The following is a 144,179-nucleotide window of genomic DNA, read 5'->3' as shown; positions in this document are numbered from 1 at the left end:
GATGGAGAGTAAAATTAAGGTTTGCTTTTCTTTTTCCTAGCTCCTCTGTGCCACTTTCTCAATTAGCCTCTAAAGTGAGCATAAACCAGCTGACCCGCAGATGATGTGCTTTGTACACATGTCCTCAGAATGGCATCTCATGAGCAGTGGGCTGTGTAGGAGCTCCAGGAGATATTTTGAGTCAAAGAATTAAAGGACCCAAAGAATTTTTATACATATATTGAATGTTGGTAATCATAATTTCTTGAGGGAGCATTCTTTGGAGTTAAAACACACATGTGCATATATACAGAACTACCTAATAAAGAGGCCTATTAGTAACCATGCCTTGTCGGGTGGGATCCAAGATGGACGTTCTGTGTGCTGAAGTCTGCTCCATCGAAAACCGTATTAAGCAAAGTTTCAGGAAATACTGTTGAATATGCAAAGGCAAATAATTTCAGTGTAAGACATGTGATTTGGGGTGATAAGGGAAAAAGTAAAGACCAGAAATTCCCTTCTCACCTTTCCAATAAAATAGCTTGGTTAGGCTCTAATATCTATGGATGGATTTATCTTTTTGCCAACTGATGGGCTTCCTGTTACTTTTCTGGATGAGTCATAAAGTTATTTGCTTGGAAAGAAATTAATAGCAGTTGATTTAGTGGGTTTCAGTGATTTCATGAATTTTAAAGTGTAAATTGTAAAAAATTCCAAGCTGAAGTCATACTGCTCTTGGTTGCCAAAGTACAGAATTTCAATCATGAGAAAAAAAAGTTACCAGCTTAGCTAAGCTTTAAGTTGTGTGATTGTAATGTACTGACTTCAGTAAATCTCATAGGTTAAAAAGTCACCAAGTAGTGTTCAATATGGGTACATATATTACATAATTATTCAGAAGCAATATGTATTAGTTATTTTATTATTAGACAGTATTAATTATTTTGGTCAAGAAAGGGTTAAAAAGTGTCTTTTATAATGTCACAGCAAATAGAAAAGTACAACTAATTTAACCAATTTTGGTCCAAATACATGGTATGAACTTGATTAAATCAACTGTTTTTGACATCATGGAAAGCAAGTTGAAGCAAAGTCTCTTCTCTCATCCAAAATTTGAATGAAAAATCTCAAAATTAGATCTGCAAGATGTGTTCCTTATCACTTTACAACATGCTTATTAAAATTATATTCACAATACAGAATCTTTTTTGAAATTGATCTAGTTAATATGTTTTAATTCCAAACTCTTGACGTGCTTAAATTTTAATTTTATTTTAAAGCCATTCTGATTATTGAGTTCTAGGAAGTTACTGGAAATCTGACCATTAGCCTGTGAAAGGCAGAGAGATCGAAGCTGTGTCTGCCTGGGGAATAACGAAAAAATGCAATGAATTATCTGTATGTTCTTTATTAAATAACAAGGGGGGAGTTCCCATTATAATGGACCTAGTTTCTCTTTTAAATGATTTTCAAAAAATAGCATTGGTGTTTGTATTTTGGAAAGTCAGAATCAGTCTTGGGAGATTGTTTGGAGGATTGCATTGCATTTCAGTGGAGCCAGTCAGATCAGTTGTGCTATTTAAGATGGCCAACCCAGCGAGCAGTCACTTTGGTAACTGTGAAGACATAAAGCTTGAACAAAATCTATATGTTCAGTTTATGTAAATAACCTGAAAACCTTTTTAAAAAAGTGATGGAAGATTAACAATGTACAAAGTGAAGTTTGGAGTTTTAAGTTTTTTGCTCGCAAACGTCCAAAAGAAGTTGTGCAGTGTCCTAAAAGCTTACTGCTTGTTACATTTCAATAAGCTTTTAGGAAACTTTTTATCAAAATTATAAAGGGAGGAGTGTATGATGGTTGTGGGGTCTGGTAAGAGAAAGGAGTGGAAAATAAAAAGAAAAGGAAGAAAGATGGTTAGACATTCTCCTACTCCTTCAAAATTAATTAGTTTGAAGTATGAATATTTAGAAGAAAGATGTTCCACGTGCCGGTGTTGAATCCCAAGTAGATTTTTAAAAATCTACAACATAGCAACTCTGTTTTATAATTTGGAATTTTTATTAATAAAAATTTTATATAATTTTAATTAATAAAATCTCACAGCTGTACCTCTTGAATATGAAAACACTGTGCCAGTATTTTTAAAGGCACTAAAGTCAACTGTGGAAATCAGGCTTACCCAATACATTTCAATTTGGGGGGTACTGGCTATTTCAAAACATTGTTACCCACCCTTCCCTGCACCCCACCCCCTGCAGGGCTGAGACAGTAATTTTGCGCTGCCCTAGCCTGCCTACTCTGAGAGATGGTGTGGCAGCAAAAGGAATCATGTACCAATCTGGATGCCTGCTTAAGTCAACCGGGTCCAGATGTGCTGTAGCTGGTTTTTATGTCCGTAGGCTCGGTTCATCTGGCACTTTCGGCAGTGGGCTGAGGTAGAAGAAAGTAAGGTGGGAGATTTCCTGGTTTATTTAATATGTTTGTAACCCAGTTAAAGGAAGGAAAGCAAAACCAAAAACAAACAAATAAAAATAACCAAATTCGGGGACTACCGTAATCAGGTTACTAGCTTGATCAGAAAATCTAATATTATTTCTGCCAGAGAAAGAATGTACTTGCTGGTCACCATTTACTCAGAACATCTAATCCAGGTTATTACAATAGTTAAAGTATATTGTTTATTAAATGCTTCATTTATATATTAAAGCTTTGACTTTGTAAGGAAACTGCTTTTTTTCCAAAACAAGAGGAAGATGTCTCAGGTTTGTTTTGTGGATTATCTAAGAGCTTTCATGTCTCAGAACTTAGCCTTTACCTGTGAAATGCTATTATGGCCTTAATATTTTCATATCACATCTATATTAGATCAAATAGTTGCACAGCATTATGTATTAATTTGTATGTTTTTTAGCTATGACACAACTTTGTAATACAAAGGTATACTTTAGTAGATGTTTATAATTCAAGGATAGCTTCTTATTTAACCTTTTCTTGTTTTTGTATTTTATCATGTATGCTTTCCATCTGTACATAGCAACTGTAATACATAGCTGTAACCGAAATAGATTTGGGGGACACAGCATTAATATGTGGCTTTTACTGTTTGATATGCCAAATTTAAAAAATTCGACACCTGTAATTACCTGTAATAGGACACCATTACCAAAATAATAAAAATCACTTTCATAATCTTGTTACGAAGTTTTACTTTATGTTATAGCAAATACAGTCTAATGTATTTATTTATTTCAACTACTATTTATAAGTGCTTGACGTAAAATGTTGCATTGTAAATATTTTCTTTGGCCATTCTACATTTTAGGCAGCTTGCCTTTTTCTTTTAAATAGGCTTTCGACATCCAGTCTCCTACCAAATTCTTGATTTCTCCTTATTTTTTAAAATTGAAATACAGTTGGCTTACTATATTATATTAGTTTTAGGTGTACAGCGTAGTACATAGATTCAATATCTTTATAGATTATGCTCCATTTAAAGTTATTACAAAATAATAGCTATATTCCCTGTGTTGTACAATATATCCTTGTAGCTTATTTATTTTATACATAGTAGTTTGTACCTCTTAATCCCCAACCCCTATCTTGCCCCTCCCCCCTTCCTTCTCCCCACTGGTAACCACTAGTTTGTTCTCTGTATCTGTGAGTCTGTTTCTGTTTTGTTATGTACATTCACTTGTTTTATTTTTTAGATTCCACATATAAGTGGTAACATTTTTGAATTTATAAGAACCAACTCAGAAGTTAAATTTCAGTGGCAAACACCTGGCAAAGTGGCAATTAATTTCTAATTTTGAGAGATTGAATAGATTGAGATTTTAAGATTCTGACCTTATATTTCTGCTTCATCTAAAAAATGCAGGACATATTTTTCCCCCTCAGCAGCACACCAGTCCTTTTCCTTGAGTATTTCATTCATTCGTTTTTTTTCTTTTGACAGGAAAGCTTTTGTTTTTAATTTGGTTGGTAAACATTTATTCATTCATTTTGTAAGGGGCGTGTGCCTTAATTAATAAGTGCCGTTAATGTCCAATAAAATAGAATGGGTGAGAGTATTCTTTAATACACTATGTGGAAATATTTTTCTGCTGACATTTTTAACCTGGTAAAAGACTTGACTTCCCAGAGCCCCTGCTGGCACTCCCAAGCTTTCACTGCCCCACCCTCACAGATGGCAGGGCCGTGCAGTAATCTGGGGCTGCCCCTTATTTCTTCCAGAGTTTAGCTCCCATTTTTGTGAAATCAGGAAAAGTAATTGTAAAGTATAATTGCACACAGTGTCATTGATCCTTTGACTTGAGAACATCATTTTGAAAGCCGAAAGGTATAGTTAGGAATTGGTTTAAGAGAATACTCACTTGTTTTCCAGATGTCCTAACTTAGGATCTTGGAAATGGTCATAAAGGTTCAGGATGAATGAAATAAATATTTTCGTAGGAAAAATATTTTTTAACAAAATTGTAATTGGGGTCAGGTGTTTGCAAAAATGTCAAGCAGAGTTGAATTCCACCCAATCAATCTGGTAGAATATAAGACTAGAATGCAGGGTGGGGAATGAATGCAGCTTTGGACATAAAACAGGTGTGAGTGTTGCAAACTCATAGAGATTGTTTCTATAACCTCAAAATCGGTCAGTTTTCCTGCACGAGTGCTACAGGAGTTTTGGCTGTTAACTTGCCCTTATTTTGGTTTAGCGACTCACATACTCTCTGCTCTCAAGTTTTGATCTATTAGTTATAATTCTCGGAGAAGGGAGGAGAAAGAAAAGAAATTAATATATTCAAATATATTTGGAAGCAATTATTTTTAATGGGAAAGATTGGAGGAAAATACTCTAGTTTAAACAGGTAGGGGCAAGCTATGGGTAACCAACAGCTTTGTTTGTCGCTCCTTTATTCACTCACACAGAGGCTACGTGGTCTTCAGTAACACTTTTCAACAGGGGCCAAGTATGAGGGGAAGAAATGAAACTCAGATATGTTTTAAACTAATACTGTGTTTCATCACCCTGCTAAGCACGTGAATGCATCATCACACAACAGTCCTGTGAGGGAGGCAGTAATGTCACGGGCCAAAATTCTACGTTGAAAAGTGTCAGTGTCTGGATGTTCCCTGGAGATGAACTGACTCCAAAGCCTGCTGTCTTTGGACTAGAGAGCTTGTCACTTACCAAGCTGCCCATGTTTGGGTATACAGGCTAGTCCGTCTGTTTTTCAATTCCTGTGATCCCTGGAGTTTCAGCAGCAGTGCCCCTGCTTTGTCTCGGCCACATGCCACAATGACAGTGTGAGGTGCTAGGAAGACTCACAATACTCCTTCCTTCTGAGAGAAGCATCCTCAAGCAAGAAAAAAAGAAGGGTGTGTGTGTCATGCTTTGTTTTTATAATATTAAAACTTCTCTCCCATAATCTGTGAGCCAGGAGTTTTTGCCTGAAGGCCATCCATAGGTTGGACCGGATGCCTGATTTGAGAACCCTCTCTGATAGGAGTGGAGGAGTGCACCACCCTGGATATTGGCTCATGTGACTAATCAGAACCTTTCCTGCTCTCAGAGACCTTGAATAGGATTAAATAGGATACTCTCAGGCCAGAGAGAGTGCGCAAAACCGAGGCATGAATGAGACAGGTGTGCTGACGGGAAGCCTACCTTTGAAAACACTGTGACTGGAGCTACTGGAACTGGTTTCGGACCACTTGAGATCCCTTTAGGTGATAGAAAGGCTACATAAGCTAACCAACTAAATATATTTTGTTAAATAAACAGCACGCTATTACACAAATTACGCAATATTCCAGCACGCACCTAACAGCCCCTGAGAGCCCTGCAGGTCAGGGGTTAGGAGTCGCTCCACCAGCCTGAAAAATCTTCCAGCTTCTTTAAAAGATTTTTAATTCTGCTTTTATTACTATTTGCCTACTTTTGTTTCTTTCCCTCTCCATCTCAATACTGCCTAATGTGTACTTTTTTTTGTACGCGTTCCAACGAAATGTGTATGATTGTTTTGTATACGTTTTTTTTAAAATTTTATTTATTTTTGGCTGCTTTGGGTCTTTGCTGCTGCGCGCGTGCTTTCCTTAGTTGTGGCGAGCGGGGGCTACTCTTTGCTGTGGTCCCCCCGCCCCCCCGTTCACATTTCACTGCTGCTCGCCTTCAGTAGGCACCTTGGGTCTTCCACTGCCCTTCCCAGCAATCACCCTTTCAATTTAAGCCTCTGCAGTTCCCACAGCCCCCAAGCAGATCCAGTTGGCACTCTGCTTTCCTAGCACTTGGCATTGACATTGAGGGAGAAAGTGGGGAAACAGGCTGGATAAAGCAGTGAGAGAATAAGGCTGAATTTTCACTGTCGTGTTTTCCAATGTGGTTTCCAGAAACTTATTGCAGTAAAAAGCAGGGTGAGCCTGTCTGCCACTTAGTTTTAATTCCTAACTTCAAGAGATGGTTCTGGAAACTGCTATGGAAGCTTGGTTAATATAAACCACCACCAACAAAAAACTGTTCTCCTTCCTCATTGCCCCACCAGGCTCATTTTTTTTGTGACAGTGTGCCAGGCAGTTCAGCTCATGATACAGACTTGCCGTTTGGCTCTGCAGAGTTTAGTACCTTTTTCACTTTCTTTGCCCAAACTTCCCATCACCCCCCTGTAGTAGGGGCTCAGGTTTCATCTTAATAAAGCCTGCCTGGAGCGCTCTGTTTAATACTCAGCCTGGCCCCTTCCCCAGGCACTCTCAACTCCCTTACGTTGCTCTTCTTCTTCTTCTGTTTTTTTTTTCATAGGACTTATCTCCTGTTAATATAACATAAAATTAATCTTTTAATTTCATTCATGGTTCATGGTTTATTGTCTCTCTTCACGAGATCCCACTTCCCAGGGTGTCAATGCGGCAGGGGTGGGCATCTTTATGTTGCTTGGCAAGTGAAATATCCAATCATCCTGCTGCATTTCCTACCCAACAGCCCCAACAAATGATTTGCACTATATTTTAAAGTCAGATGGTGTGATCACTGCCTAAATAATCCACTCCCAAAAAGAAATTACTTATTGTCCTATAGACCTGAGCTACCCAATAAGGTAGCCATTAGTCACGTGTGGCAATTTAAATTTAAATTAAATAAGATTAAATAAAATTAAAAGTTCAGTTCCTCACTTACACCAGCCGTATTTCTGGAGCTCAGTAGCCACATGTGGCTAGTGGCTACTGTTGTGGACAGTGCAGATGAAAAACACTTTCATCAGAGCAGAAAGTTCTATTGGACAGCACTGCTATAGATGAATCAGTTTGTCAACTTAACGGATTTTTACTTTTACTCAATATTTAGTATCTACACTGAGTAAGGCACCGTGATAGCTATGCAGGGAAGATTCAGAAACCTTGCTTCCTTCAGCAAGTGGGTCTGAAGATAAATATAATATGAAGATACATATCAAGAGCCTTGAGAAGAGACAGATAAAGTGCTGCAGAAATTCAAAGGAGGGAGAGATTTGTATTTTCCACTTCAAGGGAGAAAATCAAGGAAAGCTTCTTGGAGGAGGTGAGTCTGAAACAGAAAAGTGCCTATAACCTCAGTTCTGAAGCACAACACACTCAACACCGCAAGACAGATAAAGGAGAGAACCTGTACCAAGTAATATTCTGGTGGAAAAGTTAACTCCAAACAAGGAGATTAACGGCTATGGTTCCATGGCTTTGGAGTTCTGCTTTTACTTCTCACTCACCTTCACTTTGGGACAACTAGTCCCCACATCTGCAGAAATACAGACTTCTGGTCCTGACATCCTCTGCTTGTGCAGAGCTGAGAAAAGCTGGTGGGGCTACCAAAATTTCGATGGTTGCTTCTCTAATCCTTCCCTTCTGTCTGGAAATTCCAATCCAAAGAGAATCTTCTCCTAACGCTGCTTATCCTTGTAGGACAAAGCTTGACATCTTCACCTAAAGAGTTATATTAAGGGATGATGAATGATTGAATGTGAATTTCAGACACCTGAGATTCTCCACCTGGGCTCATGTATCCCTTCCCCTGAGCCCATAGGGGCTGACTCATATTAACCTGACCTTCACCCATAGTTGGAGAACCCAGTACTCTCAGTGGAAAATAAACTCAGGTCGAAGAAACAATGCACATGAGGAGCACAGTTATTGTCATAGAAAGACATTAAATTGCTGAGAGCTAGTGCTTGGTGGCTTTCCAGTGCCACCAATACAAGTTCAGTATCTTTTGAGCATTTGTTCTGATGCTGTTCAGATAGTCTCAGTGGGCTCTATTGGCCACTGGTCATCTTGGTAGACGACTCTTCCATGGTTCACAGCAGAGATCAGCAAACTATGGCCCATGGGCCAAATCGGGCCCACTGCCTGTTTTTGTGCAGCTATGTGAGCTATGAATGGGTTCTACATTTTTTTTTAATGGTTGGCAAAAATCAGAAGACTGATATTTTGTGATACATGAACATTTTATGATATTCAAATTTCAGTATCCAGAAATAAAGTTATGTAGGAGCACAACCACATTTATTCATTTACTTAATGTCTATGGGGCTTTCCTGTTACAACGGCAGAGCTGAGCAGTTGTGACAGAGACCACATGGCCTGCAAAATGGAAAATATTTACTATCTGGCCCTTTACAAGAAAAGTTTGCTAACCCTGGTCTATACCCTTAGCTTCTCAAGGCACTGACTAATAATGACAATAATCTCCTCATGCTTCTCTAGCACTCGTGGTTGACAAAGCCCTTCCCCATGTCCCTTCCCTTGAGTCCTCCTGGGCTGTGTCAGGGCCCTGGCAGGCTGACGCTGCCTCACAGAGGGACGCAAACCCACAAAACCAAAACCCTAAGTGAGGTCATTAGGAAGTAGAAGCAGGTCAGAGGCATTTTTCACAAAGGCATTATTCCCGATTGTTTGAAAAATGGGGGCGTTTTCTCATAGACTAGAGAACACAGCAGTTAAATTCAGTCAAAATTCAGACCCACACAGTGTACTAACGTCACTAAAACAAAACTGAAAAACAGATTGTGTTTTTCACAGAAGCTGAAGTCTTTGCTGAATTATTTTCTCCTTCCTGAACCATTGGGTCTCTGTAATTTTATATCGTTTGAGGGTGTACCATAGTTTCACAATTCTTATACATAGCCTAAGAAAATGCAACAATCAAATAAACAAATTCATCCTCATACAGTCACAGGAGATACTCTGAGACGTGTTTTTGAAGAGTTCTTAAATGCAGAGCACAGTAAATCAAGTATAATTTCACGTACATTCAGGTCAGCCAAATCACCATTTATTCAGCAACCGATTTATGTTTCTTAAACGTTGTTAAGCACCGTTAGACTGTTAAAAAATAAAACTGTTATAAAAATAAACACATTTCCTGATTCGGAGGCATTCATCTTCTCTTTGAGGAGAAACACTCAACTCCCCTAACACAGCATGACGGATGCTGTAACAGACATACGTGTCAAGCACCATGGGAATAAAGATTAGGACATACCTGATTCTTCTAGAGAACGTGGGGAGATGAGGATCACAAAAGGTTCCACAGAAGAGGTGCCATGTGAGCTGGGCCTAGGCGGGTGCTTAGGGGTTGACCAGAGAGACACAGAACTGGGGAGGAGAGATGAGAAGATCCTGGACGAGGCACTGAGGTGCGGAAGGGCGTGGCTGTCTGCCTTGGTCCTACTGGAACCCCGTGCACAGTCCAGCGCTGGCATCTCATAGCTGCTCAGTAGCTATCAGTTGAATGAATGAATATGATGTGCTTGGGGGTGGCAATAATCCAGGAAGAGCAGGGGAGTATGTGTATGGACACCCAATAACATGCTACTGGGGTACCATTCTAGGGACTAGACGAGATTGACTTTTAGTTTAATATTTCCGATCTCTGTGGGTATATAAACGGCATTTCTTGGAGTCCTTGGAAATAGCTTGTACTCTTTCTTTAGCAGCATTGCTGAAGCTCTCTCCTGCTCTGATAGACAACGTGCACGTGTTTGACATTCCTGTGAAACCTCCAAAACTTCCCAGGACATTTAAGCTAACTGTATTGAAATACCCAACGGTTAATGAAACGTCATAGTGGCCACTTGTTGTTGAATGTTTGGTCTTAGGTAAGACAGGCTGTGGGTCTTTGGCAATTGTAGTTGGAAGGCAAGATTTTTTCTCTCACTAAAAAAAGCATATCTCAATTCATGGGATAACGTTAAATCAATCACTCTCATTTATTTTTAAGCGACATTATTTGTAATTGTCGGCTCTTTATTTTTGGTCACAAATGACTTTCAGTCTCACAATGAATTAAGATACAAGAACTGGGATTAAGAAGCACTGCTTTGAGCTACAACAGTGCCTTGACGTTTGCAGATTTGGCAAGCATGGAGTTAGTGACTTGGGATCCATCCGATTTTACTGAGGCACAAATTCGAATCCCGTGGATAACAAAGCCAGAGTGTGGGCGTGAATCCAAAGTAGCGTTAATGTTTTCTACTTGACTTCAGAGACCCTGTAATTCTTAAGGACTGATTTTTTTTTTTTTAAGTCTGTAGAAAATGGACCCAGAAAAACCAGCAACTTTTGGCTATGGCAGTAAAAAGAGAAAGAAGTCGTTTGACAAAGACGGATCTTTAGGCAGGTTTGTAAATGCCTATGGAGAATCATTAAGAATATGAAGCTCACTGAAAATTTTCATATCCACTTGACTGCCTCGTAAGGAGGGAATTCAAAGTCCCACCACCATTCACAAACGCCCCCAGACATATCCCTATTGTATATGAAGAGTTGACTGTACCTTGAGCACTCCCCCTGCAATTTTGATTTTGCATGAAAGGACTGGCAAATCAAAGATAAACATCAAACCAGACTCAGTCTAATGGCATAAATTCTGGGTTAATGAAGCCTGAGCTAATGAGGTTTCATGCCCTCAAGTAAGTCTTAATCCTTGTCACCGGTGTTGGTGATGTCTTTCCTGAAGAGGCTGGTTCCTGGGGCCAAGCCAGCCTCACGAGGTCACGTTACAATGTGTTCTCCCCTCTCCACAACTCCGATTCTGGCATTTAGAAATCATGTGCCATTCACAACACTTTCCAGGTAATTTTTCCAGGTGGAAGGTTCTCAAAAGCAAAGGATTACCCAAGAACCTTCTTTGTATGCTGCTTCGCTCTCTCATTTCCTTCTCAACCACAGGGGGTGGCACAACTTGAGTTCCAAAGTTCAGTGAATGTCTCTTGTAGTCAGGAAGCTAGACGCAGGTTAAGAATTACTATTCAAATTTGAATTGTGATGTTTCTGTTAGAGCACATCAGGAGGAAACCATAAATAAAACCCGTAGGAAAAATCACCCCACATTATATAAGAACTCATTTCAATTTCTTAAGCTCATGTCTTTTAAGCAATACCTTGCCTTCACAGAGTGCTCCCAACTTTTTAAGGTCTTTTTATTTTTATTGCCTGATTTTCGATTTATATAGATCCTACAGATAATAACATAAATCATCTTAATTCAATAAAATTGAATGTTATTACGCCAATTCAGTAGATGAGGAGGTTAAAGTAATCACTCAGAGCCATACTCTGAAATGGTCCTTTGTTCTTACATTAAGAAATATATGTGCAGGCTTCCCTGGTGGCGCAGTGGATGGGAGTCCGCCTGCCGATGCGGGGGACACGGGTTCGTGCCCCGGTCTGGGAGGATCCCACGTGCCGCGGAGCGGCTGGGCCCGTGAGCCACGGCCGCTGAGCCTGCGCATCCCGAGCCTGTGCTCGGCGTCGGGAGAGGCCACAACAGTGAGAGGCCCGCTACAGCAAAAAAAAAAAAAAAAAAAGAAATATATGTGGAGTTCATGCAGAATCATGTTTTCTCTCAATTCCAAGTTCTTAGTGACATGACCAGGAGCTCTGTTAGAAACTGAGCCATGATAGGATATCCAGGCCAGCTCTTCTGCCCAACTAAAGACTAGATTGTATCCCAGGCAGGCAGGGCAGAAGCACGATGGACTTTTTAAGGCTCCACAAAAACATCTGAGATTTGAAAATAATGTGCTGGGCTGGTTATATTGCTGGCTTTTTCAGGAATATTCGAGGAGAATCAGAAAGGTTGAGGCTATGTGAGGGGTTACATGTTAGGAGGTATATGGTAGAGGGAGGTATTTTTTCAAAGTAGGCGATACTTAGGCATGTGTGTTTGCTGGACATGATGGTCCAACAGGGAGCGAGGAAAGGGTGAGGCAGGGCAGAAAGGAACTGACCGTAGGGGTCACTCCCTGACAAGGCCCCGGGGGTGGGATGCACGGCCATGTATTAAAACTAATTGTTGTCTTCTGATTTTTGCCAACCATTGAGCGACCTCAGGCTGCCAACTCATACTTCCCCCAGAATCTTAAGTTGCAATGGATTTGGTGCCAATAAAGCCCCCTTTCCCCATCGCCTATGTGGGTTGGCCAGGGTGTAGTCTAGATGTTTCTACTTACTTGCTTCTTAGGCAGTTCAGCCCCAGAGGTAGCAGCTTTCACGCACTAAGTACACGAAGTGCATGTAATGTTAGGTTAACAGGTTTCTCCAATCTTGGGTTCAAATCTTGTTTCTACCAGTTTGTAGAAATGTGTGGAATCAATGCAAATTAAGCTCTTTAAGTGGCTGTTCCCTCGTGTGTAAGATGACGGGAATAAGCTCTCAAATTCAATGATGGTTGCGAATATTCAAGTAAATAACGCATGCAACAAGCTTAGCACCGTCTTTGGAATCGAGTAAGCATGCTGCAGACGTTAGCTTCGATAGGAATAATTGTTATTATTATTGCTAGTATTAGGCACAGAGGCTGGGGAAGCAAGATGACAAAATATATTAATCATGGTGTCTGCCGGCAAGGAATGAAAAGTTGTGAGAATTGTGAGAGACACAGGTAAACGACGGTAATACAGAGCAAAATTAAGTCATTGTTTCCACAGCCTTCACATTTTGCTCTCAGCAGGGATGCAGAGGCCAGTGAGGACCCTGGGGGAGGTGGGTGTCGTTCCTGAGGATGCTGGGCTGAGCCCCTAGGTGCCCATTTGTTGTGCCTCTTTTCTCCTTTATAGCAGGACTGGTCAGTCCACTGTCAGGGCTTTGTGGCTCTTACCAGGCCTCTACCTATGGCCATAGCTTTCCCTCCCCACTCCTCTTCCTTCCCCCAACTCTCTCCTTCTTCGTCCCCCACAGAGGCAGAGGGAGAAGGCAGCTGTCCTAAGAAGCTGACTTTCCAGGTCTGATTTTTTTTTTTTTTTTTTTTTCGCCATGCTGTGTGGCTTGCAGAATCTCAGTTCCCCAATCAGGGAGTGAACCTGGGCCATGGCAGTGAAAGCCGGGGATCCTAACCACTAGGCCACCAGAGAACTCCCTCCAGGTCTGATTTGCTCAAGCCCAGGGGACTGAATAATAAGCAAAAATTCTCATGGTGTGAAGGAGCTATAGCCCCATTTGATAAGCAGCTTTCTGAGAAAGGAGATGAACCTGTGTTCTCCACGTTCTACAGACTAGGAAAAAAACACACAAGGTACTTTATGTCAACAAGCAAGCTGCTTAAGATCATCAGCTAAATTTTATTTTCTTTACATTCCTATCACCTAACACCATGCCTGAGAGGAAGCAGCTCCTCACTACCTGTTTGTTGAATAATTGGAATGAGTTAATCTATTAAGGCCATATATTAAAATGTATTATTGAGCTGCAAATTGATCTCAGGCTGCCAACTCATAGCTTTGTACTTCTCCCTGAATCTTAAGTTGCAATGGGTTTGGTGCTAATAAAGCCCCCTTTCCCCATCACCTATGTGGGTTGGCCAGGGTGTAGTCTAGATGTTTCTACTACTTGCTTCGTATGCAGATCAGCCCCAGAGGTAGCAACTTTCAGTTGGAAGGATTTATAGCTACCCAGTGGTTCTATCGTTTGTTATTTTTCCCATATGTGTAGACTCCAAACTTGAGTCATCAGTTTTGTCTTCACAGCTGGAGCTCAGTTTCAGGCTTTTATAAATCAGTTCTGAGCCTTCTCGGTACTTCATTCCTTCTTAGTGCTGAATAGCATTCCATTGTATGGATATACCACATTTTGTTTATTCATTCACCAGTTGATGGACAACTGGATTGTTTCCACTGTTAACCTCTTATAGATACTGCTGCTATGGACATTCCCATAGAAGTTGATGTGTGGACACCTTTATATAAACCTATTTTTAAATAGGTATTTGCTTTTCTAGAGCACTTTATTTATTCATGTGGACTTAAGTTACCATCTGATGTCATTTCCTTTCAGTCTGAAGGACTTCTTTTAATATTTCTTGCAAGAAAGATCAGATAGCAATAAATTCTCTCTGTCTTTGTTTAACAGGGAATGTATTTCACCTTCATTTTTGAAGAATAGTTTTCTGGATATAGAATTGTTGGTTAACAGTTTTTCCATCTAGGACTTTGGCTATGTCATCCCACTTCCTTCTGGCCTGTATTCTTTCATATGAGGAATCTGATATTCATCGTTGTTCCTCTGTATGTAATGAGTCTTTTTCTTCATGCTGCTTTCAAGATTTTTCTCTTTGTTTTCGGTTTTTAGTGGTTTGACCAGGATGTGCTTAGGTGTGGATTTCTTTGTGTTTACCTTGAGCTTTTTTAAAAAAAATTAATCTATTTATTTATTTATTTTTGGCTGCATAGGGTCTTTGTTGCTGCACGCAGGCTTTCTCTAGTTGCGGCGAGCAGGGGCTACTCTTTGTTGCAGTGTGCAGGCTTCTCATTGCCGTGGCTTCTCTTGTTGCGGAGCATGGGCTCTAGGCACGCGGGCTTCAGTAGTTGTGGCTCACAGGCTCTAGAGCACAGGCTCAGTAGTTGTGGCTCACAGGCTCTAGAGCACAGGCTCAGTAGTTGTGGCACACAGGCTTATTGATCCGCGGCATGTGGGATCTTCCCGGACCAGGGCTTGAACCTGTGTCCCCTGCATTGGCTTGTGGATTCTTAACCACTGCGCCACCGGGAAAGTCTCTACCTTGAGCTTTTTAGATGTGTAGATTAATGTTTTTCATCAAATTGTGAACATTTCTGGCCATTATTTCTTCAAATAATTTCCCCCTTTTTCTGTTGCTGATATTTCTGCTTAATTAAAAAATATATTATTCTTATTTTTATGCTTAAGCTTGGTTTCCTTGGGGTTTTCCCTGTGACAACATAATGTAGTGGTCAGACAATGATGCGTTAGATGCTGTGCTCAAATACTTTGGGTCAGACAATCTTATATCCTTTGCTGGTAGGAATGCAAAATGGTGCAGCCACTTCGGAAGACAGTTCATCAGTTTCTTATCAAACTGCCTTCTTAACCACGTGATCAGCAACAACATGCCTAGCTGTTTATCCAAATGAGTTGAAAACATTTTTTAAAAATAAATTTATTTATATTTTATTTTTGGCTGCATTGGGTCTTCGTTGCTGCCCGTGGACTTTCTCTTGTTGTGGCTCGCGGGCTCCAGGTGCTTGGGCTTCAGTAGTTGTGGCGCACGGGCTTAGTTGCTCCGCGGCATCTTCCTGGACCAGGGCTCGAACCCGTGTCTCCTGCATTGGCAGGCAGATTCTTAACCAGTGAGCTGCCAGGAAAGTCCAAAAACTTATGTCTACATAAAAACCTGCACACGAGTATTGATAGCAGCTTTACTCACAATTGCCAAAGTGAGAAAATGCATGTAAATGGCTTACTGCAAGGCCAACTACAAAAGGCATATAAATAGTGGACTCTATTATTATTCTATTGTTATTATTCTCTGGTATTATAATTTGTTCCATTTTCCACCTTAAGTCTTCTGCTCATTTGATATGAGATCTTGGACAAATTACTTAATATCTCTAAACCTCTCTATTTTTTAACAAGTAAAATGGGACTATTAACATTTTCTTGCATTTTTGTGAAAATTAAGTAATGTAGTAATGTAGTAAGAAATTAAGTAATGTACATAAAAATGCTCATTATGAAGCTTGGGACATAGTATGTAATCATAGTGGTCACACTAGCTGTGTGACTTCAACCAGTCTGTTCATTAGCACAGAATATTAATACCTCTCTCACAACAGTAAAGCATAAGATCATACAGGCCTAGTGAGTTTAATGAGTGGTTCAAGGTCACATGGCTGGTTATTAATGGGCCAGAGCTCAAGCCTAGACCTAGATTATAGGTGTTCAAAAATGATGCCTATTAATTATAGCTATTATTTCTCTCCCTCTCTCTTCCCACCCACCCCCACCTGAATCTCACACACACACACACACACACACACACACAGTCATTCATATTCAGTGAAAAAACTAGATCCCGAATCTTACTACCAGCTTGCCTTCCCATCCCTGGGCTTTAGGCCTGGCATTCTCTGTCTTCCCAGCCCACATAGCCTTTCCCCCAAATTGAAACTGCTTCTTGGGAATTCCCTGGTGGTGCAGTGGTTAGGACTTGGCACTTTCACTGCGGTGGCCTGGGTTTAATCCCTGGCTGGGGAACTAAAATCCTGCAAGCTGCACAGCATGGCCAAAAAAAAAAAAAAAAGAGAGAAACAGGAAAAAGAGAGAAAAAAAGCCTGCTTCTTTCTGTTTGTCCACTGGGTACCAGAGCCCAGGGGTCTTCCTCCTGCTTGGAACATTATTCTGCAGTGAAAAGAGGGGAGCCTGCCCGGGAGGACGGTAGGATGGTCCAGCAGAGAGACAGAGATGCTAATGAGTGGGAGGAGGGGGCAAGCAGGGATTGCAATGTGTATGATCAGACACTGTGCTGCGCACCCTCATGTCCCTTGTTCCATTTAATCCTCACAGCAAGGCCTGATCTTTAGCATCCTGGGGCAGATGGTGACACTGGAGACGTTAAGGCCATGGGAACGCAGGGCCAGCCCAGCATCCCTTCTTGCTGTTCTTCCTGAACCCTCAGGGAACCCATGGTTGAGATGCAGACACAGGATGATTTTCTGGTAAGGAAGGAAGAGGAATATTCCCTCATCTGGCCTCAAACCTAATTCCTCCCTGAGTGGAGGCCGGACCTTCCAGTTACAAATAGGAGTGAAAGGGAGGGTGAATGTTTCCATCAAAATGGAAATAATATCTCAGAGAAGCAGGGTGTGTAGATAGGAGGCACTGTGCCTCTTAGTAAAGGAAGTCGGGGCTTCCAACAAAGAAGTAAGGAAATGCAGTGCCCCCAGGGGTGCTCAAGAAAAACCTGAAAGACTGCATGTCAGCCTCCAGCCATGGCCAATCAATGGACTTTGAAACCAGACAGGCCTGAGTTAAAATCAAAGTTCTGTGATTCTCTAGCTGTGTGAGCTTAGGCCAGTTAATTAGCCTCTCTGGGCAATAGTTTTCTCATTTGTAAAATAAGAAAAATCCCAATGACTAAAATCCTAAAAAGGCAGCTCTAATGTGAAGATTGTCCTTTGCAAGATTAAAATCATATATATGAAGTATTGAATAGCATCTGGCTTTTAACGGTTGCTTACAAAGTATAATTATTTTCATCATCAGGAAACTCAAGTCAAAGCTGAGCACAAAGGAACTCCACGCCCTATTTGGCATCTAGGGGGCTTACCTTAACGGGAAACATGGGCCTGGCCCTCCTAGTGCTGAGGAGGGGCAGAACCTCTCAGGGCAGGGCTGGTATGAGAGATGCCAAGAAATGTCCTTAGGTGTGGACTCCAGATCAGGGGACACCAAGGTGCCTCTTCTCCTACCTGTCCATGATGTACCCGTTGGTCCCAACCCTATGGGCTTCTGAGAAGCACCCAGTGTAATCAACTCACCTTCCATACTGATTCCAGAAGACTTTTACTGGGTGCCTGCTATGTGGCAGGTTTTATTCTATCGATAGATGCTGTGGATACAAAGATGTGTGGCTTCTACTTGGCTGTACCACAGCTCAGGAAGATGAAAGGACACATATCCTGTCCCCAAACGCTGAGGCTCTTACACTAAAGGCTCAGACGGCCCCGCGGCGCAGACAGTGGTAACCAGCCCTGCACCATGCAGGAGACGGTCCTGAATTTCCTAGAAAACAGTGTATACAACACGGGTTTCAGTTTTCTCCTTGGCTCTTTCCCCCAGGTACCAAGACCACTGAACTGGTAACACGGAACTCACCTTATTTGATTGTTGGGAGAAACAGAAAACACCCCATGGGAGAGAAGGGCAGAGAGCCTTGTGCAAAGAAAGACTAGAATTAGCAGCCACCTTGCCTCACCCGATGCTCCTGGCGCTGCTGACGGGTGCCCGCCACTAACACAAGACCCTCCAGTTGGAAGTCCCCAGGGTCCTCCCCTGGGCTTGGGAGGGTACAACTGGGGGAAGAAATGGAAGAAGGAGAAGAAGGGGTCGAGCGAGAGTAGAGATGGGAAGAGGGAAGGGAGGCAGGGAGAGTCCTGGACCATCAGGCTTGCAAGAAAGTCAACAACTGCCAGGTTCCAGAGGCTTCTGAAGCTTACAAACACCTGAAAGTATTGCATTTTTATATTTTCTTAAAACTCTCATTCTCTCACCATCTCCTGAAAGTGCTGGACATGATCCTCAGCTGGGGTGGTCACTAGCCCTGTCACGTTGTGTGAGATATTTAACCTCAGGGCACTTGTGTCTCATCACCTGTAAAATGGGCATAATGACCCTGTGGGAGGATTAAAAGAGCCACGGGGTGCAAAGAATTTCACACCGTATCTTCTGCAAGCAGTTTGTGGGATTTCATCCTTGAGTTTCTGCCAAGCTCTCCAGACCCAATGGGAAACAGAAAATACCACCAGATAAAAAATGTGAATTCAGGAAAGTCTCACCCGGGTTGGGAACTATGTTGTAAGACCCAGTGAAGCCAAGAAAACTGGCACGTGTTCACCATTCAGTGTGTGTGCAGCACAGCATTGGGGCAATAAAACATGTGTAGGAATGAAAGACAGCTCCTCTCCCAGGACTTACGAGACGTTCCTTGGATGCTGCCATGCACTTCTGGGATTCTGGGCAGGGAGCTCATGGTGGGGCCTGCTCTGGAGACAGTCATTAAACAACCAGAATCGTCAGCCAGCACTTATCAGATTCTTATATGTGAGCAGTATCAGTGGCGCTGCAGGGATGTGGGGAGAGAAAGCAATGTGAAACGTCTAGGCAAGATATAAAGAGCCAGAAGATTCTCTGTCCCTCCAGGAGGGAAGCTGAGAGATATTCTCCATTTCTACATGCTCGTTATTTTAAGCACATTTATTTCATCTTCATAACAAAATCCTGCAGAGTAGGAATTTTTATCACCATTTTACAACAAAGTAACTAGGGCTCAGAGAGCTTAAGTCACTTGCCCCAGTTCAGGCACATAGTAAGGTCTGGATTTGAATGAGTCTGAATCCAGGATTTTTTTCTCTCTCCTGCCACCTTTCCCCAAAGCCTACATTTCTGGGAAATAAATGAACTCTAGTGATAAAGCAGTGCCTTTTCCATGTGCTGTGTGCTTGACCCCTTCCTACTCTTTCTCTAGAAATAGATAATAAAGCCACCAGAATCCCTGAGGCAGCCCTGGTTGTCCTTGCACTGCGGTCAGCACAGTGGATGTTTTGCCTAGTTGCTTTCCCTTCAGACTTTTGCAGAAAGAACACCGCATGTGTCAGCTCAGTAGAGCACATCTTTCTGGCTCTGTTTTCTCCCCACAGGAACCTGAGAGTCTGTGTGTGTGTGTGTGTGTGTGTTATCAGACCGCTAAAGAGTTACATATGTCAGCACAGAACAGCGCTTTGATGTGCGCTCCGCATCCAGGAAAGCCCTCGCTCCTGCCCTGTTCTGGCTTGAGCTCCATGTCTTTCATCAAGTTCCATGGTACGCCTTGCTGCCTGCCAAGATCAAGGCAAATGAAGCAGGGGGCTCTCAGGGTAAACGCTCCTTCCCAGGACCTGCATTTGGACAGCAGCAAGATGCTGATTACTCCATGGCTCTTAACCTTAACTTCCTTTGGGGGAGGGTATCTGGATTCTTGCTGGGTATACATAGTCTGTGGCTCCTTTGGAAATAAGAGGTGACAACAGTGAGGTGAGTGCGTGTTACAAGTAAGACTCAACTCAAAGTGAACAATCACCTCTGATCAAAGTTTGCAAAGTATACCCATATGTGTCATTTTACGTCCTTCTTACGTGAACCCTATGAGCTGGGCACAGCAGATCAAGATCACACAGGAGCCACACTGGGCTCCTGGTGTGGATGTCTTGCAGGTGATGGATGGTCCAGGATGACACATCAGATCTCTCCGTGATGAGATCTCCATGGTTGTCTAGCATAGGCACCTCTTCATCTTCAAGTTGGTTCCATCGACAAGGGTCCCCTGGGTGTGTGCCCAGCTAGGCTATTCTCTCCCTCCCTTTTCCTCTCTTTTTCTACTTATCCTTTTATTATTATTATTATTATTATTTTTGCAGTATGTGGCCTCTCACTGTTGTGGCCTCTCCTGTTGCGGAGCACAGGCTCCGGACGCGCAGGCTCAGCAGCCGTGGCTCACGGGCCCAGCCGCTCCGCGGCATGTGGGATCTTCCCGGACCGGAGCACGAACCCATGTCCCCTGAATCATCAGGTGGACTCTCAACCACTGTGCCACCAGGGAAGCCCTATAAGTTTTTTAATATTCAACATATGAGTGAAATAATATGGTATTTGTCTTTCTCTTATTTCACTTAGCATAAAACCCTCAAGGTCCATCCATGCTGCCACAGATGGCAAGATTTCATCTTTGTTTTTTTATGGCTGAGTAGTATTGCATTATATATATCTCATGTCTTCTTTATCCATTCATCTGTTGATGGCCAGGCGCTCATTTTTGAATGATCCATTTTACACACCACCTTTATCACATATTAAATTTGCATGTGTATTTGGATGTATTTATGATATTTATATTCTGTTTCACTGATCTGTACATCTATTTATTCACAATACCACTTTAATTATTATAGATTTATAGTACATTTTTTCACATCTGGGTGGTACAGTTGCCCTTCCTTACTTGACTTTTTCAGAATTTCCACAAGGATGCTTGCTGTTTGTTTGTCCATTTGAATCTTAGAACACAATAAAGAATCTTTTTAGTACTTTAATTGGAATTACACTAACCTTATAGATTGAGGAACTTTTGCTAACTTTTAGTATGCTGTCTTCTTAGTCAAAATACACTATGTCTTTTTATTTGTTCAAACCCTTGGAATTCTTAGATTTCTGCTTATCTATCAGGCATGAAACTTAGGTTTACTGCTAGAGTTTTGATTTTGTTTTGTGATTATGGTAAAGGAGGTATTACTTTCTATTACATCTTCTAACTGGCTGTTATTTATATTTGTAGTGGTTAGTGATTTCTACACATTAATTTTTTACTGCACTATCTCAGTAAATTCTTATTTTTGAAAATAGTTTTGAAGTTAATTCTCTCAGGTTTTTTCATGCACGCAAGTTTATATACCTACATAAATAATGATATTTATTAGCCCTGTTAATATATTAGTTTCAAATGTTCTATTGTAATTGAAATGTCTTTTCTAATTACAGCTAGTACTTCCAAAACAATATTAATTAATAGTAGTGAAGTCATCCTTATTTGGTCGTGACTTCAGTGCAAATCATTCTAAATTCTGTGTTAATAGCATAATGTGCTCAGATAAATATATTTTATCCTTTTAAGAAAGTACCCCTTTATTTACACTTTGCTAAGAATTTTTTTAATCAAGAAAGGAGGTAATCTCACCCTTTAAAATGTTCTACATGTTGTGTGCTTTATCATGAACATTTTAGTAGAATATATATGTGTGTGTGTATATATATATATAATTTATACATAAATAAATGTAAATACATTGGGAGATACCAATTTTTAAAAGCTAATTCAAGCATGCAATTAAAGAGTTTGGAGACCAATGGGCTTAGAAGATTATAATAAAATAATTTATAGGGCTTCCCTGGTGGCACAGTGGTTGAGAATCTGCCTGCCAATGCAGGGGACACAGGTTCGAGCCCTGGTCTGGGAAGATCCCACATGCCGCGGAGCAACGAGGCCCGTGAGCCACAACTACTGAGCCTGCGCGTCTGGAGCCTGTGCTCTGCAACAAGAGAGGCCGCGATAGTGAGAGGCCCGCGCACCGCGATGAAGAGTGGCCCCCGCTCGCTGCAACTAGAGAAAGCCCTCGCACAGAAACGAAGACCCAACACAGCCAAAAATAAATTAATTAATTAAAAAATTATACTAAAATATTAACATTTACCACACATGATGAACTCTTCTTTCCTTTTTAATGCAGAAGGCACTTCTGGATCTTGAAGGCTTTAAGGATCATCATTATGAATACTGATTGTCTTACGGGTTGATAGAAGACTGGTTAACTGAGGCTCAGTCCTTAGAAGGCTTTAGTTCTCCTCTGGAAACCTTTTATCTTTGTAGCCCTCTGAATGTCCTCCACTGTGTAAGACAGTTGTAGTGAAGCAGCAATATGCTGGGTTCCCCCAGGCCCCCAACTCCCCATCATGTAGGCACCGCAGGATGACAGAGGCAGGAATGGAGCATGAGTCAGTGTGGCCTGCGTCCAGCCTCTCTGGATCACACCTGGGCCAAGTAGAGTGTCCTGACTGAAAGATCCCCTTTCTGGCAGAGGCAGGGTGGGAGTTGACACACCTATGGGCAGACCAGTCAAAGGGCGGGAAGGAACCAGTCCTCATAAAGACCCACTGCTTCAGCACAGTGGGACTTCCTGTCAGGGCCACTGCCAGAAGTCTTCCTGAGTAGATACTCTGAAAAGTAAAGAAACACCAGTGTTCTCTGTAGTCATAAAAAGGGAGAAGATAGCTGGAGGGATAAACATCCCAACCAACAAACTCTTTTTATGGGATGTCTGGCTTTCTGCAAACTTTTACTGAACCAAGACATGTGTTCTTCTAAAATTAATACATGCAGGGCAAAAACTCAAAACAATATGCTGATTTATTTCATAAAGATAATTCCCAGGCTAACTGTGGTTTGTTTTACATTGTCAACAAGAGTAGGGAGTGGGTGGGGAGGAATCTTGTAAAGTCGTAGAGATGAAAAGTTTGGGTTCACATGAAATGACTACTCTGAAATCGACTAAATTCAATCTCTGTCTCCGTCTCTCCCTCTCTTGCAAATTTAATTTACCTTTAAAAGGATTTATTGAGCATCATGGAGACACAGAAGCAAGATAAGATGAGGTGTCTTTTAATGTATTTAGGGAATGAATACATGTGCATATGGAGTAGTTAAAAATTCAAAGAAATATAGAAACAAATAACAATATAAGTAGCATACACTGTGTTGTGAGAGGTCAGAGAACTCAGGACTAGTCATTGGGATTGTATCAAGAGGGGCTCCTCTAAGTGGAGAAGAATAAGGGAGGAAGGGGGAAGCACACGTGGTTTACAGCTCCCTTTTCCCAGCAATGTTCCAATGCCATAGGCTCAAATCTACCTGCTCAACTTTCGATGCAGGGGATGTCTGAAGGTCTGTTTGGATGATCTCACCATGGGACGGGGGGAAATCAGAGCTTCTGTCAGAATTTTTTCAATGTACTGCCCATGTTAAGGCAAGAAAGAAAAAGTAAAAACTTGCCAGCAGCTGACAAGGATGCTTTTGGCTGTGGGATTATTGAATTTAGTGTCATGGAACTAGTCAGAGCAATTGAATCACGGAAGGAAGACACCCAATGAGCACATGAAATGATGCTCAAATCATTAGTCATAATTAAAACCACAATGAGATGCCACTACACATCCATTAGAATGGCTAAAATTAAAGACTGAGACGGACCATGACAAGTGTTGGTGAGGATGTGAAGTGGATCTCTCAGACATTTCTGATGGGAATGCAAAATGGTGCAACTGTCCGAAAAACAGCACAGCACTTCCCTGTAAAGCTAACATACATTTACCAAGTGACACAACAATTCCACTTCTAGGTTTTTACCCCACCCTCCAAATAAAAAACATGTCCTTAGAAGAACTTGTACCTGAATAGTCATATCAGCTTCATTCATAATAACCCCAACTGCAAACAACCCCAAACAGGTGAATTGAGAAACAATTTGTTGCATATTCCAGCTATGCAATATTACAGCAACGACGTGGAATAAACCATTGATACACCTAATAAAAACAGATGAATCTCCAAAATGTGCTCAGTTAAAGAATGAGCTCACTTATTCATTAATTGTTAAAAACAAGTAACCTATAGTGACAGAAAGCAGATCTGTGGTTGCCTGACCCTGGGGTGCAGGTGGGAGATTGAGTGGGAAGGGACACGAGGGAACTTTCTGGAGTCATGCACATATTTTATACCTTGATTGTGGTGGGGGTGACACTGGCATAAACCTCGGTCTAAACTCATCGAACTGTACACTTGAAATGGTTGCATTTGGTTGTGTGTAATTTATACCCCAATAGGGGACTGAGGCTGACGCATAGGCTGGCAGATGTGGTGCACAGTCTGCTTGTTTGGATGATTCTTTTGAGACCTGACTCCATTCACTGGCTCCTCTCTTGATCAAGAACTTCAGTTGGAGGCTTCCCTGGTGGCGCGGTGGCTGAGAGTCCGTCTGCCGATGCAGGGGACACGGGTACGTGCCCCGGTCTGGGAGGATCCCACATGCCGCAGAGCGGCTGGGCCCGTGAGCCATGGCCGCTGAGCCTGCGCGTCCGGAGCCTGTGCTCCGCAACGGGAGAGGCCACAACAGTGAGAGGCCCATGTACCGCAAAAAAATAAAATAAAATAAAATAATTAAAAAAAGAACTTCAGTTGGGGTCTAGCTAACTGTGTTCAGGAGAGCATTCCTCCCGGGGCCCATGTGTCCCAAGGAGGGTCCCTGCTCTGACAGCATGTCCAGCCCGAGATGGGGGAGAGAGGTCAGGAGGGGATGTGCAGCTCTCGCTTCCACAGCCCCAGCGAGCTGTCTCCTTTGTGAAGGAGCCCAGTGTTGACCGTACCTAGCTGAGTCAGGGAAAATCCATATAAACTTTCCCCTCACACTGCAATTTTTTGGCCAACTCCGTGAGCCAATTAAAGCAGTCCACGTTTAGGGGGGATTTTCAACTGTGAGATAGATCATAAGATCATAATCTCCATTAAGTATGTTATGAAACAAATTACAATTACGGAACAGTGGAAATTCACATATTTACATCAAAATTAAAAGGGAAACAAAGTATGACTATGAGCAACGTCTTTTGGAGAAATTACCACAACCAGATGTGAGTAAATTGTACCCTAAAGGCACCTTTCCAGGCCATTCCCATGAATTTGTCTTGTACAGATCCTAAACTCCCTATCCAAAGCCCATCTTATTTATTTATTTATTTACTTATTTATTTATTTATTGGGTCTTCGTTGCTGCGCGCGGGCTTTCTCTAGTTGCAGCGTGCGGGCTTCTCATTGCGGTGGATTCTCTGGTTGCAGAGCACAGTCTCTAGGTGTGTGGGCTTCAGTAGTTGTGGCACACAGGCTTCAGTAGTTGTGCCTCGTGGGCTCTAGAGCGCAGGCTCAGTAGTTGTGGCACACGGGCTTAGTTGCTCTGTGGCATGTGGGATCTTCCTGGACCAGGGCTCAAACCTGTGTCTCCTGCATTGGCAGGCAGATTCTTAACCACACCTGTGTCTCCTGCATTGGCAGGCAGATTCTTAACCACTGCGCCACCAGGGAAGCCCTCCAAAGCCCATCTTAAATACTGTTTTCCCGTCCAATGAACCATTTCCCCCACTGTGGGAGACACATGTATGATGTTGGCTAAGTTAACAATTATACAAATTTCAAGAAGTCTATCTTTGTTTGTAGAAGTCAAGCTGTTTAGCTGCCTTAAGCACTTTTTAGGTAAATGAAAACAAAAGAAAAGGAAACAAAGAGTTAGTTCCTGAAGGACATAAAATCTTACATGGTTTAAGACTGATTGTATGGCTCCGAATATGATTTCTTTCTTCATTGCACAGGTCCCGGGCTGGGAGTCAGGACACCGGGGTCTGGTCCCTGCTCTCTCGTGAACTAGGTATGTGACCTCCAGCAAATCTAACCTTTGTTCCAGTCCCCTCGATGGTCAGAGAAGGATGGCAGTACTTTCTCAACCCGTCTCAGCAAGTAAAAAGCGTTCATTGAAATATTAGGCATGGTAACACTTAGAAAAATTAAAAGTTTAATACGAATATAAAGCAGGCTTTATTTGGCATTTAAAAGAAAACTTTGAAAATGTTAGAAACATGATATATGTGCTGTCACTATACGTATACGTTGTAGGACCAGGTCTGTCAAGCAATAAAAATCTTAGGTTATCTTTTTATTTTCCAATCTGTTAACAATGAGCGCAAGGGCTAAGTATCCCCCAAAAGCAATACTCACCCCTAGCAGGTTGTCAGGGATGGTCCTTTAAATCATTTTAAGCTTCACACTGGAGTATTGCAGGAGTTACTTTATTGCTAAAACAACAGACTGAAAACTAAAATCTAGAAATGGAATAAAATTAAAATTTCAAAATAAAAAAAGTAATTGAGTCATAGAAATGTCACAATGACTAACCCTAGTATGTGGTCTGTATTTCATTGAAGGAAGGCTTTGCCAACAAGATAATTAAAATTAAAAAAAGACGTCTGTATTGCTTTTAGGCGAGTAAGAGAGCATCTTGAATTTGCAGTGGAAGGGCTGGTCTTCGCATTGCCTCAGGCTTGCTGTCTCTTGTCTGGCCCCTGACCTGCCGGGCTCCTCCATCTCCTGCTCTGCCTCTCCCTTCCCTTTGCTCACTTCTCCTCTCTCTCTTTCTCTGCTCTCTCCCTGTCACATCACATCTGAGGATAGAAATGACTCTCCGTTTTCTCTTTTGGGAACCTTGGGAATATGAGAAGTGTTTTTCTCTTTCTTGAGGTGTTTGATTTAGCTTAACACTTGTTACGCGAGTCCCTACAGCTAGACAGGCAACGCGAAGGGGAGGGATGGATGGTCCTTGCCTCGCCTGGCTGAAGAGCTGATGGTTGGGCTAAGAAAGAAGCCCAAAAGTGCCCTGCTATTTTGAGGAGGGGAGAGAGCACATCTAGTCATGTGGCTCAGGAAGGTTTGGTGGCAGAACTTCCATCACTTGAGCCAGGCCTGGAGTGGCGGGGAGAGATTTCTGCAAGTGGGCACGGGGGAGGGGAGGTGGCCCTAGAGGGTGAAAAATCCCAAGCCAGAGGGCAGAAGAGCACCAGGCAGGTCTGAGCAACAATCAGTCCAGTCTGGCTGGAACACAGTGCATGTATGCGGTGAGGGGTGAGGGAGGCCTGCTGGAAAGACAGACTAGGTGGGGAGCAGGGGGGCACAGGGCATTCTTGAAGGCCTTGCTGCAGACTCCGGCCTTTATGCTCCAGGCAGTTGGAAGAGTACGGCGAGATACTGGTATTAGTCTGCTCTTATTCAGGGCACTCGCTTGCCCCCCACCCCCCGCTCCTTGTCCTTCCCCGCCCCTAAGAGCACCCCAGCCCCTGCACCAGGAAGGCTTGAAGAGCCCCTCGGCCTGCAGTGGATGTGGTGGGCAGGGTGACCAGTGAGCCGCTTCCACCTCCACATCAGTGGCCCCAGGGACCGCTCGCTCCTGGGGCCTGCACTGAGCTTTACACCCTGACTTGGACTCCAAAGAGAAGGACATGAACAAGGTGCTGCTTGGTCCCCTGCTCAGGGCCCACCACGATCTGGGCTTCCAGGCTTTCTGCGACCTCCTCAGGCCTGGGGTGTGATGTGGCTGGGAACTGGAGGTGACGAGGCTGGGCAGAGCTGGGCTGCCCAGCCTGGCTCACTGTGCTCCAGCGACTGGGGTCCTCCCAAGGTGCACTCACCCTGGGGAAGCAGCGCAGCCGGGGAAGTCACTGCACACCGTTAGGAACAGCAAGCGAGGCTGAGAGGAGCTTTTCTAAACCATTCGAAATGAAAACTAAATGTCAATCCATCATGCTAGGGGAAAGACCAACGTATCTATCCGATATCCTCTCTATAGAAAATGATGTTAACAAAATTAACGTCTTAAGATGAAGTGAACAAAGAGTATGTGAGAAAACACAGGAAAAATGTATCCTAGAGGTGTGCCTCAGAGTTAAAAAGTAATAATGATATGTTATTTTTCTCGATTTTGTAATATTTGTGGCATCTGTCAGCTTTTAAAACTTTATAATCGGTTGTGATGTCTCTCATTCGACATAAAGTTACTTTCATACCTAATTCTGTATTCTTTTTCTTAACCAATACTCCAAATTGTATAAGCTTGAGGCTCACAAACGCGGATCCGTCCTTGGGTGACTCCATATTAGCTCAATATACATGCGATTATTTACGACTGCTGGGTACCCTGAGCTCCTAGGACTGAAGAACATTAAGGACATAAAATGCATTTCAAGCAAAGAGACAACATAAATAACTGATTTGGTAGCTTGGCTGGAAAATCACTATCTTCATGACTGGAACCTTTTAAAAATTAGGACAGACGGTGTTACGCGCCAGACGATTTCCACACTACACCACAGTCTGCCCGATTGGAAGGGGCTGTCCGATGAGGGCTCTGCCAGAGGCAAAGTATGTAATGCCATTTCTACCTGTAAGTTTCAGCAGACTATTTTCCCAATCAGGTTTCCCAATTTAAATTAGTTAGGATATGGCAATACAAAGTAATTAAGAAGGAGGAAAGATATACTTTAATTCTCTATATGCAAACTTTATTGGCCAAAATTTAAGAATGCTATATAAAAGCAAACAAAAAAATTATCTCAGAGTTCTAACCAAAGTCCAATTAAGTAGTTAATTTCATAGTGCAATTGCTCAACTTGCTTTATTTTATAGAATGGATATATTTGAATATTATAGAAACTTTTTTAAAAAACTAAACTCGATATGTTAGAGTTCGCTACATGCAAAATCATGGTTTATGGGACTGGAAAGTGCCGCAGTTACAACTCTCCAAATTACAATTTCTGTCTTTCAAAATCCAAACCATGGACAATGTATATGAATCAATTGTTTTCAAGATATTGGTCAGCAGGAAAGAAAGGACAGTGATCCCTGAGAGACAGGTAATGAACAAAGTTAAGCCCTACAATTGCCCCAGATCACTGTCTGGAGAGAGTTTCCAGGCAACGGTGCACAGCAGGGAAACCATAAAGGAGTCCCACCATCTCCTTGAGTTGAGGAGACAAATTAATCAACACAATGCCAATCAAAGTCCCATCTAGATTTTTTATGTTAGAAATTTAAAAACTGATTCTAAAATTCATATGCAAATGCAAAGAACTTAGAATAGCCAAGAGGAGTTAGCAAAGGAACACGCCTGGAGGAATGTCTGATTTCAAGACAGTAGGAAACTAAAGTAACCAACAGAGTGTGGTATTGGCATTATTACTAATAGATCAATGGAACAAAATAGAAAGTACATAAATAGACCCACATATATATGGAAAATTGATTTTTGACAAAGGTGCAAAGGCAAGTCAGTGGAGAAATGATACCCTTTTCAGCAGATGGTGCTGGGACAATTGTATATCCAATACACAACAAATGGACTTCAATCCATAACTCAGACCATATACAAAAATTAACCTAGAATGGGTCACAGGTTTAAATGTAAAACCAAAAATTATAACACTTTTAGAAGAAAATATAGGAGAAAATCTTTATGACCTTGGATTATGCAAAATATTTAGATACAGCACCAAGAACAAGATACGTGAACGTATGAATTGTTTTATCAAAATGAAAAACATTTGTCCTGTGAAAGACGCTGTTAGGGAAGACAAGCCACATGGAAAGAAAACACTGGCAAATTACACATCTGATAAAAGACTTCTATCCAGAATATATAAAGAACTCTCAAAATTCAACAAAAAAGAAAACAAGTATCTCAATTAAAATATTGGGCAAAAAAATTGAACAGAGACTTCACCAAAGAAGATATATGAATGGCAAATAAGCACATGAAAAAATGCTCAACGTAATTTGTCATTAGGGAAATGCAAATTAAAATCCCAAGTAGATATCACTACACACATAGACTAGCAGCAAAAATGAAAAAGACTGACTTTATTGTATAACAGAAAACTACATTCAATATCTTGTAATAACCTATAATGAAAAATATGTAGCTGAATCACTTTGCTGTACATCTGAAACTAATACAATGTTGTAAATCAACTATGCTTCAATTAAAAAAAAAAAAAAAGACTGACCATAACAAGTGTTGTTAAGAAGGTGGAAAAGTGGAACTCTCATACACTGCCGGTGAGAATGTAAAATCATACTTTGGAAAACAGTTTTGACAGTTTTTAAAAAGACTAGACATAAATCAACTATATAATTCAGCCATTCTACTCTTAAGTACCTATCCAAGAGAAATGAAAGCGTATGTCAATTTGAATAATTTATATGAATACTCATATATTTATTTGTAATTATCAAACACTGGAAACTGCCCAAATGTTCATTAACAGGTGAATGGAGGGAAAAAAAGCTGTGGTGTATGTAATAAAACACCCCTCAGCAATAAAAAGGAATGAACTATTATTACACACTATGACATGAATGAATCTCAAAATAATTATGTTGAGTGAAAGAAATCAGACAAAAAAGAGAGTACATAATCTACAATCCAATTATATAAAAGTCTAGAAAATGCAATTGCTAGTAACAGAAAACAGATCTGAGGTTGGAGATGGGAGGTGCAGGGAGAGTCAGGAAAAAGGGGTTGCAAAGGAGCGAACTTTGCTGTTTATTTGTGGTGATAGTTTCATGGAGATATATACATATATCTCAAAACATATCAAATTGTACACTTTAACTGTACATTTTTTGTATGTCAATTATACCTAAATAAAGCTATTTTTAAAACGTATGATTTGACTTTAGGCATCTAGAGCGAAATATAGGTTTGGGAGCTGCAAAAATCATAGAACATCAAGATATTAACTATATTTGGTTCTAAAATGTGACCTTGTCTTTACTTGTGCAGTGAAATATTCTTCTTAATTGCCCAACAGTAGGTCATATAGTCCATAATGAGGCTCTCCCTACACACACAGATCAAGTGGAACTAGTCATTTACAACAGGTTTCACCATCCTCCCTTTTTTCTCTTTCCTTATCTTGGGCGGAGAAGGTGGAAATATAAAAACAGATTTAATACAAGGCAAGATACACAAAAGGTTGTTGGGAATTTATGATGTGAAACCAGAAAATGGGTATCAATATCCAAAAAGAAAAGGAAAGATTTTTCTTTGCTCTCTACTTTTCTTTTCCTTCTTTCCTTACTATCCCTCTCTACCCCGCCCCCCATTTTTATACCATTTCTGCCTTTCCCTTCCTTCTTTTTTTTCCTGCTCTCCTTCCACCTTCTGTCTTTTACTCCCTACATCCCCCCATTTGTTGGCAGGATTGCATGGTGGTTCAGACCACAGCTCGGACTCTGGAGCCGACTGCTCAAGTTCAGATCTCATGCTGTGTTAGGCATGGTATTTAATATCCCGTGCTTCAGCTCCCCTATCTGTAAATGGGATAATAACAGAAGTTCCCTCCTCATAGGGTTGCTGTGAGGATTAAGACAGGAATAAAGACACAGACCTACTGGAGAACGGACTTGAGGATACGGGGAGGGGGAAGGGTGAGCTGTGACAGGGCGAGAGAGAGTCATGGACATATATACACTACCAAACGTAAGGTAGATAGCTAGTGGGAAGCAGCCACATGGCACAGGGATATCGGCTCGGTGCTTTGTGACCACCTGGAGGGGTGGGATAGGGAGGGTGGGAGGGAGGGAGACGCAAGAGGGAAGAGATATGGGAACATATGTATATGTATAACTGATTCACTTTGTTATAAAGCAGAAACTAACACACCATTGTAAAGCAATTATACCCCAATAAAGATGTTAAAAAAATAAAATAAATGGGCTAACATAGGCAAAACACTTAGACCAGGTAGAACCATGCAAGTGTTACCATTCTCAGACCTCTTTCCCTCCCTCCCATCCCCCTCCATCTATGCCAAACACATTGGACTCCACTCGGTTAAATGGAAAAGACCCTGGGTTCAAAGACGGGTTCCGAAGGCATGAGATTCCAAGACCTGGTACCTCGTCCTGGCTCAGCCACTCACCAGTTCTCTTAGATATCAGAGACTAAACTGTTTACCAGTAAAACGAGAAGGCTGGTCTAGACGATTGTCTCTACGGTCTCATCCACCTGTTTATACGGCTACTTATAATTCAGAAGTATGCAAAAATTATCAGATGAAAAGCTTTTTGACAACTTTTAGGCACAACAGAGATTTTCATGTTACAATGAAGGATACTCAGTACTTAGAAAGATAACTAACATTGCAAATTACATGGACATGACAATTGTTAAAATTTTAGTGGAACACTGCGTTACTTCTTGAATGTTTTATGAGAAATTTTAACATGCACCTTATTATCTTCTGAAATCAAACACATTCAAGAAGTTCTGGATCGGAACTCTCCCTTCCCAAAGCCGTGCGTGAACTCTCTTGAAAGTTTAGGAGTTTGTGTACTTTGTCTGTGGTGCAGGCTGTACCACTGGCTTGGCCTTGGTGACCCACCAGGAGAAATCGTTTCAGAAACACTCGGCAGCCATTCTGTCTTCTCCCAGGTCAGCAGAATGAGTGGTGAGTGAAGCAACTACAGAAGGAGTTCACAGTGGTTCACTCTGTGAAATTCACTGGAGTAAGTGAAATAATTTACATATAATGCTGCCATCCAAAAACACTACTCAGCTTTTGAAAGGCGGGGAGGTGGATTTAATGTGGAAACCGTCTTTAGCTGGCTTCATCACACAGAGATGCTTTGATTTTATGACTTGATGAAGACTAGCTATGACCAGGCGTGACCCTGGAACGGAGCACAGAACACGGCTTTGATGTTAATTTGAAGGGGATATGGTATTACCATGGTGAGGAGGGAGATTTCCTCCATTAACCTCCTACTGAAAAATCTGTCCAATGTTTCAGAAATTAACAAGATTTTAAAGATTCAAGTAACTTTTAGAAATGTTACACTCCTATTGGGTTAAGTCCTTATTCAGAAACTGATCACTCAATCAAGGGACATCAACTTGTCCACTGAAAACGTATTGACTACAGGGACCAAATGGGAATTCTGTTAAAACAAGATTGATTAGATCTTGTTATGTTTCAATTATGATCCCAAGTCCCACCATCACCAAAGAGCGTTCCCGCTGTTTCTCATAATTCTTAGCGGAAGTCTTTGTACCACTCTCTGCTGGAATGAGCTGCTCCTACAAAGCCTACAATGTGGTTGATTCTACATTATTTGCTGCTGCTAGAATCACCTGTCTCGACTTGCACATTCGCCTAGCTGTTTAGAGACAGCTAGAGGTAGCCATGGCCTTGTGGATACTGTGTATCCATGAGGGTACCTGTAAAACTCTTGTCCCTTCCAGCTAGTAGTTTCAGTGTTAGACCAATTGTCAGAGTTTGGGCAAGAATCAGTTGGATTGATTTAGGTATCTCGATGGGCCATTATAAAAGACAAGAGGGAGAAACTAGTTCAGATTGATTAACTGGTATCACTAAGTCAAGGCTTGAAATTGAGTGCGTAAGTGTGTATGTGTGTCCATGCATTTGGGATAGCAAACAGTAAATTTAAGCTTTGACCTGATTTCCAGGATAAGGCTGGTTAAAGGGTAGTGGGGAATCTAGAAATCACTGCTAGGTAAGTTCAATTTAAAAATCCTTTTAGAGTCATGTACCAAAATGTTCATTGCAGCTCTATTTACAATAGCCCAGAGATGGAAACAACCTAAGTGTCCATCATAGGATGAATGGATAAAGAAGATGTGGCACATATATACAATGGAATATTACTCAGCCATAAAAAGAGACGAAATTGAGCTATTTGTAATGAGGTGGATAGACCTAGAGTCTGTCATACAGAGTGAAGTAAGTCAGAAAGAGAGAGACAAATACCGTATGCTAACACATATATATGGAATTTAAGGGAAAAAAATGTCATGAAGAACCTAGGGGTAAGACAGGAATAAAGACACAGACCTATTAGAGAATGGACTTGAGGATATGGGGAGGGGGAAGGGTAAGCTGTGACAAAGCGAGAGAGAGGCATGGACATATATACACTACCAAATGTAAGGTAGATAGCTAGTGGGAAGCAGCCGCATAGCACAGGGAGATCAGCTCGTTGCTTTGTGACCGCCTGGAGGGGTGTGATAGGGAAGGTGGGAGGGAGGGAGACGCAAGAGGGAAGAGATATGGTAACATATGTATATATATAACTGATTCATTTTGTTGTAAAGAAGAAACTAACACACCATTGTAAAGCAATTATACTCCAATAAAAATGTTAAAAAAGTCCTTTTAGTTTAATTATTAAAAATTGGGAAATATTAGAAATCAAACACAACTCCACAGAAATATGAACAACTACCAGGTTAGTGTATTTCTGATAGATGATTTTCTACGCACATTTTCATATAGTTGAGATCATGTGTGTATACTAATTTGTCTTCTACTTGAACTTAAGATTGTCTGTGCATTTCCCTATGTCATTTTTGAAATTATTTTTAATGTCAAAATAATATTCTATTACAGTTTTATTCAAATATGATTAACTGCTTTCTTACTGCTGGACACAGTGTTTTGCTGTAAAAAATAGTGTTGTTATGAACATTTGTGCATAAGTGTACTTTCTCTCTAAGATTATTTCCATAAAATGAAATTACAAGATTAAAGAGTTTTTATATTTTTAAGGTTCTAGATACACTTTACCAAATGTTTGTGTCAAAATGCCCTCCCAGCAGCAGTGTATGAGAATGGTCCATCTCATGGCATCACTGCCAGCATTGAACGTTTCTTTAAAGAAAAAAAGAAATCCTTGCTAATTTGATGGTAAAACAGTATCTTATTGTAATTTTCTTCACATTTTTAAAATTACTAGTTATATTTCCCCTTTTGTTTTTCTTCTCCTATCAACAACTCGTTCATGTCCTTCGCCTTTTTTTCCATTTTTCATTCACGTTAATGAAATTGTTTTGTTTTGTAAAGTTACCACTGAAGCAGCAATAAAACACTCACTTGAGTTCATTTTATTGAATTGACTTAAATATTTTATTCTGAAGACTATAATTTAATAGGAAAAATTTAAAGCGTACATGTTTAAAGATCATTTTGTAGTGACATTATAGGAAATAGATTCCTCCAAATAACATGATTAGTTTTGTAGTGCTACTAGTGGAATGCCTTCTGCAGAAACGTGATTTTGCCTTGATATCTGAGCACATTACCCTTACATCAAAAAAGAAAAAAGGATAATAAAAAAACACAACTTTGATTAGTTTAAATTTTAGTAGACCACATCTGATTTGTTGAAGAGCAAGTTCTTTTATTTACCTCTTCAAGGAAGTGTTTATTTTTTTCACCTCTTTCTGTGCATCTTTATCCTATAAAGAAAATACAAATACACAAAAAGATTTCACACATTCAACCTCATACTCTAGGTACTTTGAAGTAGACTTTTGTTGAATGAGGGAATACTCTTTTAAAGACCATTACAAAGAAACTGTGCATTTCTTAGGACCAGGCATGAATCAGATCTCTGAAAATATAAGTGATGTGGAGAGTGATTTCCAGGCTCTTCCTCCAGCTGGTCTGGAGTGGTGGATACAGGAAGGTGAGCGCCTTCTATAGAAGCTGACACACTGGATCCACCAGCGTGTTAATGATAACACTGTTTTCTTCTTCAACTGTAACATGTGGAAGAGGTCCTGGCCCTAGCAGCAGAATTTGAAGAAATCTGAGATTCCTCTGTAAGATCCAGACAAGATTCCACTACAAGATCCAAACTACCTACTTTATCAGGTAGTTTATATTTAAGATTAAAAATCATGTAATATGTTTTATAGGACTCCACATGTGTTATTTCCTTAAAACAAGTGTGGAAGTTAGGAAGAGTAGAAACAAATTCAGATGGTAAGGTACTCCTATGCGCTTTTGTGTTTAACAGACACTGAGCATCGATCAGAAAGGAATTAAGGAATGTTAACACATTTAAAATAAACAGATGAGGAAAACTGGACAAGGTAGATTTTGGAAGTAGCTGTTAGCCAGATTTTTTTAAAAACTGGAAGTTCTTTAATAGTTTTAATCATAAACATTAACACACTGATTCTACTGTAGTGTCTGATCAACTAGGAGTATACCTTCTATCAAATCAATATTTTTGAAGGTTGTAAGAAAATATGGTTAATGAATCTATGATAGTGATGCATTATTTAAAAGAACTTATAAAAAGCCATAATTCATGTTTATCTTTGTAATCCTCGGGCCAGCTCAGTGCCTGGTACCTAGAAGACCCTAAATAAATGCCTGTTAAACAAGTGGTTAGACACCAGAGCTCAGTAACAATTTCCCAAATCTAGGAACCAATTTCTTATGTAGATGAGAGACTTATTTCAACTAGATGCCTAAAGAAATGAATATGCTTAAACTACAATAAAAGATTTAAAATTAAGATCATGGCTTAGCAATATTTGCCCTCAGGCACCACAAAGAATTCCTTCAACTCCCACCCAATCCAACTGCCAACACACACACACACACACACACACACACACACCCCTCCCACTTTACCTCCTTCCCAGGGTTTCCACCTAAGTCTTTAATTAATTTATTTTTAATGGATAGAGGACACTGGCAGTGCCTTTTAGCTTAAGAAACCCCCCACCAACTAAAAGCAGCACCTCCAGTCATGCTTTCCTCTGTCACTGCCCCAAATGTACCCCCTTCAGATCATGAATCCTCTTCGGTGCTCACCCCAAAACTGCTCTTCTCTAGTCTCTCTTCCCTGACTCAACCTCACACTCCTCCCCTTTTTCCCAGACAGAGCTCCCTGGAACCCCTGTTAGAAGGCTTGTTTTGAGGTCATTTCTGCATAACCAGCAATGCATTTGCTAAAAGAATATTTCTGAGGGGCTCGGGAAGAGGATGAGGGAGTGGTTAGAGCCAGTGGTACAGGATAATTGCTCTCGACCATTTCTTATAGCTGTTAACAAACTCCTGGTCACTCTCCTTTTACTTTTATTTTTTATGACTTTGGTGCCTTGGTCTCCACACCGAGTTCCGCCACCACTGTTGGAGACTTCACTGTTCCCACGGCCCGTGTATCCGAGCCTTTTAGAAGGGTGTCTCCTCATCTTCCCCACCACCCCTGCGAGTGCACCCTGGGCTGTGTCAGACCTAAAACTGCTCCACCTCTGAAATAGGCATCCTGTTCTCTGAACACTGCCTATCCTTTGGGGTCATTTATCCAATTACGCTTAATACATCAAATTTTCAACCTTCAATAGGTTCATGGAGGGATTTTATCCTTGTTCTCTATCAGCTTTTTCCTGCCTTGACTTATTTTCTACCCACCTTAGATTCCACACCCTCCTACTCTCACTCAAAGACTAAAACCCTTTCCCCCCTGGGGCACTTACCCTGGTTCACTACAAACCCATCGATTCCTCTATCTATCCTGTGACAAAAGGACAGGACCTTAATGTGCTTTGGATCCCACCGTATCCGGCTTCCTGGTGACCTAATTTTATCAGCTATCTCCCCCCTCTCTAGTCTTTCTTGAACCCTTCCTTCTTTGCTGGCTCTTTCTCATTACTATTTAAATATGCTCCGAGATTTTCCATCCAAAACAAAACTATTTCTCAATTCAAGCACTGCTTTAACTTCTACCTTACATCTCTCCTCTCTTTCCCATCAAATTATTGGAGCAGTGTCTGCACGTACTGACTGGATTTTCTCACCTCTAGTGCTCTGCGCTCTGTTGCCTCCTATACTGTTCCACTGAAACAGTCTGGGTTAAGATCACCAATGACATAGGCATCGTTAACTTCATCTGCTCATTACAGTCTTGACTCCCCTAGAGTGTCTGACAGAGTTGACCACTTCCGCCGTCCCTTGGATTCTGGAGTCCTGTCATCTTTGGCCACTTCTTTCAATCTCATTTGTAGGTTTCTTTCCCTCCCATTACACTGGAGTTTCTCACGGTTGATCCTTTGCCCTCTGCTTTTCACACACTATATAACCTCTCTGGATGATCTCTGCCGTACTTGTGGTTTCAGACATTTATATGCCAAATATTCAATCACTTAATGGATCTGAAAATCTCAAAAACACAAACTCCAAATGTCCAAAACTGAACTCTCCTTGTCTACCAAATCTGGTTCTCCAATATTCCCTGTGTCCATAAAGGGTACTGCCACCTGCCCTGGTCAGGTTCCCATGCCAGAAACCGAGATGTCATTCTTGAGTCCTCCATCTTCGATATCCAAGTCCTGTAGACAATACTACCTACAAATCTGTTGAATCAGTCCTCATCTCTTCACTCCTTGCTGCCATCATCTTAGTCCAGGTCATCACCTCATGTTTGTGTCATTGCAGAAGTTATCTAAATTGTATTCCAACTTCCAATTTTGCTCTCCTCCCATCCAAGTCAATCTCCACATGGTAGCTATTGTGTCCTTCTAAAAATCTCATTGTTTTACTTGCTGCTTAAGACCCTCTAATGGTTTTCTCCTGCTTTTAAGAAAAAGGTATACAAGGCTCTCATCTCTTCTCTCTCTCAAGAACTCAACATTTCAGCAATATTGTACACTTGATACAGCGCTTTTTCACATATTTCTCAACTCCAAACCTTTCTATTTATCTTTCTATTTCTAGTTAATAAAATATGGTGTGTATACCACCCGCATCAGTATCACCTGGGATATCTGAATCACTTATAAACTGTGCTTGTTTGTCCATGTTTCCATTCACCCTTGCCATGTGGGTACATATTTAAACACAAATAGAATAATTAGAACACATGTTTTGTATTCTACGCTTTTTCCGTTACATTAAAAGGTATTTTCTGATTAAACAAAGTCCTTGTAAATACGTTTAGAGCTGCGTACAAAACTGAAACTGATCAGCTGATCAACAGCGATGCAGTAAAGGAAAATGCCTCAATTACTCACCATAATGTTTCATGATTTTTTTTTTGTTTGTTTGTTTGCGATACGCGGGCCTCTTACTGTTGTGGCCTCTCCCGTTGCGGAGCACAGGCTCCGGACACGCAGGCTCAGAGGCCATGGCTCACAGGCCCAGCCGCTCCGCAGCATGTGGGATCCTCCCGGACCGGGGCACGAACCCGTGTCCCCTGCATCGGCAGGCGGACTCTCAACCACTGCGCAACCAGGGAAGCCCTCATGATTTTTTTAAAGACAAATACCCATGTATTAGATTTTTCATCAACAACTGTTATTAATCTACTGAAGAGGGGTTATCACATTGTTTATTACATCTCACCAAAATCTACATTCAACTTTTCTAAGAATGCATCACAGTTCCACATCTTTACATGGTATTATTTTCAGTAATATGTCATTTGGCAGAAGTCTAATTATATGTTGAATTGTGTACTAAAGGGTTCTTCTTGATAGAGTATTTTTTTCCCCTGAGTATGAATTTTCTTATATAAAATCCAGATGAAGGCATTTCTACATTGACTTGAGGCTTAAGGAACTCCCAAGTGTGAGAACTTTAAGGCTGACTAAGGTGAGATCATTTCATTCATGACACTGAGAGTGTCTGATACAGTAGAAGTCCTCACGTGCCCTGGAGTGCTGCTCTATGAGTAATGGGTTTCCCATGTTTATTTCATTGAATTGCTTCTCCAGCATGAATTGTCTGGTATTTCCCAAATGGCTTCCTCCTCCTGGTAAAGACTTGCTGTGTCCCTTCCTGTTTGAGTTTTCTGTGTAGACCAAGGCCTGAGAGATGGCTGAAGGCTGCAGCATTTCTCCCCTGCGTGAACTCTATGGTGTCTATAAAGGTTAGAGCTGGGACTGAAGGTTCCTCCAAATTCATTACGTCTCTAGGGTTCCTCTCCAGTGTATGCTGTTTCATGGCTAAGGTTAGAGCATCAACTAAAGGCTTTACCACATAGATGATATTCTTATGGCTTCTCTGCAGTGTGATTCACTTGTGTCATTTGAAGGATGAATTATTACTGGAGGCATTTCCATAATGATTGCAAAGGGTTTGTCTCTGGTGTGAACAAAAGGTAGCTCTCTGGCTAAAGTGTTTCCCACATTCGTTACATTTACGGGGCTTCTCTCCAGTGTGAGTTAACACTTGTTCAGTCAATGTGGAGCTGTGAGTGAATATTTCCCCATTCTCACTATATTCAGAGAACTCCTCTCCAGTGTGAAATCTCTGCTACTGAGGAGATGAGAGGCTGTTAAAGGTCTGTCCACATCCATTCATCTATTCATTCTGCTACATATGAATTTTATGCTCATTCATTGATTGATAACCTCTAGTTAAAGTCTTTGCCCCCCTGGTTACTTTCACAGGGTGTGTGACTCTCCTGCAGGTACAGAAGTTTTCTCCTTTGCAGCAGGTCCACTGTACAGTTATCTGAGTAATTTTGAGGCCTTCATTATGTTTCAAGCACTTGATGTTTGACCATATTTATGCAAATGTCCTCTTGTAAGAACCCAGACTATGGTTGTGAGTTCAGGTTACTCCTTTCTTCCCCAGATTCAAACTACCCAAACCTTTCTGCTGAGACAGCACACTTTCACCTCAAACTGAAGTCATGAGATCGTTCTGCATTCCTCAGTTACCCCATTTGCGGATCAGTTCTAATGTAGAGAAACAGACCTCACCCTCACGAACTTACCGTGACATTAGATGGCTCCTTCCTGCAGATATTCTGCAGGGAAGTTATGTCCTAGTTTTTAAGACTTTCCAGCCTAGACGCTGGCCTTGGGGAAATCTTCTCCCTCCCCACCTCAGCTCTTCCCCTTGAACCAACTGAGAAGTCACATCTGATTTCAGAGCTCACACCCAAGGGAGAGCCAATGACTGGTGTTTTCTAGCATCATGTCTCTGCACGGCTTCCCCTGAGATGGGTTCAGCAGGCCCATTCTTTCTGAGTAAAGTCCACAGCCATGTCCTCAAAGGTCATCATTTCCTGTGGCTGCAATGCCAAGAACCCAGCTGCCACCTGCCTTCCTCTGTTTTCTTACTCAGGGACAGCCTGAGCACTAAGCCGGCAGAGCAGAACTCAACGGACAGAAACCTGAGTGAGTCACATTGATAGTGAGGTTGCTGTCATCACGCTCTGCAGCGCAGAGCTTCTTTCTCTCTAGAAGAAGGACAGGAATCCATATTTTTAACAAGCCCCCCATACCCAAGAAAGTCTTAAAGATTTAAACCATTGGGTTTAAATTCTAATTTCCTTAGAATCTCAGGTTACCTATCAAAACCTCAGGAAGGCCTTTCTTAGCCCCCGGTCCAGGTTGCAGTCCCAGTTTTATTTTCTCATAAATCTCTGTGATTTTATTTCCATTACACTCATCCCACTTTATCGCTTTACTTGTTCAGTGCCTGCCTTCTCCACTAGACTACAGAATTCATGGTGGCAAGGATAGGATCTGTTTTTCTTCTCACTGTATCCCAAGCCTCTGGCAGAGCATCACCATATTTGCAAGATAAATGAATAAAGGTAATTTTTTTCACTCACTCGAACACACATTCAAAAACATAGATTTATTTGATCTGAGAGAGTCAGAAAATATTATGTTTTGATTAAATACATCAATGCTCTATGCTACAGAGATAAATAAGAGAGACTCATTTATATTAAATCATTATGCTCTAAGCATTTGGGTAATGATTTATCAAACATCAACTTTACTAGACTGCATACTGATTAAAAATAACTGATCCCAAACTGATTCTACATCATCAGTTATTTTAAGAAAATTAATTACAAGGAAGGCTAAGAAATTTCTTTAAGGTATTTTTAAGATCAACTTAAAGTATACAGCTAAGGACATTACATACTGAGAAAGCTTAAGAAATAATATATTTCGAATGCAGATGAATAGAAGGTAGGAGACAAAAGAGTAGAAACAGGAGGGTGTAAACAGAGTAACACTGCCTGCCTATAATTCACGAAATGTCTGTTCAGACAGTGGGAAAGTCCACTCTGTCCACTCTGAAATGGCTTTATTAATTGTTTTTTAATGTATAGGAAGAATTAATTCTCCAGGCATGGAGAACACAGATGAGTTAATGCATAAGATATACATTTAAACCAGAAAGAAATAGGCAAATATGAATTTCTAACAAATGAGACCCTGGACAACACTGCTGGATTTTGGTAAGTGATCCAGCCACCCCTCTGAGTTGTAGCATCCCTAGAACAGGAAGACAGGTGAAGAGTTGTGGACTAACTATACTTTCTAAACTTACCTGAAAACACGATGTCTTAATTAAGATAATCAAATATGAGGTCTTAATTAAGATAGAACATTTAAAGTAGAATTAGGATTTTAGGAAATTCCTTGGTGGTCTAGTGGTCAGGACTTGACATTCTCACTGCCAGGGCCCTGGGTTCGATCCCTGGTTGGGGAACTAAGAACCCACAAGCTGTGTGGTGCAGCCAAAAAAAAAAAAAAAAAATTAGGATTTTATTATTAAGAGTGGTTACCAAGGAGAGTGATGATTCTCAATCTATAGAACAGGTTGGAAATGCAGCCCAGGACTTAAACTACAGGTAATTTCAAAGACAACTCCACCACTTGCTAAATATAAAGAAGTTCTTTACTTTCTGCCCTCCCAGAGGCATCTTCTCCCTGTGGTTGTTTCTGATACATTGTATTTACTGTCCAATAAGAGTTTGTTTGCCTTAGAAGAGTGATTAATGTCACTTCAAAATATTATAACAATTTTAGAAGTATTTTTCTTTACCGGATTAGCACATCCCTCATTGTAGCACAACATGTCACACAATGCTTTTTATATTTGTGCTTTCTCAGTGTGCTCTGAGTCAATAACTTGGACTCTTCCTCCAGGCAAACAATTTTCAGGCTGCCAGCGTTGTTGTTATTTCACTCAGTGATCATTCTCACACTGCCTTAGACACAGGACTCCCTTTAATTTTAAAAGAAGAAATGTTTCTCAGGAGCTGACATTACCTATCTAGGGTCAAGAAAAGTCCACATGAATAATAAAATACTGTAATTTCAGATTCTGAAACTGTAAAGTGGCTTATGTGCATGAATCTGGGCTCTAGAGGCCCAAGGGCTGACATTCCCGATATTAAGTGCAGTATGATGAGCTCCAAGCTCCTTGATAAGGACAGAAGTCACGTTCACAAATGACTGCGATGCCAGGAAGAGGGTACGAGTGTCACAGAAAGAAGCACAAATGTTATGCAAGTTCACAGGAGGGAGAGAAAACCGATGGCTGGGCTGCCTTCGCTGTAATGAGTGCCAATGCTAGATATTTTGGAAATAAACAAGTGGGTCACCAAAATCACTAATGGGATATACTTCAACCTGGAAAACCTTTACAGAGAGAGTGGGTACTATAGATAACTTGCCTCATTCGATTTTCTAACTGAAAAAGAAATTGAGATATTCCTGACAGTACATTAACCACTTGAAAAAAAACTGCTAGGAATACAAATCACTGGAAAAAATAAGTAATGCGGGAAATATTTGCTAAGGCTGTTGTGCTTATTACATAAATAGTTCCACACTGCTCAGCTTTCTTAGTTACATTTATTACCGGTTCTATTTATTATTACTATTAGCACTTTTATCGAGTCTTCCTACCAGTACTTACTGAGTCCTTGTTATACGCCAGGCAGTACATTTGGCACTAGGAAGAGAGTGATGAATGAAACACACCTGGTTGCTACTTTCATGAACCAACCACACAAATAACTATATAATCACAACTGTGCTAAATGGCATGAAGGAAAAGCATGAGGTACTTTCTTGCCTGGGAGTGTCCAGGAAATCTTTCCTGAAGAAATGACATTGATGGTGAGGCTTGAAGGATGAGTAGGAATAAAGCTGGTGAAGGGAATGGAGGGTTTGTAGGGGAACGTTTCCAAAAGGGGGAATACTGTGCCCCAAGGGCGCAAGGCGGGAAAGAACACAGTGTAGAGTAGGGGAGAGAGGGGAACATATGAAGCTTAAGAGATTGGGAGGAGCTAGATCAGAGCCCTGACGGGCATGCTAAAAATTTTGAACTTCATCCTAAAAGCAAAATGTTTTCAAGCAGGGAAGTGACATGCGAAGGTTATGTTTAATCTGTGGCTTTGGCTGATATTGGGAGCCAAGAATGACTGGGCAGGGGGCAAGGAGCTGTGAGACCAGTTGGGAGGCTCTCATGATCGTAGCTCAGGTGAAAGAGAGTGGTGCCCTGCTTGGAGTGGTGGGTGGAGAGAGAGAGAGAGAGAGAGAGAGAGAGAGAGAGATAGCAGTTGGATGTCTCAAGGCATGTTTTAGAAGAACTACAAGAGAGCTTCCCTGGTGGTGCAGTGGTTAAGAATCTTCCTGCCAATGTAGGGGACACAGGTTCAAGCCCTGGTCCGCGAAGATCCCTTGTGCCACGGAGCAACTAAGCCCGTGCGCCACAACTACTGAGCCTGTGCTCTAGAGCCCCTGAGCCACAATTACTGAGCCTGCATGCTGCAACTACTGAAGCCTGCACGCCTAGAGCCGGTGCTCTGCAAAAAGAGAAGCCACTGTGATGAGAAGCCCGTGCACCACAACGAAGAGTAGTCCCCCGCTCGCTGCAACTAGACAAAACCTGCACGCAGCAACGAAGACCCAACACAGCCAAAAATAAGTAAATTTAAATAAATAAATTAAAAAAAAAAAAGAAAGAAGAACTACGAGAACTTGGTGTCTGGGTAGACATCTGGGTTTGGGGGCTGAGGGATAAGGATGTGTCAAGGATCATTCCCAGCTTTTCTAATTGGGTGGGTGGAGGTGCTATTTACTAAGAGGGGCAGATGAAGGAAGAGCAGATGCAAAGGCCTGATGACTAGTTGAGTGTGAGATGTCTATGAGTCATCCAAGCAGAGATGTCAAGCAGGCTGTTGGATAATCAGGTCCAGACTCAGAGGAGAGGTCTAGAGACGCAAATTTGAGGACCCCTGGCAGGTACGTAGTATTTGAAGCCATGGAGGATAGGTTTGGCAGGTAGGGAGAAGGAAAGGGGAGAGAAGACTTAGGGACCAAGGATCAAACCCTGAAGCTGGTCAATATTAGACCGCCTGTGAGAGCGCTGAATGTCATGCATAAACATCTGCATATCAAACCAGGTACCTCACTATCATATTGTATTTTAATCTCCTATTCTAGAAAGAATGCATAGACACTCAGTTTAAAAGGACTGCATGTAACCCAAACTGGCATCGTTCAGGAGAGATGTAAAAGACAGGAGGGCCCCAACCACTAACACGGAGCAAGCAACGAGAGGGACAAAATCTGTTTCCTGCTGAAAAAGCCACACAAACTGTCTTTTAGATAAAGAGTGCTGTTTTGTATTTCCTATTCACCAATGGAGCCAACTAGGGATTAGAGGTAGAAGGATAACGAACCCCGTAGGAAATCCCAAACATAGAGGCAGGCCAAGCCCTTGCGCAGGTGGCTGCGGCTGAGCCCTGCATAGAGACACAGGCATCCCTGAACCTGGAAGGTCCTGCGCAGGTCTTGTTTCACTTCCCCTTTCCAGACTTATTTCCCATGACCGCCCTGAATAGTCCTTCCACTCCAGGCAAACAAACCTTTGCTTCTCCACCTCTGTGTTTCTGTTCACCGCCCGTGACGTGCTTCGCCCACACCTCCACGTTACATACGTCTTTCCAGGTCCACCTCTGATGCTAGCTGATCTCTTCCAGGTGAAAATAATTTCCCCCTTTTCAATATGTCCATAACCAATGATTTGTACCTCTCTGAGCACTTCATGCTTTCTACCCTGAGCTCCCTTTATTTGGATATATACCTTATGTTCCCTTCTAGGCTACAGGCTCCTAGAGGGCAGTGGGCATGTCTTACGTGTTTATGTTCCAGATCACAACAAACGCTGAAGCCTGTATTGCTCCAACAGCAGAGGAGGAGTACTTATTTCTGAGGTATTTCTATTCAGTTGCGATTCACAGGCTGATAATGTTTATGTGCTATGAGAAGGGAGCAGGAAAACATTTATTCATTTCCTTTTGTTCCCGCAATTCCAGTACACAGGAACACAGACTGAATTGTTAATGCTGTGAAACTCCTAAAACTTACAGCACGTCCAGAATTCTGAATTAGCGGGGAAAAAGGCAAGAAGCAATGCGACACCTTCTTTTACGTTAATGGTGTTCAAAGACCAAGAAAATGTTAGTACATATTTTTAGTCCTCTTCACGGCCTTCAACAGCCACAACGTGCTGTGTGCTGGGGACTGACAGTGGCAACTGCACAGAGCCTCTTCCTGCTGTAAGGCGGCAGCCCGTCTAGTTTGTTTGCTGCCTACCCCAGTTTAATCACCAGCTCCCCAGAATCATGCTGTCCTCCATCCTTCCTCGTGGGGCCCTTCCCACTCCCTGCTGTGTAACACCTAACATGCATCACAATGTTTTACCTGCTAGCCCACGATTTGTGTGCTCCTTAAAGATACAAGGGGTCTCCTGGGGAAGGGTTACCTATATCAATTTTTTTGTTTGTTTGTTTGTTTGTTTGTTTGTTGCAGTACGCAGGCCTCTCACTGCTGTGGCCTCTCCTGTTGCGGAGCACAGGCTCCGGACGCACAGGCTCAGCGGCCATGGCTCACGGGCCCAGCCGCTCCGCGGCATGTGGGATCTTCCCGGACCAGGGCACGAACCTGCGTCCCCTGCATCGACAGGTGGACTCTCAACCACTGCGCCACCAGGGAAGCCCCCTATAGCAATTTTTAAAACGTCATAGTACATGTTAAATCCAAGTCAATATGTTTTAGGATAGCAAAAACCTCCAGATGTATCTAAGCCGGTTGTTCATATTTGAGGCTGGAATCGTACTAATAAAATAACAGTGCTCCTTGTCACCGTATGGACTTACCTCTTTGGTAACACAAGGAAGCAACACTGCCATATTACAGAACTTCACAGCAGTATCTGTTTGTTCAAGATCAATATAACACTAGAAATGAAAAAATAATCAATATGAAGCTTAATCACATTTTTGTGTAATGAAGTCAAAGTGATCTTAAAACTGTTGTCTTCATTACCTTGGCCAAGAACATGTAATTGGACTTAGAAAACCCAGGGTGTAGTTCTTCGACCTGATTTTCAGAGAAAACAGAAAAGAGAATAACAGGGAAATACTAAAACAATAAGTAAAGTAGATATATTTCAATAAATCAGACATTAACCAAATTGCCCTAAGAATTTAGGATGGTTGTGTCACATGTGAATCATTTTATTAGCTCAAGTATCCTTTGGGTAGAAATATAGCTTTTGAGCTTATCCATTAAAATAGAATTATTATTGTGGTCATAAAGTTTACAAAGCAATGAGATACTTTAAGATTTTGTATAACCTTTGTTATACAAAACAAAGGTATAACCATCCTTTGTATAACCATCTTCCTCACTTCCCCTTCTCTATCTTTTGTGTTTTTTTCTTTCAGGGACAAAACAACTGGTGATACACTCTCCCCAGGACAAGTCCCTACAATCTCTTTGGGAAGCACGAGTAGAACGTGACTGACATCACATGGCAAGCATCTTCCACTACATTAATATTTGATTTCTTATGATCTCAACACACTCCATATGAGCTGAATAATAACTGAGGTCCATCACATCAAGTTCTTTCAAAGAAAATGCAGATGCTTAAAATAACTAGTCCAAGTAGCAGACCTCCTTGCAGATTTTAATAAGTGGGTATTATAAAGGTACTTTACCCCTCATCTACTAATGTCTTACGTACCAGTTCCTTTTCTCTATCTCTCGTAAATAAGAATTCCGCCAGGTATATGGTGTTGCTACTAGAGAGCTCTTCTTAGAACCTAAGTCAATCTTTCCATCGGAGCCAGGTTTTGCTGTTGTAAAGGTCTATGCAAGGAAGCTCCCAACCCGACCCGGCCCCCAACACAGAGGGACACAGAACCCAAAAGAAGGATACTTTAAAAAATTTATAAAAATATGCTTGTTTTACAACACACTAACAATCAAGACATTTCCAAAATTAAAAAGTGAAAGTTTCTCGGTTAGAATCTTATTCTCAATTACGATCTCAGCCCCCAGGGATAACCACTACCAACAGTTTGACAAATGCATCCTACAGACATTTTACCAAGCAGAGTAACCCGCCCCCTCCAAAGGGAACTGATTTTTGAAAAAAAACTTTTTAATGGGACCAGTTCCTACATATTGGTCCAAAACTTTTTCCCCACAACATACCGCAGATACATTTTTGTGTTCACATACAAGATCTCCCTCATTGTTTCTAAGAGCTGCATTTCATACTACACATATACGATAATTAAATTAAGCGTTCTCCCTTAGACATTTAGACTTATTTTTCACTATTACTAATAATGATCAGCGAACATACTTGTTCCTATATGCTTGTGTGCATGTGATTACATGTGTAGGAGAGATTCCCAGAAGTTGAATTGCTGCTGAGTCAAAGGATACGTACATTTTAAGGATGGATACTAATGGAGGGGAAAGCAAGACCCAGGGTGCTGAGGAGGGTTCCAACACCTTACAGGAGCACATCCCTTGTAAAGGCCATTTACTCTCTACAGAACCCCAAAGAGAAGGGTCCTGGGAGGAAGAGGAGGACAAAATCTCTTGGGTTGGGAAGCCAGACTGGGTACACCTCTTTCAGACCGAGCAGATGAACAGTGTGTGGATCTGGCCTAGAACCTGCTAGTGAAACAGCAAGGCTGCGGACAGACTGAAGGAAGTCCAGTGCTGGCCAGAGTCTTGAAAGTCCTATAGAGCCATCCATGGTGCTGATGGGTTCTGGTCCTCCCACTTCCTCTCTACTTGTCCGGTTATTTCCACTGTAACTCCCTGAGTTTACTAAGTGCATTTCTCGAGCCACACTAATACAATTTTTGTATATTTACAAAATAAATAAGTCACAGGTATGAAATGTGTGGTGTGGGGAATATAGTTAATAATTATGTAATATCTTTGTATGGTGACAGATGGTAACTAGACTTAACGTGGTGATCATTTTGAAACGTATAGAAATATCGAATCACTATGTTGTGCACCAGGAACTAACATAGTGTAGCAAGTCAATTATGCTTCAAAAACAAACAAACTCATAGAAAAAGAGATCAGATTTGTGGTTACCAGAGCTGGGGGTGAGGGTGTTGGGAGGGGAGAGGAATTGGATGAAGGCAGCCAAAAGTTATAACTTCCAGTTATAAGATAGATAGTACTAGGGATGTAATGTGCAACAGGATCAATATAATTAACACTGCTTATGTTATATATGAAAGCTAAGACAGTAAATCTTGTGTTCTCATCACAAGGAAAATATTTTTTTTCTATTTCTTTAATTTTGTGTCTACATGAGATGATTGATGTTCACTAAACTTACTGTGATAATCATTTCGTGATGTATGTAAGTCACATCATTAATGCTGTACACCTTAAACTTATACAGTGCTGCATGCCAATTATACTTAAATATAAGTGGAAGAAAAAAAAAGGACCTAGAGTAAACTTTATTCGATTGTACCTTCTATGTCCAGTAGTTGCCCCAGTTCTGAACAAATCCTATCTAGATAACTTGCCCCAACATATGCACACAGCAGCTTCTTATTTCTTTAATGTTGGAGTTTTAATTCTGCATATACACCTTAACACTTATGTCAAATTAACCAGAATGATCATATATCAGAACATCTCTTTTTGTACTCATGGTTAAAAAAAAAAAAAAGTCCAAAGGAACATAGGCAGGCTACTAACAACACCTAAGTCCTAAAACGGAGCCGATCCTGACCTTTGCCAAAGGCCTTAGCTGAGTAACAAGGAAGGTAGTGTTACTCAACAGAATGTTCTGATTAAGGGGCAGTTTCTAGCTATGCTCTTATAACACTATCACAACACCTGGCAGAGAATACTGTACCTGTTTACTTCGTGTTGGTTGTCCAAGTTCCCTGGAGGCAGGAGCTGTGTTAGTCATTTCTGTGTTCCCTTCATTTGGACTAGGTATGTGCTTAATAAACATTGCTGAATAAATTAGCTTTGTTTTTAAAACACCTCATAACCTCGTGCAGCAGCCCTCTGTCATATCAAGGCACAGAAGACAGCTCTGCAGCTGGTGGAACCACTAAGGAAGACTCAGGGATCACGTGACTGCAAACAGTGAGTGACATCAGGGTAGCCAACATTGCCCCACCTGTCATTTACTACACACACCGATCCCGTGGTTCTTAACCATGCCATGGGCTGCACATGAAGGACCTTGAGAACTTTAAAAACACTGATCAAGCTTTAAAAACCCTTACCATATGACCCCACAACTCCACTCCTAGGTATTTATCCAAGAAAATTTAAAACATGTCTACACAAAAGCTTGCAAATGAATGTTCACAGAAGCTTTATTCATAACAGCCCCAAGCCGGGAACAATGAAAGCATCCACCAGTAGGTAAATGCATGAGCAAATTGTGGTATATCCATATGATAGAACATTACTAGGCAAACAAAAAGAACTACAGATACCCTCAATAGAATGACTGCAGCTCAAAACATTACGCTGAGCAAAAGAAGCCAGACACACACAAAGTACAAACTCTAAGATTCCATTAATACGAAATTTTCGAATAGGCAAAACTAAGCTATAGTGACCGAAAACAGATCAGTGGTTGCCTGGGGCACGAGGCAGGGGTAACTGACAGCAAAGGGGCAAGGACAGCTCTTGAGGGCGACGGAAATGTTCTATATCTTGAAATGGAGATGGATATGCGAGTATACCAATTTGTCAAATTTCACTGAACTACACAGAAAATGGGTAAATTCGATTGTATATAAACTATACCTTAATATATTCAGAGATTCTGAAATAATTAGTCTGGGTTGTGGCCTGGGCTGGCGGTTTTTAAAGCTCTCCAGATGATTCTAAGGTATAGACAAGGTTAAAAACCACTGACCGAGGGAATCATACCATAATTTTGGATGGGGTGGGAAGCATGCTATAGCTTGAAAAAATTCCAGCAGGGGATTCACAGATGACTCCTGGTCTAAAACCACCTCCCTAGATGCTTTGAGACTGTGGAGGACCAGATTTCACCTGTTATATGAGCAAACTAATAACAACATTTATTTTCAGTTAGTGCATTTAATGTGCTAGACCCTGGGCCAAGAAAATTACATGCATTATTTTATGTAACTTTCACAAAAACCAGATAAAGTAGGTATTATTATGCATGCCTACTTTACAGATGAAAAATTTATGACTGGGAGAAATAAACATGCCCAAGTCATACATATAGGAAAAGGTTCGGGTCTCAAACTGTCTGATTCCAAAGCCAGTGCTCTTGATCTCTACAGGACTGAACTGGATGGCTCTGGGGACTCATTCCTGTGAACCCTCTTTGGAGGCATGGAGTGGGTGCAGAAGTTCTACAGTCTGGGTTCCAATGACGTGACTCCCTATTGGGACCAGGGGGTTGCAGACTCTCCTGGGGTGTGGGATCCAAGGTATGCGCTGCTTCCTTTTCCACTCCTCTCCGTCCTAGATTTCTTAGTTCCTCCACGCCTTAGTCTCCTCATACCCTCAGGTGTTGCAGTAAATACGGGGAGAAGCATTCCTGATGCCTTCTCGCCCTCTTGACAAACACCATGGAATGCATTTCAGACAATCTAAGTCATAACTAAATGGTGAGGTCGCAAAGATGGTCTGCCAAGGTATTTACATTTTAATGAAGTTAAAACTCTGTGAGCTTTTATTGAGCACTTATGAGTTGCTGGGCATTCTCTAAGCAATTTGCTTGTATTAACTCATTTAATCTTCACAACAACACTATGAAGGGTTGCTCACAACAACTTCACAACAACAACCATAACCTCCATGTTATTGATTCAATTGAGAGAGAGAGAGATTAAGTACTTGCTCAGTGTTAATCAGCCAGTAAGAAGTAGAACTGGGATTTAACCAGGTGCTCTGGTTCTAGAGTTTGCAATCCTTACCCTACATTATTGTGCCTCTTACTACTTTTATCTGTGTAATACTTCAGGTGCATAAGCACCTTAAGAACTTTCGTGCAGTGTCCTGAAAACCTGACCCTCCAGTTATAACTTTGATACTATGAAAAAATGGGTTTCAAATTCAAATAAATTTTTTGCTAATGAACATAGCACCTTTTATAAATCATTTATCTTAAATGCACCATGATCTCTACTCTTGTAAAATTTAACATGGGAGAACTAATTCTCGATGGTAGAAAAAAGGTGAAGTGATGATAATGCACTCCTATTTTTGACCTGCCATTGTGTGACACTGGAAAAAATTACATTCCTGAGGTCTTGTTTTGTTATAAAACAAAAAAGATCACACTAAATAAAAAATAAGAAACATACAGCCCTTGTACTTGTATTCCCATACTTTTTTCCATTGGGCTCATGCTTGATTTTAGAATACTTATTTTTTCACTGTTCAGAGAAGTGCAGTGCAACATATTTGCCACCTTAGATTATATGATCTCTAAACTCTCTCTCAGTTCTACAAAATCAATCCCTAAAATATAACAAAAAATATTAGCCTGTACAATATGTTGGACAATTACCAAAATCAGAGCCTGGTTTTGTCTACATTGTTACAAACCTGAAGTAGGCAGGTGGTGAAAGAAAAAAAATCTTAGTATCTGTAAGATCCCATAATTGGTTCCAGAGAAAGATGAAGATATTAGCCCAACAGGAAGTTGGTTAAATGGGTGGATGTATTACACATTTTCATGTGTGCATACACACACATTACTATTTCGAGTTTTATCAGCATAGCAATTGTACATTTTAAGACAGGAATGAAAATACTGGTTTGGTCTGATGCCCCACAAATGTTCCATAGAACTGTCTGCGATTCATAGAGTGACTTTTTAAATAACTCCCCTTCTTGGAAACTTTTAGTTCTTTAAGATGAAACTGGTTCTATATTAGGATAATGAGGAGTATTTAGGACCAAGTCTAATGATCAGGGCATGAACGCTTTTGCACATATTCACACGACCTGGAAAGCTACACTGGATTTGGCAGTAAGGGCTGCCACACCCAGGACCTAGGGCATAACTATGATCTAAGAAGTAGTTTGGACATGCCAAAATGAGGACTCAATCTGGGCTTACAGTTAGAAATCAACAAATGGAGAAGAGAAAGATTTCCTTGACAGCAAGAGTAGGAGAGCCTGGTGCAGATAGGAGCCAGTTTGACACTGAAATAATGGATAGACAAAATGTACCTTAAGGAAATTTTGCAAAGCTTCTTGTACAGTTGCAGATGGTATTTTTCCAAACAGAGTAGCAGCCATTTTTTTCTCAATCCAGCTCAGTTTTGAGACCTGCAAATAAAGAGCAAATCACTCTTAGAAAGTTGTTCACCTTTTGAATGAATAATCTCTCCCCAGTTAGATGAGTGTAAGATATCACCTTTATGGTATTAATATTTTGCCTTCCTTTTTTCATAATTCTAACAAACTGTGAGCTCTAAAAGCATTGGTTACCAAACCAATTTGAAATACTCATAAGGTTTGTGTCCAATGAGGGAAAAACGGGGTGGGGGTGGGGATTAACGCTGATCCTCTTTGTTCATGTGCTTCTTGATCCTGAGATGACGCATAGTATTTCTTTGCACAGGGTGTAGTAGCTACAAGACCCTACCTTTGCTCTCTTGCTACCTTTTCCATGCTGCCAACCTGACCCAGAATGCAGCATCTCAGAAATGTAAACAGAACGAGGATCCTTAACCCACGAGGAGTGTACAGTGAGGGCCCGGTATAAATATTTATAATTCAGGATAATTTTTTTTAAACCCGATGAACACCAAAATTAAACCTCATATTACCATTTGTTTTTTGCTTTCTTTTTAAATTTTTTCACTTTTCCCAAATATGAATAATAGGTATATAACATAAAAGATTAAAAGGATTCAGGGGACTTCCCTGGTGGTACAGTGGTTAAGACTCCACACTTCCAATGCAGGGGGTCCAGCTTCGATTCCTGGTCAGGGAACTAGATCCCACATGCATGCCGCAACTAAGAGTTCTCATGCCACAACTAAGGACCCGGTGAACCACAACTGAGGAGCCCACCTGCCACAACTAAGGAGTCCAGGTGCTGCAACTAAGGAGCCAGCGAGCCGCAACTAAGGAGCACACGTGCTGCAACTAAGAAGCTGGTGAGCCACACTGAGGAGCCTGAGAGCTGCAACTAAGGAGCCCGCTGGCCACAATTAAGACCCAATGCAACCAAATTAATTAATTAATTAAATATTTTTTAAAAAGATTCAGAAATGAATTCTTAAAAGGGTACTATGCTCTCCCAATGCCATCAAGTGTCTTCCTTCCTAATCCCATCTTCTAGGGTTCTAGGTAGCCATTAACCTTTATTTAAAAAAAAATTATTCCATCAATATTTTATAATAACTATACATGGAGTGTAACCTTTAAAAATTGTGAATTACTATCTTGTACACCTGAAACTGACATAATATTGTACATCAACTTTAGCTCAATAAAAAAAGAAAAGAGGTACAAACTACTATATATAACATAAATAAGCTACACGGATACACTGTACAGCACAGGGAACATAGCCAATATTTTATAACTTTCAATGGGGTATAATCTATAAAAACTATGTTCACTACGTTCTACACCTGAAACTAAGATAATATTGTAAATCAACTACACTTCAAAGAAAATACGATCCCCCCAAAATTATTCCCTCGCTTTTCTGTATAATGTTAATTTATTGCTATGCTTATTTTTCTTTTTTTGAACTTGAAAAAAAAAGATATGTTGTTTATTTCCTTCTTTGACTTATTGTTTTCACTTAGCATTATAGTTTTAAGATATCATCCAGATTGATGAGAGTAACTGAAGTTCAGTCACTTAAACAACTCTGAGATATTCCAGAGTTGTCTATTTAGGTCTTCTGCCCATTTTTTGGATTGGGTTGTTTGTTTTTTTAATATTGAGCTGCATGAGCTGTTTATATATTTTGGAGATTAATCCTTTGTCTGTTGATTCATTTGCAAATATTTTCTCCCGTTCTGAGGGTTGTATTTTCGTCTTGTTTATGGTTTCCTTTGCTGTGCAAAAGCTTTGAAGTTTCATTAGGTCCCATTTGTTTACTTTTGTTTTTATTTCCATTACTCTAGGAGGTGGATCAAAAAAGATCTTGCTGTGATTTATGTCAAAGAGTGTTCTTCCTATGTTTTCCTCTAAGAGTTTGATAGTGTCTAGTCTTACATTTAGGTCTCTAATCCATTTTGAGTTTATTTTTGTGTATGGTGTTAGGGAGTGTTCTAATTCCATTCTTTTACATGTAGCTGTCCAGTTTTCTCAGCACCACTTATTGAAGAGACTGTATTTTCTCCATTGTATATCCTTGCCTCCTTTGTCATATATTAGTTGACTGTAGGTGCATGGGTTTATCTCTGGGCTTTCTATCTTGTTCCATTGATCTATGTTTCTGTTTTTGTGCCAGTACCATATTGTCTTGATTACTGTAGCTTTGTAGTATAGTCTGAAGTCAGGGAGTCTGATTCCTCCAGCTCTGTTTTTTTCCCTCAAGACTGCTTTGGCTATTCAGGGTCTTTTGTGTCTCCATACAAATTTTAAGATTTTTTGTTCTAGTTCCATAAAAAATGCCATTGGTAATTTGATAGGGATTGCATTGAATCTGTAGATTGCTTTGGGTAGTATAGTCATTTTCACAATATTGATTCTTCCAATCCAAGAACATGGTATATCTCTTCATCTGTTGGTATCATCTTTAATTTCTTTCATCAGTGTCTTAGTTTCTGCATACAGGTCTTTTGTCTCCCTAGGTAGGTTTGTTCCTAGGTATTTTATTCTTTTTGTTGCAGTGGTAAATGGGATTGTTTCCTTAATTTCTCTTTCAGATTTTTCATCATTAGTGTATAGGAAGCAAGAGATTTCTGTGCATTAATTTTGCATCCTGCAACTTTACCAAATTCATTGATTAACTCTAGTAGTTTTCTGGTGGCATCTTTACGATTCTCTATGTATAGTACCATGTCATCTGCAAAAGTGACAGTTTTACTTCTTCTCCAATTTGTATTCCTTTTATTTCTCTTTCTTCTCTGATTGCCATGGCTAGGACTTCCAAAACTATGTTGAATAATAGTGGTGAGAGTGGACATCCTTGTCTTCTTCCTGATCTTAGAGGAAATGCTTTCAGTTTTTCACCATTGAGAATGATGTTTGCTGTGGGTTTGTCGTATATGGCCTTTATTATGTTGAGGTAGGTTCCCTCTATGCCCACTTTCTGGAGAGTTTTTATCATAAATGGGTGTGGAATTTTGACAAAAGCTTTTTCTGCATCTATTGAGATGATCATATGTTTTTTATTCTTCAATTTGCTAATATGGTGTATCACATTGATTGATTTGCGTATATTGAAGAATCCTTGCATCTCTGGGATAAATCCCACTTGATCATGGTGTATGATCCTTTTAATGTGTTGTTGGATTCTGTTTGCTAGTATTTCGTTGAGGATTTTTGCATCTATATTCATCAGTGATATTTGTCTGTAATTTTCTTTTTTTGTAGTATCTTTTTCTGGTTTTGGTATCAGGGTGATGGTGGCCTCATAAAATGAGTTTGGGAGTGTTCCTTCCTCTGCAAGTTTTTGGAAGAGTTTGAGAAGGATGGGTGATTAGCTCTTCTCTAAATGTTTGACAGAATTCACCTGTGAGGCCATCTGGTCCTGGACTTTTGTTTGTTGGAAGATTTTTAATCACAGTTTCAATTTCATTACTTGTGATTGGTCTGTTCATATTTTCTATTTCTTCCTTGTTCAGTCTTGGAAGGTTATACCTTTCTGCGAATTTGTCCATTTCTTCCAGGTTGTCCATTTTATTGGCATACAGTTGCTTGTAGTAGTCTCTCAGGATGCTTTGTATTTCTGTGGTGTCTGTTGTAACTTCTTTTTCATTTCTAATTTTATTGATTTGGGTCCTCTCCCTCTTTTTCTTGATGAGTCTGGCTAATGGTTTATCAATTTTGTTTATCTTCTCAAAGAACCAGCTTTTAGTTTTATTGATCTTTGCTATTGTTTTCTTTGTTTCTATTTCATTTATTTCTGCTCTGATCTTTATGATTTCTTTCGTTCTGCAAACTTTGGGTTTTGTTTGTTCTTCTTTCTCTAGTTCCTTTAGGTGTAAGGTTAGATTGTTTATTTGAGATTTTTCTTGTTTCTTGAGGTAGGCTTGTATAGCTTTAAACTTCCCTCTTAGAACTGCTTTTGCAGCATCCCATAGGTTTTGGATCATCGTGTTTTCAGTCATTTGTCTGTAGGTATTTTTTGATTTCCTCTTTGATTTCTTCAGTGATCGCTTGGTTATTTAGTAACGTACTGTTTAGCCTCCATGTGTTTGTGTTTTTTACGTGTTTTTCCCTGTAATTGATTTCTAATCTCATAGCATTGTGGTCAGAAAAGATGGTTGACATGATTTCAATTTTCTTAAATTTACTGAGGCTTGATTTGTGACCCAAGATGTGATCTATCCTGGAGAATGTTCCGTGTACACTTGAGAAGAGTGTAATCTGCTGTTTTTGTATGGAATGTCCTATAAATATCAATTCAACCTATCTGGTCTATTGTGTCATTTAAAGCTTCTGTTTCCTTATTTATTTTCATTTTGGATGATCTGTCCATTGGTGTAAGTGAGGTGTTAAAGTCCCCCACTATTATTGTGTCGATTTCCGCTTTATAGCTGTCAGCAGTTGCCTTATGTATTGAGGTGCTCCTATGTTGGGTGCATATATATTTATAATTATTATATCTTCTTCTTGGATTGATCCCTTGATCATTATGTAGTGTCCTTCCTTGTCTCTTGTAACATTCTTTATTTTAAAGTCTATTTTAGACTGTGTTTCCCACTTAGAGAAGTTCCTTTAGCATTTGTTGTAGAGCTGGTTTGGTGGTGCTGAATTCTCTTAGCTTTTGCTTGTCTGTAAAGCTTTTGATTTCTCCCTTGAATCTGAATGAGATCCTTGCCGGGTAGAGTAATTTTGATTGTATGTTCTTCCCTTTCATCACTTTAAGTATATCATGCCACTCCCTTCTGGCTTGTAGAGTTTCTGCTGAGAAATCAGCTGTTAACCTTATGGGAGTTCCCTTGTATGTTATTTGTTGTTTTTCCCTTGCTGCTTTCAATAATTTTTGTCTTTAATTTTTGCCAATTGGATTACTATGTGTCTCGTCGTGTTTCTCCTTGGGTTTATCCTGTATGGGACTCTGTGCTTCCTGGCCTTGGGTGGCTATTTCCTTTCCCATATTAGGGAAGTTTTCGACTATAATCTCTTCAAATATTTTCTCTGGTCCTTTCTCTCTCTCCTCTCCTTCTGGGACCCCTATAGTGCGAATGTTGTTGCGTTTAATGTTGTTCCAGAGATTTCTTAGGCTGCCTTCATTTCTTTTCATTCTTTTTTCTTTATTCTGTTCCGCAGCAGTGAATTCCACTATCCTGTCTTCCAGGTCACTTATCCGTTCTTCTGCCTCAGTTTTTCTGCTATTGATTCCTTCTAGTGTAGTTTTCATTTCAGTTATTGTATTGTTCATCTCTGTTTGTTTATTCTTTAATTCTTCTAGGTCTGTGTTAAACATTTCTTGTATCTTCTCAACCTTTGCCTCCATTCTTTTTCCGGGGTCCTGGATCACCTTCACTATCATTATTCTGAATTATTTTTCTGGAAGGTTGCCTATGTCCACTTCATTTAGTTTGTTTTCTGGGGTTTGATCTTGTTCCTTCATCTGGTACCTAGCCCTCTGCCTTTTCATCTTGTCTATCTTTCTGTGAGTGTAGTTTTTTCTCACAGCCTGCAGGATTGTAGTTCTTCTTGCTTCTGCTGTCTGTCCTCTGGTGGATGAGGCTATCTAAGAGGCTTGTGCAAGTTTCCTGATGGGAGGGACTGCTGGTGGGTAGAGCTGACTGTTTCTCTGGTGGGCAGAGCTCAGTAAAACTTTAATAAGCTTGACTGCTGCTGGGTGGGGCTGGGTTCCCTCCCACTTGGTTGTTTGGCCTGAGGCAACCCAACATTGGAGCCTACCTGGGCTGTTTGGTGGGGCTAATGGCAGACTCTGGGAGGGCTCATGCCAAGGAGTACTTCTCAGAACTTCTGCTACCAGTGTCCTTGTCCCCACGGTGAGCCACAGCCACCACCACCACCCCGCCTCTGCAGGAGACCCTCCAACACTAGCAGGTAGGTATGGTTCAGTCTCCCCTGGGGTCACTGCTCCTTCCCCTGGGTCCTGATGCACACACTATTTTGTGTGTGCCCTCCAAGAGTGGAGTCTCTGTTTCCCCCAGTCCTGTTGAAGTCCTGCAATCAAATCCCACTAGCCTTCAAAGTCTTATTCTCTAGGAATTCCTCCTCTCATTGCTGGACCCCCAGGTTGGGAAGCCTGACATGGGGCTCAGAACCTTAACTCCAGTGGGTGGCTGTCTGTGGTATAAGTGTTCTCCAGTCTCTGAGTCGCCCACCCAGCAGTTATGGGATTTGATTTTACTGTGATTGCGCCCCTCATACATTCTCATTGTGGCTTCTCCTTTGTCTTTGGATGTGGGGTATCTTTTCTGGTGAGTTCCAGTGTCTTCCTGTCGATCATTGTCCAGCAGCTAGTTGTGATTCTGGTGTTCTCACAAGAGGGAGTGAGAGCACGTCCTTCTACTCCGCCATCTTGGTTCAGCCATCCACTCTTTTTTCAGTGGATATTTGGGACTTTTCCATTTTTTGCTCTTAGAAACAAGACTGCTAAAGGCATTCTTGTACATGCCTTCTAAAGCACATTTGCAAGAGTTTCTCTAGGGTAGGCACCATTGTCATATGGTAGACAATCAAATTTCAGAGATAATACCCAATTGTTTCCGAGATGGTTGTGCTGATTTGTGTTCCCACAACAATGTAAGAATTCCTGTTGCTCCATATTTTTACATCTCATGCTGATAATTTAAAATTTTATCAAATGAGTAGGTATAAAATGGCATCTTATTTTATTGTCATGTCCTATTATTTCTAATTCAAGATTTATGGTTTTTAAGCTGTTTTGTTTCTGAATTTCTATTACAATTGCATTATGATCAGAAAACCTACAGGATATCAATTCTTTGAAATTTATTAAGACTTGCTTCATGACCTCATATATGTTCAGTTTTGTAAACATTCAACATATGCTTGAAAATGTGTATCCTCTAATGGCTAGATACATATTTTCATCTATGTTTATTAGATCAAGGTTATTAAATGTAAGGCTCCAATCAATGTTTTACATATTTTTTACATCCTTTTTTTTTGTCTTTTGTTCTATTAATTACCAAAAGGAGGAGATAAAAATTCACCACTACATAGTATCCTTACTTCCCTTCCATGTCTTTTTATCTCTCCTTCATATTTTCTATCTCTTTGTTCCTCTGTGCTGCTTCCAGGCAACATTTTCAGATTTGTCTTAAAGTTTGTTAATTTTCTCTTTAGTGGGGCCTATCTACTACCAAATCTTTCCATTGAGTTTTCTTTTAATGACAAATAATATACTTTTTATATCAAAAATTGTTCCATTGTTTGAAATCTACCTGGTCATTTTTGTAGTCTCATGCTCCTCACCCATTTTTCCCCTAATTCATTTTAGTTTTAAAAACACATTATGTAGGTAGCTGTTTAATATTCTGTATTCCATGTTTCCAAAATCTGAAGTCCTTTCAGATCTACTTCTGTTCTCTTTTTTGGTTTCTTTTGACTGTCATCTATGATGGCTTGTTTCTTTGTATATATTCTATTATTTTTCACTGTGAGCTCAACTCTGCAAGAATGTTCTAAGGCTTGTGTGTGATAGTACAATCCTCTAGGAAGGATTAGTATTACCTTCTACCATTTGTCTATGGCATGAAGATCAGGTTCCATTTGGAATTTAAATTTCCTTCTTGGGCTTTTTAAGCCTAACTGTATAGTGTACATTCAAGTTCCAGACTCATGAGGTTGGGTCAATGGTTTTTAAATCTTAGGGAAGTCCCCTAAGACTCAGATTTAAAACTGGCATAATAAAAACTGCTTACAAGGTTGTTAAAAGGATGAAATGTGATAAGAAATATAAAATATAAAATATAAAATGCACATCTGACATATATAGCAGGTGTTCAGTAAAAGCAAACCTCCTGCTTCATCCCTAATCCTCTACAAGCCACAATTAAAACGCTTCCTATTTTGCCTATCCCAATTTTCTCATTCAGAAAGAGCAGTTCTCTTCAGGATAATGTAGCTTTTATGATATATTTTCACATTCTGTTAACTTTCCATAAACAGGTGTCATTTAACACATTGGGTCTTAGACTCACCAGCTGCCTTTATTTATTTCTATATGTCTTATGTCCCCTTCTAAATAAAGTTTCTTGAAGAAAAGGACAGCAAGCACATAATTTATGTGTAATAAACTCTGATAAAGGAAAAAAGTTCTCCCACAAAACAGAGCAGTGCACCAATGCAGGGGGCATGGGTACTGGTGGCTGATCACCATCTGAGAAAAAGCACATTTAAAGGGAGACAGTGTGACTGCCGCAAGGGGAAATGGAAAGGCAGTAAAGAAAAAAATACATGCGTTTATAAAATCATATATTGTGTGTAATTCAATATATAATTATAAAATATATAAATTTATAAACTCAAAATATGTACTGATTTCATCATTTTCTCTATAGTAGGCACTAGGTAAAACAATAAAAGAATAAGTCACTGAAAATATATCATATAATCAGAATATATTCAAATAAGCTTTACAGATAAAAGCTTTCAACTTACAGTGTAACAGTATCTTCCCTTGAGGTAATACAAAAAGGGTTCTTCAGGTAAAAATTCGATTGCTTTATCTAGATGCTCCTGAAAGAAAGTCCAAAAGAAATATCTCCCAAGTTTCAGGTGGTGTTGAGTAGAACTCTGCCTAGTAAATTCAAAGGGACTTTATAATGTTGTTTTGTCTCCCTCCTCAATCTTTATTATTAATACAATTAAGCTTCTCAATAACTCAATCATCAAAATGCTCACAACTAGAACCAGAACTGTGATTATGATTAAATAAGGCTACAGAAAACGTCACCTTAAAAACAGAAAACATCCAAGTCACATTTTTGTCTGCCCATGACTTGCCTACCTAACACTTACTGATTGAGAGGCAAACTTACAAATGTCATCTGATGTGGGTATAATGGAGAAAAGAATAGCAGAACTAGGTGATAGAAGAATCTACTCCCCTGACATTGTCAAATGGTTATAGGGAGCTGGAAAACAAGGAACTCTCTGCCCATTCCTAAAATTATTGACCCTGAGGGGTTATTTACTGAATGATTACAACTACAGGCACATGATAAATAATGAGTATGTGCATTACTTATTTTATTCCTCTATCATGGCAAATTTAAGCCCTAGATTGAATTCTACTCCTACCAGCAAATCAATATGTATTAAATGTTAACTAATTAGTGCCAGCCATGTTTATGATGTTAGTGTGCTCATGACTAAAAGGCTAAGCCTCTACCTTTAAAAAAATAATACTCATCTACTATGTGACCTCCTTCAGGATCTATAATAATAATAATAATCCTTAATCACCCAAAGAGTTTGTTTCTTTTTTGGCACAGTACTATTTAAAGACTGTCATTTTATTTAAGTAAAAAAGATAAATTCCTAGAGATAAGTCTATTGAATAATTTGATTTATACTTATGAATGGAACATACAGCTAGAGTAAAACATTTTTAATATCAAGAAATACCTTGAAGCGATATCCATAGTTAATTTTGTTTTGTAAGCCCTCAAACTCAGATACATAGCCACACAAAACCGCATACCTGAAAAGGATAAAAACAGTGGACATTGTGTAAACTTTTAATCAAATACCATGAAATTTAACGTTAAAAAAAATCTCTAAACCATTCATTAATATTTAACAAAAGTATTCATATAGATGAATAAATAACCAATGTTTGACATTAACATGAGGCCAGTTTCCTCAGCTATACCTGGGAATACTAACACCATCTATCTCATATGTGTGCTATGAGGGTAAAATATCTAAAACGTAATCGCTTACAATAGTGTCTGGCCTGGAGTGAGTTCCAAGAAAGATTAGCTGCTGCCATCACCTTCATCAACATCAGAGTCACAAAGAGACCCTCAGAAAAGTCTATTCACATAAGTATTAAACTGAAAAATACATTGTGTCAACAGATTCCTGCTTCTCTTTCATAAAAATAAAAAGTTCAAGGCTCCCTTAATGTCATTTGAAAATTAAAATAAATATCATGACTAAAAACAAATACTAAAATCAAAGGTAATTTTAGAATATGTTTTTTCAAAAATTCCCCATGTCCTTCAATCCTTCCTTGGAAACACTGCAGTCATTACTAGAAGAGTGCATCCCATGGAGTCTTTACTTTTTTTCCCTTGGGAATACAAAATTTACATAAATAAATATTTGACTATAAATTATGTATAATATTTGTTCAGCAACTTGTTTCCTCTAAAAATTGGGCACAATATTTGTTCAGCAACTTGCTTCCTCTAAAAATTGGGCACATATTACTTTTTACATTCAGACTGTTTCTGTCTGTGCAGAAGTATTCAGAGTGTTTCTGTCTGAGGTAAAATATTCATTTACCTAAATAATTCAAAAGTAGGTCTTAATTTTCACTTGCGTTGTCATAACTGAAATGAAAAATGTAATTTTGGGTGTTATTTATCTTGATTGTTTCTGTGGATACACATAACTTTCAAATAAAAAACTGAAGTGAACAGTTTTCTTAATTTGGAACAGTTAGACCATTCCTGAACACAAAAGATCACATAATTCACACAACTTATGCACAACCAACAAAATGGCCACTTTTCAGTGGTAAGTTTTTTTGACCTCTTAATTTTCATTAGAAAATCAATAATCTCCTAACAGTAGAAGCAAGAGTTATGACAAAAGCAACCTATTATGATCTGAGAACTTACCTAGATTAGGAGATACTACTTAAATTACTATCTTAAATTATTATAATACATTTAGCACAACTGTACTAATATTGATATACAATATTGAAAATTTTCAAAATGAACCAATATTAATATATTATTGTTAACTAAACTCCATGCTTCATTCTAATTTCCATCTGTTTTTCCCTCACGTCCTCAAATTTTGACATTTTCCTCTCCATCCCTCCTTCCATATTTATCCCTCTTAATTCACCTTGTTCAGTATCTCTTTCAACATGTGAAAATCTTTTAATTACTATAGTCATCCATCATACACCCTGTTCTTCCTAATTTTGCAACACCTGCAACATTTATAATCATACCTTCCACATCTTCACCCACTGAAAAAAATCACTGAACACACTAGTGTCTAAGATCTAGACCTGGAACTCTAGAATCACGATATTGTCAACAGTTATTCTTTTGAATGATTGAGGCTCAAACCCTTCTGCCAGCACGGGTAACAAAGAACCTTGCCCATATTTTAACATCTTGTCCCCAAGAATATTATGAGTGAACTTGCCTTAAAGCCTTCCTTAAATCCAGATATATTAGCTCAATTTCCCTACTCTATCTACTAGCAAAGAAAAAACAGATCATCTCACATTTTTAGAAAAATCTGTTGAGTCTGCTTGAACTTCATCACTCACAGAAAACCCAACTATTTGTGCTGTAATCAAAGGAAAAGATTCTATGTTCACTGATCTATAGTGGTGGAATCAAATCTTCTATTTTTTGAAAATCAGAACAACTTATGCACATCTCTAGCTTTTACAGAGCTCTCTCAGCATGTTCTTTCCCAGTTACTCTGAGTGAAGAAAAAGAAAAAAACGTGACTTAAGAAAACCATTATACGAAATATGTACATTTTCCCTTATAAATAATCTGTCACCAGAGTCTTATGTTTTTCATAATCATTTTGAAGTCTGCTTCTTTCAAGTCTAAAGTATTATTTATCTTCCTACATGTCATAAATTCAAAGTTTACCTGAACCACTTTTCCTCAAAGGATCATCATTTCTTTTCTGGCAATCAATCCCACCTATATCTGCATGTACATGTTGTTTTTCACACTGTTTATCTTGGAAAATGTAATTTAAAATTTTATTTTGTAAACTCTCAGGTTGATGGGAACTATGAAGAAAATTAACACACAATATGGTCTATTATCTCCATCTAGAGGTTGTTCTAACTATGTGTTGACAAAAATTCTGAATTTTCTTTGCATCTATAGTGAATATTTTAATAACTGACAAACATCCCTGTCTCAACAACTAGTAAACAACTACTAAAACAACTCCATTAGTTTCCCAGTAGCATTTTTGATTTAGCACCAATGCTATTTATACTGTGAAAAAGCAGAGGAAGAGTAAATAATAGATGAAATACTGAGTACATACAAATATAAGATCTGGTTTTTGTTTTTCCACTTATTGTATGACCCTTGGTTACTAATCACAACACCACACCAGACACACATATACTGCACCACACACACAGACAGCCTTGCTTTCTATAAAATGGAAACAGGTTGTTCTGTGAATCACATGCTAGAAGGCATGGGGATATAATTTGTGAACAGTAGAGCACAACAAATATGTAAGACATTATTTATAATTAAGGTCAGGCCTATTTGGCTAACAAACTGCAAATCCATTGGTGATTCTGCTCTCTTGATTCTAGAAGTATTTTAGGCTGGTACAACAAAAACAACAGAATTATATAGAAAGCTTATGTAGCCTGAAAGTTACAGAGCAATTTCATTTTGGAAAAGATGATGATGAAAAACAACTCTTTAAAATAATATTTTTCAATTATTCCCTCCATACCAACGCTTTATGATAATTATTTCTAATGATTGCATCTTTTATTTCAAACTGAAGGCTTATAAACCATCACAGAACCCGTAAACTATGGGTCAGCAAACTTTCGCTGCAGGGCCAGGTAGGAAACATTTAAGGTTGTGGGATCAGAGAGTCTCTGTTACAACGGCTCAACTTCATTGCTATGTACAAATGCACAGGTGTGGCTGTGCTCCAATAAAACTTTATTTACAAAAGCAGTCAGCTGCATTTGGCCTAGAGGCCATGTCTTGTCATTTATGCTGAATGAATGAGAAAAAGTCGTAACATACTGAAAAAAATTCCAGCAGGATAAGACATTTTCATGACATTTTATTACAATTAATTACAGAATCAGTTAACCTAAATTTCACACATTGCTTCTCAAGTCAAAGTCTTAATTTCTCTTTTTTCATCACCCTAAACCTCTACTACCGTATTTAATTGAATGAGAATTCTTGTATTCAGTAGGTACATCATAATATATTTTATGAATTAACATAAAATCACATTGCTGTACAACAGAAATTAATACAACGTTGTAAATCAACTATACTTCAATGAAATAAATTTAAAAAATTGACATTTGAATTGATTAAATTTTAGCAACTGATCAGATTTTAATTGTTTTTTAATTAAAAACTGATACTGAATAAAAAATCATGTGAAACACAATTGGATCAGTACTCTGTGTGTGTCTGTGAATAAGATTCACCCTTGGGGTTAAATCCCACAGTTATAAACAAGGCAATTAGTACACAACAAAAAGTGAAAAAAGATGAACAAAAGAGAAGTGGTCAGATTAGTGGAAGACAGGCTGGGAAGCCCACTGAGTAAGAGTTAAGCATAATCTGTCCTCACAAGGTAAGTTTAAGGTGCTTATGAAGTCTTCAGAGAAGATTCAACATTGTTCCTTTATGGAAATTTGGAAGTTCACACTGATAAGTGTCCTCAAATTGAGGGTTAACATCAAATGTACATTTTTAATGTGATTCTCCATGGATGCAGAAGTTTGTATGGGAGAAGGAAGAGGACAGCAGAGGAAGAGGAGGGTGAGGCTCAGAGTTAAGAGTAGGGCTTCGGTGTTCTTTCTGCGTCCAAATCTGGCTAACCAACACCCAAACATCTCCATTATCGAAAGAGATGAAGCAAGTGTAGCTTGATCAGTATAAATTCATTACAGTTATACTAAAAATGGAAGAACAGAAGTACTTTAACACATTAATTTATTATTATCAGTATTATGCAAATTAGGTGAGGAAGGTAAAGCTGGCTATAGAAATAATAGCCAAGACCCTTACATACTGGAGAAATGACCTTAAAGATACCTACCAGGATGTTACTTGCAAAATTAGCTTTCTCCTAGAGTTGTGGCAGAGGCACTAGGGCACAGAACAATACTTTATTAGGTATACTCCGGCTCCTAAAGCAAGACACTCTACTACCCATGCATGACACATTAGTGAAATGATTCACAGGTTCTGCCAGGCTTAGCCCTTCACCCATCTCCAGGCTATATAAGAGAAGGCAAAGAGTTCGCTGAAGCAGAGAGAGACCTGGAAGGGGGATTTCTGCGAATAGAACTACTAGGGTACTTGGGTTCCACCTCTCACCTTCTCATGCGAGATGGAAGGGGGTAGCCTTGTTTCTCATTTTAAGTGATGGCAGCTTCAAAAGACCTATTCTTATTTTGGCACGTCCTTTAGAGTTTGGGAGACATAAAAAATGTTATCCGATTCCTGCCCAGGGAAGTTTTAGGATGAGATGTGTGAGTGATGCTCCCCCTGCTGGTGGCAGTGTAAAGGAACAGGTCTGCTTTGGAAAAATCGTTTGCACTTTTGAGTTGGTGGGGCAAAAATGAATTTCCTGGAGGATAAATGTGGACCTGCAGAAAAGGAGTCATTTTGAGAGAGATTTGCCTAAGACTATCCCAGAAGAATAAAATAATCCCAAAGAGGGGTGGATTTCTGACAACCTAGGTCTGAGAGAAGGGTCAAAAATAAATTTATGACTATGTCTTCCTAGCACCTAAAGTACCAATATTACTGGGGAGAAAAAATAAGTAAGAAACTAAGAAATGCTACAGAAATACAACTATGAGTAAAATTAAGTGTTAATTAAAAACAATATTTTTCTTCTTATTTGTTTTATAATTGTAAATATACAAAGGATCCAAAACAAAACATACTCAAGAATAAATTTTTTTGTCCCAAGGATATCCACCTATACCCATCCAACTAATTAGATTTCCTTTGTTTGAGCTTTCTTATATTAGAAATGGCTTTCCTTTGACTTGTGGAATTTGTATACCTTTACTCATCAAGGTATAATGGCTGATGTGCTTTTATTCTTCTCTCTGCGTTTCATTTAGAAATGTGGCATCACTTTAGTATTTGTTTTCAAACAAAATGTTATATGAAATTAGATTTAATTAAATTTATCATGTGCACAGTTATTGGACTTGGTGGATTCAGTTATGAATTCTTCAATGAAAGTTTATCTTAAATATATTTAAAATATATATACTGAAAAATACATGAGAATAAACAGAACAAGAACAGTTACTGTGCTATATACTAAATATTCTTTTTAGTGAATGTGACATGTTAAGTGGGTCAATAATATGTTAAAAATCCATTGCAATTTATAAAGAGGCATATTAGAATTTTTTAAAGGCTGCATAAATTCTATGTACTTACCATAGATGACAATGTCCATTCATGGGTGCTCTAGTAATAGCTTTTTCACCTAATGTCTTTCCTGAAAGATAAATGCACTTACACTTATTACCTTCATCTGAGTTGGTGGGAGGTAAATTATTGAATTTAAGCCAGTAGTTCTCAAAGTATGGTCCCAAGACCAGAAGCCATCACCTGGAATCTTGTTAGAAAAGCAAATTTTGGACCACATGAGGGACTTGATCATAAACTCTGAGAGCCAGCAATCTGTGTTAACTAGCCTCTAGTGATTCTGATGTACGCTCAAGTTTGAGACTCACTGGGTTAAGTGATTTAACCAAGTGCAAGAGAAGTCATTCAATCAGTATTTAGAAGTGTTAATAGAAATTGTTTTGTAATTAACTCAACCAACATTTACTGAGTGCTTTCTAAGTATCATATTATGTGAGCCTCTGGGAATAAAAAGTCAAATAAGACACAGTTCTTGACTTCCAAGGATTCACATTTCAGTAGGCAGTAGGTATATAAACAAACGAATTATGTGCAAAAAATAAATACAAGGTAAAAAAGAGAGTATAACAGAGAATGGAGAGAGCAACTCCATCTAATCTATCTAAAGGGGTAAGGGAAGATGTCCCAGAGCTCTTGTCTAATCTTTCACAATAATGAGCAGGCTCAGTAAATAAATAATTCCCCTAAATAATTTTACTTAGTTTTAGAATAACTTTTAATAACCCATTAATTTTTGGATAGAGGTTTGTCTAACCCAGGGGTCCCCAACCCCCAGGCAGTGGACCGGTACTGGTCCACAGCCTGTTAGGAACCAGACCACACAGCAGGAGGTGAGCCACGGGCAAGTGGGCAATGCTTCATCTGCTGCTCCCCGTCGCTCCCCACCACCCCCCCTCCCCGGGGGAAAAATTGTCTTCCACGAAACCGGTCCCTGGTGCCAAAAAGGGTGGGGACCGCTGGTCTAAACCACATTCTGAAAATCTTTCTCAAAAAGTGGCTGTTTATTTTATACCATCTCCTTTTCCCTGCTTTAATTTTTTTTTTTTTTTTTTGCTTGAAGAGACTATCCAATACAAAATGCTCTTCTAAATAACTAGTTTAGGTAATTTTTATAAATAAAGATATTTTATTCTAAAATCATTCTCCTATTTCTTAATTTGCTAAGGTGGTACTTTATAGCTCTGTCCATTAAGAGAACTACCCTGTATAGGAATCTATATAAACTGGAAAAAAACTAAAAGGAAGTACTTTAAAATAATAACTGATAGTACATTGTGGACATATATTAAAAGAGTTAGTAATTTGGTAATGAATGATCGAAAAACATACTTTTAAATGTACAGACTTTAAAACTAAATCAACATTTTCCCTACATTGCCAAATGAACAAAAATAGCTTTTAGGGCACTGCGACAAGCTTAACATAGAGGTGATTCCATCGCTCTGAGAATATAATGGAGCTGGGTGCTACACAGATTGGTTTTGCAGCCTCATTTATGCAGCTTCAGCCTGAAAGGAAAGCTATCTCCCTTACAAAATTGTATTCTGTGATCTATTTGTGGCATTTGTATCAGTCATTTAATTCTGAAAATTACAATGATGTTCTTTTAGATACAAGTATGACCAATCACAGCACGTCCACAGATGTACTGCATAATGGTATACCCCAGCTGGAGGTTTAGGAAAGAATTCTGTACTCTTCAGTGATCCATCTTCCCTCGGCATACAAGTTCAAATATACTGTCACGAGCAATAACAGCACTCTTCCTCCCTTGTACTGGGTGCCGATACCCGTCAACTCCAGTCTCCAATGTCCCAGCTCCAGTGCTCTTTGCCATCACCTTTGCCTGGCACTTACTACCTGTGCATTGAATTACAATTGCCTGTCTCCATATTGATCTTGTCAGTAAGTTCCTTAGTGTAACACTGTCTTGATCATATTCATGTCCCTCCTTTTCTCCTTCCCTCACCCCTCATTTTAACTTTGTTCCTAGACACGGTGATTTCGAATAAATATTTTGAATAAATAAATAAAAATTTCTCATAAATATTTCTTGGATAAAAAAATAGGAATTCTGTTAAATTTATTTCTATAACTGCATGAACACATCTGAGGGGTCACTGTTTTTTCTTTGACACTATAAACTTTTCTCTTTTTTGAATGTATCCTGTCTCAATCCATGCTCCTTTCTTGTACTTGGGTATGAGAATTTGGATTTCCTCCAGCCTACTTCTTTCTCCATTTTCACCATCTCATACATTAACTCAGTTTAACTCTCACTCCATTTAAAAATACAGATCCCAAGTAATTTTACTACGTGAGACTTACTTCCAGAAGAAAGAGTTCCCTGCATCAACGTTCACCCCCGCCATCATATCCACCTTTCTGTTATACCCTCTCTTAATATGCCACATTCTTCTTTACTAACAACTTACTTCAGTGTGTTTCTTTATATGTAGGATTATTTTAGTAATACTATCTTCCCCACAAAGCCATAAGCTCCTTGCAGTCTGAGAACATGTCTATTTTGCTATCATATTTCTACCTTCTAACATAGGAGGAGCTTTAATGCCCAGGGCAGGGAGGTGCTCAAGAAAAAAAATACATTTAATATATATTTTTACATTATTTAATATATATTTAATATTGACGGATGTTGGAACAGTTTACATAGATATACTCTTTCTCAGTAGATATAAAAATAAGTTAGTTTGTTCTCTTTGGCTAAATTTTTATTTACCTTCAAGTTAATAAATCTCTTCCCTAGAATTCCATTTTGTTTATGGTCTGCAAGAAGGATTGCTACAGAAAAACTGCCCCACAAAGCTGATGATGAATATGTAAAGAACAAGAAGGGGAATTCCTTCCATCCTCCTCCCACTAAGAATTAAAGTACAGAGGCCACTTGGCAAAGAAACCTACAAGCAGAAGAAATGTAATTTCAAGGAACTTGGAAATATTTCCTTCTTAGAAATAAAAATGACAGGGAACTAGAGTGGAAGGAGATTGGCAGTATCATTATCTTCTTGCTGTTTCTTCCTCATGCTATCTCAGAGAAGGAAAGCTTGGAAAAGAGAAGACTTTGGAATAAAAAAAACCCCAAAAACTAAAGAAGTTTTGATGTCAAATTACTATCCTGAAACTTAGGAAGCTTTTTGCAAGAAAGAGTTTGATACTCAGTGAGAGCCAAGGTTTATATATATATATAATTTCACATTCTAGCTGTTTTTCTTTTGTTGTTGTTACTTTGGAAAATAGAGGACAGTATAATGAACAACTATGGACTCATTGCTCAGCTGAAACAATTAGCTATAACAAGGCTTAAACAAGATTAGCCTTAAAATAAGGCTAATCTTGTTTTATCAAGATAAATTTTGACAAAAACATTAAAGTATGAGTAGTTATTTCTTTGTGGTACCTGGAGTTCTACGTTACAGGGAGTAAGGAGGGTTATTTTAATTGTGGTGAAAGACTACTGCTATTATCGCTTCTCATATTATTACCACTTAATGTCTCATCTTACTGTGATTTTATAAACTTTAAAAGCTGGAATTTGAGTTTTTCAGTTGCCTGTCCTAGTATGCTCAAATATTTTTTAAGAACATGTACTTTTATTCTAAAAAAACCTTTCTGGGGGCTTCCCTGGTGGCACACTGGTTGAGAGTCCGCCTGCCTATGCAGGCGACACGGGTTCGTGCCCCGGTCCGGAAAGATCCCACATGCCGCGGAGCGGCCAGGCCCATGAGCCATGGCCGCTGAGCCTGCGCATCCGGAGCCTGTGCTCCGCAATGGGAGAGGCCACAACAGTGAGAGGCCCGGGTACCACCAAAAAAAACCCCAAAAAACAAACCTTTCTGTTCTTAGACTATATAAGTACTAGGATATGTTGAAATAGATTAAACATACTTGTTTTAGCTAAGATAATTTAGCTTTAATTAAAATTCATTAGTGGTTTACTATAGATAATGATTACTACTTGAGGATAATTAATATTTACAAAATACTTACCAATATTAGCATAATGCTTCTTTTCTTGTGCATTTGTAGATAGCTCATACATGTCTCCATAAGCACGAGCAAACCGCCAAATAAACTCTATTTCATCCCTAAACTGAACAGACAGAACTGCACATTAGATAAACTCAGAAATGTGACCAGACTTTGTTTTCCACTGCAAATTTTAAAAAATTAGGTAAACTGGTACTTAGAAATGACTGTATCTATTCATATGCATATCACACTTTAAGTTCAAATATTCATGGCTACAAAATGTGATGTAATGTAATATTACATTTGGATCTTAAAACCAATGAATATTATGCAGACACCATCTCCACACCTACAAAGACGAGAAACTTGATAGGTGTCAGAATTTATAAATTCTCTCTGGGTTGCAGTATCCTCTCCTTGTTTTCCTTTCTGAGTTATCTATTATTAATATGATGCTTCAATGGGCATTTCAGATAATATCTGTAAGTTATCAGAGATTACATACATTCAAAAGAGGAGTCACATTTTTTACCTAAATTACCTAAATACAATCCTGGAGATTTAAAAACTTTTAGGTAATGCATTTAGAGTTGCTAAATCCTCAAAGGTTAGACTTAAATCTCTCATGGGAAAGAAAAAGATTTATTGATCTTTGTGATATTGCAAAACCCACCGTTTTTTCTTTCCTTTGGTGGTGGTGGGAAGGATGAGCTTTCCCAATTCAGCCCAGCATTAAACACTGGAAAACGATTACTGGTAGGACACAGTGAAATACTAATGGCTGTTATATTAGTAATTGTAAGATAGCGAGCTTAAAATGTAGCTTTTCCTCCCTCCAGAGAAGCAGTATGTCTTATTCTTTATCTGTTACCAAATATTTGCGAAATATATCAGATTGACAAAATCAATGTCAGTCTGTATAATCATATCTCTGGTTTTCATTTTTATGAACTTAGAGCCTAATAAACTCTTATATTTACTTTTAAAAAATTGTAGTGATATTATAAAAAAATTTACATCAATCATTTAGCTTGTGTAAACTGTGACACAATTGTTATGGTCATAACATGAATGGGACAGTAGATTAAATAAAAAATTAAAACTATACAAGCATGTTATTATCACATATTTCTTACCTTTTCTTTGTGGTCACAAAGTAGTTCAAAACTCTCCATTTTCCTGGACTCATTCATACGTAAATTATCAGCCCTCTGAATAAGGGCATCTAAATTTAATTCCTCTACATGAGTGTTAAACGCCTTAGGGAGTGGAAAACTCTGTTCTTCGGTATCAGTATTAGCTGTAATATACCTAAAATTGCAGAAATAATCATCAACTCTCTGTAAAGTTATACTATAATGGATAGAGTGATCCTTTTAAAATGTAAGTCAAATCATTTCACTCTTAGGCTTGAAACCCTGTAATGGTGCCCCTTTTCACTCAGAAAAAGCTCAAGTCCTAATAACAGTCTATGAGGCTAGATGAGATTTGTCTCTCCCAGCTCAGTCACCTCTCTGACCTTGTTTCCCACCACGTTTCTCACTCAGTCAATTGTACGCTGGCTGCCCAGCTGTTCCTTAAACAAGCCAGGGACACTCTTACCTCAAGACCTTTTCTTGCTGTTCCTGCTGATGGAATGGCTCTTCCTTCAGAAGGGGACGTAACTCACACCCTCACCTCCTTCAAGTCTCTGTCAATGTCATCTTCTCAATGTGACCCATCCAGACCACTCAATTTAATGCTGCGACCACCACACTCCAACCTCCCTGTATATTTCCTTCACTTCCAGTCTCCCTTATCATGCTTGATGTATTTTTCTGTAGTACATACTATCTTCTAATATACTTTACTAACCTACTACACGTGCTATTTTTGTCAGTATCTCCCCCACTAGAATGCATGCTCCCTGTCAATAGGATTCTTTGTTTTATTAATTGATGTCATCAAGTGCCTAGAACAGCACCTGACACATAGTGGACACGCACTGAATATTGCTGAATGAATGATACAGAGTTGTAGGAACTCAGCAGGCACTCAGGTATATATATTAAATATATATATAATATACATCTATACACACATATGTATGTATTTTTATATATACGTATGCACACACACATATGTTAATTTGTAGTTCAAGACAATGTTCTAACTCTTAGATTAGTCTTTAAAAATTCATGCTACATCCCACATTTCCTTTTTGGTAGCATACAATGCAAACAATTTGTTTTCATTTATTTACACACTGTTCTGTTCTAAAAAGATTTTAAGGAGGTATATAAGGATATATAACATATAAGAGAACAAATCAGAAGTGGCAGGAAAAGATGAAAACAAGGCCAAATGTGAATGAGGTCAATAAAAAAGTACATATACTTTAGATATCTATACCCTTGCTACAAAGGCACAACACAAATGTGGTTCTACATCTTCCAGCAGCTAAAGCAGTCACAGTTCCCAACAGATACTAACAAAGATAGAAATGAAGCAAGTTCTTGAGAGAAATGTACTTTTTTCCAATAATAAGACTCAAATTTCCTTCAAAGTCCTTACAAAGAAGACACTATGTGAAATGATGCTCAACTTCTTCAACAACATTATCAGTGGCAACTTCATTCTTCTAATTGCTCAAACCAAAAAACTTAGAATCATCCTTGACTTCTTTGTCTCTCCTAAGCAACCTTCAGAAATTCCTGTTAGTTCTATCTTCAAAATATATCCAGAACCCAGCCACCTCTCACCACCTTTACCCACTACTCCCCTGGTCTAGACCACCATCACGTTACCTGGATTATTGCAATGGCCTCCTATCATGTCTCCCTGCTTTAGTCCTTGACCACTGTAGTTTATTCTCAACATAGGAGCCAGAATGGTCCTTTAAAAAGCTGACTCAGATCATGTCACCCTTTGCTCAAAACCTTCCAGTGGATGACCAAATCAGAGTAAAAACCTAAGTCCTTAGAGTTGTCTACAAGACCCTACATAATCTAGTCCAATACCTCTGACCTCATCTCCTACCACTCTCCTGCTTGCTCAGCACTCCAGGAACTCTGGCTTCCTTGACATTCCTTGAACACATCAGCCATGTTCCTACTTTAACATCTGTATTTGCTGTCCTTCTGCCTACTATGTTCTCCACTGGATATCCACATAATTTACTTCCTCACCTGTTTCACACCCTTGTTCAAACATAACCTTCATATTATTGCAGATGATACGATTATTTACATAGAACATATTAAAAAACCCTGCAAATTATGAGACTAATAGAGTTTAGCAGGTCGGCTGCATATAAGATTAAAATATGAAAGTGAGTTTCATTTTTAATATATTAGCAGCAAAAAGCCTAAAAAACAAAATTATATAAAATACTTTACTTACAATGATCTCAGAGAATATCAGACACCCAGGAATAAATCTAATAAAACATATGTAAAAATTCTATGGAGAATATCATAAAAGATATATTAAAAGCTGTTTATAAAAGAACCTAAATTCATGGAAAAATATATCATGTTCATGGCTAGAAACAACTGATATTATAAATAAGTAAATTCTCTCCAGATTAATTCAATGTAATTCCAATTTTATAAACCTCACCAGAAATTTCATAGAATTTAATAAGATGATTCTAAAAGTTACATGAAAAGGTAAAGAGCCGAGAATAGTCAAAGCACTGTTAAGAAAGAGAGCAGGGAGAGAAGACTTACCTCACCAAATATTAGGACCTATCACGCAGCTATAATAATTAAAGACAGTGGGCTATTGGTACAAGGATAGATGAGTGACTGACAGAACAGAAGAGAGCCAAGAAACAGCCTCATACGCAAATGAAAGTGTGGTATATGACAGATGTGACATGTCAGATTAGTGAGAAGTTAACAGACTGAGCTGGAAAAAAATGGTTATCTCTATGGAAAAAGTTGAAATTGAATCTCTGTCTTATAATATTAAAAGTAACTCTAAGGTATAAGGATGGTATAAGGAATTAAGTGTTAAAAATAATTTTTTAAACTCTAAATGGAAAATATAGGTGAATAACTTTTAGTCTTTGGGGCAAGAAATTTTCTTAACCAAAATACAAAAGCATTAGCTATAAATGATTATTAATTATGAATGATTAACCAATTTGACTATATTAAAATGAAAAACTGTTGCTAATCAAAAGATATTTTCAAAAATGCAAAAACACAAATTAAAAACCAGGAATAGATATTTTGTAACACGTACAACTGGAGAACATTAATATCAAGAATACATAAATATTTTCTAAAATTCAATGAAAAAAACACAATAAATGCAACAGAAATAAGCTCAAAAGAGGTTTTCCCAAATGAAAAAATACATATAGCCAATAAACGTAAGAAAAGATGTTCAACATTCACTAGCGATCAGAGAAATACAAATCAGGACCACAGAGAGATATTATTGAGACCTGTTTCATTTACAAAATTTAAAAATCTGACAATACTATATGTTGGAGAGGAAGTCAATCCACGGATCTGATGTGAATGTAAACTGGTGAAACCAGCTGGGAAAGCGCTTTGGCATCATCTATTAATATTGAACTTTCACATATCTGAGGACTCAGTAACCAAGTCTCTGGCACATGTACAAAAGGAGGTAGGTGTAAGAATATAGACAACAGTACTTTCACAATAGCAAACCCCAGGAAACAACTGAAATGCCCAGTCAAGAGAGTGGATGAATATTACCCAACAGTCAAAATGAAAGAAATACAGTGATGTGCAAAATAGGGAAGACTCTTAACAAACTTATATTAAGTGGAAAAATAAACTCTTAAAATTATATCCAACATGATCCCCTTTTCATAAAACAATCAAAATTCAACGTTATTTTTAAGGAATATACACATATGCAATAAAATTATATAAAAAGGACAGCAAGGAATGAACAATATAGAGTATAGACTCAGGATGATAGTTACCCTCAGATGAGGGGAGGCACGGAGCCAAATGGTTTCATAGATGCTTATTACATTATTTATAATAACAAACTAAATAAATGAGTAAAAGTGGCACATGCATGCACCAGTAATCAGTGTTTGCATGAGCTAAAGACAATTTTTAGTCCAATTCTATGCACCTGAGATATAGTAAGAAAATAATAACTAAAAGAAAGTAACTGGTTTAATATCAGACAATATTATTTAAACTAAGACCCACTACATTGTACAATTTAGAAGGGTGATTTTATGGTATATGATTAATATCTCAAAAAAGATGTTATTTTTATAAGAAAAAAATGGAATATTCCTATAGCCATTAAATAAATTAAATCAGAAAGAGACAGAGAGAGAGACAGATAGACAGAAGGGCGGGGGACACAGATAGCTATATAGTGAGTTCTATCAATATATGCAAAGAATTACTCAAATTCTTCTAAGGAATTGAAAAAGAGGAACCATTTCTCACCTCATTTTATGAAGCTAGTAAAACTAATACCAAAACCAAACAAATATAGTATAAAAGGAAATGAAAATTATAGGCCAATTTCACATATAAACATAGATGCAAAAATCCTCCAAAATATCAACCAAAAAACTTCAACACACATGAGAGAATACATTGTAACCAAACTGAGTTTATCTCACTAATTACAAGCACAGTTAACATTAGAAAATTTCTCTAGCATAACAGATAAAAAGAGAAAAACTGTACGATCATTTTAGTGGTTACCAAAAAAATTTTTTTCAGTAAATTCAACACCATTTCAGCACAAAAGAAATACCAAATGCATAAACAAGGAATAGAACTTCTTATAATAGAATATAAACCAAAAACTACGATACAGTTCATATGTAATGATGAAACATTATAAGCATTCTCCTTAAAATCAGAAATAGAGAAGGATGTCCAATATTGCTGCTTCTACTTAGCACGGTACTGCAGGTCCTGTTAGCACAATATTAAAAGAAAAACAAGTCTTAATAAATTTTAAAAGATGAAAATCATACTAAGTATCTCTTCTGACTGTAATGAGATGAAACTAAAAATCAACAGTAGAAGGAAAACTGGAAAATCCACAAATGTGTGGAAATTAAACAACACACTATTAAACAACCAATGGGTCAAAGAAGAAATCACAAGGGAAATTAGCAAATATCTTGTGTCAAAAGAAAATGAAAACACAACATATCAAAGTGTATAAGGTGTAGTGAAAGCAGTGCTAAGGGGGAAACTTGTAGCTGTAAAATGCTTACATTAAAAAGAAAGGTCTCAGATCAACAACCTAAATTTACACCTTAAGGAACTAGAAAAAGAGCACACTAAACCCAAAGCTAGCAGGAAAGAAATAATAAAGATTAGATCAGAAATAAACATAATAGAGGGTAAAAAAACATAAAATCAATGAAACCAAGCACTGGTTCTTCAAAGATTAACAAAATTGACAAACCTTAAGCTAGCTTGACTAAGAAAAGAGGAGAGGAGAATCAAATAATTAAAATCAGAAATGAAACAGGGTATATCACTACCAACTTTACAAAAATAAAAAGGATTATAAGAGACTACAGTGAAGGATAGTATGCCAACAACTGGATAATCTAGTTGAAATGGACAAATTCCTAGAAACATACAACATACCAATACTGCATCAGGGAGAAATAGAAAATCTGAAGAGATCTATAACCAGCAAAGAGACTGAGTCAGTTATCAAAAACCTCCCAGCAAGGAAAAGCCTAGGGTCACCTGGCTTCACTGGTGAATTCCACCAAACATCTTGAAAAAACAAAGTTAGAGGTCTTACACTTCCTGATCTTAAAACTTATTACAAAGTTACAGTAATCAAAATGGTGTGTAATGGCATAAAGTCAGACATATACATGAAAGAAACAGAACAGAGAGTGCAGAAGTAAACCCTCACATACCCGGTCAAATGACTTTTGACATGGGTGCCAAGAGCAATCAATGGGAAAGAACAGTCTCTTAAAGAAATGGTACTGGGAAAACTGGATATTCACATGTAAAAGAATGATTTTGGATCCCTACCTTATACTATATACAAAAATTAACTCAAAATGGATCAAAGACCTAAGTGTAAAATCTAAAACTATAAAACTCTTAGGAGAAGACATAGAAGAAAAGCTTCATGGCATTGTATTTGGCAATGATTTCTTGGATATGACACCAAAAGCACAGGCAACAAAATAAAAAATAAACTGAACATCAAAATTAAAAACTTCTGTGCATCGAAGGACACAATCAACAATGAAAGGCAACCCACACAATGGGAGAAAATGCATATCAAAACCACAATGAGATACCACCTCACACTCATTAAGATGGTTATTATCAAAAAAGCAAAAAACAAGTGTTGGCAAGGATGTGAAGAAATTGGAATCCTTATGCATTCTTAGAGGAATATAAAATGGTGCAGTTACTATGGAAAAAAGCATGGCAGTTCCTCAAAAAATTAAATATAGAAGTAACATATAATTCTGGGTATATAACCAAAAGAATTGAAAGCAGGGTCTGGAAGAGATATTTATACACTCACGTTCATAGCAGCATTATTCACAATAGCCAAAAGGTAGAAGCAACCAAAGTGTCCATCAACAGATGAATGACTAAGAAAAATGTGGTATATACATACATACAATAGAATACTATTCGTCCTTAAAAAAGAAGGAAATTCTAACATATGCTACTATATGGATGAACCTTGAGAACACTATGCTAAGTGAAATAAATAAGCCAGTCACAAAAAGACAAATACTATATAATTCCACTTATATAGGGTACCTAGAGGAATCAAATTTACAGAGACAGAAAGTAGAATAGCAGTTGTCAGAGGCTAGGGGAAGAGAAGATTGGGGAGTTATTGCTTAGTGGGTGTAGAATTTCACCTTTACAACATGAAAAGAGTTCTAAAGATAGATGATCATGATGGTTGTACAACAATATGAATATACTTAATGCCAGTGAACTTAAAAATGGTTAAGATGATAAATTTTGTTATGCGTATTTCACCACAACTAAAAAATTAAAATAGGAAAAAAATTATGATACATGCGAAAAGGAGGAGGAAAACACAGAAGTAAAAATATCTTAGTACAATGATATAAATTTAGCGGGCATTTTATTATGACAAATAATTGAAAATAATACAAATTTCTTTCCTCTACAAAAACCAATTATATTCTAAGTATTTTTAATTGCTTATATGCATTTTCCATTTGTTATTGTGATAAATATATTTATAAACTTTGCTTAATATAATGGAAAAAATTTAAATTTTCACATCAAAAATAAAATTTTGGAGACACTTTTTAAAATAAAAATTTTATAAAAATTTCGGGAAAAAATCTGAAAATTTTCACTTTTAAAAATAAAAAGACAAACTCTGATTTCAGAGTTTTCTGAATTCTCAGACATATATATAAACTAACGTGTATTAAAACTAATTAAAATATCTGGTTTCAACATATTCTGCCTATTTCCACTACAATACGTTTTTACTTATGATTTGATCCTTGTGCTAGTAAAAACATTGTCTATCAGTGGGATGTCTGGCATGAGCTATAGCTAGCAAGGCTGATATAAATGGGAATTTGTGAACTGATGAATATAGCTCTATAGATTATAGAGGAATACTATTTTAATGATTAGAGTAGAATAAAAGAAGATGTTAAACTCTCAAAGGCTGTAATACATTTAGAAGATCTAAAGCTTGATGTTATTTTCAGACCACAAAAGTATTACAATAGTCACTCAGAAATTTGGGACTAGTCAATCTATAAGCAGTAAATCTGTTAAAAGCCTGAAACAGATGAATAATCTTTGATTTCCATACTCCAATTATGTTAATAAACTATCTTTCAAAAACTACGGAAATTAAAGTTAAATTTAGACTGCAATGTAGAGCTCTTTTTCAGAATATGCAGTGAAGTTTAGTAAGGGAGGAGACCTCTATGAAAACTGAGCAGTGATTTCTACAGACTATATAGTATGCCTGGTGGGAAAGCTTCTGATCTGAGCTGCCCTTCTAAGAGAGGGTAAAGTCTGAGGTGACCTTATTTTAGGAATTTCATTAGGTGAAGATTTGTCTTCATCTTTAGACGAGATAGCATTGTTTTCATCTTCAAAGGGATCTGAGGTAACTCCATTTTGAGGTGGGGTAAAGCTTCTAGCATTTTTATAAAACGAAGTAAATCCAACATTATGGAGAATAGGGAAAGTTACACTTTGAGAGGCATGATGTTGCAACATAGCTGGAGAATTATTTCTACTGCGACTTTGAAAAACAGGATGAAAGGAATTGTTCCTTAACTGCTCTCTTTCCTGAATATCACTGGCAACTCCATGTTGTTGAGAGGACTAGGAAGTAATAGTTGGAAGAGTAAGCATGGTCGCTGTGCTTTGATAGATGTTAGCAACAGTGTTCCGACAGGCTGAGGAATTAGCATTTGTTTCAGAATTCATAAAATATTTAGTGTTATATTCAGGAGAATAAGAGCTTATATATTTTCCAGCATCAGTAATACTCAAGTTTTTAGAAATGATTTCAATTTCATTTGGATTAAATATGCATTGACTTCTTGATTGAGGATCAGAAAAATTACTAGCACTCTCATAACAGGAAATTATATTTAGTTTTGGGGCAGAGAAAAGACTTCTGGATCTAAAGCGAAAATGTTCTGAGGGCGATTTTAAATCACTAAAGCTTCTTTTTTCTTCAGAATCAAAGTTAGCTCTACTTTGTCCAGAATGAAGGGAAGCACTGCTTTTCTGAAATTTAGCAGATAAAGAATGTCTTCTTCCAAAGAAAGATGAGTAAGAAGATGTATTTGATGAAGAAGAGGCAATTTTACTTCCTCTAGGTGAACTGCCTCTATGCATGAAAGGAGGATGAGCTGTTTTAAAATCAAAGAGATTCTGGTGGTTGAATAATAGAAGAGTCTCCAGGGTGCAGGGGGTCTGAAGAAACTTGATCTGCAGGACATTTTGGTTGGAAGCTCTGGTCCTCTTTGCAGCAGCTAGAGTGAGAAAAGTGTCAAATGAGGAAAAAAAATAGGGAGTACAGGTGGAAACCTGCCAAGCCTCCTGAAGAATAATGGCCACCTTCTCAATATGGAAACAACGTAAGAAATTAAGACAGCTGAAGTTGGTAGCCACATAGATGTATCCAAAAGAATGCCTAAGTCTAAAAGATTATTTCTAACTACCTACACAGTACCTGCCCACTATAGTAAACCTTGGGAAGATAAATTGAAAGACTCAGGGAAGCAGACACAAAGAAAAGTAAGGGAAAACATCTGAGAGGGCACCAAAACAAAAGGATTCCCTGAAGGTAAAGGTAGAATTTCCCTGTTTTGAAAATAATTAAGTTATAATATCTGTTTGAGACTATTAAACTACTATATTTAAAGGGGTTAATAAGTACAATAAATTTATACCCTGCTGGCTAACACGTTTTAAAATATTAACCATGGATAAAGCAGAACCTCTCTGGAGAGAATATTCCAGATAAATACCCAGATATTCAGTTATTGTGGGAAACTAAAGGAAACATTAAAGCTTGGTTTATGAGTATTTCAATGTTCTTTAGCACATGAAACATATGGAGAAGTGTTTTTTTATTTTTAAAGGCTTACCTTAAGCATTGTCCCATACTGAATTTAATCCAAAGTAAATCTCTCCCTTCCTTTCTAAGCCATCATCTTTAAGCCGTAAAACGCCCTGTGTAGGTGGAACAGGTTAGAAGCTGAATGCTTAAGCTGCATGTAGAACTAACATGGCAATAACACAGAATATGATGAGAGCAGATTCTAGAATCTAAGGACATCAGTTTAGAATAAAATTGTTCTGTGGCTCATCTCTCTGAAAAGCTGCAATTCATGTGACTGTGGAATGTGTATTCTAACTTCATTATGTTCAAGGAGACAGCCAACAAATCAAGGGACAAGGAAACAGCAGGATGGAAGCAGTGACATATATGATCTCTCTACAATCCTTTACTTGGAACTCTCTAACTAGCTGCCCTCCACACCCCTAGCCTACTAACTCATTCTTCTTTCACCTGAACACTTTTTACCCCAGGGTTTTACATCCTCCCGTGATATGGAAAAGTTACGGTTACAGACTTTGGTCTGAAGATATATTAAAAAGAAAAAAAAGAAAAAAAGAAAGAAAGAAAGCCTAAATAGCAAATGTCACTGCCCCCCAAATGAAACAAGCTAAATTTACCTTGGCAGTAAAGCGTGCCATCTGATTACATGGGCCACTTGCACAGATTATGGAGATCTGCTGTGCCACTGTTTATAACCCCTTGAAACAACTTAAACCCATTTTAAGACAAGATTAACAGAGCTATTAGAAAAGGAATATTGCCTTCTCCTTTTCCAAAAAACAACTTGGAGAACTGTCTATATAAGAGGTATATGTGTATAGCCACCTATGACATAAAACATACCCTCAAATATATATATTTTAACTTCTCAATATCCTATACACCCTACTACAACCCCCTGTTTTTGTTCCCTTTCTAACAACCTTCTTTGGGAAACCCTTGAACAAATCCCCCTTCAGAGGCTAAAAGCTCTCTAATTCTCACCGTACAATCGTCAGTTTGTAATTTGATTTTACCCAACAAACAAGCTAATGAATTAATCTGTTCCTGTTTCATGGTTGCTGGCAGAAGACACACGATTTTTGTGTAAGAGACCGAGGACTTTATTACTCACAGCAAATTAAGCAATGTGATCACCAGCTTTTTTATGTTGGTTCTCCTTGACCTCAGGACCCACAAGGGCAATGCATAGGGCCCAGACACTCTTACATTCGCAGTGAGCTGCATTTCAAAGAAAGCAACACTGAGCTTAGGGAATCCCCCGCTTTTATAGCAAGCAGTAACCAAATCTGCTGTTGGTCCAGAAGGGGAACATTACCTCATTCCTCAAGGCTTCTCACCACAAACCAGAGAAATGGCCTGGATAAAGAGTGGCTACACAGACTTTACCCCCTTCACAAAAATTAACTCAAATTGGGTCACAGACCTAAATATAACATGTAAAACTATGAAGCTCCTAGAAGATAACATAGGAGAAAATCTAGATAAATTTGGGTATGGCAATGACTTTTTAAATACAATACCAAAGGCATGATCCATGAAAGAAATAATTGATAAGCTTCTGCTCTGTGAAAGATAATGTCAAGAAAATGAGAAGCTACAGACTGAAAGTATTTGCAAAATACACATCTGAAAAAGGACGGTTATCCAAAATATACAAAGAACTCTTAAAACTCAACCATAAGAAAATGAACAATCTCATTTAAAAATGAGCCAAAGACCTTAACAGATACCTCACCAAAGAAGATATGCAGATGGAAAATAAGCATATGAAAAGATCCTTCACATCATATGTCATTAGAGAAATGTAAACTAAAACAACGAGATACCACTACACACCTATTAGAATGGTCAAAATCCAGAATACCGACAACACCAAACACTGGGGAGGATGTGGAGCAACAGGAACTCTCGTTCATTGCTTGTGGGAATGCAAAATGGTACAGCCACTTTGGAAGACAGTTTGGAGGATTTTTACATAACTAAACATACTCTTAACCATACAATCCAGCAATCAAGTGCTCTGGTATTTCCCTAAATGAGATGAAAACTCATGTCCACTCAAAAACCTGTACATGGATGGTTACAGCAGCTGTCTTCATCATTGCCATAACTTGGAAGCAACCAAGGTGTCCTTTAGTAGGTGAATGGATAAATAAATTGTCGTACATCCAGACAATGGAATATTATTCAGCACTAAAATGAAATGCGCTATTAAGCCATGAAGAGATACGGAGGAAACTTAAATGCACATTACTAAGTAAAAGAAGCCAATACAGGCTACATACTATATGATTCCAACTGTATGACATTCTAGAAAAGGCAAAACAGTGGAGACAGTATAAAGATCAGAGGTTGCCAGGGGTTTGGGGGAAGAGAGGGATGAATAGGCAGAGCACAGAGGATTTTTAGGGCAGCGAAAATACTCTATATTATACTGTAATAGTGGATACATGTCATTATACATTTGTCCAGACCCACAGAATGTACAACACCGAGAGTGAACCATAATGTAAACAATGGACTTTGGGTGATTATGATGTATGTATCAATGGATGTTCATCAGCTGTAACACATGTACCACTCTGGCTGGAGCTGTTGATAATGGGGGAGGCTATACATGTGTGAGGGTAGGGATTGTATGGGAAATCTCTGTACCAACCCCTAAATTTTGCTGTGAACTTAAAACTGCTCTAAAAAAGTAAAGCCTCGGTTTTTTTTAAAATTAGGGGAAAAAAAGGGTGGTCAGGGCCTTACAGTCTTGATTCTTGGCATACCTAGCAAGATGTGTAAGTGAATAGGAAGCCCAAGGAGGACTGTCTCTCATTATAGCAATCTATTATTTGCTTCCCTTTCTTGTGAGATTATTGTCTATTGTTCCTAAGTCACATTAAGATCTGTGAGTACCTTTTCCAAAAGGACATCTTTTGCAACTGAAACAATGGATTATATAATGCTTATAAAGTTTCTATTAAAAACTTCTCTTTCCAAAAGTAGACCAGTTTGTTGTTTAACGTTCCCACTAAAGGCCTCTAAAAGGAGCACTTGCCCACTGAGCTACCCCAAAGGAAATGATGAAGTTATGACAATATCTCAATGCTGACAAATACTTCTGCCCAAAGGAGGTAATGAACGAGGTCAGATCACTCCCCTCCTCACCCCACTGAATAAATCTACAATTATCAATTTAAAAAAAGTGTTTAGGTGTGCATGTCTGAGGGGTGGGGAAGAAGGTCCAGATCTGCACAGACGTTTGAAGGGAAAAGAAATTGCATACTAGCATGAGTAATATTTAAAGGTTTTGTAATATTTTTCTGGATAGAGTACTTATCTAAATCTCTAATCCTAAAATCACCCCCTCATTGCTTATTTTTAAGAGAACCTTAATTAGACACAGCCCAAAAGAAGTTAGTAAACTGTCATAACAGTAAGCATTTAAAACACGCTTCTCCTTCAATCCCTTCCCAATTCTCTTTTTTCTATCAATTCCATGTTCCCAGGTACCTTCTGCATTCATCATGTCCTATGGTTACCTAAACCTCTTCCTTTTTTACCTCAGCTGCTCTATTCCCATCAAGACTAATACCTCATCATTATATTCCTCACTATGCCTCAGGGACATCTTATTTATCTATAACTATAATTGCTAGTAATTAAAATTATAATCCTGTCATGATATCTCAGCTGAAAGTTAGAAAATCTTCTAGAACAAAGCTTGTCAAACTTTAGGGTACATCAGAGTCATCAGGAGAGCATTTAAAAATACAGATTCCTGGGCACAATGCAGAATCCCAGAGATTCGGATTCACTAGGTCCGGGGCTGGTCTTGAGAATGCCAATTTCCATCAAGCTCCCAGACGAGGTGGGATATGGATGCCGCTGGCCCACAGACCACACTTTGAGTAGCTCTGATCTAGATCATCTTGGTAATAAACAAACCCTAAAGTGACAGTTAAAAGGAACCTCCCAGCAGCTTCCTACCTGAGCTGGAGTCCAATAAGGACAAGGACAGTGAATGCTATCAGGACTGCATGTCCCTCCTTTCTTGGTGTCTAGATGCTAAGACCCTTTAGGGACCTAGCTTACACTTGAGGAGAAGTAAGAGGGAGGAAGAAGGGGAAACCCTGAATGTGACTTAATCTTTAACACAAAATAACTAGCTCTAAACTAGAATTGACAGAGTTAACTTGAATTGGCACATTCAGATTTTCCCACATCAGCCAGATTTTCCCACATCAGCGATAGTGAGCTACTCTGAATTCAGTTATAAAGTACAGTTACATGTTTAGCTGATCTGAGTGTAGTGAATGTCGATTATTCAATCTATTACATGATATGAATGATAGTTATTTGTATATTTACCAAATATACCTAATTATGCAAAATAACAATAATGTTCATCACTAAATTACCACCAGGTTAATTATTTTCTTTCATTACAATATTAAACTCTAACTACATAGGTTCACTGTTTGTAGTTACTCAGATAGCATGATTATCTATGTGATTTGAAAGGTAGAAAAAAATATGGCTTGAAGATCACCAAATAATTTCATAGGTTATTTCTATAATTTCCTTATCCACTATTAGTTTCTTTTGAAAGAAAGGTTAATAAAATTAACTCACTAGACAGTAGTTACTAAATACAGTCTAGTAAAGAAACAGTACATAGTCAAGGGTTTGAACTGATCTAATAACAAACAGGAAGTAGTTTTTAAAACAATAGAAGCAAAAAAAAGTACACATTTTAGGTCAAGAAATAAACACAGATGTGTTCCAGCAACATTAGAAGACTTATTTCCTTATCTATACTCTAGACATCCTTAGCCTTTTGCCTCTCTATCACACTCACCCTGCAAATCTCCTAATTTGAATCAATTAAGCCCTCTGACTCCTCCACTTCTATATATGAAAGGCCAAGAACTAGTGAAAAGATGCACACTACAGTGCAAACTGGTACACAGTCTTGAACCTCAGTTGGAGCAACAGTCTGCAGGGTAATCCTTACCCATGTTCCTAGTTAATGTCCTCTTCCACTCCCCACAATGTCTCTTCAGTACTTTCTTTGGTCATGTGTTCATTCATTTATTAATATAAATAGGTAACGATCATCTATGATGTGTGAGGCACTGTGCTAAGCACTGCAGACATCACAGTGAACACATCAGTGCAGGCTCTTAAGAAGGCCAAAGCCCTAAGACTTGGAAATTGACAGAGGATGGGAGAGGATGGTGGTATGGGGAAGAGGTGAGTCAAGAATCTCAATCTCCGGGCTTCCCTGGTGGCGCAGTTGTTGGCGGTCTGCCTGCTGATGCAGGGGATGCGGGTTCGTGCCCTGGTCCGGGAAGATCGCACATGCCGCGGAGCGGCTGGTCCCGTGGGCCGTGGCCGCTGAGCCTGCGCTCCGTGGCGGGAGAGGCCACAGCAGTGAGATGCCCGCGTATCGCAAAAAAAAAATCTCAATCTCCTTCCTCACATGCCTCAGTGCACTTTCCCTTCCATTCTAGAAGATGACCTATGGTCCTTCCCTGAGAAAACTAGGGTGATAAGGCAGGAACTCTTTCAGCTTCTGGTCCTTACACCCACAAAGGTATCTACCCCGTATTTCACAGAATCAAAACCACCATCAACTGCAAGAAAGGAAAAAATGTTGCCAATTAAACTATGACACAGTGATATGATTAATTGGTGGTAAGATACATCTTGACTTAGGAGATGTTAAAATGTGAAAGAAGGTTCATCTTATAATCAGTAACATACAGTATGTCTGACCCCACACACTCCTCCTTAGGCTAGGTTAGGTCTTCAAGGGCACTCAAATGGAACTGAGGTGACTGTTATGGTACTTCGGTAGCCAGGCACCTTGGGAGGTAAAGTCTGAGTTCTGCCGGCACTTCACACACATATTGGCCTTATCCCCCCTCCCTTTATCTCCTAGGATAATGTTTTTAGAGCACTCTGACACCTTGCACTTTCTTAACTGGGGATGAGGAAGAAAAGAGGCAGTGTAGCACCGTGTATAGACTCTGCCCTTTACCAAGGAATTATCTAATCTTTCCCAGACTTATCTCTAGAATGAGGATAACAGTATCATCTTCCTTAGAGAGTTATTGTATGGATTAAAGGAGATAATGAATATAAAACATTTAGAACAGGATCTGGAACAAATTTTTGATGGAGTTGACTTTCATTTTCTTCTGTAATATCTGTGCACAGAACTGGGATCTTTTTCTTTCCCTTATATGACACATAGAATTACTGTAATATTTAATGCATTGTATCTATTGGTCCTGGGCATTGGAGAGGACACTTAAAGATCTAAGTTTTATCGTTGGTCCCAAGAATCAGGGGCACCCAGATTCACCTGTGGACTCACTAGTAGGAGGAATGAACATAGTGCGCTTCAAGTTGTGAACAAAGTGCAAGAAGCAAGATCACTAGGTGAGGCTTCTATAGACAAATGTCTCCAAATTGGAGGCAAAAGCCAAGAGAATGTAAGTTCGACGGGTGCAAGGACTTGTTTGTTGCCACTGCACCACCTACAAGAGTGTAGCTCATAGTCAGTGATCAATAAATATTTATTTTAGAAATGAATGATTTTGCAAGCTTGTTCTACCTGTCTTTCTTAATAACCCACTGGCTATTATATATATATATAAGTGTTATAGTAATAGAAGCACTGACCAGGAATAGTGTAATGTAATGTAATAATGTAATGTAGAATATGGCTTAAGCTATGTAACATTTTTTCCTAATCTAGAACTATCTTACTTGGAGTGGGAGTTTTAGAGATTTTATATTGTCAGTTCCCATTTTTACCAAAATACTATCTTGAGGTTAATGAAATTTCCCTGGAGTCTACAAGTGATACTGTTCTCTTTCCTCAACATGTTAGCTCAATACCTAAGCTGTACTGCTGCTAACAGGGTCAGGCCACACCTTGTTTCATGGGTTATTTCCTTCATTTCCCCTTTGTCTTCATTTCTGACTTAATTCCTCTCTGGTATTTTTACTCACTCTATATATTGGCTTCCTCTCTGCAGCCTAAAACTATGCTCAAGGGCCCCCCCCCCCAGCCCTCACCCCAGCTTGAAACAGGAGGGTTTAGCATCTGGCTCTAGGATGCAAGAGTACCCCGCACTTATTGTTTGTTCTTGGCCTTTGGGGCTCTGGTTGAAATAGACTGAGAGTATCCCTCTTTAACATTGTGTCACATTTTGTTAAAACTCTGTTTTACTTGTGAGCCTTTATCTTATGCCCTGCTGTATTTCGAGAGTCTATACAGTACCTACCCCAGAGAAGACACTCTCATCAAATGAATAAAAGGGACTGCAACTGTTAGTGCTTCCCTTCCTTTACTATTATTTTTTTTAAAGAAATTCATAGAAGAAAAGAGCTAAATGGCAAATAAACTATGAAAAGCTGCCCAATCTTACTAATGCTCAGGGAAATGTAAACTGAAATAATGATTACTTACCACATCATCGCCATCAGGTTGGCTAAAACTAAAAAGTCTGATAATATAAGAATTTGTATGGAAAAATAAGAATTCTCATACACTGTTTATAGGATTGTAAATTGGTATACTCTGAAGGATAATTAAGTAATAGAAAATAACAGTGTATTTAGTCTATAACTCAGCAATTCCACTTCTAAGTATATACTTTCAAATTATTCCACATGTACATAAGGAATTATGAAGAAAGGTGTTCAATAAAGCATTGTTTATAAAAGCAAAAAAATGGTGACCTAAACATCCATCAATAGGGAACTAAATTTTTTTTTGAATTTTATTTTATTTTTTTATACAGCAGGTTCTTATTAGTTATCTATTTTATACATATTAGTGTATATACGTCAATCCTAATCTCCCAATTCATCCCATCACCACCACCCACCCCCACAAGAGGGAACTAAATTAAGGCATATTATTCATACAATGGAATGCAACATAGCAACTGAAAAGAGTGAAATAAGTTTATGTATATCAATATGGAAAAATTTCCTTAAAAAGTTGATGCATAAGCAAATTACAAAGTGTTATGTACCCTACAATGCCATTTATGTAAAATTTTAAAACCAAAGACCATTTATTCATTGTTTATGTAAACAAGTATATGTAGGAGTGCATTAAAACTTTCAAAGGAAGATTGCTCACCAACTTCAAGATAATGGCTACCTCTGAAATGAGTACAAGAGGATCTCAATTGTATGTGTAACATTTCATTTAAAAAAAAAATCTGAAACAAAAAAAATTTTTTTGCACATTTTTACTTTTACAACATGAAGGGATACAGAATCACCATATCCTGAATATCTGAATTTGTCTTTCCCTCAAGGCCTTGAATAATTGAAGTTCAACGCTAAACCTGACTTGGAGGAAGTAGATAGTGGTAAAAATAAAAATGTAAATGAACAAAAAGCAAAGTCTATATTTTGGCTCATGAAAATTAAAGTCTAAGAAGTTTTAAATAAAACCTCAAAAACCTGTATCTGTCTGTGGTCTTGCTTTCATGACCATCTTCTATTATTTATAAAGTAATATCATCTAAGGTACTAGGTATTATGGCTTTTATTGTGCTGGTGCTCTTTGTGGGTAGATTTCTGGGGTTTCTTTTTATTTTCTTTTCAAATAATCAGCAATGTGTCTGTTGATACTATCTGAAGGTTATCATGTGAACTTAATACTAAAATGAAAATACCAAGTCAAGAAAAAAATCAAGAAGGCCCATAAGGTGCTATACAACCTTGCTCACCTAACAGAATTATCTAATTTTCAAACTCATGTATTCTCTTAAAGCCCACATGAAATGGAAGAACAATGAATTTTATTATGGGGTAATATTTTAACCAAAACTGGAATAAGATTTAACTTCTGAAAGGGAGGTTTCTGAAGCTTTATATACCATTGTGATATAAATAACACTTTTAAACCCATGGTTTGATAGAGCAATATAGCTAAAAGGTTGACAGAAGAAAGAAAATTGGGCAGCTTAAAAAAGAAAATGAACCAAAAAGTTTTCAGAAATAGGGAAAGACTTAAATGTAAACTGAAAACATCAATGTGAACTAATGACTTAGAAAATATTTTAGGGCTTCCCTGGTGGCGCAGTGGTTGAGAGTCCGCCTGCCGATGCAGGGCACACGGGTTCGTGCCCCAGTCCGGGAAGATTCCACATGCCGCGGAGCGGCGGGGCCCGTGAGCCATGGCCGCTGAGCCTGCACGTCCGGAGCCTGTGGTACGCAACGGGAGAGGCCACAACAGTGAGAGGCCCGCGTACCGCCAAAATATATATATATATATTTTTTTTTCTTTTTTAATGATTTTTCTTTATCCTGTCCCTAAAGGGGCCAAAACAGCCTCTGGTATCATCCTGCCTAAAAACAGTACTACCCTACACTCCCGATTTTGGTATCTAGTACTATTTCTCACAGAAATGAACCAATGCTGCCAGGACAGTAGCTGATTCCAAGTCTTGGAGCAGGGGCCCAAACCAAAATCAGTTGAAACAATATTACCAAGAAGCAAAGATGCCTTCCAAGATGTTCACGCTAGTTCTAAGAAGGGAAAAGAACCCTGGCAGGCCCACTGATGAGCCTGCCAGGGTCATGAGATTTTGAGCCTTTAGTCATCATCACCTCCAAACTAATTAAATGAAATTAGCTGAGACGAAATAAGGCATAAATCCATAAGTCCACGATGATACAAAGAGAGGCATGCAGAAGATTCTAATAATGTTTACAGAAAATGCATTCTACTGATCTACCCACTCAAGTTTTAATCAACAACGAAGAATATAATTAGATGTTTTTCTTTTCGTGTGTAAAACTAATAATATCAGCCAATTGTGATTGACATCTATTTTACTAAAAGAAGTCAAAATCTCTAGGTGCCTCTTGCAAAGCATAAAATTTACATATGGAACATGTAATTGTCATTTGCTGTTTTAATTTTGCTATCAAGGACACTATGTATCAAGGCTACAACCCATCTTAAATGTGGTAATGGGATTATGACTGTATCTCACCATGACCAGTTGTTTCTGTCCCAAGCAGGTTATAAGAGGACATGCAATCTAAAATTGAAACAAATATATTTTATAAAACCTTACTTTCAAAAAAAATGTTTACTTATTTAAAAAGTTTGTTTCTAGGTGTTTATTTAGAAAGATGTGTTAGATCTTTCTGTATCTTATTCCTTTCAAAACAGAAAAAGAAACAAATTGTTTTCATTTCTTTGCTTTTGTTTATTTTTCTAAAGTAGAGCTAAGGGGGAAACAGTTTCTCTCCCTCTATTTTTAAATTTTTATCTTATTCTGGATTATAGTTGATTAACAATGTTGTGTTAGTTTCAGGTGTACAGCAGAGTGATTCAGTTATACATATACATGTATCTATTCTTTTTCAAATTCTTTTCCCATTTAGGTTATTACAGAGTATTGAGCAGAGTTCCCTGTGCTATACAGTAGGCCCTTGTTGGTTACCTATTTTAAATATAGCAGTGTGTACATGTCAGTCCCAAACTCCCAATCCATCCCTCCCCCCACCCTTCCCCCCTGGTAACCATAAATTTGTTCTCTAAGTCTGTGAGTCTGTTTCTGTTTTGTAAATAAGTTCATTCATATAATTATTTTTTAGATTCCACATGTAACCGATATCATATGATATTTGTCTTTCTCTTTCTGACTTACTTTGCTTAGTATGATAATCTCCAGGTCCATCCATGTTACTGCAAATGGTATCATTCTTTTTAATGGCTGAGCAATATCCCATTGTATATATGTACCACCTCTTCTTTTTCCATTCAACTCTCCCTCTGCTTTCAATGCCATTCATTGTCCATTACTGTCTAGTCCATTATTAGGGCTCTAGTACATCTACTCTCGTACTCTTGCTAACAAAGGCACCCAGGATCAAGCAAGAGAAGGGGATGTCTTACTTGACATCAACCTTAAAGTTTTGATATGTCTAGTTGTTTTTAGCGGTATGTGACTACTATTCATAGATTTCACAAATCCCTCTTGAACCCACATAAAAAAATTTATGTCTACACCATTACTTGAAATTAATTAAGTCCCATAATTATCTTCTTTTCACTTGTCCTAAACTTATCCTAATCTTATCAAAGGTTGCCTGTCTTTCTAGAATACTAGAATTTCTTGAGCAAGCCTGTGCTCAGCTTAACCAGGGTCTTTTAAGATTAAGGGCCATTGATCCTTTTGGCCTAAACTCCTTCATCAGGGCTGCCATCTCTTCCCTCAGTCTAGCAGATCTTCTCTGGTTAGTCTTTAGTTCCACTATGTGTGGAACTAAGTTCCACTATGTGTGGAACACTAAGGTGTGATTGCCAAAACTGCACATAGGACTCCTGGTGAGGAAACACCACAGATCTACATAAGGTAAGATAACCATCGGTTTGTCTTCAGTAACTCTCAATGATGCGCAATGTTATGGTTGGATTTTTATCATTATCAGAGTCCTAAGATGCTGTTCTCTATACCCATAATAATTAACAAGTGTCTTTTCTGAGTTACAGTTCTAAATTATTTAGAACTATTTTAGATTCCTTTTAAACATTTCATTGCCCGGACTTCCCTGGTGGTGCAGTGGTTAAGAATCTGCCTGCCAATGCAGGGGACATGGGTTCGAGCCCTGGTCCAGGAAGATTCCACATGCCATGGAGCAACTAAGCCCATGCGCCACGACTACTGAGCCTATGCTCTAGAGCCTGTGAGCCACAACTATTGAGCCCGCGTGCCACAACTACTGAAGCCCATGCACCTAGAGCCCGTGCTCCACAACAAGAGAAGCCACCGCAATAAGAAGCCCACGCACCGCAATGAAGAGCAGCCCCCCCTCACCACAACTAGAGAAAGCCTGCGTCCAGCAACGAAGACCAAACGCAGCCAAAAATAAATAAATAAAAATTAAAACAAACAAACAAAAACCATTTCATTGCCTATTTTAAAACCAGTCTACAACTTTTCCTGTTGTTCAGGAACACAAATTTTTAAGACCTTCTTGTTATCTAGATCTAGCATTTGTGGCTCTTCTCTCTCTGAAAGATTTTTCATAAGTTATTTCTCCAGTTCTATATAAAGAATGCTAAGTAATTCCAGTCCTAGCATTGATCTCAAAGACCTCATCAACCATTTACACTTCTTTATCTATGAAATCACCCTTAAATCCCTACACTTTGTTTCCTCTTTCCAGATCCCCTCTCCTTCTTCTGATTCTATAGTTATTTAGAGATCACTCATTAATTCAAGAAATAGTTACTGGCATCTACTCAGTGGGAGGCACAATAATAGGTGTTAGGAATACGATGACGAAAACATAGGGTCCCTGCCTTAAAGAATTTCAGGCTATGCTACATTCACTGGTGCACCTTTATTTACTTGCCTATTTTACTCCTTAGAAACACTAGTCAGGCACAATTCCTTTTTTCATAAATCATTTGTTTTTCCCCTAAAAGAACATTATTTATGTTCTTGATTGTAGAATTCAATGAATTACCCATGCAAGGATGAAACTGAGTCACTTGTACATTCTCAAATCTTTTTAGGTCTGCACTGCCCAATTCAGTAGCCATTAGTCCCATGTGGCTAATTTTAAATTAGTTACAATGAAATGAGATTAAAAATTCAGTTCCTCAGTTTCACTAGCTACATTTCAAGTGCTTAATAGCCACATGTGGCTACTGGCTACCATATTGGGCAGCACAGATTTAGACCATTTCCATCATCACAGAAAGTTTTATTAGACAGTACTTTTTGGACAGTCCTTATGCAAGGGGTCACACAGTGGCCACATATAAAAACAGGTTACACATTTTGGCAAACAATCACTGTCTTCCTCAATACTCATGTGATGCCACCTAGCACTAGAGTAAGTTACATTCTTTTTGTCATTGAGGTCTAAACTAAAATACTGACCTCTATGGAATAGGGTTTTAATTGTAACATAAGACAAAAGAATCACTCCTTTTTATGCCTTCTTAGTAACAGAATATATGACTGGGAATGTATAATGAGAGTACCTAAGTAATAGCAATAATGCAATAAATAATCAGTTCAACATGGGAAACATCTTAAAGAATCTTACCCTCCTTCACTTTCCGCTTCCTCTGAACTATTACTTGTTGCTGAACTTTGAACTGTGACAAGCCTTCTTTTTCTAGCTCTGTGCTGAGGACTTATCTTGTGAACAGTTATCTTCCCTCCAAGTTCGCCTTGGATATATTCCTCCAGCTTTGGAATGGCTTCTTTAAGAACTCTGATTTCCTCTTTGAGTTCTTCCATATTTGTCAGTAATTCATTTAACTTCTCCAATATCTGAAGTTGCCTTCCTTGAAAGATCGCTGTTGTTCCTTGGCCATTAGGCATTTCATCTTGCAAAGGCATCACATCAAGTGAATTACCCAGAGAAAGAAATTTAGGTAAATCCATTGCTGTCCTTGGTTTACGAACCTTGTGGTACCACAGAAGCAGCAAGCTGATTCCAGTAGTTCCCACCATGATGCCAAGTATCATTTCTTTGTTTGTGGAACGAGGCATTTCCTGGTTTTTGTTTCTAAAATTAAAAGTATAAATGTAAATGAACATTGTTTCTGTCTTTCCCAAGACAAAAATATTAGGGCTTTTTCAATCAACAAAAACCAAGTCTACCTCATCACAAAAAAATTTAATAACACTTGATAAATCACAAACTAAAATAAACTATGAGTAACTGCCTCTATAATGTATGTGGCTGAATAGAAATACTACCTGTATGGATATTACTGACAACCAGTGTAAAGTATCAACTGTAATTCAGAATTTGTATTCTACTTCTGATCTGAAATTTACTCTTTACTATATATTTTTAAAGGGTATGATAGAGGTAAAAGCATCATTATAAATTTCTGAAAAAACTATTTAAGAATTCAAATTATGCTTAACTGTGTCTGAACCTTTTATTTGTATAAAATTAACTAGTGTGCTAATGTCTGGGTTTTATCTAATCTTTAAGGAAAGTCCAAGAAAAAGCTCTTCCTTGGCATCTAGTTAACATTTTGTACTCCAATTTAGAGTGATAAACATTTTAAAATGGGCTTTGAGATATAAAATATACAAAGAGTTGTGGCAAGTTTGTAACCACCTCATCTCTTTTATTCAACATGGAAAGCAGAGATGCTAATGTATGTGCAGGCTTTACCTCCTTTCTTCTGACCTGGAATTCTTCTGCTTCTTACATTTCTATTTCTATCTGAGGTCTTAATGTTTTTATTTTCTTTCAAATGTTCACTTATTTTTAAAGTAACAAAAAAGTAATTTCTTTGACTCCTTTCTCCTTCTGAACTTTCACAATTTTGCATCAAAGACCCAAGCTTTGGGCTACACGGGCCTAAGCTTCCATATAAACTTATAAACTTCCATATAAACATAAACTTGTTGCATATAAACTTAGCTACTTTGACAAAATGTACCATAATCTTTCTTTACTTCATCCACTCTTCACTAGTTTTATTGCTTATCACTGTTCTTAAAGAAGGCCACTAAAGGAAAACAATAATATAAATCCCCCTTTCCTTCTGAGACTTTAAAATGGCAATGAGTATATAAATACAAGGATAAACATTTGTAGTGAGAGTAAAATATAATAAGGCTTTTATACAGACTTTGAAGTTTCCAAAATTGTTTTCCCATCAATTTCCCCTATTTTATAAACAGGTAAACACCTGTATTAAATTTTGTTTGCAACTTGGGAGAAATGATACAAATAATGGTAAACTGTCTGTTACAAAATTAAATTTGCAAATATTTCGGTTTGTTTTTCCTGACACTTTCTCAAGGAGCAAATTATTATAGCACTGCCACCCTTAATCCCTGATAAAAGGGAAACAAAGAGGAAAGTACTATGATCTCCCCAGGTTTCCAGTTGGAGGCAATTTCTGGACTATGGCACAGGGAAGGGAAAACCAAACAGAGCCTGGTAATCTCACTGAGTTGAAAAGAGATCAGAGTTCAGAGAAACTGAAGCACCCAGAATTTGTGCCCACTTAGTACTGAAGATGAGGGAGTTATGCAGAGAAAGAATTCCAGAAATACGCATAGGGCTATTCTTGAGTCTTTTTTTTTTAATTTTTAAAAATTTTTATTTATTTATTTCGGCTGTGCCAGGTCTTAGTTGCAGCACGTGGGATCTTGGTTGTGGCATGCAGGATCTTTAGTTGTGGCATGTAGGATCATTAGTTGTGGCATGTGGTGTCCTTTTAGTTGCAGCCTATGGAATCTTTAGTTGTGACATGCAAACTCTTAGTTGTGGCATGCATGTGGGATCTAGTTCCCTGACCAGGGATTGAACCTGGGCCCCCTGCATTGGGAATGCGGAGTCTTAGCCACTGGACCACCAGGGAAGTCCGTCTCCTTGCACCTTTAATTGAATACCAATCTGCACATGCATAGAGTGAAACCCCACTGAGCCAGGCAAAAAACAATTTCAAGGGAAAGAACAATTACCAGGAAGCTGTACGCTGAACTATTCCTAAAGATTACACAGAACTGGTAAGTGTTCAAGTGTTTACCATCCAGAGTGTAGAGTGTGTATGAGTTACTTGAGACTTTCAGTAGAGGCTTCAGAAGGGTAATGGCTTGCTAATGCAGCTAAATTAACACTAGAGTTAAGGCTATTTAGACCTGCTCTAAAATAGATTAAAAATGAGCCTTCAGGGCTTCCCTGGTGGCGCAGTGGTTGAGAGTCCGCCTGCCGATGCAGGGGACACAAGTCCGGGAAGATCCCACATGCCGAGGAGTGGCTGGGCTCGTGAGCCATGGCCGCGGAGCCTGCGCATCCGGAGCCTGTGCTCCGCAATGGGAGAGGCCACAACAGGGAGAGGCCTGCGTACCGCAAAAAAAAAAGAGCCTTCAAAGGATCAAACTGATTCACAAGTAATTTAACTGCCTTCAGTAGAAAGTCCAACACTCTTTACAGGAATAGAAAAAATCCAGAACTCAACAACATAAAATCACAATGTTGACCATCTAATCAAAAATTATTAGACATGTAAAAATGCAGGAAAATGACAGAGGTGATATAATTAGCAGATAAGGGTTTTAAAACAACTATTACAGATATTATGTTCATTATTTAATATAAATATTTAAAATATGCTAAAGGAAAACATAAATATGACGAGGAAAATTATAGAAGGCATTAAGCAGAACCATATAGAACCTCTAAAGATAAAAAATAAAATAACTGAAATAAAATTTTACTAAATGAGATTAATAGCAGAGAAACACTACAGGCAAAAAAATATATCAGCAAACCCAAAGACATAACAATAGACACCATCTGCTATAGACTAAATATTTGTGTCCCCCCAAATTCATATGTTGAAATCATAATCCCCAAGGTGATAGTATTGGATGGAGTCCCTTTAGGAGGCAGAGCCCTCATAAATAGGATTAGGGCCCTTATAAAGAGACCCCAGAGAGATCCCTTGTTTCTTCCACAACATAAAGTTACAGCAAGAAGGTACCAGCTATGAACCAGGCCCCCACAAAACAGTGAATCTGCCAGTGCCTTGATCTTGGATTTCTTAGCCTCCAGAATGATGAGAAATAAATTTCTGTTTTATATAAGCCACCCAGTCTACAGGATTTTGTTATAGCAGTCCAAATGGACTAAGACAGCATCCAAAATGAAGCACACAGATTTTAAAAAAAGACTAAAAAACAAACAAACAGAAAACCAAGTAGAGCCTATAGGGTAATATCAAGCAGTCTAAAACATATATAATTAAAGGGAAGAAAAGGAGGGGTAACAAAAAAATTTGAAGGAAAAATGGCCAAAAAAATTCCAAGTTGGACAAAATCTATAAACCCAGAGATCCAAGAAGGTCAACATAATCCAAGAAGAATAAATTAAGAAAACCAAACCATGGCAAAACATTATTAAAATGCCGAAAACCAGTGATAAAGAAATGTGAAAAGCAGCCAGTGATGGGAAAAAAAGACATATTATGTACAGAGAAAAAAAGATAAGATTACAGCAGACACTGTCTCCAAGGCATCACCTCAGAAACTATTCAAGCAAGAAAACAACAGAGTGACCTCTTTTAAGTGCCGAAAGAAACTGTCAACTTGCATTTCTACACACCCAGTAAAATACTTTTCAAAAATGAGGGTAAAATAATGAATTTTTTAAACAAAGAAAAGTTGAGAGAATCCATTACCAGCAGCCTTTCACTACAAGAAATGCTAACAGAGGTTCTTCAGGCAGAAGGAAAATAATAACACATAGAAACTTGGATCTATACAAAGTATGAAGAGCACCAGTAGTGGCAAACATGTGGCAAAATATAAGTCATTTTTCTCATTTTAAGATTTATTCATAAAATATTTGCTTATTACAGCAAAAATGACAATAACATATCATGAGGTTTTTATCATATGTAGAAGTAAGAAAGTAGGACAACAATAGCCCAAAGGCTGGGAAGGGATAGAGAACATACTGTTGTAAGGGTCCTAAGTTTATAAAGCAGTGTTATAATAAAGAGCCACAGTTGTCACAGCAAAGGAAACCATAAAAAAGACGAAAAGACAACCTCCAGAATGGGAGAAAATATTTGCAAACGAAGCCACTGACAAAGGATTAAGCTCCAAAATATACAAACAGCTCATACAGCTCAATATTAAAAAAACAAACAACCCAATCCAAAAATGGGCAGAAGACCTAAGCAGACATTTCTCCAAAGAAGACATACAGATGGCCAACAGGCACATGAAAAGCTGCTCAACATCATTAATCATTAGAGAAATGCAAATCGAAACCACAATGAGGTATCACCTCACACCCGTCAGAATGGTCATCATCAAAAAATCTACAAACAATAAATGCTGGAGAGGGTATGGAGAAAAGGGAACCCTCCTACACTGTTGGTGGGAATGTAAATTGATACAGCCACTATGGAGTATAGTATGGAGGTTCCTTAAATAGCTAAAAATAGAACTACCATATTGAAATATGACTTCAGAACTGAGAAAATCAACTGGGAAAAAAACTAAAATCAATGGAGCAGGTATTTGTTTTAAATAATCACAATTAGAGAATAATAGCTCAAGCTATGTTTGAGTTTTATATCAGTATAAAATGAATGTGCTTCTAAGCCAATAATTTGCAAAATGCCACTCATTAAAAATCAGAACACCTGCTTGCCTGCAGTATAATTTCAAAGGTTATATTACATCATTTACATAACTTTAATACATTTAATTATCACATTAGTAGTAGACACTTGCACTTTAGTATAAAAACACAGTAATTTAAAAATATATTGACTAGGGAATTCCCTAGTGGTCCAGTAGTTAGGACTCAGTGCTTTCACTGTTGGAGCCCTAGTCAATCCCTGGTCAGGGAAGTAAGATCCCATGGCATAAAGAAAGAAAGAAAGAAGGAGAGAGAGAGGGAGGGAGAGAGAGAAGGAAGGAAGGAAGATTGATTCTTGATTTAAAAAAATATATATATATAGAGAGAGAGACTAGATAATCAGATACTAAGTATTATTCCTGTCACATTTCAATTTGTAAGGTGCTAATAATAATGTAAAATAATAGACATTATTTTATTATAAATTATTGGCATCTAAAATTAATGGGTAATACATAATTAAAGGTTGTTTGCAGAGATGAGAATTAAGAATTTTGGTGAAATAGTAAATCATCAAAATGTTGACTCTACTGAAATTTCTGCATTAAAATTCCTTTGTAGAACCCATCATAAAACATTAACTTCAGAAAACATTTAATTTTCATGTTCTAGTTTTAATTAAAATTAATGTTTAGAAATGGAAATTATGCTTTACCAAGTTACTTACAATGCTTTCAGCAATATTTAGCATATATATTCACTTAATTCATCAGCAGATTCGTAGGAGGAAATACATAAAATATAGAACTCTGATAAACTCGGAAGATGGATGAATATTTTTGCAAGGGTAAAGGCACAATATGGGCTATAAACGACCCTGAGTTTTAAGTTTCCCAAGGGAATTGCTCTGAGACCTTGAATTAGCGATTAGACTCTCCACAGCGACCTGGATAACTTGATACTTTCTAAGTGAATTCTAATACTCATATTTCTTTCGGTTTTCATTTTTTTTCCTATTTTATAATTTCTTTTTCATTTAGGACTCCCTGATGTTTGGCTTATTTGCAAATGTTTGTCCCACTGAAAATCTAGCCTTCATTTTGTGTAAAACAGGTGGAGAATCTGATCAAAACAAAGCAAAACAAAACAAAAACGTTTGCTGAAGTTTCAAAGGTAAGAAAGACCCAGGGAGCCCAGGTGAGAAGCGAGCATGTGTCTCCGGCAGAAACTCATCGGCGTTTGCAGGGACCCGACAGGCCGAGGCAGTACGCTGCCCGCTCCTCACGCACCCCACGCCGGGCGCCCGCGCGTAAATACTGGCGACCTCCGGGGTTGAAACTTCCCAGGCACCGGCTGGGCGAGGGTTGCGCCAGGGTAAACTGCTGCAAGCCCGCTCTACCGCCCTGAGGAGGATGCCCCCCAGGCTTGCGGACGCCTAGAGGACGCCCGCACGGCCCGGAAGTGCGGTGGCCGCCGCCGGAAGTGCCGCCTCGATCCTCGGCCGCATCCCACCCCGGACAGCCGAGATGCCCACTGCCCACCTGCGCAGCGCGAGTTCTCGCCGCGCCGGCCTCTCTGCTGTCGGACACCGGGGACCTGCGACGGGGTGGCTGGAAGCGAAGCGGCGGGCGGACAGTAGTCCCGGAGCCAGCGGGTCCAGAGGTCCGGCGCCGCGGCCGCCTCGTCCTGACCCAAATAGCCGAGGCGCCGGGGGAGGAGCCCGCGCCGCTCGCCCCGCGGTTCCCGCCTCTTCTCGCCGGGCGGTCAACTCACCGGGGCGGGCTCCCCGAGCACCTTTTACAAACGGAGACAAGTGCGCTCCGCCGGGCGCCTCGGCCCGTACCGGACTTTGCTGCCCGGGTGCCGACTTCCTCAGAGCTCGTCTCCCCGCCTCGACCACCGCGCCCTGGCTCAGGGCCAGCGCGCCCGGTCCGGCGGGAGGCTCGGCGCGCGCTTCCTGCCTCCAGCGCGCTTTCTCCCGTCACTGCCGCTCCCGAAACCCACCCTCCCTTCGGTTCTTTCCCGCCCCAAACCCACCCCCCTGCCCTAGTTTCACCCTTCTTCTGTGCCCCTTTCTATACACAACCTTGAACCCTCCGTACGAAAGAGTCAAACGTGTACGTCTTGCATCAATTACTAATCAAGTTATCGTAAGTTCACTTTAACTCACTTTCTCTTTTAGTGAGCTAAATCCCCAGCCTCTCCGTCCTCCCCTCAACCCCACCACCATTCAGAGTTGCCTTTAGGCGAAAACCACTATCTTCTCAGATGCCCGACATTCGAGATTTTACCCAGCTTCGCTTTCTGTGGTTTGTATAATGAAAATAAAATTCTGCCAAATGAACTCTTAAAAACTGCACATTCACTCCCTTCTGTATTGTCCTCACTTTGAGCTTTAAATTTAGGCTTGCAGTAAACGGTCTTGAGTACTAAATTCCCTACCAATGTGCTGAATGGAATTAAAAACGGATGCATTCCTATTTATCAAAAAACAAAACAAGCAAAAGAACTCCTCTAAAGAATCAGAAGGCTAATTTCACAATCCATACAAAACTATTTACTAATGGAGATTCTACAGGATCTTGAAGACCATAAAACGTTTTCTGAGCTTTAAGCAAGCTGCATTGAAGAATAAGTAAGTCTAGCCACATCATTTTATTAAAACTAAGTTATATTTTGGAAGGCAGCAGACTAATACTTAGCCTCTAAGATTTGAAACTATAAAGCACTCCTAAGAACCACTTTCATTCACACTTTGTTATGGTTTACAAAGATATTACAATATAATGCTAATGTTTGCTTTATTTAAAAAATACAACATAATATAAACCTGTCTAGCAGGGTGATCTCTTTTAATGAGATTTCTTTCCAAAAGAAACTTTACTGTCTCTTCAATAACACTTAAAAGAAGCTTGAAGCACCTTGAGATTTAAGCTTGTCCAGAAGGAGTCCACTGAGTTGTTCACGGCTGCATCCTCAGCACACAGCACGGAAGAGGTCTGCAATAAAAATGTGGAGTGTGGGCTGAGAACAGGGCTTTACCAACCCTCTGCTCCAAAAGAAAGATGTCAGCTGGTACAGACGTGTTCTTCAAGTTCAGGGAGTGGGGTAAAATAGCTGGACTCTTTCAGTATGCCTATGTAACTAACACCTGTTCCGCTTGATTCTGTTTCTTGATCAGTAAAAATTATCTGTGAGGTAGAAACTCACAGAGCGGTGGCCATTGATCTTTGGTAAAGTTAAAACTAAAAAGTAAAGAGACAAGCTATATTTGCCAGGCGCTGTTGTAGGGATGACATAAAAAAGAAGGAATTATTCTACCTATCTCTACTAGGAATGTGGTCTCAAAGGAACGTCTGAAGGGGAAAAAAAAATCACTAGGAATCTCAGAGATGCTGTTTTTCATGGACTGAATGTTTGTGTTCCTCCAAAATTCATTATATTTAAGCCCTAATCCCCAACATAATGGTATTTGGAGGTGAGACCTTTGGGAAATAATTAGGTTACGGCTGGAGCCCTCTAGAATGGGACGAATGCCCTTATAAGAAGAGACCAGAGCTCTTTCTTTTTCTACCATGTGAGGATACAATGAGAAGCCATCTGTCTGCAACCCAGAAGAGGACCCTCACCAGAATCCAACCCTTCTGGCACTATGATCTCTGATTTCCTGCCTCCAGAACCATGAGAAATAAATGTTTGCTATTTAAGCCAGCCATTCTATGGTAATTTTTTATAGCAGCCCTAATGAAGACACTTGTATTCATCACAACTAGCACAGCATTACAGTCAGCTGACACCTCTGGTGTACAGGCACTTCACAATTTGTCCCCACCTACTTTTCCAGCTTTTCTCTACCATTTTCACCAGACATCAATCCTTCACTTCACCTATAGGCAAACTACCTTATTTTCTTTCCATAAATCACACGTTTCCCCAGTCTCTGTGTTTAGACTGCTCTCTGTGTCTGGAATACCCTACTCTTTGCCATGTGTCAAAAAACAGTTCATCCAGTTTAATCTGCATCCCTTGAGCAGCTACTCTACACATTCTCCTTCTCTCCCAAAGAAGAATTCCTCCAGGCCCCGCCAAAACTCTGCAGAAGGATAAGGAGTTTCCATGAGTAGAAACCCCCTCCCTGCTGGTTTTCTGCACCCCGCTCTCATGTACACTATTATTACCGCTTGGTCAGTGACTGTTGTGCCCTTGAGCTGAACATCTTGAAGGCAAGGATGTATTTATCTTTGTACCCCCAGTGCCTGGCACAGTGCACATACTCTATATAATAAATAGTTGAAAAAAATTCTTTGAAAGTATATGTACACTCGAGGAAAGCATTAAGAAATCTGCCGTCCTTTATATGGTAGGAACATGAGAAGTGTATGTCAAGTGTATGTTGGAGAGGGGGGTTTGTTTTATTTTTATTTCTTGGCTTTTATCTAAGTGGTTTATATCCAGGAAGAAATTGAATGACAAAGCTGGTGGAGGAAGGAGCCATCCAAGCATAATTGAGGCTCCAAATTGCCCAAGTTAGGTCTGGGAGGGAGAACCAGCAGCCACAGCAAAAAGACTGATTAACTCTTATACTCAGTTCCTGCTTCATTCTTTATATGAATTATCTTATTCCATCTTCCTAACAGTCTACTGAGGTAAATTACATTACAGGTGAGAGTTTGCTGCCTATGATGGAACATTGGAAAGGGACTCTTCATAGCACCTTTTGTAAGTACATCATAGCACTTCTCAAGGGATAGTGTTCTGTCTGCATCTCCTACTTCAGTTACTTGGGGTTCAGCCTTCTCTGCTCCCTCTATGGGAACTGAACCTCCAGACAGAGCACTTACCCCTTGGAGGGCTTCCTTGTAGGGTCTGCCATTATCTCTAAACCACAGGGTATAAAATTATGATGGTGGGTCTATCACGTTCACTGTAGGCTAGGAATAGAGTTTGGGGAAAAATAGTCCTGTGTCTAATATTAACAGTTTTGGGCTTATTTTAATTTTAGGGGATCCTTAGAACACAAGAAGATTATTCCCAAAATTTCTGAAAAGATACCTATGACTAAATTGGACCTTCCAAGGGAAAAATGCCTTCTTTGAGAAAGGTATGAGGATAAGTTTACTAACTCTTTCCACAAGACTAAGCAATTAGTGTAATAAATTATTAATCACATAAATACAATAAAATAATTGACCCAATATTCCTGTACTGAACGAATCTTAAATGGTATTTTTAAAAGACATGTATAAAAGAGGTTAGAAACAATATTTATGTAATATAATTTAGCAGTTCAATGTTGAATCAATTTGTTAAAAATATAACTACCTCATTAAAGTATAGAATTCTTATAAGAAAATTTTGTTTTGTTAGGAAAATTAAGTTTTTATTCAATGTCATGTTCAGAAAGGCATAGACATTGCCTGATTGATACTAACTTTGGTCAATGATTATCAGCAGTTTTTCCATGACACATAAAGATAGGAATGAAGATTCTTCAGATATTCCAGGAGATTTTGTAAGTCACATTATTACACTGAGTTTCTGAAGTCAACCTGTTAACAGCTTTGGATATTCTCTAAAATGGAACTCAACAAAGTCATAGCAAAAAGTCACTTTACCCCTCCCTTCTGCATTCTTTCTTCATCTTGAGAGAAAATGTTCAGGGATATCTTTGACAGTATGTATGTCAGCTTTATAAGTCAAGGTCAGTTTCATTGTTTGTGGTAGATTGAAAAAAAAGTCAAGTGTTGGTCAGTTAGACAAAATATTGTTACAATATATGCATGTATAAATTAGTTAAAATAACTGAATAGTTTTAATTATATATATAAATTAGAAAAAAAGATTTCATTTAGGACTTGGATGGCAAGTCAATTTTGTGTAAGGTTCTCCTGGGGAAAAAAATGGGGTTAGCAGTTTTCCAGACCCACTGTTCTCAGACTATCCAAAGAAAAGTTATTTTCCCCTAGGAACAATATCTTTCTAGAAATTGTTCAGTAGATAGAGGCAGCCTCTTACTATGCAAATCAGTTTATAAAGATGGTCACTCTTCTGATGCAATAAAGACACATTAATTAATCAACCGTTGTTAAAACTTTTTCTATTTCATAAAAGTTGTATTCCTATCTTTATAATTAAGACATATATTTGGACTCTCATTGAGAGAAGTGAATCTAGAAAGAGATGAAATTCACCACTATGATGATTTTAGAAGAAAGCTTGTCTCATAAAGCAAGTGACCAAGCCATTTGTATTGTAATAGAAAATAATTGTGGTTTGTTCAGAACTGAGAACATATCTTATCATAAAGTCATGCTATATAAATCGTGGTTTGTTTCCTAAGTAACCCCATAAAATCCTTCATAATCCATAGGATACTATGCTCTATGGTTTTCACTTGAATTCTAACTCAGAACTGCTGATGTCAGGAAATCATCTATCTGTGCTATGGCCTTGGCTGCTTCCACTTAAAAAAAAAAAAAGTAACCTTGACCTTGCCAGCTGCAGCAGCTGATAACTGTCCAATGAGAAGAGAGACCCATCCTCCAGCTGCAACGTCTGCTTACCAGCTAATGCAAAAAACTCCTACCACCAGCCACAGCCTCTGCCAGGTTTCTAGCAATAAAGGAACTACCCATTCAGCCATGGGGCTCTTTGACTTCTTCACATGAAGCAAAACAATCCTTCCAATCCTCCTTAAAACAAAAAAAGACAATTCTGACAGTAATGACATTTACTTTCTCTCTTGGTAACAGAAACCTCCCATTTCTCAAACAGAAGGGTACTGAGAGGAACTTTTCTTCTGGACATAATGACATTGTACAGGAAACATAATGACATTGTACAGGAAACACAATTCAGGAGGTGTCTGTATTTCATAAATGAAAGACTGTTAACAAACTAATATGAATAAGTTAGTTATTTACATACGGACATTTTACAGAGTGAAAATAGCTTCAAAATTTTTCATAAAGCATTTAATTTTGAGAATCCAACTTTAGACATAAAGGCACTTCCAGTATTTTCCTCTGCTAAATATTTGCTATTATGGAGACATGACCATAATTAGGTGTCATGATTTTTCTCCTCTTTTTAAGAAGTAGAATCTGTAAAGATCTTTCATCAAAATAATTTATTGCTATTGTGGCTTAAATTATGGCTTAAAAGGCATCAAACACCTAAGTAAAAAATGAAAATTTTAGTTGATTCAAGTACTTTAAAACATTTTGGTACTACCCATTGTCTTTTCTAAAACCCTGCCTCTCCACTCGTGTTACTATCGTATCTCACATCCATCACTATCAAAAACTATAAGAGAAAATTTTCCACTCACAGCCTTCACTTCCTGGCTTCTTACCAACTTACCGGCTCGCTGCAGAAACCACTAAAACTGCACTGACACTGCTCTCGCCAAGAAGGACAAGGTCTCCTGATTTCCACAGATAGTGGCTTTTCATCTCTTTAGAGAGTTTCTCAACTTCAGTACTATTGATTTTTTTGGACTGGAGAATTATTTGATGTAGGGAGAATTCTCTGTTGTGGGATGTTTTAGCAGCATCCTTGGCCTCGACCCCCAAGTAAGTTAGTATAGTAAGCACATTTTCCTAGAGAATTAAACACAGCTGAGCAATACCCCAGCATTGAAAGAAGGTGCTATAAATTCTTAATTTATAAGTTTTGGATAACTTTTCTTAAAAGCATGGGCCATGTCTTATTCATTTTTCTACCCTCAGTACTTGATGTTCAGTAATATAGATCTTGTATGAATAAATAGATTGATGGATAAGTGAAAATATCTAGGCGTCTGAATTTTTCACTTTTCAACCAGAAGCGTTGGCAAGTTTGCACATATGTGACCAGCCTATGTGATTGCTTAAAAAACTTATTTTAATTGTCTAATTCCAAGTAAGGTAGCTTAAAGAGAGAAAGTCCCATTGGCCATGGAACATGGAATTGTAGAGAAGCTGAAAAAGGAGAAATGAAATTTCTGAAATTAAAAAGAAACTTTTGACTTCACCTCAGATACCTAAATCTTGCCTAAAGCCAGCTCTGTTTATCAAATGGCTTTTCTCATCAGAATTGTACTATCCAGGTTTTGGAATTCTTTCAAAATATATGTACACTTTAAAATGTTTTAGTGTCACTGGTTTCTGCTTTGCAAGGCCCACTAAATCTTCTAGATAGCATTTATAATTAAAAAGACATTAGTAGGTATTAATTCTATATTCATTTAGGCAAGGAATAAACAGAGGCTCTTATAAATTAAAATCACATATCTAGAAATGGTACATTAAAAATTTGATTCCATGTTCTGTGATTCCAGACTATACACTTAATTAAAGCTATGGTGCTTTAATAAAAACCAAGCTGGGTAATGAAAAAAAAAAAAAAGACAAACTGAAAGATTGGGATATTTATGTGCATGTAAAGCAACTGGGTTGCTTGCTGATTAAAGTAGATTCTCTGACCACCAAACCTTCAGATTCTTAGTTCTGAGATGGGGTCCAGGAATTTGCATTTCAAAATATCATCCTGAGTTGATGTTGCATGAACCACCCTTTGAGAAACATCGCATGTAGCCAAATTTCTAAAGTAACAATGACATCAAACAGCCTTATTCTAAAGGCACAACTGCTGAATCTGGTTTTTATTCACTTTTGGTCTTTTATGCAAAAAGGGGTTCAAAGATCATGTGGAAAGGAACCAAATGAAATTCTGGTTTTGGAAACTGAGTACTTCATTGGGGGTTTTCCTTGCTATTACTCCTGAGAGAGAGAGAGAGAGAGAGCGAGAAGAAAATAGTTCCCTTTCTTTCAACACGAGAGGAAATGGGCCAGCTTTTATAGTGTCTTCTGACAGGTGCACCCCTGGCCCTGGGGCCTGTTTGGCAGCTCTCAGCTCACGTGTCCTAGCAAGCCTTCAAGAGATGAGATGAGGCAATGATCACATGAGCAGCACCTGCTCTTTCGTTCTTGGCCAACGGGTTTAGTGCTGTCATCCAGGTTAATCATTTGTATCACAGTCATTTTCTGCTCGCCAAATTCCTTTGCTCCCACCACCTAATTCTCAGGATATGGATAACCAGTGAACACAATCAAAGATTTCATGCAAGAGGTATGAGAATGCTTTCTGCCTCCTTTTATCAGACACATAACACTTTGCAATCATGGGGCACTTGGGAGCATTCAAAGTGCTTCCACGTGTTTGTGTTATTGTCACCCCAACCTCTGAGATGGACAGAGCATGGATTTTCATTTTTACCTCGCAGATGAGGAAACAGGCTCTCAGCAACTAAGTCACACAGTAAATAGAAACTCAGAGCTCTGGACTTTCCTAGTGGCGCAGTGGTTAGGAATCTGCCTGCCAATGCAGGGGACACGGGTTCGAGCCCTGGTCTGGGAAGATCCCACATGCCACGGAGCAACTAAGCCCGTGCGCCACAACTACTGAGCCTGCGCTCTAGAGCCCGTGAGCCACAACTACTGAGCCCACGTGCCACAACTACTGCAGGCCATGCGCCTAGAGCCCGTGCTCCACAAGAGAAGCCACTGCAATGAGAAGCCCGCGCACCGTAAGGAAGAGTAGCCCCCACTCGCCACAACTAGAGAAAGCCTGCGCGCAGCAACAAGCACCCAACACAGAAAATAAATAAATTAATTAATTAATTAAATTTTTTTTAAAAAAAGCTCAGTGCTCCTCACTTATGATGGAGGGCTCTTTCTTGCCTGTCCTGCTGAAGCCTAGTTGCTAGTGTGCATTTCTGCTGTGTGTTGGCTGGGCAGTGAGAGCTAGTGTAGGCTCAGACAATGAGTGTGCAGAAGGGGTAAGGCAGTGTTAGTTTATGTTTAATACACAAAATAATAATAAGTTCACTGAAGTTTCCCCCTTGTGCATTACTTATTTTACTTATAGGGAAAGAAAACTTTAAAATATTAAAGAATAAAAATGCTACCCCTTAAGCTGGGACGAAGTGTGAGAGTGGCATGGACATATATACACTACCAAATGTAAAACAGATAGCTAGTGGGAAGCAGCCTCATAGCACAGGGAGATCAGCTCGGTGCTTTGTGACCACCTAGAGGAGTGGGATGGGGAGAGTGGGAGGGAGACCCAAGAGGGAGGGAATATGGGGATATATGTATATGTATAACTGATTCACTTTGTTATACAGCAGAAACTAACACACCATTGTTAAGTAATTATACTCCAATAAAGATGTTAAAAAAGAAATGCTACCCTTTATTACTGACTAGCAAAATACTGGATGCTGTTTCATAGTTTTCTTTTATGAAATGTCTTCCAAGTCTTGACCTTAAAGATGACAAATCATGTTCATTATCTTCATCTAGCACTGATTTCCAGTTTCCTTAAGATTATTTCCAGTCCAGTGCTTTTGTGGCAATCACAACTTGTTAGATCTTTGTTATAAGGTTCTGTAGTGTGTTTGTAAATTCATAGACTTAAAATTAGAAGGGATTTAGGGAGGTCACGTAGGTGACATCTAAAGGAGTATTTCTAGGGTTCTACATATAAAGTCAGAGGCCTTGTTGGGGGTGGGTATGCTTGTGACCATTATTAGCACAGCTTGGGGGAAAATCTGTTGCACTTTACCCAGATAGAGCAAGCACTTACACTTTCAAATGAAAGCTTGGGATAACTGACAAGGATGATGTAAGTTTGCAGGTTCAAAACACTGGAGCAATTGGAAATTTACTTTTCAAAACATGGCCTCAATTTCTAACAACAGTTCTCACAAAAAGGAGGGCCTTTTGAAGTATATCTCAGGAATAAAAGAGTGATAAAGTTCGGCAGCTTTTGAACTTTTGTGATAACCAGAAAAGATAAGGCAGGCTCACATTCACCACATGAATCGCTGAGAAACCATTCTCATGATTCCAACTCAAAGGGAATGTGCCTCTCAGTACTTTTTGATTATCCTGAACACTACAGTTTTATTAGACTGGGTTTCCTCAATCATCAATTAGATCATTGAAGAAAATCACACAGGGGATAAATTCATTAAGAGTTGTTGTAGGAAAAGCAAAATGTAAAGAATGAAAATCTAGGTGGAGATGGGATCACCAAACAATAGTACAGAGGCCACATACTCTGTCCACACGTATTATATGTTTACAATATCTAAATATCCATGATAGTAAGTCTTTTATTTGATCTGTCATGGTACTATGCAAAAGCCACATAAAAGCACTGCAAACAGAGAAACCCATATCAGGAGCGGAACTAGAATTGGAAGCAAGGCACGAAGAGGATGGTACTGAGAGGATAGAGCCTTCTCTTGTTGGACATAAACATCTCACGGAACATCTAACTCAGAATAAGACACTGCAACACAAAATGCCAAACACACGTCTCTCTTGCTAAATGAGTAACTGCTAATTCTTTACTAGTTACAGTTTTACCTTACCTCTAGTTTGCCCTCCTTGTGTGTGAGATTTATTAAGATACCCCTCCTAGAATTGCTCCCTCTTTCTGACAATGCACACTCTAGAGCATTCCTTATACCCTCCCGAAAATTACCCAACCCAAACCCAAATCCTGTATGTTCATTCTAATAACCTCTTTCAAGACACCTCACCATCAACCCCAGGTGTGCTCCTGGTGGTCTTTTGGCTGGAGAGCATTGACAGTTAAATTATTAAATTCTTTAAATATCAATAGGTAGGTAAAATTTTTTCATACTGGAATTCTTGGGTCAAAGGGATAAATGTTTAAAATTGTGATCAATATTGCCTAATTGTCCTCCAAATAATATTCAGTTTTAAATGCTTACCAGCAGTTTTTCTATCAGTTGTTAGCCTTTTCTTATGGTTGTGCAAGATTTTCTTTGTTACAATAACACTGGTTACAATAAACCAGACACTCTTCTAAGTGTTTTCCATGTTATAAACAAATTCTTGTTAATCCTCATACCAAACCTGTGATGTAAGTTCTATTATCCCCATTTTACAGATGAGAAAACTGCCGTGATTAGAGGTTATGCAGTTTGTACAAGGTCACATGGCTGGGAAGTGCTCGAGCTGATATTTGAACCAAGCAGTGTGAGTCCAGAGCCCCTGCTTATAGCCACGATGTCACGGTACTTTATTGCAGTAATGGTAAATGAGCAGCACCCACATGAAGAAAAGGTGAAAGCCCTAGTGAGAGACATAAAAATAGGCTGGAGTAAATGAAAAGCCATTCTATATTCCTGGACATAAAGATTTACTATTTTACGGATGTTATGTTTCCTCACTTTAATCCACAAAATTTCAACTCAAAACAGGCCATTCTGGAGTATTTTACAAAATTATTTTAATGTTCAACTGGAAGAACAAAATGTATGAACAATCAAAAAAAAAAAACCTGAACAATAATAATGAAATTAGACCATCTCTACCAATTATTAACGTTTACTATAAAATGGATACAACAGCACAGAACCAGTGCAGGAATAACGTAATTAGCCCTGACCATGGGCTTTTCACCTCAATAAGCCCTAGTGATTCTCAACCCAGTGACAATTTTGACCCCCAGGCAAAATTTGGCCATTTCTGGAGACACTTTGGTTGTTATGCCTGGGGAGAAGCTATTAACATCCAGGAGGCACCGGACAGGGAAGCTGCCAAACTTCTTTCAATGCTCAAGACGGCTCTCCAGAACAAAGAATTATCATTTCCGAGCGTCACAGTGCTGAGGTTGGGGAATTCTGCCCGAGGTGAATTTTAGGGGTAGGAGGCTGTGGCATAACCCCTGAAATCACATCATTTAGCACCTGTTTAAATTTGTCTTTACATCTAGAGTCACTTAGTACTGGATCCTGTTCATGGAAACCATTTCCTGATTTCTTCTGAAGACTTTATATAAACATATTCCATAGATGCCTTTGGGGGTCTTGAAAGGAAAAAGCCATGTTCATGTGACTTAAAAGATTTTGCTACAAGTCTATGAACTGAGGCTGTCTGTTTATAACCTACGCTACATCCAAGGGTCCACCGTGCACCTACTATGTACCTGGCAAGGTTCTGGAGTCTGGCAAGACACACGGGGTGACTCAGGGCAATGACATTCTCACAGGGAGACACGACAGACAAACCAGCAACTCTAAAATATGCTGGCAGAGCTAATGGCTATGGTAAGCTGAAATAGGGCAATGTGACAGAGGGGCAGGCTTAGACTGGATGGTCAGAGAAAACCTTATGAGGAGGAAGGCTCCAAGCAGAGACCCAAGTGAAGGACAATATAAACAGAGGGAACAGCTGGGCAAAGGCGTTTAGCTGGGGATGAGCTTGGCATGTTAGATGCACAAGTAGAAGGCTGGTGTAGCTGCACCACAGTGATGGAGAGACAGTGGTACAGGATGGGACTGGAGGTATAGGCAGGGACCACATGCTAGAGACCATATAAGAAGTTTGGCTTTCATTCTAAGTATAATGGGAAGAAGGAGGGTGCAAGGATCTGGTTTTCATTTTTAAAGAATTGGTCTGGATACTCTGAGCATGGAGTAGAGGACAAATGTAGAAGCAGAGAGTCCAGCTGGGAGGGGTTTCAGTTCATCCAGTGGAGAGGCGATGGTGGTGTGGACAGGGGAAGTAACAGGTGACATGGAGAGGAAGTGTGCTGGGATTTGGGCGTGGCTGGGAAGACTCATACCAGGTCTGGCAGAGTCCTGAAATTCAGATAATGATGTGTTTTCCCAACCTGTGGGACTTACTGCTTCTAAGTTCAGTGGGTAGAGTACTTGTTCTTCCACCTTTTTTTTTTTTCTTCCACCTTTGAATTCTGCATATGTAGGAAATTTCACTGGTGAAAGTCACATGCTCACCATTAGCAGCTGTAAATCTCTAGATAAAGGATGGTGATACTAGAAGGGAGGGGGTGAATAAGGGTGGTAGCAAAGAATGTATTTGATATTTTGTGGGTTTTTTTGGCCACATGCTATAAATGTAATAAGCTCTGAGAATTTTTGCCTGAAGGAGAAAAGTGGAAAATACATATCACTCAGGAATGCTTTTAACCACAGGTAACAATAATAAAATAATCCAACTAACAGTAGCTTTAAAAAAAAAAAAAAAGCAAGTGGTTGCTGGCATTGATTCACCAGTCAATGATGCCATCAAAGGCCAGACTCTATCTTCTGCGCGATCATCCACAACATTGGCTCTTGGTCCTAATGCTTGACTTGCCCAAGGTGGGAAGAAAGGAGAGAGAGACATGGTGCCAGTTATCAGGAAAGAAAAGCTGTCTCAGAAATCCTCATGAAACTTTTGCTTGTAACTCATTGAGGCTGGAAATGGAACACATAGACATTTCTAGTTGAAAGAAAAGCCAGGAAAGGGGATTTTCTGACCTCCAGAGTGGAAGAATGGAAGAGTGAAGGAGATTGTGAGTGGTTTTGGGTTAATCAGCCAACGGGGTCTGCCACTCTGACCAAGTGGCAGGTGGAGTGTGTAACCCAGATCCAGAAGTGGAACTCTGCAATACACAGAAGGGGATCTAAATTGCTACTGTATGTATTGGCTGTTTTCTCAGTCTCTCCCTTGTCTTGGTACAATACTATCTTAATGTTTCATGTCATACGATAACATATTAATGCAATTATTGAGAAATCTCTTGCACTGAAGAGTTTTTAAGCAATATCATTGTCTCTTCAATCACGTATCCTAATTTTTAGGTGCAATTTAAATGCTCGATTTTCATACACTATGGATTCTAAGAATATCTTCATATGCACTGACGATTGTTGCAAACTCAGGCAAGATTTCCTTCTGAAATAAGAATTCTTATGTATTCTGTGGTTTATGTAAAAGCCTATGGTTTGAGATGCCTTCAGCAGGATGGAAGAAGTGGGCAAGAAGAAAAAGAACAGGAAAACATAGTAACCAGGTGGTGAGCACCTTTAAAGATGAGAGCTCTCAGGAATATTGTCTTGAGGGTGTTATAGAAGGTAGATGCAATTAAGCTGTAAGGAAAGAAATTGGGCCCGGGGAGTATGGTTTTTGCAAAAAAAGGGGAAATATAGTCTTTAAAACTAGAAAGTTAAAACATTAGGAATCATTAAATGTAATCTAAAATTTATTTTTTATCTTTAAATGTTTAAAATAATTGTAATGAATATCTAATCATAGTGTCTGGATTCTCATCTGCCTGATTTTCCCTGTCCAATTTTTCTAGATCCAAAGAATCACAGCAGGAAAATTAGAACACAAACTAAAACATTTTTACTCCATCTTCAGAGCTTATAGGACTTAGTTCTGCCATGACTTTTAATGTATTGCTTGAACATCTCTGGCTGCAAGTAACGGAAAACCAACATGAAGTGCCTTAAACACTCAAGATTTTTATTATCTCACATCTTGAAAAGTCTGGAGGTTAGACTGATTCAGCACCCTAACACTATCATTAGGAGCCCAGACACTTTCCATATTTCCATGCTGCTACCCACAGCATATTGACTTTCATCCTAGGCTTGTATCCTCATGGTTGCAAGACGGCTGCCACATCTCTAGGAATCATGTCCTCTCACAACTGCCTCCAAAGGCAGGAGAGAAGATGGAGGCTCTCCTCATGCATCACTTTACTTCTGTGAGTGAAAAAGATTTCCCTAGATGTTCCTTATATCTCAATGGCCTTAACTTATCATCCCTGTGCCATAGCTGAAAGGGAGCTATTTTAGAAAAATTAGTAACTGTTATTTGCACCTCTGTTGTGGGAGGCAGGCTCTTTCAAATGGCAAGAACAGGGAGGGGAATGGCTATTGTTCAGGGAGCCTTGTGGGTAAGAAAACAAAATTACCTCATTAACAGATTTGGTATCTTCCCTCAGATGTGTCAATAAAAGTGAGTCTGATTTCTAAACCTGCCTTCAAATCAGAATAGTTCAGTCTCAGGTATTTCCTATCTTCTGAGAGTAATTCTAGCTCATTAACTGCCTTCGGAAAATAGAATGCTGATCGTGAGCCTGAGCTAGCTCTCCTGCTAATACACTTTCACTTCAAGGAGTAATGAATGCCTGTATTAAAAAGGAGGATGTGTTCCAGCAACATATTACATTGCCAGAAACATCATTAACAGAGACCTAAATAATATAGAGGGTCAAGAATCCTTAATCCCTTAATCCTGGCTAGCAATGCAATGGAAGAAATCAAAATTGCCTACTCAAGGTAACTCAGTTACTTCTAGATTTTAAGTCTGGGATTCTTCCCATCCCCATTCACTTTCTCTCTCTGGTTTCATGCTCTGGCTTCAGCTGCTGGTGTCTCTGGTTATTCCCATGGCCTTTAGTTTCGAGGTCCGGCATTTTGTTTCTTTTGTGGCCCGATCAGAGATGATGAGATTTTTCCGGTCTCTGGCCCTCTCAGCACTCAGCTCCCTCCTCCTACTCCATCCCTAGGGGTTTCAGGAACTCTTACCTGCTTTCCTACCTGGGTGGGGTAGCAGAACTTTCTGAGACAAACTGGCCTATTCATAAAAAATAATGGTGACACAATTAAGCATCACTATCTAAAAAGAGACTTCCTGACCATGAGATTCTATAAAATCTCTAATTTCCTTTTGAAAATTTGCATGAAAGTTGCGATTATGATAGAGGAAAATAAGAAATAAGCATTGCTTCACACATACAAGAACTGCTCTGGGAAAGCAGGAAGAATTCAGTCCTCTTTTCTTAGATAAGGGAACAAAGTCAGAGATAAGATGTTGCCTTGGGAAAAAAATGTTTGCTTTCAGTGTTTCTCCTCCCGGGAGCCTGACTAGTCTTCGGGGATTCAATACTCAGAGCTGAACCTGTGTGGGTTTCTGTGCCAATAAGCTTCACGTATAAAGCATTCAGCTTCTGAAATGAAGAGCTGTGAGATGCTAAGTACCGCCACGCTGAATCAGTGCTGCGGGCCCTGAGTGGCATGGGGGCTGTGGAATGAAACCGAATTTCTCGTTTAAAAAAAAAAAATGGAAAGAAAAAGATGACTGATGTAGTTTCGCCACAATTTTTAAATGTTTCATGCGGTTTAAAGGAAGAGTTTTGAATGATGACAATCTACATGTTTCGATACACACCGTTTTGCAAGTAAAAATTTAAGTTAAAAAGAAGTTTCTCATGGATATCAATCTATCAGGAATTTTTCTACGGGTGGTGGTGGCTGGGATGTTTTTAGCCTTGGTCTGCCTTGATGGAATAAACCTGGGAGGCGGACTTGGGCCGCTGTTTTGGCCTCTGAAATTGATTTACTTTGTGACCTCAAGTAAGTCACCTTACAGGATTTTTGTCATAGTGAGTCAAGCACTTATCCTTGACGTTCACTGAGCAATAAAGCAGACAGACATGTTCGCTGAATGACTGGAACTTCTCAGAAGGGCGCTGCTGTAGAAAGACCTCACGTGACTTTCCTGTACACTCGTGAACCTGGTTTTGACCCATCAGAGCTGGAAGAGGCCTCTTAGACCATCCAGCCCAGCCCTCTCATCGGCAGATGAGGAATCCAGAAGGGGGACAATAATTCTTAGCCAGGTCACATAGCCAATGAATGCAGAGTTGGGCTCATAACTCAGGTTTTATGGTTACTGTGAGGTTTTCATTTTCTCCAATGTCCAAGTGTGAATAAAGAGTTTGTTTTATGGTTAAATGCAAGGTGAGTGTGCTCACAGTACTATCAATAACTCTCCAGGCTCTATGTCCTAGAGAACAGAGGGATGACTTAAGGGAACGTCCCCAATGAGTCAGGCAAAGGTTGCTTTGTCCGCCTGTAGTCCCTAGGAATGAACCATTGCGACAGCCCTGGAGCTGATGCCTTCAAGCAGGAGGTAACCCAAGGAGTGGTCCGTGCTGCCCACCACCGAGACTTGACTAGGGAGGGCAGAACTAAGAGGCAAGTCAGCGCTGAGGGTAGGAGCAGAGGCCTGGAAGGGGGTGGGGTGCACAACACGTGCATAGAGGGCTTCACAGCAGAATGATATCAAGCCCGTCACATGTTTCTTGTTTTTTGTTTGTTTGTTTTGTTTTGCTTTCCTGGGGCACTCTGAAGAGTTTCTTTCAGGGATTCAACCATTACATTTGAAGCTTGTGGCTACGTGACACCTTATCAGAAAACAGTGGTCTCTGAACCAGGGAGCCTCAACTCCCAGACTTTGAGTGACAGTAGATGGATGTGGATAAGACAGTATCTCATGAAAGTGTGAGAGGAAGGGCAGGGAGGAGGGGGAGCAGGGCAGAAGGGGAGTAGACTAAGCAGGGGTCTTGGCTGACTTGACTGACAGGTGTGATCCCTGCTTGAAGATTGCAGCTGCTGGGCCAGAGTCATGATGGCATTTGGAGACGGTCAGAATGGAGTCAAGCTGGAGCATTCTCTAGAGAGTTCCTGGGGAGCCGGCTGCTTAGAAAAGAGCCTTTGTGCAACAGTTGCTGCCCAGGGGTCTGAGTAACTCCACCCCAAAGATACAGCCCTTTGAGCCCTAAAAGGTCTAGACTTCATAATAAATAATAGCAAATACTAGTTATTAAGCTCTTCTGTTGAATGTGTTACAGAAGTGATTTTTTTTTCATGCTCTGTCTCGTTTCACAATCACAACATACCTTGAGTTACATATTGTTAACCCCATTTTACAGATGAGGAAATTGAGGTTTAGAGACATTAAAAGAATGTCCCAAGACCACCCAGCATATAAGCAAGCAGAGATTCCAAATCCAATTCTTATTCTAAATGCACATTTTTAATCATCATACTTCACTTCCTTCTGCTGGGCAGGTTATGACCTCCTGAAGAGGAAGCAGGGACTTAGTCACTCAAGAGAGGTCAGTGGCCGTGCGCAATAACAGGGTCTAACTTCAGGATTCTTACAGGGTCTGAGCTGGAGATACAGGTGGGGCAAAATAAGTGGGAATTCCACACACTTAAAATATGCCCCTGGGGTCTGGTCCAGGATCCTCCTTTGAGTACACCAATTCCATGATTTTTTTCTGCACCAACCTGGCCATTACAAGCTCAATGTGAGGAATCAGAAACTCTGACTATTTGAGGAAGGAAGACAGAAAAAGGAGGAGGAAGGAAGTTGGAGGTGGGAGAAGCTGCAGGCACTGAGCATGTTCAATGAAGCCTCAGAGCCTTCATCTGCCTCAGGGCTGCGGTCCTCTGTGGCTTTGGGGCTTAGCTTCTTTACAGCCCTGGTCTTGTGGAAGTCACGGGCAGGAGAGGATCCTGCAGGAGAGCACAGGACCAGGGGTCTAGTTAGACCACAGATGCTTGTTCAGGCAGAAAAGGAGACCAGGTAACATAAGGCAGGGGTGTGAGAATGGTGGGTCCAGATAGGGAGGCAGGATCCAGAGTTAGAGCATCTCTGTGGGCAGGAGGGTCTGGAGCAGATAGGAGAGGGTCTGTGGGTCTCTGAGATCATCTCTGTCAGAAGGAGCACAGATAAGTTTCAGGAAAGTAAGCCGGAAGAGAGCACTTAGGACTTCAACAGAAATACCAGACAAGCTAGTGGGTTCTAGGTGCCATGTCTTGGCATCTAGCCCAACCATGCAAAGTCCTCAGAGCCACCAGCAACCCGGGACAGACCACTGATCCAGGGCAGAATCTGCTCCCTTGTTCTTTTTGGCTGGCTTACTCAGCTCAGTTTGGGTGGAAAAACTGGCCATGAGAGGGCGGTAGGGAGCCACAAATGCCCTGAGATCATTGCCGAGGACTAAGTGCTCTGTGGTGGCCCAACATACCTCGGTACAAAATTACCTGGTCAAAATGACACTGATCGTCAGCCACACCCTGGACATTGTGATTCTGTAGCCTGGGTGGGGGCTGGCAGCCTATAGCTTTAACACACGGCCTACGTGATTCTGATGCAACAGCTCCACAGCTGGCTTTTGGGATCTGCTCCCCTAAAATATGCAGAATCTTCTATTCAGCTCCCTTAAACCAAATGACAGATACTATTGTTAAGAGAGTAATATCTGTTAAAATATTTTATTGGAAAAATGAATCACATAACAACGAGTATATAAAGCATATTCTCATTTCAAAGAAGATAATAAAGCAAAAAGCTATGGGAATATTTCTTGGAATAAAAAGAACTTTAGACGCCCCAGCACTGTGTGCCCCTCTCATCTCATGTTTCCTCTTCTCCCCAGAGGTAACCTTAATCCTGAGGTTTGTGAGAATGGCCCCCTTCCTTTTCTTTAAAGCTTAACACCTCTGTTTTTATCCCCAAATAATGTACTTTTTAAACTTGGGCTGATTTTGAATTTTAATAATGATTATTTTTTCCATTAACAGTATGTTTGTGAAATAAATACATGTGAATGTGTGTGTTTATAGTTCATTACCTTGTATGGATACGCCTACATGGATTTATCTCCTTTCTTGATGGACATTTAGGGAGCATCTAGGTTTGGGGTTTTTTTTTCTTTTAAGAACAATGCTGCTATGAATATTTCTACACCTGGAGAATTTTGCACGGGTTTTTCTAGGACATATATCCAGGAGTAGAATTGCTGGGTTTTAACGTATACACAATAAGCACTCACCATAAAAAAAAAAAAAAAAAAAAAGACTGTTACAATTTGATCACATCAAAATTAGGAATTTTTTAAAAGACAGTGAAAAGACAAGCCACAAACTGGGACAAGGTTATTGCAATACATATAACTGACGAATGACAAATGTCCAGAGCATATAAAGAACCATGAATCAATAAGAAAAAGGCTGATAACCTAGGAGAAAACGATGCGAACGGCACATGCACTTTACAAGCAAGCAAATCCAGAAGGACACTATAAATATTAAAAAATGTCCAACCTCATTAGTTAACAGGGAAATGCAAATTAAGGCCACAGGGTTATGTCCGCACATAGCTTACAGATCGGTCAACGTTTAGGAACCTGCTAATGACAAGTGTTGTGAAGTTTTGGGACGATAGAAACTTCCACTCATTGCAAAGTAAATGGTTATAATCACTTTGAGACACTCCAACATTGTGTAAGTAATCTTCTCGAGGCTCTGGCATTAGAGGACAGGTTGACGAAGGCAGTGGAATCTGAGAAGCCAAGTGTCCAGCACTGAGGTAGGCTATCGAGGGGAACTCGAGGAGGGGTCTATAGTAAGCTCTTGCCTTAGTGTAGCTATAGCCTCTGTGAGCTCACAGCCAAGCATCTGATGGGAGGCCTGGAGCCGCTATGGACCAGCGGGGCCTGCAGTGTGGAAGAAGAGCCAGACGTGGAACAGAGGAGAGCGAGGACCCTACAGGGCACCTCATCTCATCACAAAGACCCGCAGAGAGGAATGGCTCCTGCTTCACTCATTCCTGCATCCCACATCTTGTCTAAGTTCATCTCTTGGTCAACTCTAACCAGGACTTATAGTAAAGGGGATTCTGGGAAATGTAGTTTCTATCTGTACTGGTTTCCTATTACCACTCTAGCAAATCGCCACAACCTCCCGGGCTTAAAACAATGCAAATTTATTAGCTCGCCATTTTGGAGGCCAGAAGTCCAAAATGGATTTCACTTGGCTAAAAGCAAGGTATCAGCAGTACCTGACTCCCTCTGGAGACTCTCAGGGAGAATACGGTTCCTTGGCTTTTCCAGAGTCTCGAGGCGGCCTGCCTTCTTGGCTTATGGCCCCTTCCTCCCTCTTTAAAGCACACGGCTCCAACCTCTGCTTCTGTTGCCACATCTCCTTTCTGATTCTGATCCTCCTGCCTCCCTCTTATGAGGGGGGTGATTATCTTAGGCCCACCTGGATAAGCCAGGATAATGTCCTCATTGGCCCTTAATCGCATCTGCTAAGACTCCTTGCCATGTAAGGAAGCATAGTCACAGGTTCCAGGGATTGGAACCTGATATGTTCGGGGGGTTGTGATTCAGCTACCACAACAGCACAGTCCGGCCACCTTCCCCCACCAAACAGCGAGTCTTTCTCACCGGAGGTTTTTCAGTTTGCTCACCTAGGTTCTCACATAATGTATGACCCTCTCCTTTCAGGGGTGCGTTGTGCTGGTAATTTATGAATCCCCTCATCATAAGATCTTTCTGGACTTCCCTTTCTCTCTCAGGCCCTGCTGCTGTCTCATAGTTTGACACACCCACCCATACTCTGAAGTTGTGGGAATTCCTTTTCACCTAGCTTTGTTGAAGATGTCCTCAGTGTTTTTCTTTTATCGTCCTAGACTGCTTTTATGATTTGGGGAAATTAAATAAAACTATGCTGCCACCAAATTCTTGCTACCTGAATGATCTGCACTCTAGTCACGGTTTTGAACGAAAGGACAGAACAGCATTTTTTTAATATTGAAGTTAGAAAATAAGTACAATGATCAAAAATTAATGAAGATTTTCAAAAGACCCTCTCTAAGAATGGATTTCCTAGTCAATCTCTTCCCAAACCATCCCCTAAAAATATGACTCAGCACTGTACTTCAAAGCTGAGTAGTTATTTACACTACTAGAAATAAAATTGAATGTGAGTGTGATGTGGCCAAGATACCCTCCATTATGGTCAGAAATGAAATTGCAAATGTTTAGGGTCAAGATATCTTCTCAGTTGAAATATCAGTTTTAAAGATTTTCAAACAAAGTGGTTTGATTTCTTACTGTCTTGAAAGTGTTTGGCTTAATTTCATCCCAAATGAGATTTTTCAACCGTAAACCACACGGAAGGAATCCCTTGGACCACCTATCTCAAAGCTTCTGCTTGCGACCACAGAACATACATACACACACACACACACACACACACACACACACACCCCATTTGAAGTGTTTGCCTAGCATATGACCATCTCTGTGGTTATAATTTTCAGATATCTATTTCTGTACCCTTTTATGGAGAATTCAAATCTCTAGCAGAAAATACTCTTTAAAAAAACCCTACTCATTGCATTTGGGCAACCACAGACCACCTAGAGGGCTTTCAAAGACCAGATTTTCAGAAACTGTAATTTAGAACATAAGAGGCATCATGGTGTCTTGAGTTGAGGAGGACCGAAAAGATACCTGGTACAACCTCCCCCCGGAAATCTAAAAACTGATAAAGCAAGCAATTTGTATTGACTCAGATATAAAAAATGTCTTAAAGTCATTAACTCTGGAGCCCAGATGTCAGCTAAGACCTCCTTGCCCTTTGGGGATTTAGGAAGCTTTCTAATGGAACTTGGCTAAGCTCCTGCATTCATGAATGTTTCTCTGTTTTGCCTTCCCTCAACCTGGACACTCAGGCCCTTGGAGTTTTCTGGAACTGGTCACTCTCCTCAATCATCTCTCGAAGTTAATGACATCACGGGAGGGTCCTAAGGGGTCCTATGACACCACTCCATATCCTGCCATCTCCCCTCCTCCCCTCTTCCACCTTCTAACTCCACCTCCATCCTTCCCTAGGGAGCAGACAATCCCACCCCCTGGCACTGTGTGCCCTTCCCACGTGGCCTTGGTGACATCCGCCACCCACTCCCTCCCTGAGGCTAACCTGCTCGGAGAGGCCCTACTGAGTATTTCCCCAACAAGGATGGGACTCTTCTGAAGAGGAGTTCACCTGCCAGCTGCTGAAAGAATAAAAATATCTTCATCTCCTTATATACATGGCAGGTAAAATGATCATCAAATCATGAAACTACATGAAAAGTTATTTAGTCTCATTTTCCACAGAGAAAAATCCACATAGAGAAACTCAGACAGACAGGTGAGGACAGACGTGAGGGTGTATAAAGGCTTCTTCATAACTAACTCTTTCCCTTAGCGGGTTCAGCAAATGTGCGTTACTTGAATTTTATGCCTTTCCTAGAGCTGCAATCAGAGTAGGTGCCTCTCCCAATACTACAATCAGAAGAGGTTACTCTTCTTCTGCATTCTTTTCCAATCCTGGGAAATCCTTCTTCTCATTAACTAAATCTGTCATGCTATTCTGTCTCCTTGCTTATAGGAACACATCCAAAAAGGAAAATTTCTACTGCTAGGTTTTGTATTTATTTCACTTGCTATTGAAAAGGCAATGTTGCAATGAACTGTACTCATCTGATATTCCCTGTGTAGAGAAATCAGTAAGTTCTAACGACAAAAAATAAGATGGATTCTTATATTTTTCTTTAAGAGCTTCACGTATACGTGTGTTGTTTTACTGACAAGGCAGCGAGTTCCCGGGACCCTGTCTTATACTTCCTTTCAACCTTCACCTAATCTAGCATGCCGCCCCTACTTGCTTTAGAAATGAACATAAATCGCTAAGCTTCACTGGGCTGCTTCCTACTAAGTCAGACAAAAGAAGGCACTGTCTTGATTCAAAGGACTTTAAGAAGCAACATGATGTAACAGGAAACATTGGGATTAAAGTCTGAGGGCCTGACTTCAAAAGGGCTGCAGGCGGGTTATCGAACCTCTCTGAGTTTCTTTGGTTTCCTTGTTTATAAAATGACTAATAATAATTACTACCCAGCATAAGGCTGCTGTGAGAATCAGATACAATTGGGCATATTGAATTGCTTTGCAGACTGTAAAGCATTTTACAATGTTGAGATATCAAGCCAGGGTTTAGCCATCAATACACCACACAGGATGTGAAAGGAAGGAAACATGGATCCAGGCAATTCTCTGAGTCTTCAGGTGCACTTCTGTGGACTTGACCCTCAAATCCCTTCCTCCAGTTCTGTGCTTCATACAAATCTTTCCTTTATCTCCAGCAGTAACCTTGGGTTTGTGATACATTGGCTGTGGCCTGGGTCAACAGAGTAGGTCCGAGCAAGCAGCTTAAGCTCAGCCCTCACGGAGGGAGGCCCCCCCGAGCTATGGATCGTCCAGGAGTGATCTGTTCGCCTTTCCAGGGCTGCAGGCTCCAAGCTGACCCCTGTAGGTTGTGTCTCTTCTTTCTTTCCAGTGCATAGAATGAGATGCAATCTGGACAGCCAGACTGGGTTGGTCATAGAGGCCCAAGCAAATCTTCCTCTCTCTGACCCAACCAAACCCTCCAAGGAGGGTCTAACCAATGTTCCCTTTGTGGACTCCAGGGGGCTCAATTGCCAGATTTGTCAGGGGCCTGACTAGGGTGGGCGCAGAAGTATTTTACAAAGGCCACAGGGCTGGGTTGGGTCTGGAAGTCCCCTGCTGGGTCAGGCATTTGCCATTTAGTTGCTAGATCCCTGGGGAATGGAGAGGGACAGCGAGAGTCTGGACAGTGAGGGTAGGGAGGAGGGGGCTGGAGGGGAGCCCTTAGGGGACATGGACTAGCAGCTATTTACCAACCTATGAAATAGTACGAAAGTTTTTAGATATATGAATACCTGGAATGCACTTACGGGGTACATAGGCTGAATACCAGCCCAGGGATTAAGATGCCTTCAAGTCTGTTCCCCTGGGTTCATAGATAAGGAAATTGAGTAACTGGGTCAAGGTCCCTCTTTACTCGGAATGGCTTCTTCCTTGCATTTTCTCTGGCCAATTGCCCTCAGTCATCTGGGCTTCAAAGCCTGAGGCCTGGTTTCTATGGCAACCATAAAACAGATATTACTCTGGGACAACCCTTTATTTCACCCTTTATTAAAGTCTTTTCACTGGCACCTTGAATTTGATTTCCTAACACATTCTACTTTTCCTTCATCAGTAATTCACATCAAGAAAACTTTTATTAAGCAGTTACTGTGTAGACGGGGCTAGATTCCACAGGAGCTACAGAGGACCAGAGAGCTTTGGAGTTTAAGGAGGCCATAGGCAGAAGTGGACACAGGTGTCACTGGCGGGGGCCCAGGAATCTCTGAAACGCTGAGCTGAGAGTGGGGAGGAGCCTGCACAGCCTGGAGCACCTGGACAGGTGTGGAGGCCAACAGATGGAGCCTGGAAAGAAATGCTCATCCCAGAAAAGATGGGCCTGTGGGTTTACAGGTTAAAGTGGATGAAACCAGAGAATTCAGCATTGAGAGCAGCTACAAATGGTGGCAGTCGGGTAAGGCAGTAGTTTTTTAACTTTTCTCAGAAGCAAATCTTAGGAGAAGCTGAATATAAAATGGACTAACGCAGAACTGTGAAATGGGGGTAGGGTAGGACGGAGAACACCGTGGAAGTGCAGGGCTCTCGGAACACAGTTTGGAAACCACTGGAAAAAATAAGGCCCTTGGGGGCTGGAGGATCTTGCTGAATAGCTCCTACACCTCATTCCAGGATCCCCACAAGGAAGGCCTCAGACTGCTCAGACCCTGGGACATGAACTCAGGTGAGAGACTAACTGCAAGAGACTTAAGGAAACACCAAAATGCCAGCTACTCAGTTCTCCACAAGAAAAATGGGCTGGACCATTTACACATGTTCCCTGTAGTTAAGCTACGTGACAAACTAAATCACAATCAGAAACCACTTTAGGACTTCAGCATAAGAAAACATGGCCACAGGTTTGGAAATATTCAAAGTCCGTATCATCAACATTCTCTTTCCATATAGACATACATATATGGCAGGACATAATCAGAAGGAATCAGTACAAGGGAGAATTAAAGAAATCAAATGTTTAATTCCATCAAGCTAAAATATCCTGATATTTCTATCTTCTAATCCAGTGGACTTCAAACTTCATTGATTGTGTACCCCAATCAGCAAAAACTGTTGGAGCCTACATTCCTAGTATATGTATATTTATGCATTATGGAAACTTCTACTAATATTTTACATATTAAACATTAAAAAAATTTAGTTTAAAATGAAAGGAAAAATTCTAGTATTTTCCTCCTCATTACAGTGGAATATCTAGGTGATCTTTTAATGAAGGAAATGGCTTTCATACCCATGCATTTGCCATGTGTGAATCTTCTTTCAATGGAAAAATTCAAAACATTCTAGGGTGCAGATGCATAAGGTGTTTGGTGATAACGTTTCTCCAGTGTGCTCTATTAAGATCATCACCTATCTCAGTGGTTAACTGTGTCATCACAATATGTAGAAACTGTGCTTCCAAGCTTCTAACTTTTGTGTTTGCCCTTTGATTTTCTCTACCATTGAAGAACATGCTGCCTTCCTTGCGTGGAAGTATTATGATCATTAAAAATATTGAGGACATCAAAAAAATAAGCAAGTCCGGCTGCCCAATTTACATCTACAAAAGCTGTAACTAAACTGGTTTCTTAATTCGCAGAAAAGTGATGAGTTTATTTCATAGGTCGAACGTTCTTGACTTGATGGAAATTTTCCCCTCAATAACCATCACACCTCATCGTTATTGTCACGGATCAGCATCTATATTAGCGCATAATAAAGACAATGATTTGAATCAAACATGTTGACCTTGATGTCATTCCATTTTTACAGTACCATTAAGCACAATGTGTTAGTTCAGTCAACTTTTAAAAGATTTTAAATAAAATTTCCTTGATGAATAGAGCAGTGAGCTGATTCATATTCACTGGTGCAAACTTCTTGGTGCCTCTTTGCCCAAGGGAGTATGAAGGTGCTTGTTGTCTAACCTACCCAACCAGCTTCTTTCTCTGTTCTCTGTCCTAGCCTTCCCTGGGTCTAAAGAGAAAGACTTTCCTCTCCTCTTTTTTAGTTTCCTATATGGACTTTAACGGTCCTGCATGGACTTTCATATGTGAAAGAAGGAAAAAAAAAAGGATTTGGAACCGTTTCTCTTACTATGAATTAGGCCTACTTTTCAAGCTTAGTGTTTTGCTGCAAAATCCTATTTTAAATAACTAAAGCTATTATTCACATATCATTTTTTTCCAATTTGCATTACTGCCGTAACAATCTTAATCTTAGAGCCAGATGATGCCTCAGGCTGCCTAGGGAGAAGGGCATGTACCCGCAACATGTGAAAAGAAAACATGCTACCATTTTTCAGTCTCTTTCTTTACAGAGCGTCATCATTTGGCTTCTACAGAAGGCTTCGCAGTGTAGTCTAGAAACCGTGGTTTGCCTGCCTGATGTTTTAGCCATGCAGTGCTGCAGCTTTCAGCTCTCTGAGGATCTGTCTGGCTTCTCTGTCATGATTAGTGTTTCCCCCATCATGCTCCATCTACAGTAGTTCTGGGCTTTGCTCTTTAATCTCTTCCTATTCGCTGCCACCAGGGACGCTCTGACCCTACACAGGAAGTCCTTAATTCGTGAATGGTCTGTGTTTGGAACGTCTGTAAGTGTAGCATTTGAAACCCAGAACTCATTTTTCTGCAGAGAGAAAGTTAGAAGTGTTTGTTGGGTCTCCAGGTCAACCCACAAAGCACCATTCAACCCCTAGTACAGGTAATGAATTTTCCCTTCTCTCCTTTTGTACAACATAGCTGGACCGGACGTCAGAGCTGAAATGGAATTTAGAGCATCGTGCTATACTCTAGTAACAGAGTTGCTTTCCACTGTGTTCTATTACAAATACCCCACATTCCATCTACATTAGATGTTAGGTAGGGTCCTGTGGTCTCACCTGGAAACCCTTTATAGCATGGAAAAATTGAATAGTTATAAAGCAGGAATAGTTTTGCCGCAGACAACTTCACCTTGACTAGTTTTCTTTATAACCTTTGGGGCATACTGCAAGGACTAGTGTTTGTCAACGATGTTGTTACATCTACGTACACAGATGTGGCCAATCCTTATGTACCTTAAATCAATATGATCATGGAAGCCATCACTGGGAAAACCAAAGGGCTCAGGTGTGGGAAGGAACACCTTGTGGTGTTTACTGAGCCAACCATACTTCTATCTTAGGGCTCCTCATCGTTCCTGTCCTCTTGTCTGGAATGCTCCCCCAGAAATCCTCAAAGGACTTCCTCAGCTCTTTACTCAAGTATCACTGCTCAGTGATGCGCTCAGTGCCTGTTGTATCTAGACCAGCACTTCCTGGCACCCTGACCTCGTGCTCCTGCTCTGCTTTTCTCCATAGCACTTCATTTGATTATTTGTCAAATTCCTTGCCTGCCATTCCACTCCCAACTTCCATGGAAGCTTCATGAGTTTAGGATTTTGTCTTTTTTGTTTATTCTTGTACCAACACAGCCTAGAACACTATCCAACACACAGTAGGCGCTCAGGAAATATATATATATATATATATATATATATATATATATATATATATTTTTTTTTTTTTTTTCTTTGGCGGTACGCGGGCCTCTCACTGCTGTGGCCTCCCGCACTGCGGAGCACAGGCTCCGGACGCGCAGGCTCAGCGGCCATGGCTCACGGGCCCAGTCCCTCCGCGGCATGTGGGATCTTCCCGGACCGGGGCACGAACCCGTGTCCCCTGCATCGGCAGGCGGACTCTCAACCACTGCGCCACCAGGGAAGCCCCACCTTTAGTTTTAAATGCCACTTTGACAATGAAATTTTGTGATTTGTATTTTATCAGTTTCTAATTATTGGTATTTTTGAATCTCAGTAAAATTTTCTCACATTCCCTACAGAAGAAATTCGAATTAAAAGAAATTCTCTTTGGATTTAGTTATTAAAAAGAGGAAAGGACAGCAACTCTAAAGTGATTTGTCTGTAAGGAAATACCTTGAGGACAATTTTTAGCCAACCGGATTCAGTTCAAGTCAATAAATCTCAAATGAGTAATTACTATGTGCTGGAGTGGGAGAGAATTTAAGGTCCCCATCCACCTCTTCATCCTGGCAGAAATGATATGTAATCATTTTTCATTCATCCATTCATTCATTAACAAGCATGAGTTCTGCCCTTGAGGAATTCTATTGCAGAGAGAAAGACACCTCTAAAAATCCATTAATAACACAGTGAGATGATAGTGACAGAGGTTTGTACAAGATGCTCTGAGGACTCGTGGAACTGTAGGTTCATCATCCTTTTCATCCGTTGCATATCAAACTCTCTAAGAGTCTTCCCGAACTTACTTTCAGGAAGTAATTTATACACACACACACACACGCACACACGCACACACACACACACACACACACACAACATGGTTAGGCAGATTCGGCACATCTATACACTGCATCAGACCACAACAATGGGACCTATATCAATACATGAAAAGCAGAGTCTCACTGAGGGCCCCAAAGCAAACAACCACAGATATATTGGTAGGGGATTCAGAGCCAAGTTTTGTGAGTTAATAGGAATGAGAATAACTTTGGAACCAGAAGCAACATTGGATTTAAACTTGGCTCTTACTTAGCTGTGTAATCTTGGTCATGGTACCTACTATCTTGGAATCTCTCCATCTCACAGTATTGCTGTGAAGAAAGTTTCTAGCATAGTCTGATACCAAGCATATGCTCAATAAATATCGTATAACACGAGCTACCTTGCTCTACTAGCTTTGGAGTAAATTTTATATATCAGTTAATCAGCAAAATAACCTTATAATTATTCATATTTTACAGATGAAAAGACTGAGGGTAAGAGAAGTCACATATCTACTAAGTGGTTTAGCTGAAACCATATTTTATCCTCTTCCAAAGTTAGTCCTCTTAAGCATTACATAAATCAGTATATTTTCATTTTATCTGGTTCTTTGTGTAAGTTTCTTAAGGATATCATAATCTAAAATAAAAAATGTGTATTTACAAATCTTTACTGGTTAAATACTGGGGTTATAAAATTGTCTTTCCCTCATTAAGCCTTAATTTTCATTGACTAGTTGCAATGCTTCATTATTTTATTGATTGACAGTAGATGGCGCTGCTGATCGTCCAAAGAGACAAAGATGCTCCCATACACCCCACCCCCTACTCCTTTCCTTAGCCCTAAAAAGAAAAAAAAAAAAAACCTGGTGAAAAGAAAGTAAAATTTTCATTCCAATGTAAAGGTTGAAATTAAGAGTTTGGAACTGCCATGTAATTGAGCTGGATGTGCATATGATCCATCTGTGTTTTATTTGGGACTCTAGGGGAAATCTCCTCGGCTATTTGCAAAGTTTCATTAACAGGATTAAAACAAAACACAGTAAAATTTAATTAGCCAGACAAACAATAAATTTAGAGTTCTTTGTTAGACAGATTTCCTGCCCATTATTTTAGGAAGAGATGAATATTAAGACAACTGTGAATTTAGCTTAAAATATGTATAACTTCCATTCCAGAATCCTAAAACTAGTACAGAGGAATATGGTGGTCAAGATGAAAAAACAAACAAATTAATGATCTGACCTCTGAGTAAGTTACTTAACATCTCAGGACGTAAATTTCCTCATCTGTAAAAGTGAAATATTTTTTGCCTAATTCACAGGACAGTTGCATGGATCAAATGAAGTAACGTAGTGTAAACACCTAGGGAACGATAATGTCCTATATCCAAATAAGTCTTTATTTATCTTTTCCATACATTCACTCCAACATCCTGTAGGTACAATCATAACACAGTGAAAACTGAAATTCAGAGTAAAAGACTTGAGGATTAGATTTCCTCTTTTGTCCACAAACAATATAATAACTTTCGGTGTTTAGATTTATGTAAGAAAAGAGACTAAGGTATTTTCAACCATCAAAGGAAAGTTTAGCTTAATATGCAGTAACCAGAAAATAAATAAAAGAACACTTGAATCCAGAGCATATAAATGAATTGCGGTAGCCTAACTGTTTTCACTGTCCTCTCTGTAGGAGTGTGTGTGCCATGTACGGAGGCGTCAGGGGTGCGTGTCTGTGGGGTACGGACCGAGCTGACTAGCTGAGTATGCTTAAGCTGCAGAGATGGTTACAACCCTGAAGAAGCCTATGTGGAATGTCTCCCTTGACTTTCACAAGAGGCAGAGACATTCCCTTTTCTCCCCTCCTTTTCTTAACAGCTTATTGAAATATCTTCAGTACATATGAAAATAGGCACTTCTCAAAAGAAGAAATTCAAATGGCTAACAGGTGTTCAGCATCTCTAATCATCAGGGAAATGCAAATAAAAACCACAAGGAGATGTTACCCTACACCTGTCGAGGTGGCTATTATCAAAAAGACAAAAGATAACAAGTGTTTGTCAGTGAGGATGTGGAGAAAAGGGAACCACTGTGCACTGTTGGTGGGAATGTAAATTGGTGCAGCCACTATGGAGAACAGTATGGAGGTGCCTTAAAAACTTAAAAATAGAACTACTATATGATCCTCTGCTCTTCTTTTAACAAAAGAGTCACACATTTTTGCTGATGATGGTGAGTATTGTGGTTTCTGCCTCAGGAACCCTGGGCACCTCGTGGCAGTGGTTGCTGGGCCCCGGGCTGCTGTCCCAAGGGGCCAACACCCTCCATAGCAGCAGCTCTAGGCAGCTTCTCCATTCCTGACAGGAGCAACTGTCCCCTTTCCATGCTCCACTATTTGATCAGGGTTTGGGGACCTAAAGCATCCTGGCCCTGGCATAACTGACTGGCTAGCTTCTAAAAGCACAGGGGTCAGGTTCCTGTCCCCTGCCCCCTCCCTCCTGCTTTTACAGTTTCTAGCACATCCTGAGGCAGGAGTCTGCCTGGCGTCCCTCAGGGCTGCCATCATATGTCCCTGGGAACATTCCCTTACTAGCCTATTGAACTTGTGATTATAGAGGTGTTTGTGTTTGTTTAATTTCTCTCACTAGACTCTAAGTTCAGGGGGAGATGGGAAACAGGTCTGTCTTTTTGACCACTGTGTCCCACAAGCCTAGCACAAAGTAGGTACTCGGCAAGTAGCTGCTGAATGAGTGAAAGAATAATTGGCCTTCACCTTCCCCCAAAAGGGCTGGTAGGCATCTAAGAGTTAAACTAACCCACCCACTAAGTGCACAGACTGGCTGCCTTTATGCCACTTCTCAGGACTTCAAGAGGACAGACCTATGGAGGGGAGAGGAGAGTTTCTGATGGGGAGAGGCTGGGTTTGCGGCCGGCAGCCGCCCATGAGCTAAGCTCTCCGGAGCCTTTCTTGCTAAGCCAGTCCCCCCAAACACGAGGCAGCCTGCCCCTTCCCCCTCTTTCCTTCATTGCTCCCTGTGGACATGGGCTGGCACCGAGCTTGATCCTGAGTCAGTCTGTTCTAACAGGAAGCGAATAGTGTTCCTCCCCTGATGGAGGTGTTTCCTTCTTAAGAAGTTACAAAGGGCTCTTTTCACAGAGCAGGGGGCCGGGCCCGTGTGTGGCCACAGTGCTGTCTGCCCTGTGCTGAGCGAAGCATGTTCTAGACTCAGGGGCCTCCTTTTCTGGAAGAGGTACCAGCCTGAGCCCTGCAACAGCATGGCCCTGCCTCTCTGAGTCTCAGTTCCCTTACCCGCTGCCTATAAGCGTCCTCTGGAAGCCCCCGGGATCACTGTGAATCTTTTTCTTTTCTTGGCTTCCTGGACACACCAGTCTGGGTTTTCTTCCAGTTTTGCGGTCCCCTTCCTGGATCCTCTTCCTCTTTGTAATCTCATCATCCTTTCAGCCCGGGTTCCCCAGAGCTCCGTCCTGAGGGCCCTCTTTTCCAGCCACACTCACTCCAGGGTGAGCACACTGAGTTTCACGGCGATAAATTCCCTCTGTGTGCTGAGGAATTCCATATGCTTAGTTCCAGCTCTGGTTTTGCCTTGAACTCCAGATTCTTATAACCAACTGCCTACTCTACATTCCCCACTGGGATGTCTAATAGGTGTTTCACCTCCACTGGAGCTAACCTGAACTCTTTTTTTAGAAGACTACTTCTTTAATGAATGACAGAACAGTAACGTAGACCTATGTAGTCTATACCACGTGTAATAGTGGGAAAATAGGGTTCTTCCTGTTAAAGTTCAGGAAGACTGTAAGCAGTTGGCCATCTTGATGCTATTTTAACAATGAGGAGGAGGTTCTAGCCAATTAAACAAAATGAGGGGTTGTAGAAGGAAGGAGAATGAAAATTATTATTTGCAATTGATATGATTGCCTTCACCACAAACCAAAGAGAACCTACGGAAGAAGAAAATAATATAAAAGAGATATCAAATAATACTCAGAAAATAAATATATATTAATACCTTGCTCAAGAAGTAACAAATTAGAAATATAATAAAAATGTCCCATATCCAGTAGAAATTCTAAAAATATGTAAGACACTGTAGAACCAACTTCTCTAAAAGTATAACATGTTTATTAAAGAAATTAAACATAAACTATATTTAAAAGCAAATGACAAATTAGGAAAAGACTTTGCAAGTATACAACAAATCAAATTTTCATATCTCTGATGTATAAATAGTTCTTACAAATAAATAAGGAAAAGGTGGAATTCCAATTAAAAACTGACAAAGAGCAAATAATTCACAAAAGAAAAATAGTCCACAAGTCTGTTAAAAATGTTTGGCATCATTCGTAATCGAGGAAGTGCAAATTAAAATGGTGAAATGTATGGCTAGTCAGATTGTAAACTTTTTCTAAAATATTGTCAGCATTGACAAGATGTGAGGAAAGGGGCACACTCATACTTTGCTGGTAGAATGTAACTAGTTGTGATTTTCCCCAAGGACAATTTGACAGTATGTATCAAAATCCTTAAGCCATCCTTCGACTCAGAAATTTAACTTCTAGAAAGACTTTCTAAGACTATAATCATAATCATGGATATATAAAAAGTTTTGCTATAGCAAAATTTAGATAAGAGGAAATTCTGAAAACAACCCAGATGACGAGCAATAGGGGACTGATTAAATAAACTATGGTTCATCAAAAATAAGATCATACAGCATTATGCATGATGTTACAGAAGATAAAGTTGAATTCTTCTTTTTTTTTTTTTTTTGTCAAGTGGCTTGCAGGACCCTAGTTTCCCAACCAGGGATTGAACCCGGGTCCTCGGCTGTGAAAGCACAGAGTCTTAACCACTGGGCTGCCAGGGAATTCTCTAAAATTGAACTCTTAATTCCGTCCTCCCTACGCACCTGTTGGCCTGTCTCTTAATGTTCCTCACCTCGGTAAGTGGCTCAGTCCCCAAACTGTGCAGTCACCCTTGACTTTTCTCTTTCCTTCACATCCCATATCTAATCCACCATGAGGCCTGTTAGTTCCACCTTCAAAATGCGTTCCTCATCTGACCTCTTCATCACCCCCTCCTCAAACATCCTAAGTCTTGGTGGAGACCAAGCCACACCCCCTCACTCCTGGGCCATCACAATAGCCTCTGATTCTTCTGCTTCCACTCTTGTCCTGCTACATGCACTTCTCCATATAGCAGTCAGAGTGATCTTTTTAACTATCAGGTCAGGCTTCCCCCTGCTTGAAACCACCCAGGGGCTTCCCTTACACATGCAGTGAAATGCAAACTCCACACAATGGTCTAGCCAGCTTCACTGGCTCTGGACCCTGTTTATCCTTCTTCTTTTTTTTTTTTTAATTAATTAATTAATTTTTGGCTGCATTGGGTCTTCGTTGCTGCAAGTGGACTTTCTTTAGTTGTGGTGAGCAGGGGCTACTCTTTGTTGCAGTGCATGGGCTTCTCATTGCATTGGCTTCTCTTGTTGTGGAGCATGGGTTCTAGGCGCGCAGCCTTCAGTAGTTGTGGCTCACGGGCTCCAGAGTACAGGCTCAGTAGTTGTGGTGCACGGGCTTAGTTGCTCCGCGGCATGTGGGATCTTCCCAGACCAGGGCTCGAACCCATGTCCCCTGCATTGGCAGGCGGATTCTCAACCACTGCGCCACCATGGAAGTCCCCTGTTTATCCTTCTGACTTCAACTTCTATCTCAGCTCTATCCACGCAGGGCTTCTTGGAATTCTTTGGACTCACAAGCTTGTTACTGCCTCACATTTGCCCTACTGTCCTCTCTCTGGGATATTTTTCCCCCAGGCCTTTATGTGGCTTTGCTTTCTGGAGAGACTTAGAATTCTTCTCTTGAGAGAAGCTGTGTTTGATCACTTAAATAAAATAGCCTCCATCATCGAAAACTCCTCACATGGATTTGTTTTTATCATTGTACTTGTAAATACCTATGTCAGGTATTACCTACCTTTAGGTGAACGCATGAGAAACCCTGGCTAGTTTAAGTCCGAAAGGGATCTCTTAATAGACTTTGAGAGCTCAAGGAATAGTTGGGAAAGTTCAGTGACTCATAGCCACGAAAAATGCATGAACCCCACCAACAGGTGAGAACTCTGCTGTCTCTGCTGCCGCAGGTTACATCACCAAGGCTGCTGAGCTGGGCACTAGTTCTGCCTCACCCACCACCTCTGGTGTTCTGGAATCTCCATCTCACTGCAGATGCTGCCACCATCAGAGAGAATTTTCTGCAAGCCCCGTGCCCTTAAATCACCAACTCCTGACCCCAAGTGTGAGCCAGTGTGTCCAACTGGTCAAGCTTTGACCACAGGTCTTGGCTTGTTCTACAAAGGAGGCTGGTCAACTGCTCTCTGGCATTTTTCATTTCTATGTAGTAGGCCATGGCCTCTGCATCCCCACAAGATTCCATCAGGTAGAGAGTCTCCAGACACAGGGTGGAGGTTCAGATTCTAGGCAGCTAAAAAGAATGAGAAATGTCCATTGCGCTAGCTGGCTCCTACTCTATGTTTATTTGTCTACTGCTTATCTCCTCTAGAATGGAAGCTCCATGAGGTCAGGGACTTTGTCTTTTTCCGTCTGTTTCCCCAGAGCCCAGAATAGTGACTGCACAGAGATGTCCCCCTCCCCATAACTATGTGTTCAGTGAATATCAGATACTGTATTGACAGCGTTGCCAAATGTAAAGATTAAATAGTCTAGTTGGTGTCATCATTCTTCCTTTTGGTGGTCGATGTTCCTGGCCCCCCTTCAGGCCTTTCCCTCTCCCACAGCTGCTAAAGCAAAAGCAAACCAGTCTAGCCTGATGATGCCAGAAAGTGGACAGATGGTTCAAGGCCAGGTGCTCTGTACCGGGCACGGGAAGTCAGCTGCGACAAAAGCAGATCCCAGGGAATTTCAAGGAGGGAGGACAGGGTGAATCAGGGGTAAGGGCCAGAGCATAAGCAAGTGAGATTTCTAGGATGATGAGAAAGTCCTTATCCTGTCAGCAACTTCCTTGAAGAGAAGAGGGCAGAGTCCCAGAAATTAAGGCTCCTTTAGCTACCCTGTGCTTTCAGGCTTGGGGAGCCTGAGAGAGGGCGGGGTGTGCCTGAGGGGGGCACAGTGAGTGCAGGGCCAGGAACAGAAAGCCTGTTGGAAAAGTCCCCATTCCACCTCCGTGGGTTTCAGAAATGGCCCATTGTTTTCCAAGCCCAGGCCCGCCACTGACATGTGACCTCGGGGATCTGAAGGGGTCTGAGTCTGTGTGCGCACGTGTGTGTGTGTGTGTGTGTGTGTGTGTGTGTGTGTGTGTGTGTGCGTGCGCGCGCGCCTGGTGGAGGAGAGTGAGGGGAAGGTACGAGGCATGTCAGGTGGGGTGGAGGGGAGGAGATGAGACTCCTGCACTGTCTAGGGGCAGCAAGACGGTCTGCTTATCCTTTTGTGGGCTGTACTTCAATGCTAAGTAACTGCATCCTCCCTCTAAGCCTTTGAACAGTTTGAACCTGCATGTAATTGGGGGTGGGCATGGCTGGCTTGTTTGTCCTGCGGCAGCTCTGGGGGAGCTATGGGTGGAGCAGGTGTGTTGTAAGAGCACAGGGTCACCTGCCTTGGCTGCAGTCTTACTGTCCTGGAGCAGGTGTAGGGATCATGGGGTTAATGTCCCATGGGGCAATGGGACGTAGGCCTCCCGGGCATCAGGTTCCCTCTGTTTTCCACCCCCTTGCTCAGCCTCCTTCCTTCCTGCCTCTCCCTCCCCCCACTAGAGTATGGGCATCGTGGTACCTCCCGCCCCAACTAGCACTTGGCCACCTGGATCTGGACTCCTGCAGGGCTGGGGGGCAGGGACAGCTGGGTGGCTTTTAGGGAGTCTTTAAGAAGGAGGATGCGTGGAACTCTGACCACTTGGTGGTGGGGGGAAGGTCAGATGCAAGATGTTTCTCTTCTAAAGAAAAAGAGCGAAAAATTGAGAGTGAAAAGCAGTGTCTGGGCTGGATTGCCTGCAGGAGAGGGCTGGGTGGAGGAAGGAGAGAGGAAGGGAGTGGAGAGTGGAGAAAGAGAAACAAGGGAGAGGACCCTTGTCGCCAGGAATTTGACTGAATATAATGTGGAGGGATGCTTATCGTATTCTATTTATAGATTCCAGAGAACATCTAAGAAGAGACGCTGAGAGCTGGTTTAGCTGGGTTAAAAGCTTACTAATTACAGTCATTTGTGGGAATGACTGCTTAGCATTCTAGCTAATCACTGCGCAGGCTGTAAGTATTATCCGTATCTTGAGTAACTGTCAGTGTATCTTTCGTTGTAAATTTGTGCTATTGTGACACCTGCTTATGAAGATTCCCTCTGTTCTCATGCAGCAGAGCTGCCTACTCAGGACTAAAACAAAACAACCCAGAAGGAAAGTTTTCTAAGAACAAAGGGGGAAAATGCTTATAAATATATCACATTATTGCCTTTTGTTATTTGGGGTGAAGGTTAATTGGTAGAAGGTTGACAAAGCACTCAGAAATTTTTTTTGCAGTTTCCTATACTACCATTCCGTACCCTCACCAGCATCTCTCTCTGTCTCACACACACACACACACCCCACTCTGAACATGGGATCTATGATAGTTTCAGAAACATTATCCATTGTGGTGCTTTGCAGATGAACAGAAGTTTTTTCTCCCATTTTACAAGAAAGAATACAAAACCATAAGTGCCTGTTACTCATGATGCCTGGGTCACTCCGGAAATCTGCACCATATCAAGCCACATGGAGCTTGGATCAGAACGAAAGAAGGTCAGGTTAAATCCAAGAAGAAACATCTTGACGTTTAGCTTAGAAATGCACATAGTTCCCCGCATGAGATTCTGTTTTGCAAAATAACCTTCCAAAACGCAGTTTGTGGGTGTGTGTAAACGTGTAACCCTTGGAGCGGTTTGGGAAGAAGCAGGTCATCATGGCCCCCACTCTCAGCCTCCATCATCTCTGCACGGTGGCGATAACCTGGGGCGGCTGACCAGGGCCTCTCCGCCAAGGCTGGAATGCAGATGGGGAATTGCATACATAGAAAAAGGAAAACAGATTGAAATCGCTTATTTCCTATACAAATTCATCAACTTCTATCCAGTCAGTGTTTGGCTTCGCCACCGGGGGATCAACCTTTCCAGGCCTGTTGTTCAGATGAAGACATTACCGAACACAAAAGGCACGTCAAGTCCTCCAGCACGGCAGCAGGCCCGAGATAAAAACCAGACTTTGGAGTCAGAGAGGGAACACGCTACACAGTTTTAAAATGTTACTTACTTACTGTTAAAAAAAAAAAAAAAGTTAGGAACTGGGACTCAGAAAATTAAAGTTAAGGGCAAGATTTTAAAAACCAAGCATTTTCTCTTTAAAAACGCTACTTCCCCATAAAATTGTGATTTGGCCCTTAATCCCCTCAATGCCTGGGTTATCGGGTAAAAACAGAACGATGAATACTTAGAAGCCATTTAGTGCAATTCTCAGCTGCTAGTTGAATTCTCTCTTTGTGCCCCAATATCTTGTCATCCTGCTTCTGCCTTAAAACTCTAAGTGGTAGCAAGCCCATCGCCTGTCGGGGCAGCCCATCTGTCCTGGAGCATGCTGACCAGAGGCCGAACACCTTGCGACTACATCACCCTGTTGTCCTAGCGTTGCCTTTGAAGACGCACACACAAGTCCAATCCCTCTTCCATGTGCAAGCCCTTCCTCTACCATCAGGAAACCTCAATCATGTGCCTTTTGCAACTGGCCTTATGTCCCAAGTCTACGGAATACTCCTGAGTCACGGCGTCAGGCCCCATCTCCATCCTTGGTGTCCTGGCTCCAGTTTGCAAATGCTCCTCTTCAGGGTGGCACTTGAAACAGAACCCAAGCCACGGTCTGGGTTTGGCTGGGTTTAGTAGGTATCTGTCATATTTTCGACCACCTAGCAACTTTTTTTGAACACCCCCTCTTAGGAGCCTGCTTGTGCCTGAGGAAGGAGTCAGAACCTGCTCTCCAAGCCTCTCTTGCAGCTAAGGTTTGGACATGTGACCCAGACTCCCCTGATCATGTACAACCGTGACCTGAAAGCTTAGGGCACGAAGAAGGCCTGTGCTGAGGGCATTCTGATAAGGGTGGATGTGGTGACATCCAGCATTTCACAGACAGGGTGGTGAGGTCCTTTGGGTAAAAGACCTGAGCCCAGAATTTGAGGGAAAGCTTCTGTGGAAGGCAGAATAATGGTCTTCCAAAGACGTCCTTGTTCGAATCTTCAGAACCTGGGTATGAGTATGTGACCTCACGTGGCAGGTGTGATCACACTCAGCATCCTAAGCGGGAGGTTATCTTGGATTGTCTGGGTAGCTCTCATGTAATCCAGAGAGTCCTTATAAGAGGGAGGCAGGAGGGCCCGTGTCAGAGAAGGTGATGTGATGATGGAAGCTGAGGGAGAGAAGATGTCATGACAAAAGCAGAGATTCGACATATGTCACTCCACTGGCTTTGAGATGGAGGAAGGGGCCATGAACCAAGGAGTGAGGTGGCCTCCAGAAGCTGGAAAAGCACCCCCAAAACCGACCCCCCACCCACCCAGAGCTTCCAGAAGGGAATGCAGCCCTGATGACACCTTGAGTTTAGCCCAGTAAGACCCATTTTGGACTTCTGATTTTCAGAAGTGTTAGAAAATTGTGTTGTCTTAGACTATAAATGTGAGGTAGATTATTACAGCAGCAATAGGAAACTAATACTTGGTACCTAAGTTCTTAAGCCCAGTGACAGCAGTAGCAAGGTCTTCAGTAGAACAGTTTGATGCAATTCAGGCACTTCTCTTAGCTACAGCGCTTGTAAATCTGATTCAAGCGCTGCACACCCCACCTCCCCGCCCCGCCCCCACTGCCCACCAAAAGACTCTGTAGCCTCTCTTATATCATTTAGCAAATTCATTTTCTTCTTAAACCAGATGGAATACATAGGTTCTGTGGCTTTCAGCAAAGAACCTGGTAACCCTGGCCACCCATCACTCTACATATATCCTTTCTATTTTATTTCTGAATTATCTTTCAACTCCATCTTTGCTGCTCTATCACTCCTGGCTTAGTTCAGGTCCTCACTATTCCTTACTGAGACTATTTTCATGCCCTCTTAATTCGTTTCCCTGTCTCTGGTCTCGTCCCACTTCCACCCTTTCTCCACACTGCTATATTTTTATCTTTTTGAAACGTCATTGTCCTATTGAAAACACGTTGATGGTGTCCCATTGCCAACAGAATATATGCCAAAGCCTTTACATGGCATGGAAAGACCTTCATCACCTTGCCTGAACCTGCTTACACAGTCATTAAGAGTAAAAGCTTTGGCGTTAGGGACACCAGATGAGCTCTAGGACCTTGGGTAAGTCCCTTTACCATATAGAGTTTCATCTGTACAGTAGCAACGATAACACCTTCCTCATTTATAAAATGGTGATTAAAAAATTCCAACCTCATAGCATTGTTAGGAAAATTAAATGAGATAATGAAAAAACGTATACTTGGCCCAGTGCTTGCAATATAGTAGGTATCTGATTATGTATGTATGTGCATGTATGTTTCGTGAATTGCCAACTCCCCACCTTGTACCACCAAACACTCCTCATACCATCCCTGCCTTCTCATGCTGATTTTTTTTTTTACCTCAAAGTTCTTCCCTCCTTCTCTTTTGCCTGACAAACTATTGCAAGATCAAGCTCAAATGTCACCTCCTTGTGGAAACTTCTCTCACTCCTTCAAGCAAGGTGGTCAGTACTGGTGCCTCTCTGGTGGTAATTATCTGACCTTATTACAATAATTTGCTTACAAAGTCACCTCCTCCATTGACGGTCTTTCTCACTTTGAGATTAACAAAGTCCATTGTGGTGTCCAGCATAAAGAAGCACCTCAGTAAATGTCAGCTGAAAGGATGAATGAAGTAATGGTGAAAAGGAGAAGGATGGAATGGACACCTACCCTTTCTAGGAAATAAAGTTTGGCTGAAAGCATGAAAGTCCAAACCTGAAACTTTACATGATTATGTAACAAGCCTACATAGGTGTTCTAGGTAGGCTTTAAGGAAACTATCTTAAGAAAGTTCAAGGTTACATAATGGGTAAGTAAGAGTAATTATCAATATTTTACAAAGGATTTTTAAGCACACCAAAGAATTGTCTTACAAAAAAACAAAAAAGGTTTTATTTAAATAGGAAGTTGTCCAGTTGCTATCAGCAATTATTTGCTTAATAATTCCAAGTGTGGGCAGGGCACAGCCTCAGTGATAGAGGTCACTGCCAAGTGGAGTTCTATCCGAAATTAAGGCAAAGCCCCTCAGAGATGAGTGCCAGTGGGAAAGAGAACATTGGCTCCGTGTGCAACTCTTGACATTTTTGTGTAGAGTGAAGTGCATCTGAGTGATATTTGATTGTTTTTTCACAAAAGTCAGCAAGAAGTTTTAAATCATCTAATGCATCTGTATTTTCAATGTCAAATCACAAGTGGTAACTAAGATCTTTGAGAAAAGCGTTATTTTGTGAGTTACCTGGACTTCCAAACAAAATATACAAAAGCGGGGACAACCTATTACTCCTTCGGGACCCTATGAATTGGCTATACAAATGTAATTTAGAAGTCAGTGAGCCTGGAAGCCACGAGAGGCCATGTCTGCCTCCATAGACACATTTCCATAGGTGGAAATTGCAAATAGAACCATTGGTCAGCTCTCACCCTCACCCTCACCCTGCTGACATTAGCATCAGAACCACATTCAGAAGTGCAGAGACAACTTGAAACTTGGTTGGGGTCACTCAGACCAGGGAACATTTGTAAGAACAAAAGAACCAAAAGGTTATGACCTTGGTTGCATCTAAAGTAAAGACTTTGCTGTTTTAGATTATAAACTGGTTTGGATGAAAACCAGCTGATGTGTAGACAATCTGATGGGTTCAATAGGCTTTTCAACCCTTGTAATTATCTCTTCACTAAAGTAAATGTTAGCATAACCATTGGCATTTGATAAGTCAC

At 39.8% G+C, this 144,179-nt stretch overlaps 2 protein-coding genes across 3 annotated transcripts in view; one reads left to right on the top strand and one right to left on the bottom strand.

Annotated features, from left to right (window-relative positions):
• Positions 1–3,169, top strand: part of CYP1B1 (cytochrome P450 family 1 subfamily B member 1) — an 8,704-nt gene extending 5,535 nt beyond the window's left edge. The window contains exon 3 of the mRNA XM_082851941.1: positions 1–3,169. This exon is cut by the window's left edge and continues 635 nt beyond it. The gene's annotated coding sequence lies outside the window, so the exon portion shown is untranslated.
• Positions 3,170–34,505: 31,336 nt separating this feature from the next.
• Positions 34,506–103,265, bottom strand: RMDN2 (regulator of microtubule dynamics 2). 2 transcript variants are annotated; one of them, XM_082851943.1, is made up of 11 exons: positions 102,872–103,265; positions 96,303–96,770; positions 73,745–73,919; positions 72,627–72,729; positions 68,628–68,688; positions 62,845–62,920; positions 61,876–61,953; positions 53,299–53,397; positions 47,104–47,157; positions 46,935–47,015; positions 34,506–35,448 (listed from the first exon to the last, which is right to left on the bottom strand). In XM_082851943.1, exons 2-11 carry the CDS (start codon positions 96,752–96,754, stop codon positions 35,395–35,397), a joined length of 1,233 nt encoding a protein of 410 aa, XP_082708069.1. In that variant the 5' UTR covers positions 96,755–96,770; positions 102,872–103,265; the 3' UTR covers positions 34,506–35,394. The 2 variants fall into 2 exon arrangements, with proteins under 2 accessions (XP_082708069.1, XP_082708068.1); XM_082851942.1 differs by lacking the exon at positions 34,506–35,448 and adding an exon at positions 37,474–42,988 and having other exon boundaries at positions 102,872–102,976.
• Between the last annotated feature and the right edge of the window lie 40,914 nt (positions 103,266–144,179).

Source organism: Leucopleurus acutus (assembly GCF_964270905.1).
Source record: "Leucopleurus acutus genome assembly, chromosome: 12".
In the NCBI taxonomy this organism is placed as follows: domain Eukaryota; kingdom Metazoa; phylum Chordata; class Mammalia; order Artiodactyla; family Delphinidae; genus Leucopleurus; species Leucopleurus acutus.
Note: the sequence above shows the minus strand (reverse complement) of the source record. Positions and strands in the feature narration are given on the sequence as shown.

Excerpts from the sequence above, each read along its gene's own strand:
- RMDN2 (XM_082851943.1), bottom strand. The coding sequence starts at position 96,754 with ATGCCTCGTTCCACAAACAAAGAAATGATACTTGGCATCATGGTGGGA. Across the intron at positions 73,920-96,302 it reads GAAGCGGAAAGTGAAGGAGG|GTATATTACAGCTAATACTG; the intron begins GTAAGATTCTTT and ends CTGCAATTTTAG. Across the intron at positions 68,689-72,626 it reads GAAGCATTATGCTAATATTG|GAAAGACATTAGGTGAAAAA; the intron begins GTAAGTATTTTG and ends TTTATCTTTCAG.